This window comes from Cololabis saira, chromosome 2 (assembly GCF_033807715.1).
Source record: "Cololabis saira isolate AMF1-May2022 chromosome 2, fColSai1.1, whole genome shotgun sequence".
NCBI classification, from domain to species: Eukaryota; Metazoa; Chordata; class Actinopteri; order Beloniformes; family Belonidae; genus Cololabis; species Cololabis saira.
In genome coordinates, this window is record NC_084588.1 from 12,757,820 (window position 1) to 12,872,731 (window position 114,912).

Sequence of the window (114,912 nt, forward strand, 5' to 3'; positions counted from 1 at the left end):
AATTATGCTTGTTTTCCTCCAAGTCTTTGAACGCTCCTGAATTAGTCCATGGGCCAGAGCCCAAAATTTCACTTGTCAGTACCACTCAAGGTGACGAAACTTGCTTATAATTTTTTAACATATCCATGTCTGTAGATTATATTTTGGTATGATAACCCTTCCTGAGTGACAGCTGTATCATAGTTATCAGCTCATGAAGTTACCCACCCCCTTCAGAAAATTATATTTTAGATGTTGGTGCATATCCTGGTTTAGACTCATGTACAAGATATCTGTCAATGTGTCACAATATTGTCTTTGGTATCATTTTAAAGGGGACCTTTTAAGCATTCATTCAAGCTAAGATGTGAATCTTTCTGACCAACATAGAGGTCACTGCAGCGCTTTAAACTATAAACAACACACGTTTTTACACAATTTTCGCCTAAATGGTATACTATCTTTTAGCTCTGTGTCATCTAGGAACAACAGAGACACAAAATACAAAAACTGGAATACTCACAGGACAGTAAGGATTCAGGAAATTTATAATATACCCCTACTATTTTGTTGTTACCGGTCATTGTGAGCCTTAAACTAGAAGAGCATCATTAGGCTCCTATGAAACTATAACAGCCACTAGGTTAATGTCACAAACTGGTCTTTATCATGCAGATACATGACATAAAGGACATAACAATGAGATAAGGAACCAGCTTAGTTTTATAAACATTAGAACACAAAATACAAAAAAAAAAAAAAAAATACAAAAACTGGAATACTCACTGGACCATAAGGATTCAGGAAATGTATATTATACCCAATTTAGAATCATCAATTAACCTGAAGGGGGTGGGTAACTTCATGAGCTGCTAACTATGATACAGCTGCCACTCAGGAAGGGTTATCTTACCAAAATATCATCTATAGACATGGATCTTTTCAAAAATCATAAGTAAGTTTTGTCACCTTGAGTGGTACTGATATCTGGTCTGGAACATGGACTAATAGTCAATTTTAGCCACGCCCATCTCCATCAAAATCGCGCCATGTAAAAAAAAAAAAAAAAACTCTGCCTTCGACAATGAGAAGACAAAGAAAAACATTATTAAAGTGCTATACTTGCCACGTGTCAATATCTCAAGAACTGCAAAAAAAAAAAAAAAAAAAGTGAGATAATAGTCTAGTACTTGGAACAGTCTCCTGGTGTCATATGACGTCATCTCCTCAGGTTGTCCTTCAACATGGCCACCAGTCAGTTACATTTCAGGGGTTGATATTTGCTGATCATTCTCCAGCTTCATCAAGCTCCAGGAGCTCGTTTCGTTTCTCCCGACACGTGGAACCAAGTATGAAACGAATCAGTCACTAGAGGGCGTTGTTATGAGCACGCTCATAAAGGTGAAGGGGTTTGTGTGTGTGAAATCATTATATCATTTAACAATTAAGCACCAATCAGATTTGTTCAAAGCAGCTCTTTGACTTCCATCCTGTATTGATCCAAATTATAAACTCGGTATGATGACTTGGTATCAAGTCCTTCACAAAGACACCATTTTTTCAAGTTTGGTCTATAAAAAGCTTGACGGTCGATAAAGACCTGAAGCTGCTGGTTTAATTACAACCGGTGGCCAGAGTTACCTGATGGTCGCCGGTTTGAACTTCCGCGATAAATCAGGAATCTCCTGAATTATCTGGAACATTGATTCCCAAGTTGTTTTATAACATCTTGGGGGAAGAAAACCCTGCACATTCAAACTTTTTTTCCCCGTGTTTATCCTCTGGAGTCTAACCGTTGCCGTCGTACGAGTCACAATGATGTGATGAAGAAAGAAACAATAAGTGGACGGAGGAGTGAGAGTTAAATGGTTTATTTACAGGTACAGACTTGGACATCCGGCTGCCGTACACAACCTTCCACACATCTAAAAGCAAATAAACCTTTATAAAAATGTGATTTTTACAAGGGGTGAATGAAGCCGACAGTCCTTTACTTTACTGCGTCCATGTGTCCTCCTGGACCAGCTGGTCCCCGGCCCTTGTTGACTTTTCCAGTTTAGTTTCTTCTTCCAGTCATCAGTCTCTCGTTGAGTCTCATGAGACCTCCAGGAGTTTGAGCTCAGGGGTCCTCCTTCAACTGAAGCAACGTCAGATTCAGAAACAAACGTGAACACGTGTCCAAATGTCCGTCCCTGCTGGACGCCAACGATGCGTCAGAATCCAGTTGAGGCCAGAGTTCAGATTAGTGCTTCGTCAATAGAATCTCACACAGTCTTCAAAGTTTGAACTGTTTTAAAAACACGACTCACTTCCAAAATGAGTATCTGCACCCAGTGATGGGTCAATGGATCAATGATTATACAGCAAAAGCATTTTCACTGCATTTTCAGTTGGAATCCAGTTACACATTCATCAATACTTTATGGCACGACTGCCGTCGCACCACTCAAGCTTTACTTTTATACAACAATCGGACTGTAATTCATCACTCTCTTGGATACCAGCACTGACAGCTGAGAGGAAATACGACTAAAATAAAAGGACGAGCTGACTTTAGTGTGAGAACAGTTAATTGTGGAGACTCTTCAGAGAAGAACTTAACTCTTCCTCTCTGTTTTCTTCCAGGAAAAAATCTTGGAAGGATTCAGATGAATAACATCTGGATGTTACTTAAATTTAAAATATTTTTTTTAATTATTATTAAAAAATAATAATTCAGAATGAAGGTTCTGAATTTGCCCCTTAATTATATATAAATTCTGTATAATCTGGATTTATGTGTTAACTACTGACATTCTTCCAGAGTTTAATTAAAAGTCTTGTTTTAATTCGTGGAGCTGGAGGTAAGAAGGGCCAGCTGGGTGTAAACTACAGCTCTTCTTTGACAGTTTTTGTCTTTTCCTCAGCTCTCCAGATGTTTGATCAGCTAAACAAAGAAATGACAAATTCATTCACTTTCAGATGAAACTGATTCTTAACCCTGAGCGGAAGAGATCTGAGATTTAAGTCGTCTCAAACAGGCTTAAATCTTCGTCTGCACGATCAAGAAACATTCAGATTTATTATAAAATCAGATGCAACACAAGACAAAACGACATCTGCACATTCAACTGAAGTTTGCCTTTTAAACTTTCTTTCTGGAAACAAAGTTTGGTCTGAACCCGATGCAGGATGTTGTCGTACCATCGTTACGTACCCCCCCCACATGAAAACAGACTTTTACGAACATTCATGGCAGCGCTTTGTGTCTTCACTCGTACAAAGACGATCAACACTGATGTTTGCTTTGTTAAAGCAGCACAAAAGGAACGTTTGTCATTTTTAGTCCACACCATTCCCCTTGTTTCGTCTCCTTCTGGCTCATTTTCTCTTCCATCATTAACTACTTGAGTCTCTTAATCTCCTTTCATCCGTGAGCTGCTTTTATTGTTTATGTTTAGCTTGGCGCCCTAAAGTGTTGTCACAAGAGACGAGCGGGCCGGGAGTTCAGAGTTCCTCCAGCTGGGCTTTGCAGACGGAGACGGGAGACCACAAGAGCAACCGTCTTAAAATTACAAAAACTCTTTTGTGCTGCTTTAAGAGGCAGAAGTGCGGGTCAACTAGAAGTTAAATATTTAAGGAAAACACAAACCAAACAGGCAGTTTCGTACAGATGTGAACGCGCTCTCATGAATGACCCGACACCCGGGACACTCGTTTTTTAGTCTCATCATCTATGTGTTCTTGATTATTAACGTTGGTTATCGACCTTCACTGTACTCGAGAGGACAGAGGTGATTTTATCTGATTAAATGAATATAAATCAGCGTGACCTGTGCTTGAATGTCACACTGAACTGACAAGGGCTCAGACAGTTTTCTGGCTGCACTGAATCACGTTGACGGAAGTCCTTTTTTATGTGAATGCGATTCACATCTGCAGTCAAATAGGAAACTTTTCATGAAAGTAAAATGAAGAGAAGCCGAGCGGACGTCAAGCGCTGCATATTGAACATTCGAGGCAGCTTAAAAAGAAAAGATTTCACATTGAAGCGGCTGAGACCAGCGGTTGTTGAGCAGAAGCTGCAGCCATGAAACAACTGATTTAGGAAACATCTGCTCCTTCTTTACGGTACTTTGACCCAGTTAATAGTTTAAAAGTCCTCTTTTGTTGAAATGTGTCGACTCAAAGCACAAGACGCCGTTTAAAACAGACTACAAACACCTGGATGACGAGTTTTCAGGCCGCCTGGCTTAAACGGCGAAGCGACGACGACACGTGGTAAAACGGCCCAAACGAAGACGACACTACAATAAATACAGCGACTTTATATAAATAGAGTTCAAGTTAAAATATTGCCATTATTAGTCTTTATATGATGTGTGACTATACAATATAAATGTGGCTTTAAAAAAATGCTCTACTTCTCAGTATTTACAGTAAAACTGTGTAATATTCACAGGATTTCCAGACACCGGGTGATCGACGACGGTGGATGAAGTGGTGCCTAAGAGCGTTTCTGTCGTCGATAAACTGAGATGAAGTCAAACTTCCGGTTACATTACAGACCCCAGCGCCACCGTAGTGCACATTTACTGTCCTCAGACGGTTTCCTGAGCTGATCGAACAGCGACGATGATGACGATGATGGTGATGAGGAGGAGGAGTTAGGTGTGGCGGTTCACAGGTACGGCTCTCCGAACGTCCTGCGACACTCCATGACGCCCGTGCTGGGAGGCCGGTCACAGTTGTGGGTCAGCTTCACCAGGGTGGGCGCCAGGCGGTCGTACGCCAGCTTGTACTCCCGATCGAAGGCGTCTGATGGAGGAGGGGGACAAAGAGGTTACCACGGAGCAAATGCAGCGCTGAGTCACTGACCAAGGGGAGAGTACAGAAAAACAAACGTGTTTTTAGTTTCTTGTGAGAACGGAGACGAGACTTAGGGCCGGGGGGCGATATGGACCAAAAGTCATATCTCGATATTTTCTAGCTAAATGGCGATACTCGATATATATTGATATTTTTTCTGTGCCATAATTGGGGTTTCCCCCAAAGCATTATAGCATAGCATCTCTGTTAGCTTCATTTTTTCTGAGGAAAACCCTTAAAAAAACAGTCAGTTTTAATACAATGCCTCGTGCCAAATGTCACACAGGTACCTTTATTAACAGAGGTCTGCACAATATCAAAATGTATAAAACAAATGAAATAAAAATAAACTGCCTGCATATATAGAATAAAAATGCTTCTTGAATAAAATAAAACAAATATCCCTTTCCTGCATAACAATTAAATTAAAATACACTGTGCAATTAATACAATGTAGACAGTAACAGGCAGACTTTTCCACTGAGGTTGACAGTTGTGCAAATAACAAAACATTTGTGAAAATCTCAAATAAAACATTCAAGTCAATTTGTCACAAAATAAGCTATATCAAAATCATAAAAAAAAAAAAAAAAAAAAAAAAAAAATCGATATAAACGATATTGTCTCGCGTTATATATATAAAATATATCGATATATATTCAAATCTCGATATATCGCCCAGCCCTAACGAGACTGTAATGATACTTCATTACCTGAACTAGAAAGCCAATTTAACTCCCTGATATTAACACCTTAAATCACCTGATTGAGACGATATTCCAGTTTTTTTCAAGTCTCATGAAGATTTAACATCATTTATCTGTAGTTTGTATTTGTTTCCTTCCTCATGAAGACCTTGAGCGGTCTTACATGCGCTGCATTGACACCAACCTTTTAATTATGCCACCGTTTTAGGTTTTATTCTAAAACGCTGAAAATGGTTAAAGATGGAATAAATCCCTGGTGGAAAACGTTGTTCCGTAGGAGATGATAAAATAAAACAAAAAGACGACTGTGACTCACCAACATCGATGTTATCTTTTCCCAGCGCCACCAGGGAGAGGAAGAGGATGTCCCGGTACAAACTCCTGGAAAAACATGAGCGAGCGTTTCAGTGCGTAAGCATTTGATCGTCTATGTCCTCATCTCTGTCAGTAAGGTGAGGTTGCCAAACAGAATCCTTGTTACACAGGTATTCAGTCAAAAGGGACTTCTTTGCACTTTGTCAACCAATGTGATTGATAACTGGATCTAAAGATCTGGAGTTGATGGCAGCAGCTGGAAGCAGAGCCGAGTCGCTGCATCTTCTCTATTGTTTGGAGATTTCAATGTCGATTTTTTCAGCTTACTGACTGCAGGGATGAGCTCCAGCAGACCCCTGAGACCCTGAAGCAGATGTGATGGGCGGATGGACAACGTATCATGAGTAAATATGAATTGAAGGTGGTTCTTATCGAGTGTTGGATAGAAAAACACTTGAAGCCTGTTTTCAGTCTGAACTGAAGCCTCTCCTCTCTGCTGAGCCAGTTAACATGTTTTATGGCACATAAATGATCCTGAACCACTGACTCCATCCCTACAGCATTCACATCACAAGGGTGCAGTTAAAATTTTACAAATGAGTAAATTAGGCACTTTAGTTTGACTTTAACATATAATTGATTGAGACCAAAGAACTGATTGCTCCAACAGTGCTGCGGTGTGGATCCAAACCCAAACACTGCACGGGGGTCATGTCTCTGGACTGGCCCGTGAAGGCCGTCTGTGTCTCTGTGGAGGACGGAGGACGGAGACGGGTCTGCTGGAGTCTCAGCTCCTCAAGAGCGAGGCCTGCGTAGACCCTGGACCGACCGCAGGTCCATCACAGGGCCATTAAGAGACAACTCAAACTCCTGTGTGATCCATGCACGAATCATGAGGTCTTGACCGAGCAGATTTGTTGAGAAACATCTATAGTAATCAATGTTTAAAAGCCTCCTGTTTTGTCCCTGTACGCGTGAGCCCTGCTGACCTTTGCCGCTTGACCCCGACGGTCCGTCCCAGCAGCTGCAGCAGCTGAGCCATGGGCCGGCTCACGTCGTTCCTCTGGATGCTCTTCACCACGCTCTGCAGCAGCTCCTCGCTGAACGGCTTCTCCTCCTCCGGGACCGGCCGGGACAGAGGGTAGCCCACATCTGACACACACACACACACACACACACACACACACACACACACACACACACACACACACACACACACACACACACACACACACACACACACACACACACACAGATCAGGTTAGTGTCTCACACGTACAACAACAAGGCACCATGAGGATGGTTTCAGTATCTCAGATCAGCTGTGAAGCACATGTTATATATTGCTAAGTTTTCTTGTGCTAGTGTCCAGTAAAAATGTATTCAGTTAAATCATTATTTGGATCGATTAAAAACAGTTTTTATGCATATAAAAAAATAAACACACAACATGCAAATGAATTAGGTTTTAAATTAGTTTTAAGATGCCACAACTATCTTATTTTATAACTCATTTCAGTTTAAAGCACTGCTATTCCCCTTTGGACTTGGAGTAAGTCAATTCATTTGGATTTCTGAAGCTGAATTTATATCATGTTGAAACATGAGGACAAAAATCCAAACGAGTTCTGTGCGACTGGTAACTTGTTTCCATGACTCCCACGGGGATGTGAGCCTGCTCCTTCCTGCCGCCGTCTGCACTTCTGGCTCAGGATCATTTAGTGTTTATGATGAGCCTCATCCGGTTGGATTTGAGGATTTCTGTGTTGTCAGATAAATGTAAAACTGACGAGCAGCTCATGCTGATGTTTCTGTAGCAAACATCTAGTGGACTTAGTCAGGAATGCTTCACACCTGCTGCAACACAAGAAACCCCTTTATCTGACCTGGACCAACATTGATGTTTCTTCCCTCTGATGCAACACGTCACAGGATTTCATGGCTTACAAACAAATCTTTCTAGAAGATTTTGAGACCTCCTTGAGGTCAGACGTGGTGCTGACATCCATCTCTCTGAAGCAGATGCTCCTCATGGAGCTCACACTTTCCCGGGAGGGCTGTGCGGGGTCGTGTTCTGGGTCTCTGGAAAGCACCTAATGACAACCTGCGTTGTAATAGACGCTATTTAAATAAAATTGAATTGAAAAGGAAATGGTTAAAGGAGCTTATTCAGAGCTCTGAGGTTTTAAGGAGGATGTTCATGAGCCAAACTACAGCAGCTGTTCAGACTGAAGGGAAGGACTTTGATCACAAGATAAAACTTAATAGACTAAATAATCAGTATCTGCTGTGTTTATCTGACAGATCAAATGTATTTGTGAGGAAGTCTTCAGCTAACTGTGAAACTGAAATACAACAAACATGCTGATGACATCATCAGCACGTACCACATGGGTTAACGAGACACTACCAGTAAAGAACACAGTTCTCCACGCTTTAACACCAGATTCTGGCCGTCATTCCTACGTAAGTCTGTATGTGCTGTATAGATGTATACAGCACATAGAGACTTGCGTTGGATTGACGGTAGTATAGTGACGACTCGTGTCATATGTGTTTCTTTACGCCCTGATATCACGTATAAGTGGTAACAGCTCAAACAGGGTTAGCTGCGGGGGGACGTGGAGACTGCAGGACCATCATCTCGTCTCCCTCATCCAGCAGCTTATGTGCTCTTTAAGTGATACTAATGATGACTGGATGTAAAAATTTGTTTTTAGGGGACTGCCTTTATGTTCATACCATTTTTTCCCCCCTTCAGGGAGTTAAAAGTGATTTGTATTTTGGTCTGTTTGATAGGTAAGTTTGCTTATTTTTGTTATTTTGGTCTGTTTCTTGTACTCGTGATATTTACAAAAATAAACTGTGCACTTTAACCCCAGTTAACAGTGGCTGTCTGGCTGCGTGACTCTAGGAGGAGATCTGCTCAAACCTGTCACAACTGTCAAAACATACTCATCATTACTGTATCTTTGCACTAGATGTGTATAGATACTTGTACTTATTCTAGACAAACATTCAAACAGCCATATACACTCACTGTTTTACATTTATAGAGATTAAAATATGAAATTGAGGGATTTTCTATCGTATACATGTATCTCTTGCACAAATATTTCAGAGTTCAGTATGTATTCATTTCTTATCAATGTAAGCATTATTTGGTATTTAGTTTACAGTTCACATTTACCAAGTTACAGCAGAACTCGGTTCCTTGAAGACAAACAAATATTTGTCATATTTAATGAAGCTGTCACTAAGCCATCAGTTAAACATGTGAGGAATAAACAAGTCCCTCTGGTTCCTCCGACTGCTGTTCATACATTTTACCAGAGTGCAAGTAGGGGCAGAAAGCGTGCACGACGGCTTCCTTTGCAGGGTGGGCTTTGAAGGCAGAGCCGAAGCACAGCAGAGAGGGACATGATCATTAATGCGTCTTCTAAACCAAAATAAAAAAGTGTTTTGTGAAATATTTGCTCGTAACTTTAGTTTTCAATGAGATGTGTTTCTGGTTTTAAGTTGTAAGTGTGTAAGCAGACTAAATCGATCACTTTCTGGAAGTGTAAGTCTTTGCATGCAGACCATTAGATGGATCTACGGTGAAAACATGAAAGATCGACCACTGAAACATGAACCCTCTCAGACTAAGTGGGTGCCAGCGTGGGGGTGGTTGGTGTTTAAACACTACAGTGTCAATCTACTGCCACATACAGATGCCCAATGCCTCTTTTAACACGTGAGCAAGCGTGGAGGACATTCACTAGAGATGCAAACCCACATTCAAATACAGAGCAGGAGTGTATTTGAGACAAAACAACCTCTTTGTCACAGTCTCTACAGGACACTTTCACTGCAACATGAAAACCATGAAAGCTACAGCGGACGCCGACTTTCCACAGACAACAGTGCAGGGCATCAAGCATCAACACAGAACAGAGAGCAGGACGAGAGCAACAGGACTCATCTGAGGGAGTCTGCAGCAGAGGTGAACACTCACTCTCTAACAACAGAGTACAATTAAGCCCTGGAAGACAGAGAGCAGACACAGCCTGTTAGCACCGGCATTAACGCACTACCAGGAGGAGCCTCCGCGCCGCCTCCTCCTGCTCCATTTAACAATCAATTACTGCAGTTGTAGTGGAGCAACAGATGTGCTGGAACTGGACCCTGATCACTCGCTGGGATCCCGAACCAGCTGCTGTGGAGACGGTTCAGGATAAAGACACATCCAACACACTGCAAACTCAAAATCTTACCAGGAATATTTGTCTTATTTTCTAGTTAAAATGTCTCATTTTTAGTCCAAAAATCTCATTACACTTAAAACAAGTCATTACCAGAAAAATAATTTATTTGACATTTAGTTTCTGTTTCAAGTAAATTTTCACTTGAAATAAGTAGGAAAATCTGCCAGTGGGACAAGATTTATCTTCTCATTACAAGCAAAAAAATCTGGTTCCACTGGTAGATTTCTCTACTTATTTTAAGTGAAAATCTACTTGAAACAGGTGAAAATTGTTGTTTTTTGATGAGTCTTGTTTTAAGAGTAATGAGATTTTTTTTGACAAAAAATGAGACATTTTAACTAGAATTAAGACAAATATTCCTGTTAAGATTTTGGGTTTTTGCAGTGCACGACAGTGATACATCCATCACAGCTCGGTCAGCTCCTGCTGTGCGTGCTGTTCTTAAAACTGTTTTTGTGCTCTTCGTTCCCAGCCGGAAGAACCCACTCAGCAGTTTCTGGGCTTTTAAACTCCGTCCTCGCTCCTGTGAGGGTGGAGTGGATTCCATCTCTGTCGGAGGAGGTTTAAAGTGGTTGGGAGCAACGTGACTCACTGTATGTGTTCCAGAGGATGTAGAGAGGCTGGATGGGGTCCTGGTGCAGCTTCAGGTTGTCCCACAGGATCTGGATCAGGACATGTTTACTGTCCTCTGACATCCAGTGACGAGGGATCTGACAAAAGATGAGACAGAAACACTGACTACGTTTACATGCAGTCAAAATTCGGGTTATTGCTAATATTCCGGTTACCGAAACATTCGGAATATTCTGTTTCCATGCGTGAGCAAACAGGGTTATCCCTGTATACATGGTAATTAATCATTTGGGATATCTGGATCAAACCAGCGACGCACGGAGAACGTGATGACGCAATTACCGTCATTTCTGCTTCTTCTTCCTGTATCCAAATTCAAAACAAATGCTGCTTTGCGCAACTTTTCGCTCACCTTCTTGTAAATCTGGCTATCCCGGTACTTTCTACCGTCTACAAATGCAGAAAAGTTCATATCCTTCATTACATTTATGAAGTCATTAGTCTCCTCCTCACTCTAAAAGTGTGGCGTGGTCTTGCGTTTCTCATGTTTAGAAGAACTTCCTGGACTCAAAAGACCAGGATTCCTTGCTAACAGAGCATGCGCAGAAAACAAATTCATGTTCCTTTTGATGGAGATATTCCGTTAGGCGTTTACATGACCGAATATTCGGGTTTTAAAAGGAGTAACCCAGGGGTCATATTCAGGTTTTTAAAAATCCGAATATGAGCAAATTCGGGTTATTCAAAGGGGTTATTGGTGTTTACATGGCCGTGCAAAACCGGGTTATTGCTAAAATTCGGGTTTTAAAAGGGTTATTGATGCATGTAAGTCACTGAGTGAGCAGTCAGCTGAGAAAAAGCTATAAAACCAACATCTCCGTGAATGTTTTGTCCGTGCATCTGACCTGGGAGTCTCTGTTGCAGTGCTCCGAGGTGAGGATGAGGCCGGGCAGGTTGCTGGGCAGGTCCAGCCGTCTGAAGTACCACACCAGATTCCAGTAGATGATGGGATGATGGTCCACCATGTCGGCCTCCGTGATCACCGGGTCGCCCTCGTTCTCCAGCAGACTCTCCAGCTCCTTCCACAGCACCAGTGGGCTCAGATAGGGAACCGTCACCGGCTCGGGGTTGTGGAGCTGCCAGTCCATATTCAGGGGGTCCTTGTGGGGACAAAAGTTACACTGGTCAGATTCCAGCCTGCAGGATTTCAAATCCAGACACACTAACACCACATAGGGCTGGGCGATATGGACCAAAAGTCATATCTCGATATTTTCTAGCTGAATAGCGATACTCGATATATATCGATATTTTTTCTGTGCCATAATTGGGGTTTCCCCCAAAGCATTATAGCATAGCATCTCTGTTAGCTTCATTTTTTTCTGAGGCAAACCCTTAAAAAAACAGTCAGTTTTAATACAAAGCCTCGTGCCAAATGTCACACAGGTACATTTATTAACAGAGGTCTGCACAATATCAAAATGTATAAAACAAATGAAATAAAAATAAACTGCCTGCATAAATAGAATAAAAATGCTTCTTGAATAAAATAAAACAAATATCCCTTTCATCCATAACAATTAAATGAAAATACACTGTACAATTAATACAATGTAGACAGTAACAGGCAGACTTTTCCACTGAGGTTGACAGTTGTGCAAATAACAAAACATTTGTGCAAATCTCAAATAAAACATTCAAGTCAATTTGTAACAAAATAAGCTCCATCAAAATCATAAAAAAATATATATATATTTTTTAATCAATATAAACAATATTGTCTCGTACCATATCGCGTTTGAATATATATCGATATATATTAAAATCTCGATATATCGCCCAGCCTTAACATCACATCAACATTATTTTCATTTGACAGACTTTGGCCATTTCAGCACATTTCTCTTGTTTTTGAGGAGTGTGGTGCCTGGTTGGGTCAGAGACAGAGATGATGTAGAGCAAGGGGTCTAATAAGGGGGGAGAGCCACGCGAGCCGTCCATCCCTCTGATCCCTCCATTCTTGTATAAATTTAGCATCCTGACAACTTGACGTAGGTTGGCACACAGTCATCCGCATCCAGTCATATTTAGATAAACCCCATCAGGCTTCAAGCTCTTTTTATAGATCCAACACATAATGTACTGGCATTTATAATCAGTTTTACCCCACGAGTGAGCTGAGGAGCAGCTCAAAACATCTCTCTGCAGTCGGAACAAACATCAATCACTCAATAACTGGTACCACTAGTGTTATGATGAGCCACACACCTGGATAACATCTGCTTGGTGGTGGGGTTCACTGCACTTATACTTGGTTTCCTGCTGGATCGAAAGTCTGGATCTGTGGCAGATAAGGTTTTAGCACCTGGTCTGATACAGATCCAGATCCAGCAGGAGACCAAGCTAAAGTGCATCAATGCTGCACCAGGAATGAGGTTTGTCCCTGTAACAGTGAGAGTTCTGTTGAACAACTTCACGTGAAGCTGAAGGAACGTCTGTGATCAAGCAGTGTTCAATGTGCCGACACTTTGACCTTTTTGGTTTCCTTCTCACCAGACATTGTACAGGGACTTCATCTTACTTTACATGTTTTTAAGCCTAAAACAGCAGTTTCCTGCAAATGAGATCAATTCAACCACGGACACAAAAACTGACCAAAACACTGAGCTGAACGATGCTGACGTGATGAAGCAGAGGCCCGGCAGGATTCACCTGCAGTCATCTGATCCGTTGTTGGGAAACAATATTAATGACGGAGTATTGTTGCAAACACAAAAGCATGACCAGCAACAGCATAAGCTGTGTTTTTCATTGGTTTTCATGGTTTTAAAGCTGAGCATGAAGACAGATTCCAGCTGTGGGGTTTTGCGTGGACGTACCGTAGCTTCATTGAGGCGAGTGGGCAGGCTGCCCGACGTTGGCAGGAAGCGGCTGAATGGAGCCGTTTCCTCCAGAGGGCCGAAGGCGCTGATGCTGCGGGTCATGGGCCCGGAGGACAGCTGCCCGTGGCGGCGATCTGTGGGGATGTTGATCCCTTGAGCCTTGGCCAGCCGGTTCCTGGAAACACGAGCAAACATGGTTGAAACACATTCATGACGTCTGGATCCACACAGATAAAAATGGTATGAAGCCAGTGTGAAGCGTTAAACAGATCTTTCACACAAGCTTATGCTGTCCACGGTCTGCAACTGTATGCAGGTTTTAGTTCATGATAATAGTGGCGGAAATAGTGAAATGAATGCATTATTAAACTCAGCACTTTGCACTAATGTATTCCTCTTGAGACTCACCAGAAAGGTTTGACCTGAAAACACATCAGTCCTTTTGTCTTTCATCTCTTCTTTTTTTTTTGTTTTAACACATGCTGTGTGTGATAAACATCTTTACAGTTAGTCTTTGCTCAACTTTGGTTTAATGCATGTAACTCCCTCTAACCCTAAAGAGAAATGAGCGTGGGAGGGTATTTCCCTCTACTTCCATCTAAATCCTAAAATCGTCTTCTTATCTGACTGTAAGTGCACCAAATACTCTGTAGCCACTCGCTTGGCAGGGAGGATGAAGAGGGGGGGGGCAGTTATATTATGTAAAACAATTATAACTGTAAAACAAAAGATAGATTTGCTTATGAGTACGTACACATATGTGGCCACCAGAGGATTCTGATCTACAGAACAGTCTCCCTTTTTACTCACACATTTCATAACCTCTGTGACCACACACACACACACACACACACCAACACACACACAGTTTTGTTTGGACCAGGTGCTGCAGATTGTCTCTCGTTGGTCTTTTACAATGCAGATGTGGAGCGTGTGGATGGGGCGACATCGGCTCGCACTTCAAACACATCGTATAATCAGATTAACTGGAATTTGCATGAAGATGAGCTGAGGTACAAAAAAAAGGAGAAAAAAAACTCCCACATCCATTGATGATGTAAAATCTGAGACTGATTTAAGTCAAGTTTTCTGCTGGAATAATGATGATTGTCAGCACGGTTTAACACCTCATCCACCCAGATGAAAATGTTTGTCACTAAAATAAAAGCTTCTCAACATATAAGTGACATTAATTACAGCTCATGAAGCCTGATCAGTAAGAAGGTAATCAATGAATGATACAAGGGTTGAGTTTTAATAATGTGTAAATTAACCTTTAAAAGGTTTGACACATTATGAAATATCTTTTCTATAAAGACGTTGTCACTACAGCTCGTTGTGCTAAAAGTAGGGAAGTAGTTAATGCCAGAGCTGACGGATGAACAGAGGAAGAAGGCGGGGACGGCCAGCACCTTCCAGAGCAGTCCTGCCCAGCGGCGGTGGGGGAGGGAGGGGACACGGCTGTGGTGGGACAGGGCGTGGACACGGTGGACGTCCCCGTGTTCAGGCCTGTGGAAGCAGAGCAGGATGACGTCATGGCCTCGTCCAGGGACGGGCTGCCCTTCAAGTACAGCCTGTGGGGGGAAGAGTACACACAAGCGGGAGTTACGTTTCCATCCAGAGAAGTGCAGGTACTCAGCTCTCATGACCAATATCACACACTGATGCAGCTTGTACATGTTTTAAAGGATTAACATAATCATAAGATCTCTGTAGAACCATAATAATATCTGTCTTTCTTAAATGTTAAATATAAATAATGGTCAACTAACTCCTTACTATTTAAATTTATTTTCAGTTCTTTGTTTTAGCCCCAATTCAGACAAAAAAGACCCATCTCAAGGAAATTTACAATAATTTACAATCCAATCCTTTTCCAAATCAGCGTTGTTGACTTGGTCCAACTCTTTCCAACAGACCAGACTCACAACTCACATCATTTTTTTTCTTCTTTTACTATCTAGTCATCTATCAGCTGGAAGGTTGCTGGTTCAATCCTCAACTTCCCCGGGTCACATGATGAAACTCTAGTCGGATACTGAACCCCACGTTACACTGGTGTCAGCTAACTCAGCTAACTCAACGTGATCATGAGCATTAACACAAATGTTTCTGATCATTTTTTTTTGTTTTTCTTAGTCCTCTTTCTTCTCTAAGCTCATTCACGTAAATCATTTTAATTATGGACGTTACATTCAGACTAAAAGGATGTACTGTACCTTCTTTCAAATCACGTAGGTTTTATTTTTCATGCTTGTTTTTTAACCTCTCCCGCTGTTTCCACACAGTCTGGGCGGAGTGGGAACAGTTATCTAGCGGCCTGCACCCAGCAGTTACGCAGCTTCACAATCATCATTTAGTGTCCCAAAGGTTGTTTTTCATGTTTTTTAATTGACATCATTTATCTTATGAAACACCGGGAGGGAGAGAATCGGTGTGTGTGTGTACACGTGTACCTCGTCTGGGTGAGAAAAGCCAGAGAGTACGCACAAAGCCCCCGTTACCATGCCAACCCGGGTGGGAACAATTAGAAGTGATGACAGCCGCCCACCTGTGTCCCCTGACTAAGCAGCCTGGAACTAACGGAGCATTCAGACCCTCCTGCAGCACAGTTAGGGGCTGACGTGTAAAAGCACGGGGAAACATGAAACACTCAGTTCACACGGTAGCGGCGGTGCGAAGACGGAACAGGAGGTGTTTTAATTTGATGTTGCTGAAGAGTTTAGATAAAAACTTGTGACTCGACTCGATCAAAGTTCAGAGGTGTCAAGTAACGAAGTACAAATACTTCGTTACCTTACTTAAGTAGAAATTTTGGTTATCTATACTTCACTGGAGTAATTATTTTTCAGACGACTTTTTAAGATAAGATAAGATACGATAAGATAAACCTTTAATAGTCCCACAGAGGGGAAATTTGCTTTTACTCCTTACATTTTCACACAATTATCTGTACTTTTTACTCCTTACATTTTAAAAACAGCCTCGTTACTCTATTTCATTTCGGCCTTTAAAAAAAAACGATCCAGTTAAATTGCTCCATCCGGATAGAGTGAATTTGGTTGTGGTTGTTTCAGATGTTCTTGTCCAGTTTTGTTCTTACATCCGTTCCCTCAGATTCCTGCAACTAAACTTGGATGTACATTCCAATAAAGCTTAGGATAAATGATAACATGCCTCTGAAGTTTGACTTTTTGCACCATCACAATACTTATAGGCAGCTAGTCATCATATCTGCTGCTCTCTGAAACACATGTTAATGCTCAATAGTACACATATATGGTTCTTTAATATATTTGCATTATACTAAGATGCATTCATTTTCAATGGCTTTTGTCCTTAATGGCTTTTTTCCCCCTTACATAACTTTTATTTTTATACTTTAAGTAGTTTTAAAACCAGTACTTTTATACTTTACTTGAGTAAAAAACTTGAGTTGATACTTCAACTTCTACAGGAGTATTTTTAAACTCTAGTATCTATACTTCTACCTGAGTAATGAATGTGAATACTTTTGACACCTCTGTCAAAGTTTAAATGCGAGACGAACTGCAGAACCGCCAACAAATGGCAGCGTTTTCAAGACAAGTCATCAGTCTGGAAAAGAGACCTGATGTGAACAGAAATGTGTCAAAGCGTCAGCCTGAAGGCTCGACTCAGACTCTTCCCTTGTTTGGTAAAACCAGTACGTGTTTGTTCGGCTCAGAGCAGCATCTCAGCGTCATCACGCACCTGCCGGGTCCCCGCATGTCCCTGATCTCCACGTTGAGGAAGGGCAGGAAGGGGTTTCCACAGAAGGGACAGGTGGTGTTCAGGTTGGAGTCGTCTGCCGTCCAGCCGGCCATGATCTCCTCGTCGTACACCAGGCAGTCGCACGTCTTACAGCGAGAGCAGCTGGAGATCAGCAGCTGGAGGGAGATGACACGTACACATGCAGAGCTGCGTTTAGCAGCAGATCCTGGACGCGGTCAGCTGACACGTGTACCGAGGATGCAAACGGAACAAGTCCTTTCACGTCAGTTCAACAGCCACATGTTGTTTGTTACACGATGTGCTCCGCTGACAACATCTTATAACGTTTTTCTACTGAATGTTTCTTTCCTTTTTTCTTGGTTAAAACAATATATGGTATGATCTTTTTGAAAGCTGCCATGTACAGTCTATTAAGTAGTATATCATTGTACCCAAAGTAGGAAAAATTAAAAAAAAAAGTAATACAAAATACAGAATGTACACAGGAAACACAGGACTGTCTCAGAAAATTTGAATATTGTGATAAAGTTCTTTATTTTCTGTAATGCAATAAAAAATTAAAAATTTCATACATTCTAGATTCATTACAAATCGACTGAAATATTGCAAGCCTTTTATTATTTTAATATTGCTGATTATGGCTTACAGATTAAGATTAAGATTCCCAGAATATTCAAATTTTTTGAGATAGGATATATTTCTTAAGCTGTAAGCCATGATCAGCAATATTAAAATAATAAAAGGCTTGCAATATTTCAGTTGATTTGTAATGAATCCAGAATGTATGACATTTTTGTTTTTGTAATTGCATTACAGAAAATCACAATATTCTAATTTTCTGAGACAGTCCTGTATATATATATATATATATATATATATATATATATATATATATATATATATATATATATATATATATATATATATATATATATATATACATATATATATATATATACATATGTATATGTTGAACCCAAATGGCTACAACCTTTCCAACCGGTTCTGCTGAAGGTTTGATTGGATCAAAAATGAGGAATTAAAGTTAAGCGAGCTCTTTCATTTATTGTGAGTTATCGTTGTTATCGTAACATTATTCGCAAACAAGTCATCAGCCAGGGTTCAGTGAAACGTGTCCACCAGCGGCAGGTGAGTAAAGCGTCCTGCTCAGTTCTGCTCTGTTGTTTGTCGTGTTGCGGTTTTACCTCCATGGCGTAGTTGTTGAAGATGCTGGTGTTGCTTGTGTAGCGTGAAGAGCTCAGCTCTGACTTGTCTGGTAGCTGGAAGGCGGGTGGAGAGACGACGCATCCTGCAGAGATGATCAGAGCATGTGACACAGCGCTCACCGATCAATTTGTAGAAACAATCGACACTGATCAAACAGTGTTAGCAGTATGATGTTTGAAGGAATTAAAGAAAGAAATCAATATTGAATGAGAAGTAATAGTGCTCAGAAAATCAAATCCCTCTGTTTTGTCAGCTTGACTTGGTAAAATAAAGACTTGTGTGAGAACTGAAGGTGGGGGTTACCGGGCAGCAGGGACGTGGGTCTCCCGAGGCTGCAGCCGGCCGTGGGGCTCTGCAGCCGGCTGTGGAGGGGGCTGCGTCTGGGGCTCCTGCGGGGCCGTGAGGGGCCGTTGTTCTGTGGAGACACCAACGAATACCTCGACTCCCCTCCGCCTTCTTCATCCAGCAGGGAGGAGCAGTCTGGATCTCCGACATCGAGGGAGCAAACGCTCAGACGGTCCCCGTTACTGTCCTGGGAGGACAGACGAGAAGAGGAAGGCAGGTCGATGAGGCTTCTGCTCAGGAGAAGAACGTTAACATTCACTAACACGTAACTGTCAGGGTCTCTGGGTATAGTTGTGTTTTTGTCCTTTAGTTTCCTCTTTACTTGAGTCCATATCTTATTTCTAAAGTAGTTTTCTTTTCTAGTTCGTTGTTCTTCCTGTTGTTACTTTCACCGGGGCCATTTTTGGAAGGCACTGAAGAATACAAACATTACACAATCTACATACTTCAAAATACACCAGTGTGCTACTTTAGGAAAACCTAAAGAATACTGTACAGCTCACAACCACAGCCTTACAACACTGAAAAATAAGAGACAACAATCCTTGATGCTACTGTTTACTTCTGCTTTACAAAACCGAAACTGACCTCAAATGCTGAAACACGTGACAAAATATTCCACCTCTACGGTGATGTACGGTGTTAGATGCAACAGATGGTTTTTATTAGAGATGGTTGTTATTTTAGAATTAATCTAATTTTCTTTCTCCTTATCTTCTTTAGGTTTTTTAACAGGGCTTTTTAAAACATATTGCCTGCTGATGCTGTGTGTGATGTCATCACTTCAGTTGTTGAAACTAAACTCTAATACATTACACACAAAACTATCCAACAGTTTCTCTCCACATGTTTAATTTAAGTTATATTTTTACGTTTTACGTTCAATTGACGAAACAATATTAAATTCCATTCAGTCAATCAGCAACAATGTAATGTGTACTACTTACTGTGTAGTAAGTATTAAGCAGTTTTTTAAACTGATTTAGTGATAACAAATGTTTTGATTTGTGTTAGTCATCACATTGATCTTTATAAACACTGTCTGATTTTCTTTATTCTCTTCCAGATCATTGTCTCTCTGCAGATTTAGATCTTGTTAGTTTTATCTTTTTGGAGTTTGTCTTTTCTGTTGTCACTCTACAAGTCTTCCAGGGCTTACCAAACGTTATCAGGATAGTTGGATGCTTTTTACACAAAAATACGAGCCGACTCAGAGCCACCAGATGGCAGCAGAACTGAACAGGACAGTGAAAGTCCATGAGTACAACAAACCTCTGTTAAAATAGGGCAAGTGACAGGTAGCTAAAGTGTCCAGTCAGGGTACGTCATGCTAAACAGTTTAGCTGATTTTACTAAAAACGAAAGAGCAACTGTTTTGCATTTATGCTGCTATTTTGTGAAATATACAGTTCAGATGTTTCAGTAAAGGTTCAATATTAATATTCATTGTTTAAAACTCAATTTTTTTGTAAGATGTATGTAATAAGGTCTATTTTCTGGTAAAGTCAATGAGTCAAACTGCGTTTCAGCCATCATTTTCTCTGAAGTTTTAGATACCTTTCAGATAAAAGTCTAAATACATTGAGCATTTTTTCTTTTTATATTCAAGTAAAACAGAACCATAAGTCTTAAAATCCATCAGCAGTCGCTCAACAATGAGATTCATAACGCAGACTCACAACACTACTGTTGTTGTTGCCAAACTCAGATATCACGACAAACTCTAAAAACAGGTTCACAGGCCAATAAGACAGCACTTCTTAAATAAACCTGTACGTTGATGCAGCTCAGAAAGGAGCCTCTGTACCTTGGTGGGTGTTGTGTAGGTGGCGAGACGAGAATACCAGCGGCTGGCTTTCTCCGCCACGCCCTTCCCAGCGGAGAAGACACTGGTCTTGAACACGTCCAGCGTTGGCGTGAGCAGGGTGTCCAGAGCAAAAGCGGACGAGGACGGTGACGGCGACGCCAGACTGATGCCGTCAGCCTTCTCCCTGAGCGGGCTGGGCCGGGGGCTGGGACTGGAGCTCTGGCAGGACGGTGACGACCACAGGCGCTGCCGCGAGATGGGCTGGGAGGAGGAGGCCTGGTGAAAGGTGCGGGAGCGCGGCATCCCTCCTGTCCTGACGGGGGAGGCGTGAGGCAGGCTGGATCTGCGCAGGGCGGGGATGGAGGGCGGGTGCAGCAGCAGAGGGCTGGTCGGGTCCTGCAGGTCCATGCTGGGCGTGCGGCTGCTCAGCGGGCTGTCCATCTGGTTCATGTACAGCTCGATCTCCCTGGCCAGGTTCCTTCGAGCGCTGGGCGTACTGGCCTCGTCCCCATCTGGATACTGATCAGCATCTCGTTGCTCAGACTTTGTCTCTGCTGCCAGGAGAGAAAGCGGGTCGAAGCCCGTTTCGATGCCTGTGCGCTTGATTGCGCCTTTGGACGCCGCGGCGGCCGCTGCTCCGTAGCTGGCGCTGGCTTTAACACGTTGCTTATGAAGTTTGGCTCCAGTGGCGGGTTTGTCTGAATCCAGATCCTCCAAGTCAAAGATTGCGTCGGGATTATTCCTCTCCTCATCACTGGAGTCCAGCTCCTCCACTTCCTCTTCCACGTCCCTGTGTTCACTCCTGCGCGTGTTCGTCTTAGCAGCTAATCCCTCTAACCCACCGAGAGGCACAGTATGAAACCTTTCACTCTCGCTGTGACTGGCACAGGAGAGGATTTTGGCGTCTGCACCTAAATGCCCAGCGATCTTCTCCGGGTCTGTTTCCGCCTGGCTCATGGCGAGGCCGAGGACGGTGTGACCGCTGCCGCTGCTGCACACGGTGTCTCCGCTCAGGCGCCGCCGCCGCCCGCCCTGCCAGTCCAGAGCGGAGCCGCTGCCCGAGCTGCCCACCACCTCCTCCAGAGCACTCCTGTGTCTCCTGAGCAAACTGTTGTTGTGAACCTCAGCGATCTCATCCAGTGAGGTGGTGAAGAGGAGACCTGCGACGTGGCCTGACGGAGCAGGGAGGAGAAAATGAAAAATTATTTTCATGAAAGAGAAAAAGAGATGGGATGACATCTTTGGGTATTTTACGCACTATAAGGCGCACCTAAAAGCCTTTAATTTTCTCAAAAACCGGCAGTGCGCCTTATAATGCAGTGCGCCTTATATATGATCATTACGGTAATTTCTGTTACTGTAGTCAGGGGGATTGTGGGTAATGTAGTTGGTGTCGCCGAAGTAACGGCGCTAAAAACGTCAGGAACCATCACAGACGTTCAAGACAACAGCAGCAACGCTGACTCGCATAATGGCGACTTTGACGAGACGGAGCAAAGCTGGTTTTTATTTGTTAATTAAGTTTGACATACGGTACTTTTCTTTTTGGATTTTTTTTTTTTTGCATTTGCTGTAGGATTTTGTAGTAAGGTATTTTACCATATATTTAGTGCGCCTTATAATGCGGTGCGCCTTATATATGGAAAAGGTTTCTAAATACGCCATTCATTGAAGGTGCGCCTTATAATGCGGAAAATACGGTAGGTTTCCTGTTGGCTTTCTGTAGCAGTAATGAAAGAAATATGGATTAATTAACAGTGCAAAAGATGATAAACTGTTTAAAATATCAGTGGAACGAATTTCAAGAGGAAATACTACAGAAAAAGTTCTTTTGAATAAGCCACTGATGGCAGGGGCGAGCTAAAACTGAAGTCTTTTTAACAACTTAAAATATATTCAGCTCTTTAAACTTCAACTTTATCTGCAAAAGAAATTATGCTTTGAATTTATTATAGCGGGGGGGGGGGGGGGGGGTTTCTGCCCATTTCTGATCTACTTCGTCTCTACGGCAACAGCAGCCAAAGATCACAGGAGCTAACTACCAAAGTAAAACAAAGAGGCAAAACTGAAATTATTAAAACTTTTTTGACACAAGTGGAGGTAAAGCGAGTCTTTATGTTGAGAGCATCTCCTGAGTTCATGGGCACCGACCTGCACTGGCTGAGCTCTTGGGTTTGCAGGAGGAATCATCGTACGGATAACTGCTGCGAACAATCCCTCGTGGTCTGAAGGAGGAACTGATCTCCAGGTCCAGCTGAGGGAGGAAGTCCTTACTTCCCTTGGTACTATCTGTTTCTGACACTGAACACACAGAACAAATCATTCAAAAGGGGCCTTTTTTGGACATACTGTACATCTGTTCTCCACAAAAACAATGAATCATGTCAGGAAACATACAGATCAGGACAGAGGGAAGTGTTATGTCATGTTAAAGTTTATAAGGGTGTATTCAGAAACATGGTGTGACATCAGATCAGACAGACTACTGACAGGAGCTGCTGTCGCTCTCTTTCTTGTCATCTTTGTCCGGGGCGGAGTCCTGGGGTGCGGGCTCTCCTCTCCGAACCTCCTCCTTGGACAGGGAGTTATAACCCAGGTCTGACTGGTCTCCTGCAGAAACACACAAATAGGTGAAGGACAGACGATGTACACAAGAACGGAGAGAAAATATACAAACGAGTGATTTAAGGACAGATTTTCAGGACAAAAACTTTTCTTTTTTTTCCATTATTTAATTAAAGTAATCATGGCAAGTGTTTTCCTGTAAAAACTAATTATAGCTTCACAGCACACTGTAAAAAGGTAAGGAGAGTAAACAAAAACAAGTACTGATGCGTTTCTTTTCTTTTATCTCCTGTTTTTGGGAGAAGAAGTCAGAAAACCCTGTGCTGGATAAAGGAATCGTCCTCGGGGCATCCAGAGATCTACAGTTGCTGTGCGAAAACAAAAATGCATTTTCCCAGCTGCTGATTAATCTGACTGCTAAGACTCGGGGCTGACTCTCCCATCTGTCTCTGGGTCTCCTGGCAACCAGCTGTCTGATGACTTGTTCTTCTCTTTCATCCTTCCCATGAACCTCTTGTACTGACACCTCTAAATAAAACATGAGGCTGCACGACGTGTCAGGGAAACGGTACGGGGCCACTTGTAACTGGTAGCAAAGAACAAAACTAATTCCAGGACGATGAACCACACAATGCACAAAAGAGCTTTATCTCTTCCGTGAATTCCCTCCATCGTGAATTCCCGCTGAGGTACGTTTCCTATTGATTAAAATTATACGAATAATCAAAAAGAGCGTGGAACGTAACCGCCCAGGGGAACAATTGAAAATAATGGAAAAGTGAGAGGAAGAGTGAATCGCAAAGGAGAAATGAGCAGCGGACTGGTTTTTGTGATCGAGGGATGACATAGTGGAGGAAGAACAAAAAGATTGAGAGTACAGAGACACAGAGAAGCAGAGACGAATGGAAGTTAGAAAATAAAAATGCTTCAAAAGCAGCTGAGTGGAGACAAATGGAAGCTGAGAGAGACTGGGGTGAATTGAGAGCGGTTTACCTGGGTGGAGAGCGGCTTCTCTGAGCTCAGAGCCCCCCCAGTGTGAGTGGGCCCCCCCGGGCCTGGCGCCCACGCCGCCACCCCCACGGCCGACTGCATGCAGGGGCAACACAGGCAGGGCCAGAGTGAAGGGCGGGGTTAGGGACAGAGCAGAGCAGAAACCACAGCCGCAAACACCACGGGCAGATAAGGGAGGTTCAAAACAGGTGCGAGGAGAGTGGAAAACAGGACGCAAAGGAAAGGAGGTGTAAAAGGAAGAGGGACATGAGGAGGAGGAGGAGGAGGAGGAGGAGGCCAGTCGGTGAGTGGAACAAATGAGAAAGAAGGACAAAATATGTCAACAACAGAAAAGAAAAAAGATGTAAAGGACATGGCTGCCTCATGAGATGGAGTGGAGCAGCAACATCTGAAGTGTACCTGTGCTAGATCTATCGTCAGTGGGTTCTACTTTGACGGAGTCAGAGGTGTAGGGGCCCTGCTCGGCCGGGTTAGTGTCGGCAGAACTATCCAGGCTGCCGTGACTCTCGGCGTCCAGGTCACTGCCATCTGCCCAAGAACAACAAAGGGTTAAAGAAAGATGTCTGCTGTTTCTGCTCCACCAGGGCTCAACTGCTCTCCTTCTGCTCCGTTTATCAAAATATATACAGTAGACTAAAAAAAGAAAAAGGCTGAATACTGATAGCGACTCTTTTGTGTATGTTTCTACAGGATTAATTTACATGATCCATCATCATTCTTCAAAAAGAAGCTGTTTAGAAGCTTCAAAAAGCACTTTCACAAACGGATCGAGATCCTAGCTGCTGCTGTGTTTACGTGAATATCTTTCGTTTAAATAAAGATGCTTTGTTGATGTAAAGATGCTTTGTTGATGTAAAGATGCTTTGTTAATGTAGAAATGCTTTGTTTACGTAAAGCTGCTTCTTTTACGTAAAGCTGCTTCTTTTACGTAAAGATGCTTCGATGCTTCGTTTCTGTGAAGATGTTTCATGTACGTAAAGATGCTTTGTTTCCGTAAAGATGCTTCGTTTGCGTGAAGATGCTTCGTTTGCGTGAAGATGATGCTTTGTCTGCGTGAAGATGCTTCGTTTAGGTAAAGCTGCTTCATTTACATAAAGATGTGTCATTTGCATAAAGATGCCTCACTGATGTAAAGATGCCTCGTTCATATAAAGATGTTCGGTTTGAATAAAGATGCTTCATTGACATAAATATGCTTTGTTTTACGTAAAGCTGCTTCGTTTACATACAGTAAAGTGCTTTGTTTATGCAGCGATGCTTCAGCTGCAGAGAGTAAACTTTAATCGCCTGAATCAATTTATCTAAACAAAGCTTTAAACTAAATGCTCTCCATGTAAAATAAAAGACAGATCATAAACTGCCTGATTTTTTACATCAAATGTATTTCAGTGAATATTGTTCATAATGACAGTTTCCACTCAGGTTGCTATTTTAGTAACTTAAAGCAAATGGATCAGCTGGTAACTGAACTGAGAATGCATAAATGTTTTACAGGAAGCTTGGTGTGTTTCAGACTGGATCGGTGCTCAACTATGGCGAGGCATCGGCTGGTCACCGGGAGAATCGAGCATCTTAAAAAAGCAGGGATTAGCAGGGCGGGATTAGCAGGCACTGCAGCTCACATGCAGGGGAGTTTTACATCAACACGTTGAGATAATTATCCTGTACAGTCTCACCTGTAATGCTACAGTTCATTCATTACACCGGGCTTATGCACGCTTCAACTCCCTACAGTTAAGAGGTTTTTATATGTTACATCTTGCCGCCCTCCCCACAAAAAAGTAACATTGGTGAAATGTAAAATGCTTTCAATTTCTGAAAAATGATATAAAAATGTTCAGAAGTCATGTTACACTCAGTGAAACACACTAAAGCTGCTCTTCAAATGGCATACTGTGTACACTCTGTACATACTGTGTACATATTGTGTCCCGCAGTCATCAATAGTATGTAGTATACCACCATAAAATTCTAAAACATTCGTTAGTTGTTTTCAGCTTTGGAAACTGGAGATTATACATGTTGCGAGCACGGTAACGGTGCAGTGCACTCTGGGATACAGCATGTGAGCTGAACTGTGAGGTGAAAATTGTTCCCCAAGTACCAAGATATGTGTGTGTGAAGGAAAGTATCACAGTTAAGGAAAACGACTAAAGATTGAATATGATGGCTCATTTTTTAAGCTCTTCTTGTCATCTCATCATCTAATGTTGCCTTAGTAACGCCCACATCTACATTCGTACATACATGAACTTTTATAATTTCCCTCCAGAGGCCAAAACCTTTATAAATTACAAAGAATTAAAAAAAAACTGCAATAAATTATTGAGTTTATTTGACGATTTTGCAGAAAGACAGAATGAACTAAGAATAAAAGCGCAGAGAAAACCCCTCCAAATCCTTTAAGCTTATTCACGGGTAGTGTGAAAAGTTATGTTATCATATTTAATACATTTATACAACAAATCTTAACTAAATCAAATGCCTTGTATCATTTAATCGCTCTATGAAATAATCCCACACTACACTGTTGAATTTTCTTTTTAGTTTATATTATATTTAACTGAAACTCTAAATTATTGATGATCAATCTAAATAAAGGTGTTGAGTTCAGCTGAAAATCTAATTTAAAAAAAAAATCCTAACATAAATAACAGAAAAATCGGATTTATTCACATTTGCTGCTATATTTTCTTTTATCTCCAGACACTGAGATAAAAAGTGTTGGTGACCTCAGGTACCTGACAGGGGGCTCTGGGTGAAGGGTGCATGTCGGCGTAGGGCCTGTTTGAACTGCGCCGTGGCCACAATGACATTTCTGAGCTTCATCCACAGGAAGTATCCTCCTCTGGTGCTGGAGGGCCACGTGCTCTCCAACACCGCCTGGAAACGGAGCAGAGGAGGGACAGCGTCAGGGGACGGACGTGACATGACTGGAAAAGAAAAGACCCCAGTGATGTTTTTATGTCTCAACGATCTCTCGCTGTAAAACGTACTTGTATTATTTCGATGAATAAATTACCGAACATGAAGAGACTCAGCTATGTGTGCATTACAGCCCCCAAACGTCATCCATTAAATTTTTAACAACACATTCAGATTCGAGTGAACTAAAAATGAACCAAACCCTGCTCCATATAAAACTGTCTTGAATTAATTTTTCATCAAAGGCAGAGAGAGCAGCAGTTTTAGGTCCAAAGAAACACTCGGCATCAGAGACCAAAAAAAAAAAAAAAAATGCCACTGCAGCTGTCAGCGACCAAGTCACGTTTGTCAGTCTCCGTTTGTCCCCAGAGCAGACTTCAGAAGTCTCCTGGGAGAAAAAAAACATGATTTGTATGCCAGAGACCAGAAGCAGGTTCATGTGGACGGCTGCTCTGGTGTGGAGGCTCTGAGGATTCACAACATCTGAAATGAGGCTGAAATGAGGTAACGAAAGGGCAATTTCTATTGGAAAAACTGCACTTAATGCTTATAAACACTCCTTTTCATGATGAATAATAAGGTTCTGACAGGAATAAAACAACTTTTTTCTCAGGCTGAAATCAGAAACATCTTAATGCCCCTGTGAACAATTTGAAATCTTTATATTCTAAATATCGGCCCTTATCTTAGGAAAATGTATTTAGCCATTTATCTGCTGACAGTTAGATGTCCAGCGAGGAGACAACCGTTTAGCACGATAAAGAGTGGCTGCTAACAGATGATGCTCTGTAAAGGAGGAGGAAAAATATCCTCCTGTTAACGCGTCTAGAGCTCGCGGATAAACACATCACTGATATTTACCCTGCTGATTCAAGCTTAGCATTCAGCATAGGACTATATTAATACCTTACCCCCCCCCCCCCCCCCCCAAACACACACACACCTTCACAATTCAAGACTCCAGACAACAATTCAGCACATAACTTCAATAAAACCTTAATGTTAATGTCTTACATTTTGATAATAAAGACAACAAATAAAGTGCTTACTTTAGAGCTTTTAAAGTGTTGTTTATTAACTCTTGGACAGACTGAGCCATTTATAACTTTCCATTCATCAGCTAAACTGAGCATTTATGTAGTTTAGTATTTCTCTGTCAGATATGAGCGGTATGAATCTTTGCTTCTCCTCAGTACTTTATTTCTTATCACAAACTTAAATTAGGAGGATTACAAGCCTGGCCAATGCCCAGTATTCAACAAAAGGTTCCTATCAAACTGACATCGTACCCAAACAATATAGAGTACAAACAAAATGATCATTCATGACAACAACACAGATGCTTTTCAGACTGTTCTGCTGTGATGCAGGAATTCTACTTGACTGGGTCTGTCTTAACCTTAGGATGTCATAACTTCTAAAATCAAACCATGTATGCACATAAACCAATCCTCCTCCATCTCATCCTTCATCTTCAAAATGGAACAAGCCTGTAAACGCACATCTGCAGCAGTGAGTGATGTCAGTGTAAGAATCCACCACCTTCAGCTCCCCAGAATTACATTTCTAAGATGAAATAAGACCCTCAAAGCCCATTTATCTAACCTTTACTGCAGCCTGGTCTCCTGGGAGACGGCTCCCTCATCAGCCAGTTCACAGCGATGCTCCCTGGACTCCCACATCAAGGACAGACTCCAACCACGACAGGAGCATGACTCACCCTGACACATCGTCATACAACCCTGGAAGTCAACTGCAAATGCCACCATTGTTTTCTTTTCATCCTTTCATGCAGAGGGTCTTCAGAGGCATCACTGTAGTCACAAATCTCTTTACCAACCATGGAGAAGATTGATAACTGTGGATTCAATCAATAATGAGGCTCCAAACAGTCTGCTTGTTACGCACAACTCCATTTTAAAAGCCATATTCATTCACGGCCTGATGTCCATGCAGAGTCATCTCGCCATCTGACCAACATCGTAACATTGTCAAACTGGACAGTTAAACAAAGCCCCCCTCTTTTTCACTTGATCTGATCTTAACTCCGACCCTGACAACAGACTAGTTTAGTTTCTGTAGACACTTTGTGCCGTCTGTCAGAGACGTAGCATCAGAGCATCTCCCTACCGCTCTGCAGACGACGCTGCGCGGGCTCCAGCTGATTTCACTCTGACTTCTTACCTAACTGGGACGACGTACGACTGGAAAGTAGTTCATATTAAAGTAAGACGACTCTCGGTGACAGAAGGTTCACACAAAATTCAAACGCTCAAGTTCAATATAAACTACAGCTAAATTAATCTAATACATATATACACACACACACACACACACACACACACACACACACACACACACACACACACACACACACACACACACACACACACACACACACACACACACACACACACAGGACTGTCTCAGAAAATTAGAATATTGTGATAAAGTCCTTTATTTTCTGTAATGCAATTAAAAAAACAAAAATGTCATACATTATGGATTCATTACAAATCAACTGAAATATTGCAAGCCTTTTATTATTTCAATATTGCTGATGTGGCTTATAGTTTAAGATTAAGATTCCCAGAATATTCTAATTTTTTGAGATAGGATATTTGAGTTTTCTTAAGCTGTAAGCCATGATCAGCAATATTAAAATAATAAAAGGCTTGCAATATTTCAGTTGATTTGTAATGAATCCAGAATGTATGACATTTTTGCATTACAGAAAATAAAGGACTTTATCACAATATTCTAATTTTCTGAGACAGTCCTGTATATATGCTGTTACCATCAGGACGGAGGTACAGGTACCGCCTCTGCAGGACCTCTCGGGCCCAAAGATCTTTTATACCCTCTATTAAAGCTCTGCTAAATAAATTATAGATGCATTATTAATTTCATAATCCACTAGGTTTGGTATGAAGCACTTAAGAATAATTGTGTTAAGTTATTGTATAGTTTTATACTATACTGCACTTAATCACGTTGTTAATCGTTCTACGTCGAATTCTCTTGTATATTGTTCTGTTTTTTGACCATGTATTCTGACTGCCACAGATGCAAAAAGAATTTCCGAAAGAACAATAAATTGAAACTAACTAACTAATATATATATGTTTCAGTTTTCTGGCATATTTGAATTTCAAAAAGCTGCTCGTTTTGTTATTATCACCACAATAAACAAGTGTGCGGGAGTTTTCTTTTTAAATTTGGCTGCAGCTTTCCTCCTCCGACGCACCTTTCTGCAAATCCGGTGTGCAAAAAGTTTTCTACTTCGGTTATTATCACCACAGAAATACGTTCAGAAATACGTTCTGATACAGGCACCTTGTTGTAGTAGCCGTAGGTGATGGCATTGGGGTGAACCCCCGCCTTCTTCATCTCAAAGAGGACCCTGACAGCAAGGACGGGCTGTCCGTACTGCCCACACAGCTGCATCAGCACCCGGTAGCAGACCTGGGAGAAAACATGAGCCAATGTTTAGGCAGAAACAGCAATCTAAACAGAAATCTAAATCAAAGTCCAAACAGTCCAAACTCAAATCCAGTTGAGCGAACAGTTGTTCGGGGGAGACCTGTACCTCATCAGGAGGTTGCAGCTTCTTTGCCTGCATCTTCCTGAGCACGTCGTAGGCGGTGCGAAGCGCCCGGACCTTGGAGTGACAGACCTTCACGTAAGCTGGCAGACAGATGAACCACAGGCCGTAGCAGTGCCGGAGCAGGCACTTGGACCACAGCTGGGGGATGGACGAGTACTTCTTGGCTATCTTCTGGGCTGATTTGATCTCCTGTGGACAAAAATTTACAGTTCATTTATTTATTTTCGATGAACAATTAAGGCTATTTAAGGCAGTACAGCGCATGAGATAAATCCACATCACAGACGCTGCTGCTTTCATCAGCCTCATCACAAAAGGTGATAATAATGATAATTAAATCTAATAATTAGTCTTGTCCCGATTGATCGGCCGCCCGATCGATCAGGTCAAATCACGGCATTTTCAAAACATAGGTATCGGCCTAAAAAGTATCGGGACATACCTAGTTATACATGTTTTTAATATATATTAAATCGTTTTATATATCGTTGCATTTAACGTCACTTCCGGCCAGCGGGCGGCGTCACTTCCGGCCGGAAGTGACGAAGTAAGCGAAACTAACAAGGTTTACATGTTTGAATTGTTCCTATTCATTTCATGCCATTCAGAATGTTGCACTAAGGTTAAGCCAAAAAGTATTTTAATTTTCTTGTGTTTGTGAGTTTGACTGGATGTCATTCAACTACCTCTTTTGAAGTTAAATTTATTTATTTTTGTTATTGCACTATTCAGCACTTTTTGTTTTAGTTTACAATCTCATGTTTTTACATTTTGTGGCACCAGTGCTGATAAGCTTTGTTGAAATATATGTCCATGTTGTTCTCCAATGGACAATAAAAGAAACTTGAAAATTGAGTTTTAGTCCTCTTTTTTTTTTTTTTTTAATTCATTGCCAAAATGTATCTGATCGGGAAAAAGTATCGGAAATGTATCGGAGCCAAAAAAAAGTGATCGGATCGGGAAAAATCGGGATCGGCAGATACTCAAACTCAAATGATCGGGATCAGATCGGGAGTTAAAAAATCCTGATCGGGACAACCCTAGTTTATTTATTTATTTTTGATGAACAATTAAGGCTATTTAAGGCAGTACAGCGTATGAGATAAATCCACATCACAGACGCTGCTGCTTTCATCAGCCTCGTCACAAAAGATAATAATAATGATAATTAAATCTAATAATCCTAAACAAGATTTACAGGGGTTTGGTTTTGATGTTAAACCGACCATCCGGACTGTAACTTGTAACTTCTCCTTATGTATAATGAGTATTCATGCAGTCTGAATTGTGCTTTATGCCGCTGGTCTACATGTTGAGCTCTGAGCTCGGCCTGCAGCGGCTGTCCGGCAACACTGGTCACTGTTGTGCTGACCTGCTTGGTGCGTCTGAACATGGGGGCGGGGCTGGTGGGACAGCTGTGCCTGGCAGCGAGGCGGGAGCGGGGCGTCCGCAGGCCCTCCATGGGGTCAAACAAGTCCAGACTCAACACTGGGAAACCATCGTACCTAACAGACACCGCACAAACACACGTTAGTCACAGAGAGCATGGGGTTCTTCTTCTGTAATCCCATACAAACAAACTTTACACACTTGTTATCAGCTTGTTTATGCATTTATTTAGTTCCTGTTCTACACTGGGAGGCAGTCACCAAGGACGCTGCCAGGTGAGCTGATGCTCTCCCTGATGAAGGGACTGTCAAACATCTGGACTGTCACTGATAATATTCCACGTCTGACTGAAAACAGATTATATCACATACTGCTAAAACATGCCCTCGACTTCAGATTCACATGTTATTTAAACCATTTTGTGTCATCAAAGTGAGCAGGTAATGAAATGAAAGCAGAGCTTTGATCCACACAGTCCACAAAAGAGACCTGATCTCCTGCTGGTCCTCAGTAACCGGCTTTCACGGTCATTTACAGAACATTTTATTATTTTCTCCCTCCTCTTTGGACATTTTTTTATATATAGTATTTTTTTTCCACTTCCTTCCTTAGTTTTCTTCAAGTGTGACTCATTAGTTGATCCCCTTTAATCCACACTATGATGTGAAAAATGTCACAGTCCTATTTGACTTCAGTGGTTTATTCCTCATGTCTGAACTCTGTGTATAATCTTTGCTCTCCTGCTGTAAATCACCTGTTTCACCTGCGTGCCTAGACCTGTTCAACTTGTGTTGTTTTTTTCCCTTTTTTGCATGCCATCTGAATCTTCTATATGAGGCAGAAAAAAGGCACTAAGGAGCACATTCCTATCGAAAGATATAAGTGATTTATTTTCTGAATCAGTTGAGCGATTAAACCTGCTACCTGCCTGTGTGTTTACCTATTCCCCCTTTATAAAAGTGGATAAATAAACTAAGTGAAAATCTTACAAATATGACCAAACTGTATCATACGGAGCGTTAAACAGCAGAATTGTTCATCTATTCTGCCGTCAGACACTAAAGCAGTTTGCACCTGTAACACAGCGGGTGCTCCTCTCCCTCTGGCAGAGGGGGCAGCTCTGGAGGTGTGATGAAGACTGTGTGCTCACTGCGCTGGGATTCATCAATCTCTATCAGCCTGGTCTCCTCCTGCCTGTCGCCGTCCACCTGCAGAACAGAGCGTACAAACACGCACAGAGATGTTGTTACCGCGGTCCCCTGACCCCCCATCTATCACAGCTGACAGAGGCAGGGAGAGCCTGACATATATCAGGTCAGAATGCTCTGTAATACATATTTCACTGTGGATTTAGGGGAGTTGGAGGGGAAAAAAAAAGTTATTCTCTTCACTGAAGCGCAGTTTTGCAAACAGCCTTTCAATTGTTAGTCTAACAACCAGATCTTCACAGAACGAGTTGGGAGAGTTGAAGGAGGATGACCTAGATTCCTCCAGAGAACTTGCTCCCCTTTTTCTGCTTTTTTTCTCTCTCTCTGAAATAAACCCTCTACCTCTGCAGCCTGATATCTGACAGAACAAGTCACGTACAAATACACAGTACAAGACATCGAGCTACAGGATATGGGAACGACAAACACATTTACAACGACTGCAGCTTCACGACTTATGAAGGAAAAAAATAAAGCAGGATAGTTATTTTTCCTGCTCTGCCAACGCCACCATCATCATGGTGTTGATATTAATGAGCAGCTCCCAGCATGCAGCAGTGAAAGCCAAGGGTGGGGGCTCCAGAACAAGCTGACAGGGTGAGGTACACAATGATTTCATCCCCTCCGTAGGTTGATGCTCAAGCTCTGCTGCAGTTTTCATTTCACCCCAAAACCAGATCAAATTCTAATCTAATTGTAGCTAATTTAAATCCAGTACGATATAATCCAGAATCGGATTTCAGATCGGTTCATCTTTAATTCATAAAGCGCCAAATCACTAATCGCCAATCTGAAGCAACTTTTCAAATTAGTCCAATTAATGCACAGCCAATTAAAAAATGACTGCCGAGCTAAGGAGGATCAGGCTGCACAAACATTTCAACTTATACAGTTACTGTTGTGACTGAACAGCAGGTTAAAGGATAAACCCACAGGCTCGTTTGCTGCTCTTATTAGAGCAGATTAAGTTATCTAACACTCAACGCAAATATGCAAGTTTAACCAACTCCAAACCCTCTGAACCATAAACCATTATCAAGATGCACGGGGTGTTTTATGCCTATGAGTAAATACTTTGAAGCCTGCCTCATCTCAGCTAGTGAATACCCTCAACTAAAGGAAATTCTCCATCTACTTAAATACCAAGATAATTGGCTAATAACAGTAGCTCTGCTTAAAGCACCACACAGATTTTTATTATGTTAAAATCCATCCAACCATCCATTGGCCAGTCTATTGCAGAACCACGCATTTCAATTAATCTGACATCCATGTTTCTGAACTGTGGGAGGAAACCAGAGTATCCAGAGATAACCTAAAAGCACAGGGGGAACATGCAAACTCCACACAGATAATCTCCTGCAGGGATTTGAAGCAGGAAAACCTTCTAGCTGTGAGGCAACAGCAGTAACCAGGCAGTTACTGTGATGCACTTCATGTTAAAATATATGTTTTAATTTCATTTGAAGCAATATTGAATTTCTTTCAGGAAAGTTTTCGTGGCCTCCCATCTCTACTACCAACAAAAACTACCCAGAGTAACTCTGAACGCCCGTCCTGGACGTCTCCTGACGTGGACGTCGTGGCAGAGGCGTCTAACAGATACAAGAAAGACTGAGACAAGAAAAAAAGAGTGACCGAGCAAAGGACTGACTGATCATTAAAACCGAAAACTACAGGAGGCAAATGCTGGTCAATCAAGCTCCATAAAGCCCATTTTCCGATGTACACCTCTTCATTAGTTCCTCAGACTGGACGAGACTCCCTGGTCGCCAGGAGACTGGCTAGTACTCCTAAAATAAATGCCTGAGAGAGTCAGGAGGGCTTTTAAGGATTAACTGAAATTACATCCACAGTTTTGTTGTGGTCCGTTCGTGCATGTCTGCAAACGTCTCTGAAAATAAAAGGCTCCGTTGGGCATTAAAAACTAAAATAAGAGTACTGCATTGACCATTACAGAGAGATCAGTAGGTTAATTGTTTAGCCTGAGTGAATAGACTCAATGAATCCACATTTGTGCACTGAGGTTATTTTCTCAAAAACAACATCTCTGCAGAGTAATCTTCACAGTAATATATCTAGGTCTTCAATACTATGTTTATAATGGGAATTTTTTTGAAAATGTTCTCAAGAGGTGAATAATTTATCTCCAACCTTTGCAGCCACTTCAAGTTAATAGACTGGAAACATTGATCAGTCGCTGTACCATGTTATTACATTAATGTGCTTTAATCACAAGGTATCAAGGTAAAGTCCTCTGTTCTTTAAAAGGCTCTTATGTTAATTAAGTCTCCAAGTTTGATACAAGGCAGTTACAAGCTTGAACTCACCTCTGCCGGACCATTAAATTACTGTTCAACTGAATTTTTAAGAGTGGATTTCCTGCTGTGATTTGTTTGACTTTCCTGCCGTTGTAAAACAAAATGACGACGATAACACTTAACGTGATCTATTACTGCCACAAATTAGGTTTGGATTTAAGGCACACACTTTACAGCTGCGATGTTGTTGAGGGAGGCAGCCCGATAGGACGATTTGTGAGTCCTACAGTAGAAGGACTGAGATTTAAAGTGAGTCCAAATGAGAAAAAAAGAAAAGAAAATCAGCAGTCACGGTGGCAGACGTAATAAATTACAAGGTGCTTGATTACAGGCAGTAGCAGCACAGGGAGGGATTTTATTGACATTGGAGAGGAGGGAGGAGAGACTGCTGCTTAAAGCTTATAATTTAGTCTAGTTAGCCTGATTATAATTCAACTGTGATAACGACTTTAGTGAAACCTGAAGTGTGGGGGTGTCTGTTCTTTGGGGCTGTTAAAGAAAGCGCTCCTCTTTTATCTAATAAAGTCTAACACAATGTTTCTCTGAACTCATTTTCAAACAGGCAGAGCACAAACCAGCCGAGACGTTGGCCCCCAAAGATGAATCCGATGCACTTCTCTGTAAAATGTTCTGATCTGATATCAGGCACGAGTACCGTCCTCAGCTCTGCTCCATCACCCTTCACAAGCAAAATACTTCACCTCTTTGCTTTTGTTAGTATACGACAACATAATGGAAACAACGGAGACAGTCATTTATTTGCGGGGTTCCACGTTCTTCTGTCTCATCTGCCATCTGGAATGTTTGAGGCTTAAAGGAAAACTTTCCTCAGTCTCAGAGAGGAATGTGTGAAATATGAACTGAAGTGCTGTCAGTGATTTGGATGCAGAGGATCTCTGGAACAAACGGCTTTTTTAAGGACTTAAGAGCCAACTGCGTTATAATGTGAGCTTCTGGTTCCTGTCAGCGGTGAAGCATCTGCTTATTACTGTCAAAGCTTAAATCTAGGTGTGTTTGTGAACTGGTCTGCATTAGTCTTGAGTCTGTGAGTGCTTTTTTTTTTAAGTTGATTGTCTAAAACACATAGGGCCTGATTTACTAAAGGTTTGCGTGTGTAAAAACGTGTGCAAACTTGACATCACCCGCAAACCAATGTGCCAGCTGATCTACTAACAGTGTGCAAAGAGGACTGCGCCTCTCAAATGAGCAAAATAGCACACGCTGTTCATTTAGTACTTTTGCCCTGATGAATAATCAATATGGGGCGTACCCGCCAGAAATCGCTAAATACTGGGAGGGGAAAATGCAAATATGCATTTACCACGCGCAATGAGATTTACCAAGCCTGAAAGTTTTTGCGGGGATTGTGATTGCGTCTGTATTTAATACGTTCGAAAGGAAGGTGCTAATCTCCACATGCAAAAGAAGAAACATTTTATTTGAATGTTAAATTGAGTATTATTTAGCAAAAGGTTGCCACAGGAGGCACCTTCATTTTTTTATTTGTGATAATAAATAAATCACGTGTTTTCATGGAGAAAAAAGTGTTTAGCGTCCAGTTTTGTGTTAATGATTCATGTTTAAATGCGCTCATGGATTCCACAATAGTCATACTTTCCCACAATCACAGTCACAGATAACAAACATCGGGTGAATGGTTATTGATGTCATTAATTAATAGCCTGCTTACTGTGTTGTCTTCCATAATATTTGTAAATATATATAATATAAACTCCTAAGTGTGTGTTTGTGTGAGTGTGTATATATAAATATATTGAAGTGTCAGTGTGTTGTTTTTTTTCTTGGTCTACTTATCATTGAATATACGAGGGGGTGCTTTTCACGGCAGGGGTGCTGAATACGGCAACAATTTGCCTCTTCCACTAATATCTCTAACTCCAACTCGTCAAATTTCATTCTGCGCTCGCAAACCGTAAGACGTGCAACACCTCATTTAAATACTGCGGTTTGCACCTGTTATCAATTGCGCACGCAATCTTAGTTGATCACCCGCAAAACACACAACAACAGCACATGCAAACTTTTTCAGTGCACACGCAATTTAGTACTCTTTATTTAGGATCTTAGTAAATCGGGCCCATAATGTCATTCATCACCTGATGAAGTGGTCCACAGAGACTGCAGACGGCTGTGATGGTGAAGGAGCGATTAGACTGAAAAGCAGCTCTTATCTCCATAAAAAGTCCAGACAGGTGGTACGACAGCGTCTGCTTTGCGTCTGGGTGCGCTGAATGAACTGAAGTTGAAATAAGGTGATATTACTACTCTACCATATTCAACTAAAACTTCCCCTGACTTCAGAGATATTTTAACAATAATCCATACATCTATCATCCATACAAGCCTATTCCTGTTGAGGATCCCAAGGATCTGCTGGAGTCCACCCCGGCTCTCCTCAGGTGAAAAGCACAACCAGGTACTAACGCTTCAGCTCCTGGTGCTGCACAGCACCACCTTCAAACCACAACTTGCCCTTTTACACTTTATTTTTGAGTCAAATAAACCGCAGAAATATTGTTTTTGGGCACCAAAAAGAGCACCTTATACACCTCCCGGCTAACCCTCTGCAAGAGACCGAGAATGTGTTTCGAAAATGTCAAACTATTCTTTTATTAGAGCAGTCCCTGATCTCATACGAGTTCAAATCCAGTCCTGATCCCAGATTCTCCCTCAGGTCATATTTGACATTTTCAAATCCAACTGTGAACTTTCTAGGTTCAAAAGGAAAGTATAGGAGTACATATGTAATGATACGATTCACAATCAGAACGTAAACTAACCAGAGCGCCAAAAACGAAATCATTTCATCAGTTTCTAATATATAGAATAGAGGGATTAATAACTATTACTAGCAATGGCTGGGCAAGAAACCCAGAAATTCAACATAAACACACTTCTTAATTACGTGATTAAAGTAACAAATTGTCTTCATTTATTTAGATACTGAATCAGCAGACAATCATTTTCACTTGCTTTTGCCTTTTACTGTTTGTATTTTCTCAGCTTCTGATAATCATTCTTTTTTTTTCTTTTTTCTTTTTTCATAGTTAATCTATTTCAAGACTTCATTTTGAGTTCCAACACAATCTAATTAGTTTTATTGCTGCAATATTTCCCCCCTTGGGAATCAATACATTTTAAACACCTTCTGTGATGGATTGTGTGCTTTGGCCTCCACAAAAGTACGTAAAGTGATGGAGCCACAGCTCACAGAGACAGTGTGAGGATTTAATGAAGAGACGAACAACAAGAGCAACGAGAGCAGAGGGAGGACACCTGAGCCGCAGGGAGGTCTGTGATCGTGAACGCTGGTCTCCGGGTTCACTTTCACTATTTCACAATTACAGCTGAGAAATGAGAGCGCACACGTGCACACACACACACACACACACACACACACAGACAAAAGTAACTCAAGGTCAGTCAAGCCTAGTTCAGAGCTGTTTGCAAATGTCGCCAGTAAATACAAGCAATCCGCAGATGTGTAACTGGGAACAAGTGGCTGCATGGACTTTGGCTGCAAACACGTGACGTTTAACCTTCAACGCAAACACAGTCCAGCAGAGGAGCACAACCCCGTAAGGACACGGGGTCAAACTATTCAAAACGCTGCCAGTGCAGCATAGAAAATGCAGCAACTGCCTCTGCCAGGCTTCACATCGTCTCGCTGAAGGATATGAGCTCAGGGAATCCACAAAAATCTGAAAACTTTGAGCTCTGTTAGTGCTACTGAAATCAATTAAGTGCTAACAGCCCTTACCCACTAGTCTCATGAAAAACTGAGTGCAAAACTCTGTGCAGAGAAACTGTACGAGTGGCTTTTTTTATGAAGAGATGCTTTGGCAATCTCTGAACAAACTGCCATGACAGCAAATATAACGCAGGCGGTGAATGTTCCAATCATCATTAAAAATGCAGGAAACCAATGAAGGGGATCAGATGTAACTGGAAGTAAAGCAAAATGCACAACTACGGTCTAAGGATGTAAAAACAGGAAAATGTCAATCAAATCTGCAAGGATGGATGATTGTCTGAGGGCATGCTATTGGCCTTTAGGACAGAATCTGTTACTTTTACAATCTACCTTCATTCAGATTTTTGATTTGACTTTTTTTGCAGAGCCATGCCCATCAGAGCGGTTCATTATAACAGACTTACCTTCCCTCCTTTTTCCGCATTCCGATCTGAATTGTAAAGCTGCGTACGAAGAGAGGAGAGAGGGAGAGACTCAAGATATTGAAAGCAGAAAGGAGAGAGGCAGATTGGCTGAAGACAAGTGAGGTGTCACAGAAGAGAGACAAAACCAATCATACGACAGCATGTGGGGCACAGAGGAGCTGCGCTAAACTCGGAGAAAAAAAGAGAGGCTGAAACATAAAAGTAGAAGACGAAAAGGTCATCTGGTTTCATGCTAATTTTTTTCAAAGGCTCACTTTTTCCACACAGTCGTCAAAGAAGGCAAGGCTGGCATCTTTGTCGCTGACAAAAGAGCACTCCTCGATGAAGCGGATGAACATCTGGGTCTTGGTCATCAGAGAGTAGAACTTCTGGTGTGAGCGATCACGGCTCTTCAAGAACCCTGAGGACAGAAATTATGTACGTTAAGCCTGAAAAATATCCCTTACCCTGTTTAGATGTGGGAATTTCTTGTAATAACTTAAATCCAACAGATGGAATCATTCACAAGATCAATTAATACACGTCCTCCGTGTGCTGTATCATTGCATGAAAGGCCACAAATCTCCTGTGTAACCAGCTGCACGGCGTTATCAGCGTAATGGCCAATCTGGGATGTGCAGCAGCATTGTGAAAAGCTTCCTTAATAGATGCTAAAAGCTGCTGAAGTGAGTAATAAACTGCAGCTGTGATGAGACGGAGAGCAGGATGGATGAGCACCGGCTCACGGCTCAGACGCCGGGGCCGGATCGCTTCCTGTCGCTGACATAATCTCAACTGCAACATTGACCGCTTCAAACCAGGAACCTCAGTTGATTCTCACCAAGAGTCTTTAAGCAGCTCAACTCTAAACAAATCTGTGTAACTTCAACATGAGGAGTTTCTAGCAGTTAAGTCTGTAACAACGGAGCCTGAAAATGCAACCGTCATCAAAGCCCCAACTCTGCATAAAGTTGCGCAAAATCCATAAAGAAAAAAAAATAATCTTGCGTTTACTTTGGATTTTATTTCTTTGTGAACAGTACAAATAAAAGATGTTTAATGTTTTTTTTGTTGTTGTTTTTTTAAATCAAAAGGAAGGAAAGGACTTAATTTCAAACAACTCATAAATATGTGACTGTAATGACGATTCAGTACAAAAGTTAAAGAATCCATGACAAAAGGCCATAAATACACTGCAGCTTTATCTATACTTTTAATTTGTCTTGTTTTTTAATGCATGCCACGTCATTATTAGAAAAATGATCATTTACCATGTAAAACTTAAACCAAGGTTTTTTAGGTGTTGAACTCATCCAGCAATGAAGAATTTCTGAGGTGTATATCTATACATCTATATTGAGCAGATATTGATGAATGTCTGAGGGAAGCTCAGGACGGTGTCGTTGCTTTTCACAAACGGACATTTCTCCAGAGTGCTTGAATTGTTCGTGATTTTCTCAAACATTTGTTGGTAAACTGTAGATCTTCAAACACAAATTCACCCTTTTAATGGATTCTTCATTTGTACAACGCCCCCCTTTTTTTAAATAAGTTTTCCATAAAGTCCCAACTTTTCTGAATTGGGTCAACAGCAATTTCTTGGATGACAAAATCCTGCAGCGTTTGCGATCTTTTATCACAGTATTCACTGATTTATTTTCTTCATTTGTTTTCAGTGGCAGAATTGTGTGAACATAAGTGTTTTTTTTTGCCTCAGAACAAGAAATTTATATCCAAAAAATGAATAAGAGTCCCACTCTGTTTCTACAGATCTCCAGAGCAGGCGAATCAAACACCAGCAAGGTTTCCACAAATTGTTTCTGATGAAAATAGAAAAGATTTATTGTTTGTTTTTTGGAAAACCTCTATCCACTTCGATAGACAAACAAAAGTCTGTCTTCATTTAGCAAACACTCGGATCCTTCACAACAAACCTTTAAACATCTACAAACCTATAAAAATACTCTCTTCACAGGACCATCGAGAGGTTTATGGTATCGGTTACTGACACCGGACAGCAATGAAGAGGATCTGGAAAGGTTTCGTGTCACTAAAGATGGATATCAATAAATAACTCCAATAAAAGAAGAATAAAATCTCTGCAAGTGTTTTCTAAGTTAGAGGTCTCAAAAACGACAACTGTAAGAGGAGCCTGCATGTTTAATTCCCAGACTGACGTACGCTGGAGTTAAAACACTTTTTAAAAGTCAGAAAGGAAAAGTCTCGACGGCTGTCATTTTAGGTTATGACTATTAAGTCAAAGAGTGGCCAGGACTTCACACATGAATCACGAGCTGCTTCATCCGTCCTCGGGTCATTATGTCATGTCCTTGGCCACAGATATCCCCCTGTGGAGGATCCGTGACGTCCAGCCAGCTCCTCTCAGCTGTGATCCAGACCACCTTCCAGGGCTCTGTTCCAGCGGTCACACTCAGCATCTGGAGAAGGAAGCGGCTGCAGGCCCAACTGACCATCCTTGTCGAGTTTCAAAAGTCTTCTCAGGCTTCCCCTCCAAACAGACTCTTCATGTACCTACTCAATCGCGGGGCCGGATCCCTGAAGGAGCTCGTTAATTAAACAACGCCATCTGTTTTAAAAGCCGGCCAGCTGCAGTAACAAAGGTGCAGCAGATGACGGACTCTTATTTATGTATTCACAACTCATTAGCACCAATGATGCGCTGAACGGTAAATGGTTGATTGAGTTTTTAAAAAAGATCACACTGCGGTCATTGACATAAAACACGCAAACAGGTTCCCGGCTGCTTCCCAGTTTGTGCTGGCTCATCATTTCAAAACATTTTTGTCAGACACCCTGCAAAGCACTTACTTACCAAAGAGCAATCTTGGGCGAGTAGTACCATAGTACAGTTAGATGATAAAATACTAATATTGGTCTAAATATTCATTTTAATAAAGGGGAAACGGAAATGCTGACTCCCCATGAAGCAAAATGCAGCCAAAACAACATCATTTAACCAACATATTTTACGAGAATTAGTACGTAGACAACATATCAAATGTTGAAACCATGAATTTCTTTCTAAATGCTTGTTTTGAACTACATACCAGCAGCAAAAGGTAGAAATATTTACATTTATATATATATTTATATTTAATATTTACTTCCACGGTGGAAAACCTCAGAGCTAGTTAAATTATCAACAACAGTAACAGAGAGAAGATATGTCCTCTATAAGTAAATATAATTATGTGGTCATCTCTCTGTGAAAGTCTATGAGGTCAAATAGCGTAACAATTTAAGAAAAATGTCCATCAATGTGAAGTAACATTAAATAAATGGCTCCATGGCATTTGAGAGTGTTAAAATAATCAACATACTTGCAAAACTGTGTGTGACATGATGGACACTGTTTATCGGCTGCAAAAAGAGATCAGCATAAACGTTGATGGTTGCACGCGTATTGGTGCATTGATGGGTTATTTTCCCCATCGAGAACGTACTAATTAATACTGACCACCATAAGCAGGTTTTGGAGCAACATTTGCTTCCATCTAGACATGTTTAGCAGAGCATTACCCAACCACATTGTGCATGTGTTGCAACACTGTGACTCTAAAACAAGAGTCCAGCTGCTAAACAGAGTCCTTCTGAAAGAAGTGGTGATGCAACGCAGTGGTAAACATGAACATGAACTGGTCCCAATTTTCTGGGAATGTACTGCTGGCAGCACTTTCAAAATGAGCAAATATTCTAACACAAATAAAAGAATAAAATTCCCTTGTTTCAAGATTTGATATGTTGCTTTTGTGCATGGTTTTGCAGGGTTTCCTCTGGGGTGCCACCTTTGGACAGCCACCAGAGGAAAACTGGCTCGTTAATGCAGCGGGCTTGTTATGGTTCCTGTGCGAGGACTTTGAAGAGGCTGCTGGGAAAAAGAAAAGCTGAGTTAATTCATTCCATCTGCTTCCTCTCTGACTCTGATCTCTGGCTTTGAAAACGCTATATGCAAAGCTGGATTCAAGAACTTTGGCTCTTGTTTCTGATACCTTGCAAGTCAAAGAGTGAGCTTGCGTCTGTGGCTTTCTCTGACGGTGCTTGGGTGATGGGCCGCAGGAAGGAGCGGTAGCCCTTCAAAATCGCCGCCATGAAGCGCAGGAATGCTTCCTGGATCTCCAGCTCCAGCGTGTGGAGACTCTTCCCAGAGCTCAGCTCCGGAGAGTCACTCATGCTCAGCTCCACCAAGCCATCAGGCCGGCACTGACCTGCAGACAGAGAAAACACACACTTTACTACTCCCAGAATCACATCACAATAAAGATGGGATATTCCTTGAAGCGGCAAAAGGGTTCCAGTGACAACTGAGGAATAACATTACGTAATTAAAATTAATTCATCTGAGCTGATATCTACTCCTCCAAGGATCCTGGAGTCTTTTAACGAAAAGTGTGGCAGTCACTGGGAAGATGTTCACCTTCACTGAATCAGAAAATGAATTTATGCAAATACAAGAGCTGAACAAGCCAGCTGACTTTTATACGTCCCTCAGCCAGCAGACTTCTCAACTAACAGAGAAAGCTCATGACACCACGACGGCCACAACAGGACAGATAATCAGGATATTACCGCACAAGTGGATTATTGCTTACTTTCAATGAAATGAATGAAAACGACAACAATGCAGATTGAATGGAGAGAAAACTTTAGATACATGGGAATAGAAAACTAAAAGTAATTAAAGCTGCAAGCAGCGATGAACGGGCCCTCGCACTCATGCAGTACGTACACATGCAGCGATTCAACCTGGTTGCAGATCTGATCAGATAATGACATGCAGAAGATTGGATCACTTGTCTGATTACACATGCTGTTCTGAGATCAGACTGAATCAGATTGAATAAGCCACTGTAACCAGAGCATGGCTGACTCCGTGACGCTAGGTGGCGCTGTACCCAAGGTAACCATTTCAACAAAGAGCCACTTCCGATTGACCTCCGCTTAACAACAAGGAAAGGAAAAAGTGCATTCTAACTGCTTTCCTATTAATAATCTGTCTAAAACAGCCTTTCTCAACCTTTTTTCAGTCATGACACCTTTCAAAAGTGAATAAAATCTCACGACACCCCAGAGTAAAATATAATTAAAAACCGCACTGCATCGCTCCGACTGTAAATGCATAAGTCCTGTTTATTTTGTAGCAATAACTTGAACACGATAACTGCACCAGAGTAGAAGTCATCGTTCACTGTTGTGCTTAGTTGCCACGCTGATGGACAGAAACTATGGTGACTTTTAAGAGAAAGACTGCCTAAAGAGAATTTTCCAGCCGGCTTCACTTTGAACGGCCGGTGTGAACCGGCCGTTCAAAGTGAAGCCTGATTTATGGTTCCGCGTTAAATCGACGCAGAGCCTACGCCGTAACGTACGCGGCAAAGCGCACCGTACGTGTGCGTCGCCGCATAACCTACGGCGTAATCTCTGCGTTGGTTAACGCGGAACCATAAATCAGCCTTAAGGCTGCAGGCTGCGTGTGAGCGACGGATGACTGAGGGAGAAGAGTTTCTCCAGGAATGGAAGGCAGCGCCGGCGAACTTATGCCACAGTTTGCAGATGGATTGTTGATGCGTGGGCTAACGTGTTTGCTGGGATTATTTTGCGAGCTTTTGCAAAAGCGTGCATTTCCGAGGCACCGCACGGCACGGAACGTGACTGACAGCGAGGAATTTCGGACTGGCACAGCTGATTTAGCGGAGCTCTTTAATGCAGAAACAGAGGATGAGACTTAATGGGTTTGATTAATGTAAAAACTGAAATAAAGTAGCCTACAATCAAACAAAGTTTTGCTCCCGCTGTATTTTTAAATACGCACGCTTGTGTGCTTGTGTGTGTGTGTGTGTTCTTGTGTGTGTACCTTTTCGGTCGGTGCGCCGTGTGTGTTTTAAATACAGAAATGACACAAGACTGAGGCTATGCCTTTCCACACGGCGCCCGTATGGTCGCGAAAATACAGTATTTATATATGAAATGTCAGGATAGGAAATATTTTGACGACACCCCTGAAGCAGTCAAACGACACCCCAGGGTGCTACTACTGAGCACGCGTCGCGTCGTCTCCTTTCACTTCCGGGTGAATCCCCTCCCCCGGGGGAAAACCCCACCCGGGGGAAAATCTCGAGCATGCGCAGACTGTAATATCCATGTCCCCGTACACATGGCATTAACAACCTGGTTGCGACTGGCTTATCTAGGTGCATCAAACTGGTTGATGAATCCGGCTTGACCAGGTTGACTTGACCAGGTTGAGGTGTTCACATGCAGTTTTAAAGTCGGTTTAAAGTCTCAAACCGATCTGCAACCAGGTTGAATCGCTGCATGTGAACGTACTTGGATAGGAATATCAATAGGAACTATCACATATCGAACAATCAGAAAAACGGGCGGGGCTAATTCATGCCAATGAAGGTCAAGTACTCAAAATCCGATGACACCACCCACAAGACTTTACGTCAAACCATTCAAAAGTTATGGCAGAAAGTAGGAAATATCAAATATGAACCAATCAGATGGAGGGGGGGGGGCGCGCTTTTTGGCGTCTAGCGTCGCCACGGTAACGCTTTTTGAGAAAAGTAATGCACGTCGTCGCAGGATGGAGACGCACATTTTGATGTATAACACACCTGGGTGCACGTTACGGTTTGGGCATAAATGGCATAAATTGCGCCAAAATTACACGATTAATTCAAAATGGCCGACTTCCTGTTCAGTTTCGGCCATGGCGCCAAGAGACTTTTCTTTAAGTTGCGACATGATACAGGTGTGTACCGATTTTCGTGCATGTACGTCAAACCATATTGTGGGGCTTGAGGCACAAAGTTTTCTAGGGGGCGCTGTCGAGCCATTAGGCCACGCCCATTAATGCAAACCATTAAATATCACATTTTTCGCCAGGCCTGGCTTGCGTGCACATTTTGGTGACTTTTGGGGCACGTTTAGGGGGGCAAAAAGGCCCTCATTTCATCGGAAGAAAAACGAGAAAAACAACGAGAACGAGGATAACATCTCCTACAGATACAATAGGGCCTTCACACTGTAAGTGCTCGGGTCCTAATGATGTAAACGCTGCCTATCTTTTACCAGCTAGATGTAAGTTTGGATTAATTTTAATTACTCAAAAGGTTGGAAAAAATGATAGTGTTGCTTCTCCAAGGACAGAACAGACTGAGGGAAATAAATTCTTGGCTGCTCAGCCAACACACCTTCAACTCATCTGAACGGAAACAGAAATAACTGAAGGAAATATTGACATAAGGGGTTAAATAACAGCAAAACAGAATCCGATAACTGACACTTCAGCAACACTTTTTTCTAACCCTTGATAAATCAGCTCGGTACTCACCATCGACGAGCTGCTGGTGGAGATTGCTCAGCACATTCATCAGGTTTTTACAGGCTTTCTTTGGCAGGATCTTCCATGTGAGAGCTCGCTTATCTTCATTACTGGAAAAGCAGAGACACAGACGGAGCTCTATGGAGCCTGAGAGGCCAAAACCAACACGAGCATCAGAGTTCAGACCACCCTAACGTTGTCTGGCTGGTAACCAGGCCAAAAATGATGTGAACCATTACTGACCTTACCTGACACACTGGAAAATTGCATTCTCTTCATATTAAAACAAGCCTGACACTACAAAAATAGCAATTTCCACCCAATGTCTTGGAAAATTGCCTGATCCCTGAACTTGGAACATGTGATCTGGCAGCTATGTGGACTGCAAAGAAGTGTCAAAAGGCCTGCGTTGCATTTACATGCAAATACAAATTACACGTTTATAACAGGAGGCCAAGTGGGCAGAGAAAAGAGTGAAGTTAAGGGGAAAAAACACTACATTTCCCACATTTTCATTCACTATATTTAGCTGCTCGTTTGAGTGAAGGTTTGCAGGGGCTCACTGGAAGATGGTGTTTGTGTCCAGGTCCACGCAGCTCACGTCAGGCGGGGGGTCGTACAGATCAAAGTAGCGCGAGTCCACGCCTACAATGAACGGACAGGGGGCGCTCAACACGTCAGCCAACGCCAGGGGGCACAGCGGGATATACGGACACGGCCAGTGGAACGGGAAGATCATCTGGGAAGGAAGAGGATGAAGAGAGAGACCCAAGTCATCCTCAAGTGTTGTGTTGAAGTGCGTTTATCACCTGGAGATTAGTATCATTGTAAAGGAGTGAATGCATGAAGGGTGAGGTCAGATTTATTGTGACATTGAGCCACAAAATGTCAAAAACATATTCAAATATCCTCAAAGAATTAAGGTAAGGGAATTAAACAGTTCAGCCGTATTAAATCTCAGTATAAACCATGAACACTGTTGGGGCAACATTTGACTATAATCCAGGGGTGTCAAACCCATTTTGCTTGGCGGGCCGGATTTGACCCATTTTTTTCTCGCGGGCCGCACGCTCAAAATAAAAAAAACGGTGCAGAATTATTTTTTTTTCTAATTCTTTCTAATCCAATATCAGTTTAGTTAATTTTAAAGGAAATATGCACTTTGTTTACACTCTAATTATGTAAAATATATTTCTTCAGGATCTTTTCTTGAAATTTCTCGTTTTTTTTCAAATTATGTCGTTTAATATCATTTTACAAAGATAAACAGAAACAAGTATGTTTTTTTTATATTTCGCTTTTTTATAGGAAATGTAATTAAAAGCAAAATCTTTCTTATTACATCCGACTGTTTCTTTGTGATTTAGAGATTTTTCCAGTACAATTAAGTGTATTTATTTTTAAAAATTGGCGCGGATATTTACGCCAGTGTGCCGAAAAAGTCAGCACTTCTCTTTTAACTGTTTTACTTTGTCACTATCCACGTATTCAAAACTGAAATTCTCCGAATAAATATCTTCTATCATCTTTTTTAGCAGTGATATTTTTCCTTCAAAAATATATAATAGTAGTCAGTTAATAAAAATAAACGACCGTCTACAAAGAAATAAAATCGGCAAATGCATTCTAGAAAACTAAAAGAATGTCGAAAACTGCTCTCTTTGTGGAATAACGATTGATTTGTAGAAGAAATATATTATCGGATATGCTGCGATTCATGGCAATTATTTATGCCTTCCTTTTTAGTAAATTAACATTTCGTTTTTTTTGCGTTGGAAACTTCTCGCGGGCCGCATGAAAATCTCTCTCAGGCCGCATGCGGCCCGAGGGCCGCACATTTGACACCCCTGCTATAATCGAAGACAAAAAAAATCAATTATAAAACTGCAACAGGGGGGCTTTTTTGGAAAAGGAAGTGAATTTGTTCTGCAGAGATCAATGTAGTAACTTACAGACACCAAAGCCTCAGTGACGCTGGTCAGAACCGCCGGCCGTAACGAGTGGACGAGGATCTTATGTTCAGTCACGGCAAACACCAGCAAGGTGACGGCATTCTCTGGTCCGAGGTTCTGGAGCAGCGTGGAAAATCGACCGCCACTACGGAAAACACAGATCATACAGATTCAGTCATAAAGAACCACAGTACCAATTAACCTTTTCCTTTAAGTGAACGTATTTTAGCTTTTAAAAAACTCCTGACACCACTAATCTCACTGTTTTGTGCAGCCACTTCTGGTATTCTTGTATTTCTCCCTGAATATATTCCAAAAAACCAAACTCTGTAAACTGAAGAACCGCTGAGGTTGAGAGAAACTCTCCATCTGTGGCAGACAAAAGTTTGCCCCCAGGACAAAAAATAAATCTTGCTGATTTCTGAAGTTATAGGAAGGAAATGCAGCCAGTGCAATCTATTTCATCAAATATGATAGAATACTTTTAATTTCATGAAGTTAAAAATATCTGATGAGAAATTCTTCCAATTCAGTGTTAACACCGAACAGCACTGGGCTTTTGTAAGTCACCAGCTGGGGAACCGAATATGAAACTAATTGATGCTTACAGAGCAGGGACGGCTATAAAAAGATGTCACGTTTCCAGTATGCAATTTCCACATTTTTAAATGTTATTAAGAAAAAGCAGTTCAAAGGAACTCTGAAAGTCATGTGACTGGTTTGGGCGCTGTGAGAGTCGCCGGCACAAAGAACAGGGTCATTTTGTTGTACTTGCACCTGTACAACGACACAAAAGCCTATTCTATTCTCTTCTATTCTATCTTGAAGTTACTGTGTATAAAAGCCTGAAATTGTCTCACAACTTCAAATGATGAAAGTTCCTAAACTGGAATGAAAAAGCTCTTATGTGACTACAAAAGTCAGTTGTCAATGGCGACTTTAACCAAAGTGGGGAATCTCAGGGGGTAGCAGGGTCACTACGCCACAATTACTGTTTATTTTTATCAGCTTTGACGCTCAGTTAGAGAAGGCTTGTAATTGATATGTATTTGCCGAAGGTTTATTTGGAGCTCTTCACTCCATCATTTGACATGGTTTACTGAGGGGATGACAGCCCTTTGTATCCGGCAGTCTTCTGTTTAAGGCTGAGAACAAAACAGAGGTTTGATGATTAAACATGTTGAAAGCTGCTGGTCTTACCTGAGGGGTAAAGGAGAGGACACGGGCTGGCTCAACATCAGGCTGTCATGTGGGGAAAGCTGCAGAAAAGCTGGAAAGTGAGATAAAACCAACCGAGCAAAAAAATGCCTGCACTGAATCATTTAAATGCTCCTCCATTATTGAGGATCTAAACTACTGCATCCCGCAGGCGATCCAAAACACTCGTTTGCTCTACTTTCTGCACGATGGGGATTACCCGAGTTTAACTCGCACTGTACGCAACGAGCATCACAGACAAGGTTTTACTGTAACAATCAAACCCTACCTGCACCAAGATGCGAGGCCTCTGGGAGGATGGGAAGGGAACTTTGTGCATGAAGTGAGAGATGTGCCTGGGAAGAAGAACCATAAGAGGGGCGTCAGGCCCAAAATAACAGAAGTGGGTGGCAGAATGTTCTGCGAAACATGAAAAGCATGAATCCTCTGTAAGCACACAGGCTGAGCAGCATCATTTCAAGTAAAGATGCGACGTACAGTAATGGTGCATTTCTAAATCAAGGATCACATTTATTTGTCTTCCCATTTTAATTTTTTATTGTTTAATTCTCATTAAGAGAAAGACAGAAAACGCTGCATGATTGCAGTTTAAATCATCAGGTGCTGCCATCAGAGCCCTAGGCGCACAGAACAAAGCAGCTTTACTGTATCTCATTTCATTAATCTAGGTTGTTATCATTTGCAAGCAAACATCCAGTGAAATCCAGGCCCTGTGTAAAATCTAAATACGCAACATATCATAATATTCAGCATTGTCTTGCTTTTATAGACATTGCCTTCCTCATAAAAGCTCATTCATGACATCTCCTTGATCCACCCACATCAAATCCTCACTAAATACCTTCTCCAGAGTCTCAAAAGCCCAGTAAGACTCAGATTTGAATGAGAGTGTGCTTCTGAATGCCAGCTGATTGACAGCTGGCAGCGTGCTCCCACTGATCATTAGTTGGCATAAACCCCCGTCCAGAGACCAATTGGAGGTGGAGACTAATCCTGCAGCTCTACCTGTGGACATGGCAAATGCTAAAAATGAGGGCGAGAGCTGCTTATTAGGGGTTTAAATTGAAGTGGAGCAAAGAAAAACAGATTTGATTTAGCTTTAAGCCGCATGACGGCGTGGAAAGAGGTGACTAATGCAAGTAAAGCCGTGTCTTCAGTTAAACGAAGCGTTTCAGGGGTGAAGCAAAAATGCTTTGATGCAAAACAGAATACAAAAAAATTGACTCATCTCCAGTGACAAAACTCTTTGCTGCAGAGAGAGACACCTATCAGAATTCATACCTGATGGACGCTGAGACGTGTCCCCCACAGGAGTCACCAGCAAACGCCGAAGGTAAACTTATACTTGTTATACTTTATGTTTTATTTATGTCAGCCGGGGGACGTGTTGCTTTCACACAATTTAAGAATAATGTAAATCCATCCATCTGCACAAACTTTCGAAAGCCAATTTATAACAAGGCGATTTAATCGGCCATGTGACATTTTCAGAAATATAATCTTAATTGTAAATATACAATATTCACATGTATCGATAAACATGTTATTTTTTCTTTCTGCTCATTTTTTAAAACGCGTTTAAAATGCATCTGCATAAACAGAAGCAGCATTCATGTGCGCTGTTCTGTACGTGGTTTCTTTATAAAAATTCAGAACTACTACCATCGTCTTGAATACCAACACCTGCATAATATTTGCCGGATAAACAGTTACCATGCAAATGTGTTCTGCTCACGTTTCAAGAACGAGGCCAGTGTGTGGATGCTGCATGTGTTGCTCACAAACCTGTATAAATTATTTAGTGTAAGATGTGTACGTTACTCATAAACTGTCCACTAAAGCATCACATTATCATAGCAGATGCTGGCTTTTGACCTGTCGGCATTAAAATATTGAAATTTCTTTGCACATGAACGTTTGACATATTAGTAATCAACTGTCGAGGTCTTCATATTCAAATCAAATCAAAAATATACAGTATCTAGACAGGTCAAATGGCATAATAACTAGAATACTAGAACTAGAATTTTTAAACCTTATATTTCATGTTTATTTTAATATTAATGTGCTTTTATTGTCTGATTGGAAGTGTGGTTGATTTTTATGTTTTGATGAGCTGCTGGACAGTTGAATTTCCCTTCGGGGATGAATAAAGTTCTATCTATCTATCTATCTATCTATCTATCTATCTATCTATCTATCTATCTATCTATCTATCTATCTATCTAGATTATTACAGAATAAAATGTGAATAAATTCACAGAGCACGGAAACAGGGGACTCACTTCTCGATGGGAAGAGCGTGTGGGCCTGAGATGGAGTAGCGGTAGAGGAATGTTAGGAACTTCCGGAAAGCATCAAAGAAGGGCCAGTGGGAGAGCAGGCAGATGCACTTGTTGGTGTGGACTGAGCGGGGCTCGGCGGCGCTGCTCTTGCTGCCGTCGGCGGCACCGGGGGAGGATTTGGGTCGGTCCGGGCTCAGGAGGCCCAGCTGGGAGCGCTGCTGATCGGTCAGGCATTCCTCTGGGTAGGGCTCGTAGAACTGGATGGCGGCACCATACACCTGAAATGGCAGACATTGGTAAAACACTTATCCCAACTGAGATGGCACCAGGCTTGTCAACGTGTCACAGCGACTTCACAACAACTGCTCAGTGATGGATCAAGGAAAACAGCAAACAGTCCAAGGAGTCAATCCTGCACAAAACTGTCCAGATCCAAATCCAGCTGAGCAGCTACAGATGTGCAGTGTACCACGTGTGTTATAGGGAACAGCTGAGGTCGGCCAGCGCCGTACAACAAACCAAACAATGGCGAACGGCACAACATCAAGATCACTAACATATGTTACATATTTTACACACTTTTCTTCACTCAAAATAAACATTTCTTCAACATGAAAAAATGCATTTATATTCATCATATATTTATCTTACAGGGACTAACCGGCTAAATTAAAATGCTTTTTGCCACATCTAAAAACATACTTTGACATCTTCATATTGCTCGTCTGACCAACAACCAAAACCAAACAGCTTTGGATTGATAACAGTATGAAAAACAAAGTAAACTAAGAAATAATAACATTATAAAATCTGTACTCAGCAAGTATTTGTTCACAAGTGAAATTCATCAACTTTTAAAGCAGATACTAAATAAACTGCTGCCGGTCAACTACACTAACTCTTTTAATGACACTATTATTGTTATTAACCTCTGAATCCTCTCTCATTTTTTCCCCCAAAAAACAAACTATTTTTATAAAAACTACAAAAGTGCTGTATCCTTTAAGTTCCATGAGCACCAGCTGTGAACTAAACACATACTGGTCCGTCAGTGGCAGCATCGGGCCAAATACACCCCGTCTGGTTCTTGGAAAACATGTTTCCCAATTGATGCACAGATCAAAGCTCGTCTGCTGTACGAGCGGGTTTTTAACGTCTTCTGTCAAAAGGACAGCAGTGACCTTTGCCTTTGTTTGCTGATGAGTGAGAGGAGGGCATCCGTATGGATCTGTGTAGTCGCTGTTCAAACATAAACTGTATTTAATGAGCAGAAGGGTATTTCCATTCTCTGAATATTCATGATCACAGTATTTTAAAAAACAACTGTAATACAGTCAAATAACTTGCTGAGATCATCCATTTTCTAGTTATTCCAAAACATTTAACCCATTTCTACTGATCCCAATGACCTTATTTCTGTTGTCTTTCTTACATTTAAAGGGTCATTTCGGGCGGAGGTGAAAAGGTACTGCAAACATTCATTTCCACCATAATTACTTTTTATTTCTGGCGTTGTCTTTGCTCTATATTTAAAGTTACAGTCTAAGGTAGGTGGCCGCATGACAGTAAAATTGGAGGATCCAACAATGTCTAACTTGTAACCGAATCAGAGTCATGGGTGTTATCCATGCAGATGGGAACTTAGGGAGACTAATTTAGATGAAATTCCAAAGTGAAGCATTCAGTGTGATCTATTACCAGAAATGTAATATAATAACAATAAAAATGTGTTCATGAGTGTGGCCTTGAGGGGAAAACTGGAATCGTAAAAGTGAAATGTTTTCTATCCAAAGATGGTGAAAGAGCCCAATAACTTTGTTTCACCACCATGTTACTAGAGTGGTTGAGAGGAGACGAAACAAAACAGGATTTAACGAGTATTATACAACCTTTACACCCAATGTTTTTACACAGTTTTTCAAACATCTTTGGAAGGGTTGGGTAAAGTGAAGATTGATCCATCCATCTATTAACTTCCAGGTCACTGACACAGCAGCCTCCCTGTCCCCGTCTAGCTCTTCCAGGTGAATACCCAGACCTGCCATGAGACAAAATCTCTCCATTGTGTCCTGGGTCTGCGTCAAACTCCCTGCCAGGTTGGTCTTCAACAAAAACAGTCATGTGGTGCAACCATGATTCATATTAAAATACATTAATTTCCTTAACATCTTGACATCTTTTTTTTTACAAGCTTTCAGTATTATACAAAAATTGTTGTTTTTTTAATGGTCGCGCCACATGATATTTCATAAAATGGATCATCAGTCAAACTTTGTTTGTATATTATGATGGAAATATAAATACAAATGTGTTGCAATCTTACACACTACAAGACATTTCGGAAATCATGCCAGATAGGGAAGAAGATTGATTTAAATACATTTAGAGTGATTTCAAAAAAGGTTTTCAAAACAAGAGTCATGGTCGGACGGTCACACCACATGACATTTTAACACTTAAAACAAAACAAAATCCCAAATAACTAGTATTTTTTGTAAAATTCAAGTGAGTCCATATGTGGGACAGGTAGTTCATATATATGGTATTTTTTTTATACATTTAAACCTTTTTTGAATTGAAAAAAAAAATCTGTTTTTCAGAAAATATAGGCCTCACGTCATTGACCCAGCAGCAGCTTTACTCTCAGCCTCCCTCTTCACCCCATCTCCAACAGAAAGTCCAGCCACTCTACGGTGAAACTCATTCCAGCCGTTTGTATCCAGTCTTATACGCCTCATAAATGACCACCAACAGTTTGTACCTATAAGTGGCCATCAGAACGTTGATCAATCTTGTGGCTCAGATCTCTCCTCACTAAAACAGACAGAGTCCACATTTCTGCAGACGCTGCACCAATCTGCCTGTAAATATCCCGCTCCATTCTTCCCTCGCTTCTCTTCCACTCGAGGCAACATCTCATCATTCCAGCCTTTCCCAACCGAGAATCGTGGTCTCCGAGTTGGAGATGGGGATTCTCAACTCAGCCACAAACATTCAGCTGCAAACCACCCCAGTGCAAGTTGAGGGACACGATGAAGCCAAGAGGACCACATCATCTCCAAAAAACACAAATGTAAAACTGAGGACACCAAAACAGACCCCCTCCACCCCTAGGGTGACTTTAGAAATTCTCTCCATAAGATATTTCAAGACAGCGTATCAGGAGAAATACAAAGGTGCAAATGTGCCATGTTGGAGACATGTGGCTCGACAGTGGCTAACCACTATCACATTTTTTGGGACTGCCCCAAGCTGAAAGTGTTCTGGAGGGGTATCCAGGCTTCAGTAAGCACAGTTTTTAACATTCAGTTTCCTCTGAGTTTTGATGTACTATATCTAGGTCATGTTCATTTTTTGGAATGTAGGCGAGAGATAAAATTGCTGCAAATGCTCTTAGTGGCAAGTAAAGAAGCAATTACCAGGAGATGGTTAACTCCGACCCCACATACTCCAGATGACTGGATTGGTATTACCTTAGAGATGTTTAGGATGGAAAAGCTGACCTTACAATTAAAAACACAACGGGACATATTTTACAAAATTTGGAATAACTGGATCGTATTAATCACCCCCATGAGAGCAGATTTTATTTGATTTCACTGGTACTATTATGTTGTAACTCGTTGATTTAACCTTGGACTGGGTTTTATGATTAATTCCACAACAGCAGCTGCAGGTGACTCCCTGATTTCTGTTCATAGTTCATCTAAACCGGGGGTCGGCAACCCGCGGCTCCAGAGCCGCATGCGGCTCTTTAGCGCCGCCCTAGTGGCTCCTGGAGCTTTTTCAAAAATGTTTGACCATTTTTTTCCTTTTTTTCTTGTTTTTTCCTCTTTTTTTTCCTTTTTTTCTTGTTTTTTTTTTCTACTTCCTTTTTCCTTTCCTTTTTAATCTCGACATTCTGACTTTTTTCTCAAAATTTTGACTTTTTTCTCTACATTTCGACTTTTTTCTCAACATTTCGCCTTTTTTCTCGACATTCTGACTTTTTTGCAAGTGTAAAAAAATCTTCCCTCCCCCAGTTATAACTAATATAGAAACATGCAGCATGTGTTGCCTTCATTCTAAGGCTTATACAACGGCTCCAGACATATTTGTTTTTTGTGTTTTTGGTCCAATATGGCTCTTTCAACATTTTGGGTTGCCAACCTCTGATCTAAACAGTTAAACTAAGTTGTATTGTATTAGAGTCCTATCCAAGTAAATGTGGGAGCCCTAGCCAGCTCTGCTTATTCAAGATGTCTTTCTGATGCGGGCCTAAGGAGGAGGATTCACCTCCCATTGTTGTTTTCCCTCCACAAGTGCTGTGAAACTTTAATTGGCTGTGAAACTGGGCTCTATAAAGCTCAAAGGAGGACAAACCCGCGACTACGACTATACTACTCTTGGACCAGCATACCTTTCAGGACTTAAACAAAACTGGAAGGACACTCATTTTCATTTACATGGATAATGCTGTACCATTTATCTTCTTGTCCTTTCTAAATAAAGAAACAATTATAAAAAAAGAAATTCCCACCATAAAAGGTTATGAACAGAATCACTTGTCGCCAGCAATGCGGACCAAAGTCTCGCTCCACCTTTGTAGGGAATGAATGGCCGGTAGCAACTGACATAGTTTCCCATGCTCCCAGAGGACCCACTCAGACTATCTGAGGGACACCGTCAAATGTCTTTTCAAAGTCCACAGAGTGGATGTAGACCAGTCTGTCCAAAGTGAAAGATTAAGTTGGTTGCCGTCAGTAATCTGAGTCGACATGTGTCACTACATCCTCCACGCTGGAACTCTAACAGGGGGTTCACACAAGGTTACAAGAAAAGTGTGTGTTTGTACACACACTGGTCAGCAGATGACTGTTCGGACGATCACAGAGTCTGCAGGCCGTCACAGTCCTGCTGAGCTTCTCCGAGACCTTGGCCTGCAAAAGACCAGTCAGCACACACACTGTTCTCATCAAATATCAGGTCTGTGTGTTACAGCCGGCTCTCCAACTCACACGCACGCACGGACACACACACTTAACTCAGCAGCGGTTTGGCACCTCTGATGACCTCCAACATTATTCTGCAAAGCCAACACTAGTTATTTGTTTTCCATCACGATTGTATTTCAGCAGTTAATTTACTGATGTGTGTCAACACTGGTCTCTCCCCAAAAGCAGCACGTTTGAAACCCAGAATCAGCAACGCCAAGGAAAGGTTTGTGTTTGGAAATGCAGCATGTGTACACACACACACACACACACACACACACTCACACACACACACACACACACACACACACACACACACACACACACACACACACACACACACACACACACACACACACACACACACACACACACACACACACACACACACACACACACACACACACACACACACACACACACACACACACACACACACACACACACACACTCACACACACACACACACACACACACACACACACACACACACACACACACACACACACACACACACACACACACACACACACACACACGCACACGCACACACACACGTGTGGTGTGTGTGTGTGTCTGAAGCTGCTTTTCCACCTGCACGTGAGTCATACCAGTTCACTCGTGCTGTTAAAACACAGTTAAGTGTATTTCTTCAAGGGATGGGAGTTTTCAGCAAAAACATCATAATTATTGAAGATTAACTTACTTCGACTTCACGAGTAGTTCATAAAGAGCTCTCAGGCTCTGTCTTTGCTGTTTGCTGCATCTTTTATGCTCGTTATCTTTTCAGTCATGTATACCTGCATAAAGCAGCCCACAGCTACGTAGACGCTAGATGAAACAGCTCCACTATCACATTTTCTTTCAGGGAAACACCATCTCAATCGTGACATCTCTTCAAACTGGGAATTAAGTTCATTAACCCTCTGAAACTGGAGTATATTTACAGGAGGAAATGCAAGCCTGAAAATTGCATGTTTCTTCTTGTTTACACTGCTGTTGGAGAGCGTTCGCTGTCGTTCTCGGAGAAAACTAAATGAAAAAGAAAAGTTATCTTTCAAAGTTCAAAACACAATGGTTCTCATTGGTTCTTAAAATTAGAGTAGTGCAACCTCAAATGTACAACAATAAATCAACTTTTACACCGTCATTATTGACCGAACTAAAGCTATGCTAAAATACAGAATAAGAACTTACTACTTCTCTCTGAATGAAGATGTTAACTGTTGTCGTCCTTCAATCTGATGAGGGTTATTCACCCATTTACACACAGTTTGGAGAGTATCATCGTCACAGTGAGATATATCATTCACAAGTGGAATCAGTCCAGGCAATGAATTTCAAGAGTGTTTGTCTTCTGATCAGATGTGCTCTTCCCTGTGATGAAGTGTCCTTGAGAAGGTGCTTAACCCCACACTACCGACCCAACGTGCTCATTATTTGATTGAAGAGAAAATAAACCCACTACATTCTGCATATGCATCTGGTGCATATTTTAAATAAGAGGCACCTCATGAATGTTTTTGTGATGGATGAATGACAAACACATTGTTAAGTGCTTTGTAGAACCGAGATAAGGTTAAAAAGGTGCTCTATAAACTAAACTATGAGTTGAACTAAGATTTTCTCACTCTGTTTCCGTTATTTTGGCTGTTTGTGTCAAAAAAATAATTACAAGGTTTAATATATATTGTGGACAACTGTTGCTCTCAGGTTGCATTTACCTATATTTTAAGAGCTGGTAAGGATCTGGTGAGATTTTCTTTTGTTTTTTATGTCCTACTCAGTATAATATATATTTTGTAAGACTGTAATTCAAAGTTTTTGAATAAACAGTACAAACTATACTGAAGTAAAGTGCTGTTAATGTAAAACTATTTGTACGTTCTTCCTGCAAAAGAAAGGAAAATAAATACTGTGACACTGAACAACTGCAACGAGCTCGACCCACTTTTCCTTCTCTTTGGCAGCGTGTTGTGGTTTCTTGTAGTGAGACAGTCTGCCACAATGGCAGCTGTACAGACGACGGTTACAGGCCGTTGGAGACCCCCAGCAGTCACTGGCAAACACTCTGGGATCTGATGCTGCTGCCAGTGATCTGAATGAGTCCAAAAAGGGATGCGCTAAAGTAGAAAAGTGATCCCGCTTTTTCATCTTACCTTCTCTCCAGAGGCTCCGGTTAGGACAAAGATGGAAAAGACGGGCAGGGAGTATTTGGTGTTTGCAGGCCACGACTCGATCGTGGCCCCCATGGGAAGGCAGAAGAGAGGGACCGACTCTGGCAGGGGGAAAGACTCGTAGTCCTCCTCTGGATATCTGCTGAATAAACCTTGCATGGGAGAGAAAAAAATACATTCATTCAATTCAGTTTCAGAACGATCTATCCCTTTAATTACCAGACAAAGTTAATGTGGATACAAAATTAAATGTCCAATAAATTGTTAAATAACAATCTTAAATGTTTCAGCACACTAAGTCCTGCCGATATAAATGCTGGACTTTGTAAAATGCAATCGGGGAATTGGGGCTTTTTAATTAGACCTGCGGGTAATAAATCATTGTCAGAAACAATAAAGAAAGAGTGAAGTGACTTTATTTAATTGAACTCTAACTACATTACACAAACAACTCCTAAAAAAACTTTGGTGCAGAAAAAAACCTCCATAAAGTCTCTGGCATTATCTATATATATATATATATATATATATATTACAGTCATTATTACTTTGACTGACGTTGAAATGGCGATGAATTGTTCAACTTGTTGCAATTATGCAACTAAACACAAAACTGCTGAATGTTCCAAACCAAACTTGAATTGCAGCTAAAATAAAAATTCTCACAAAACAGAAATGACTCAGGTCAACAGAGTAAATGCTGGTGGAGCTGCTCAAATGACCCTTTAAATGTTTTTGGTCACAAACACCAGCGTGACCTCGCTGTACTTTGTGAATCACTCTCCCAGACTAAGTGGATTCGATGCCTGAAGTGTGTGAGTTTCAGTTTTCGTTTGCAGAAAAAGTGGAAACGCGACTAGTAATAGATCAGACTCTTACTCCTTTTAATTTGGTGTTTAAGTCAAAATGTCAAAAGTAAAACCAACATATTAACCAAAGGGCAAAGTGCTGCAAATACAAAAGCGTTCATTAAAAAAAGGAGGATTTTACATTAACGTATTACACAGGAAATGTAGTTCACATATGTTTAAAGTAAATGTAAAACTTCAAATGTAACTACTACATTATTCACACTAATACATGCTTTGTACTGTACATACATTGCTCTACCTCAAGGTGTGCTCACTCACAATGTTTTATTTTGCTATGAAAACCATTCATCAAAAAAGAAAAGAAGGGAAAAAAGGAAGATAGACTGTCACATTCTTAAAGTTATCTCAAAGACTGATGAGAGCTCGATTTTTCCTGGTCTGAAAAGTTGAAAATAAATCTCATTTCTGTGGACTGACTCATCCAGCGCATCAGTGAGAAACAGATAAAATCAACTCTATTCACGGTCTGCTGAATATTCAAGGCATGTGCAACAAAACATCATCCGTCCAGACCGCCGCTGAACCAAACAGCGGTATCAGAAAAATACTTTCCCCCCAGTCTTTCTGGAACCACCATGTCAAACATATTTCCTGGGAAATAATCCGTTAAACACATAGTAACAAATTAAAAACTTTAACAGGAAAAATAGAGGCATGCGAGGGCTTATCTCATCACCCTGCTTTTGAGGGATCAGCATCCCTCAACAAGCCTGAACCTGCCGGGATGGATGTAAGTGAATGCTTTCGTGCAGAAACTTCCCCCTACAAACATTTCTGCAGCAAACACAGAAACAGCCAAAACATTTAACGCAATAAATATCCATGAAGTCAGACTCATCAAGTTCTGGTTAATAGTTCAGAAGGGAGCCATCAAAAGTTCTGTAAAATCACTCCCACGCTCATTTACACCGTTGAGTTTTTCTCCCCCTCTGAGTCATTAATTATTAGCTGAACTGAAGATGGAGAAGTATTAACAGAAATATTTTATTGTGACATCTCCGAGGTTCACATCCTCGTTTGGACGTGTGTGCATCAGGGTTACGTTGGCTTACCTGCTTTATACGCGATTGTGTTGGTTTTGGCCACAGACTTCTTGTAACACAGGTAGACCGAGGAGCCCCACTGAAAACAAGAGCGAGATGACAAAATAGAGTGTTGACCTGCATCACACATGTGGACCCTCTACGGTCCAAGAAGAAACATCATGTCACAACATTAACGCCACGCTGTTGAAGGACTTCCCATGATGCAATGAGCACCAGCCCTCTCCGTTAGTCTCCATACTCTGGGTTGTCATTATTACAAGTACAATGTTATGTTCTTTGGTACTTTGTGGACTTTTTTTCTCTGGCTCAAACACTTCATGTTTGTGTTAACTGTTTGCCTTGTTTCTCTCTTGTTGACACCCTCACTGATGGCTCTTCCAGTGGCTTCTTCATGTGTAAAGGTTGTCTTTCTTTGCTCCTCGGTGCCGTTTATACGAATAATAGTGTCTTTTCCATCTGATCTGCACTGATATTACATTTGTTTGAATGTATTTGTTGTTTGTACTCCACTAACTTACTACAAAACCTCATTAAACCTTGCTGCAGTAGTGATCAAGGGAGAAAAAAAAGAAAATGGGAAAATCCCTTCGGAGTAATCTTAAGAGGAATGTTTTTACATATTTCCTTCTGGCAACATGACAAGACAACAAGAGCAACAACCTGCCAAGTTTTCTCCAAAAGGAGAACATTTCTGCCTCAGCCGGTAACCAAAATGAATCTGACGTTTTTGAGATACTCACCTCCTCTTAGGCTCCACCTTCTAAATTAGATTCCTCTTTTTCAATAGTTCCTCTCAAGAACTACATCAGCAGAGATGTGAACAATTATACTTTCAAATACAGGGAAACAAGTCCGGCTATTAATGGTGCCACACTATTTATGTAAGTATGCCTCAAGCAAAGTGATTTTGCAGCTGCAGAAAATATTTGGAAGATGCCAATTGTGAGAAGAAGTTTTGTGAACGTGATTAAGCTCCGTGCTCTTCCAGGGTCCAGTGTCATCCTCACCATGCTGCTGTTCAGATTCCTATCCACCTTGCAGAAAGTGTGCGGGGGCGACTCCCCCTTGCTGGGGATAATGATGCAGATGTCGGTGAGGGCCAGAGCGGCGTGTGGCTGGCACTCGGATGCGCGGCGGTAGGTGATGTAGATGCGCTGGGAGGAGTTTCCGCTGATGTTGGCTGGACGACCGGAGGGCGTGGTCTGGACGAGGTGGCAGCCCTGCTTCAGCCGCTCCTTCCACTCAAACAGCACACTGCAGGAGCGGGCAGAACAATCCAAACGGAGTTATAAATGTGATTAATAAGCACAATAATATGACACGTCTGCAGATATGATCTCTTTGAGCCAGTTAGGCGGAGACCTTAAATCGAATCTAAAATGAGGAATTCATCCCAGTTTGCAGTGATTGACAGACATGGACAATCTGCCATATCTGCCCTATTAAAGTAAGATAGTGTGACTAGCAATGAGAGCAACTACATCTGCAAAATCAGTGTTACTTAAGTCCGGATGAAAAATCGAGCCCTAGTTTTGCATTCAGACTCGTAAGTTGGAGAAAGTTGACTGATTTTCATCTCTCCGTGGCTGTGAAGGGGGTCATGCTGACCTGTGAACTAGAGTTAAATCTCACTTTTGTTGTCTTCTTTCAGACTGCTGTTCTTCTGCTGCCACGCAGAGCCGCAGCTGTGATGTTAATATGAGGTTAACTCTGCAACGTTAGCGGAGACAGTTTGTCAGTTGATACTAGCAGGTACCGTCAAGTGGTGGAGTTGGCCTCATAGTTAAGCTGTTCATTTGCAAGTTAATGTAAATCACTGTGATTCCCTTTTAAACAATAAGGCAGCTGAGTTTTAGTCTTTAAACATGTAATCGAGGTTTCTAATTTAGAGAACATGTTTACTGAGACATAATTAAAAGGAGTTTTGAGTACTTTAAATAAGCTGGAATCAGCTGGCTCATTGGATTAAACTCTACACAGACTCGAATACAAATGACTTCAGACCAGACGAGGATTGGAAGTGAGACGACTCGACTACAGCGCTGCCTACGTCACAGCTTCTGTTGGTTTTTTTCTTAGCAAGGTATTCTGAACTGCCAGTGTGAACAGAGAGCAGCTTAGATGTAATGCACAATCTTCTAACTCTGCTCCTTCACCGACAGCAAATTATCAACACAGCGTTACCTGATTTTCTTTGTAACACATGAGAATTTCACTGTTAACCTGCTAGACTGCAGCTCGTGTATTCAGACATCCCAGGAGTCTCGGCGAGCTCAAGCTGCATCCAAACCCAAAACTGACAGCGAGCTCTGCTTGTTGCAAAGTTATCAGCGACTAAAGAGATTGCAGCGTCTGCTGTTTTTGAACAGGGGCTTTGTTGTGGGATGCAGTTCAGATGGCACAAATTCAGCATGTTTACTCCTTCCTGCTCCCTGAAAAATTACCATCTTCTTCTTATTTCAAATAAACCACACTTTTCCCAGTAAATGTTACTGCTATGGAAACGGATCTCGAAGAATCACCGTTTCAAAAAAAAAAAAAGACAATAAGATTGTTTTAGTTTTCCTTTTTTCTCTAATGTTAGACACCTCAGCTTCATGTGCATCACACTGACAGTCATATCCACCCAGTGCAGCTTTAGTTTGGCACACACTACACTCAAATGTGCATAACTGAGGCAGGAAATGTAAAATATCTCTTATTATGCACTCTGTTTTAAGTGAACTCAGCAGGTGTCCTGTGAAAGCTGGAAAGAGGACATATTTTAACATATTATAAGCTTGGAGAATTTGTATCTTCGTCCTGATTCTTGAATGATTTTGCTCTGCTTATTTCATTCTGCTGTTATTTAAAAGAAATTGATTTTTGTTGTTAAAGTGCAGTCCCAGCCACCAGTCTATATCAGAGGTACTACACCTTGTGTTTGTCATACTGAGACCTGGAACCAAACCCTCCCAACAGCCAGTTATATAAGGAGGTCAAAAGGCTTTTGCAACATTTCCAACACTGTCTTTTAGGATTATTCCCTTTCAGTGCAAGAAACTTGAAAAGAACAATATTTTTTTATATGTTGTGCTTTTTTGTCTTCCTTTAAGACTCATAAAAGCAACTGTAATTAAAAACAGAAATGACTGGGCTGATATATGCAGGTCCAAGCTGTGGTGGTGTAAGTTCCCGGCAGTTTAAAGAAAAGTCCTTGTTTAAATGGTTTTTCTTGCCATGATGAGTCAAAGGTCTACGGTAAAACGTACAAAATGAACTCAAAATGTCAAAAACAACATCGGCTGTTTTCTTTGCAGACCGAGCGGCAATTCCTAATCACATGTAGTGCTGGAGTGATGCAATCAATGACGACTTCTGCTCACGCAAACAGAGCTCAGCTTCACGCTGGTCCTCCCAGTTCCAGCGGAGTGTGGTCTCTCTGTGCTATCAGCACACTGAGCCTGCTGATTCTGGGAGAGCAGAGTGGCTGCATCAGTGCCTGATAAGCAGGGCAGTCTGTTGTGTCAGAAGCAACAATGAGCCTCCTTAGCAATGTCACCACCTTCCTCTGCCAGCCGTGGGTGTGTAGGATGAAGTGCTGAATTCACACGCTTTAAAGATGTTGACGAGGAGGAGAGTCGTAGCGGGGGCTTCACTTTCACTTCGCAGCAAAGTCACCATGGGGAACAGCCTCGGGGCAGACACAAACAGCAGCCCTGGGGAACTGCTGCACAGGCTGAGAGAAAAGCACTCTCTAAAGCTAAGCACTTCAGTATTTCTGGATCACTTTTGCATTTGGAAAGCTGACAGCTGAAAAAGAAAAACAGCTTGTAAAAATGCTTTGCTAATAGCAGTGGTAAATCATCTCTGGAAGGACAACTGGAGGACAGTGCAGACCTCGAGAAAGCCAGACACCTGCAGGGAATATCAGGGTGGACTTGTGGACGGGATTCCCAAACACCTTCCCACCTCCGTGTGATTGAATGCTGTCTAACCTGATGTTCATTCATCCCCATTACTGTAAATCCCAACTGAAAACAATGTAGCTTTGGTTGATTTCAGTGAGTGGTCGTACAAAAGGAGTGGGAAGAAAGAAAAGCTGTCGTAATCAGTTACTTCTTGATCCGAATGAGATTATACTAAAATCAAACACATGAGTGGGTTTGTAAATCGGATTATGAATAACAGAAAAAAAAATCTCAATACATATAAACCCCAAAATAATTATATTAAATAAAATCTGACAATTATTACACACCTAAATAGATTTTAATATAATAAAAAGCTCATCTCTAAATACATATACGTTTCACACATGGAAGGCCGACCTCTATAGCTAATTATCTCGTAGAATTATTAGTTCTGATTGTTGTGCTTCCTTTGTGTACTCTACAACCCGCTAGTCCCTCAACTGAAATGCATTTCCTCATGATTAACACAAAGGGGAATCATGCATTTACTATTTGAATGACAGACTAAAGACCTACTGTACATGAGGGAACGAAGTGCAACCTCCTAGAGGAACCTCTTTCCTCACTTCTGAGAGCCAGCCATATTCTATTATTTGACATAGAAACCGTACGTGACGCACAAAAGAGACTCAGTAAGTGGTTTGCCAATAACATTTCTGAAGGCAGCACCCAATCATTTCATCTTGATTCAGTCTGAAAAACAAAACAACATTTCTGCAAGGAGCGATCCATTCTTTGGGACAACTGAATGGATGCATCTGGTCGCACTATAACAGAGAAAAAACATGTATTGGACAGAATTTGTAACGTTCCATCCAGCATGAAGGAACAGAATATAAAAGGCGGGAGAAAAACTGGATTGTTTTAAAATGACAACAGAAACTCAGCTTGCATTGAACCGAATTACTGGCTGGTCTTTAACAAGCGTCTGGAATAGAAAAAATACACTGCTGTCTAAAGTCGAAAGGCTTGTTTTGAATTTGTGGTCTGACGAACTGATAAAACTTGATCCTTTTTATTTGATCTAGTTTTATCACCAACTTAATTACTTACACTTCTGCAACTTATTATCACTTACAGGAGAGGCGATGCGCTTCAAACGTCATTGGTTGGACGTTTGAAGCATGGATATAGCTGACGAATGATTCCGAGTCACAATTGTAGAGTCGGTATAGATGCCCATTATACTTGTGCGTTGTTGTGATTGCGTCACTGTGTAATTATACCACCCTGTGCTAGTTGGCAGTACGGGTTCTTTGTGCAGCACTGTAGTTTTTAACACTGACTTCTCTCTTTGTTCAATTCCTTCAAGCTCCTCAGATGTGAGCTGTGTTCATTGCTCACTACATAGTGTGATTGCCATTTTGTACTGCTATTCAAATGTGCAGTGACAACTGTGGTGCTCTATATGGTGCACTCAATACATAACAAAACTTAGTGTATAATCGATGATCATTACATTATCCAGTGGGGATCCATTGCATTTTATCTCTGGCAGCGATTTCACCATGAACAATGCCAACATCATGCTAGTAGGATCTAATATTTCATTCTGCCGATCAGCTTATCTTTATATCTCCCTATGCAGAAATCCCCTCAGTCATTGCAGCGTGAGTGGGGTCGGTTTTGGATTCAACCATCGTGACTGAAGTGCTCCACTTCAGTCACGATGGTTGAATCGTAAATTGTGTGTGAGCTGTAGCTGATAAATGTTGTCGCTAGAAGTTGTAGCAGCCAGAAAAGTGTAGCAGGAAATACATAATCGAAAGCTGTTGTGGTCCACAGTTACATTTCTGAGATGCAGCACATGAAGCTACAACATAGGGTATGATGCAAGGTGTTGCAAATGAGAATTTGGTTCTCAGTTGGCCCCCCTGGTTAAAAAATAAATTAAATGTATGATGTATAGGCCTCTTTCAACCAAAGCGGTTCCTGGGATAGTTTGGTGATAGTGCCAGACTCTGCACCAGTTGTTTGTTTCTCAACATCTGGCTGCGAGGAAGCACTGACTCGGTGCCAAAAAAGCTGCTACGTTGGTCCCATAACCCTGCTAGGCCAGATCCAAGGACTGCTATATCACGGCAGGGGGCATGATTATTCAACCAACCAAAGCAATGCAACCGCTAAAAGGGCTAAAACATATACAACCGAGAAACTCTGGATGCTTTGCTACTGATTAAACCATGCAATCAAAAATATACGTACGATACAGCAAACACACGACTCGCGAAAGGCTTACTTCTGTCCTGAAACATAAACGCCGTTGATGTTGATGGAAAGTTGCACAAAGTCGATTCTGGGCTCCAAAGATTTTTAGGGCCAAGTCTGCGCATACGAAATTTGTTTTCCATTCTTCTTGTTCTAAGGGATTTTACACATTACACATTTCATGCTTCCACTTGGGTGACGTAGTAAAAGACGTACAGTCCCGGCTCTCCAGCTAGTGGAAAAGCAAGCCAGTTCTTTGTAGAACCTATTTGAAGCTGGGTCTAGCGCCAGCACCAATTTTTAATTGGTTGAAAATCCCTAATAGAAATCATTTGTTTTTTTAATTTCAATGTAATGCTTTTTATTTTAAACCACAAAATGAGCGATAATGGCCTCAGCTGTGCGGCATTGCCGTACCTAAATGCAGAAGCACTGGTGTTGCCAATTATGGCTTATGTTTAATTGTCCTTTTACTTTACGTGTAATCTTTAAATTTAGGTGTTTTTGTATTTAGCAACGTTACTATTTAAAAAAAATGTAAAAATGAAAATATTAGGACAGCTGGACAGGTCTATCATTCCCTATAATGTGCTAACTTGAATTAAACAATTAAACAGAGGAAAGAACAACAAACCCAGGTGGGAGAAGAACCAAAACCTAAATCCATTTTTGATTGAAAAAAAAAAAAAACATTTGGTCCTTTATTAGCCCTGTGGCAATATACTGCCTGGCTGTTGTTCTGAACCAATCAGAAAGGCAGCCAGGAAGCAGGCAGGAAGCTCATTAGGAGGAAAGTATCCTCTTAACTTCTGTCTGTCAGGAACATGATTAAGACAGAGACGTACATGTTGCATCAATATAACATTAATAATGCAACATTGACCAGTGCTTCTGTTCCATGAGAAAAAAATGAAAAGAAGGACAAGAGCAGAGGACATGGGTATAATATCTTCCCTCCAGCAATCCTCTTGGATCTTGGATCAAAGGCAATTGAACTTCTTCCTCTTGGATCTTGAAGACGTTTCAACTTCCATCAAGAGGCTTCATCAGTTCAGACCAGTCCCCCTATAGTGAGTTTGAAACATCTTCCAAACCAAGAAAAGGAAGTCCAGCTGCCTTTGATTCAAGCCTTTGAGGATTACCATGACTCCAGCATGCTCCTTTCAGCAGCATACCTGATGGCTTTTTTGGCTTGCTTGCTAAGAGACAGGACTGTATTTAGAAGATTGATGTGTCATTCAGTCTGGGAAAAAAAGAGTCTGCACTCTAGCAAATAGCAAACAGAGGTTACAAAAATGACTTTTTCCTGATAAATTATGGAGGTAAATTTGTGTCTTAATTATTCAATCAAAAAATATATTTTCAATGAAAAAAAAATGTCACTTCAATCAAAAAAAAAAAGCATCTGCCCACTGTGGGATGTTTGTGTCAAAATGATTCAATCCAGAAAAGAAAATTCACTTCAGAACTTTTTTCACTTCAATCAAAAAATAATAATAATTTCAAATCGAAAAAAAAAGATTTTAATCTAAAAAAAAAAGTGTTCAAATGCAATTTTTTTGGGCCTCAAATATTTTTTTGCGTTCAAACACTTTTTTTCTTTGATTGAAAAAGTTTTTTTATTGAAGTGATTTTTTTTCGTTGAAAATATATTTTTCTTTTTGAAGCAACTTCTTCTTTGATTAAATGATAAAGACACAATGTCCTACCAATAATATGGCCCAAACATAAAAAAACACTACTTCAATCAAAAAAGTTGCCTCAAACAAAAAAACTTCATTTCTATCAAAGAAAACATTTCCAATCAAAGAAAAACAGTGTTCAAATGCATTTTTTGGAGTCTCAAATATTTTTTTGCATTCAAATACTTTTTTTCTTTGATTGAAATAATTTTTTTTTGATTGAAGTGAATTTTCTTTTAATTGAAAATATATTTTTTGATTGAAGCAATCTTTTTTTTGATTGAATAATTAAGACACAAATCTACCTCCTTAATAAATCTGCTGAAACAACACATTGATCTCTCTTTATTTTGTGGCGCTGCCTTATTAAAACCCAAAATTGGCATCCAAATTGAAGATCAATATTCCTCGATTACTCACCCCAAGTCTGTGAGTGGCGGCTTGTCGCGGCCTCGCCTGTAGCACAGGAAGATCTGCGGCACCATGAGGCCACCGTTGTTAAGGTCGGCTGAATGGCCGGTGGGCGTGGCCTCTATGCAGGTGTACCCCGGAGGAACCTCCTCGCCGATGGAGCGGATCACCACCGTCACATCGGTGATGGGGGCTTTCGGCTTGGCCGTCTTGTGACAGACATCATCAAAGTGGATCTCCTGGTCCAAAGGTGTGGATGGGTCTGTTAGACCAGCCACCACAAAGTAGTCGGCTACACGAGGGCCTTTGTCCTCCATCATTTCCCATCCCCGCCAACTGCCTACAGAAGGAAGGAGAATAAGAGACGTGGAGAAACAGGAAGGAAAGGAGAAGCAGGCACGGGAGATTAATTTTTATTGCAGAAAGAGGTGCAATTTATGTGTCCTTGCTATAGAACAAACCAAAAAAAAAAACGGACAGTTATAAATCTTAGTGAAGGGAAGCTAGAAGAAAGGTAAAAATGTGAACCGGCGAGGATATATAATTAGGTCCAGGACAGGGGTTTAAATGTTAGGTGGTTATCAGACTGACTGGCTCAGATGGGGGTTGAATGTCGTGACTCAAGGTTACACGCAGCCCTGAGAGGACAGAGCAGTGGTGGTGTTTGGGGTTTTGAACCTTTCTCTAATTCTGAAGAGTGAAACCACCCAGTTAAAGCCTGGCTGGCTGCACAGACCTGAGTGTGCATTTTGAAAAGGGAGCAGTGGAGTGTTTCCTCCCACTTAAAATTCTGCCTCAATTACAAGCCTGACTAAAATGTGAGCTTAGAGGCCTTGTGACATTATAAAGCACGTTAAAGAGGACGATAAAATGATATTTTTTGTTAATAAATTCTTAAAAGGGCATGTCCTGCATTCACAGCCTCGGTTACAATTTCTGAGGAAGCCCAAGCTTAAAGGTATACTGATATAAGACTGGAGAACAATGCAAGAATAATGACAATACACTTTTTAAAGTCATAAATAGGCCTTTTGTTAAGGGACGCATCAATGACACCCCTCACAATCACTTTCACCCACCTGTTTTGTCACAATAATTTTAAAGCAACATTATCAAAATGAGCCGCTGATGTTATCATTTTCATGTAAATGGCTAATGTCCAACAAAACAAGTAGATTTTCAGAAAGACTCAGCAAACACCTTCCTCACAGACTGAAGACAGAACAAGGATCTTATCATTCCCAGCTTTCATCCTGGTCTGTTCTTGACCACTTGCTGTGTCACGGTCACTTTGCCTATTTCCAGAGCACAGAGGAAGCAGAAGCACTGATGTGGAAGTGTGAGACAAAATAAAAAAATGCATTTGGGTCAAAGACACACCTGAGAAGAAACTTGATGGTGTGAGGAAAAACAATGATTTAACTCAAAAAATGACTTAAGTATGCGATGCTGCAGTCCTACAAAAGAGTATTGTTTTTTTTTTTGGTTAGTTGGTGGTTTGATCTTCAATCAAAGTATGCAGTAAAGAAATATGTGCACTCTGTAATGTTGTGTAGCCCATTCCAAAGTATTAATTTCAGACAATACAGGTTAAAATTGAAATACTATAATTTAATATAGTTAAAATCCCGATTTAAAAAAAACAACAAATTAATCTATCCTTTCAATTGTGTTCATGTATAGTAAAAAAGAATTTGGTAAAATATTGTTTTTTATACGCCTCAATCTCGTGGGAAATTTACATCTCAAAAGCGTGCTCTTTCCACAACCTTACTTATTGTGTTGTCAATAGAACAGAATTTTGAGAGGTTTTGAGGAGGATATATGTCCCTCCAGATGTGCCATAGAAGAGGCACAGCAGACTAGGTACCGCTAGGAATTGTAGTTCAAGTGTGGATAAAGACGTGGCTTGGATCCACTGAAAGGCACACTGGTGTCCTGTCTCTGTTTATCGTTTCATACCCTTCCTTCAGTTAGGCAAACCCCCCATAGCTAGGTTACATTGGTGGTGGCACGGGATGGTTTCTGATACCGTGAGTTTGGCTCGTTAATTAGTTTTAACGTCTTGCAAGACTCTGTCAGCTTAATCAGTTAGTTCCCGAGCTAGCTAGCGAATCGTTTACGTTTGTACTTCTGCCTGTGCCCTGTGGTGTGGCGACGATGGCCTTTTCAAACCAAGTACACACCGATTTCGGTTAATTTTTTTCCTGGGATGTCAAAGTGTATCTGCTCCATTCACAGGCGACGGCAGCCAATGTTTCCTTGGCTGATGGAGTCAGGTGGAGGTGCCTGGCACAGCCATGGTGGGAGATGACAGTGGTGGCAATGACGAGCTGGCTGGTATCCTCCCAATGTGCTTAAGCAAGTCTGCTTTTCTCTTGTGGGACAGCCTCCCAGAGGTGGTTAAATCGGATTACAGTGCCACATACGAGAGACTTGGAGCAGCAACTTGGACAGTGACCGTTCATGGACAGTTTCAGAGCCAGCCTGTCTGCTCCAGCCCGTGCTCCAGGTAAAAGCTTGAAGGTTTATGCTGCGGATGTGGTTTCAGAGGCATTCCTGGACTTTGGGGAAGCAGCACATGGAGAGGAAAAATTCAGACGCTTTCACGCTGGTCTGGATCCTGCTTTGAAAGCTTTGAAGCAGGGAGCCATGGATTTGGAAGAAGCCCTGACCATTGCAGAAAGATGGGAGAACGCTAGAGAAGCTCTACAGAGGGACTGTGTGAGTACTTATGGCAGCATGCATGCCAATGGGACAGGGCTCCCTGTGCAGTCTGTGTCAGTTACAGATGGACTTCAAAAAGTGTTGGACAAATTAACAGATGAGATGCGTCACATGAGGATCACAATTAAGGATTTGTACAATGACAACAAGAGACAAAGGGATTATGTTTTGGATAAAACAGAGCAGCAGTTCCGCATCACATGGCCATTACCTTTCAAGCTTTACACTGATGCATCTAAGGACTATGTGGGGACGATTCTGGCACAGGTAGTGAATGGACTTGAACGTGTTGTGGCCTATCCTAGCCAAGCTCTCACACATGTCTAGAAAAGATGGTCCACCTTTGATAGAGAGCTGTTGGCTGTGGTGTGGGCGTGTTTCCACTAGCAAGAGTTCAGGGTAAAACTGCCGGACAAGAACCTTTACAGAGCCAATCGTCTCCTCGGCCCCTTCAGCCGGCGTGTTTCCATTACACTGTAGCGCCTTACAAGAAAGGTGGTAATTCACATTTTTGCAGTTCGCAAGTGGCCAGCAAAAGAATGAAAAGAAGAAACAACACGTAAACAACGGATGCTATTTGCTTTTTTTTTTTTTTTTAAACATACATCGTGGTCATAGTGATTGAGATTAAAAGAAACCCCCCACCGGACCTCTATATTGGTGTAATATGACAGCAAGACCTGAACAGACTCGTCAGTCCGGCCATCGTTTTTTTCATGTTCTCTACCCGCAAAATGTCTCTGGTCAAAATGCTTAAATGATTTGTGGTCACATGGATTAAGCTCACGTGAAAGGGCTGAACGTGATTGCCTGCTTTAGGAATACCCAATCAGCAGAGACCACCCACCAAGTAGCCGCTTTAGGTCGAAAACGTCTCTCTCCTACTACAGGTCTTTTTTTGCCCCCACTAAAGGTTCCTGAAGGCGACGTTACAGGGGTGTTCCTGGTAATGGAAACACGTGCAAACGCCCTGGTCCCCAAAAAAATCTACCTAGAACTCCCGCTAGCGGAAACGCACCTATAATGTGGGCATATCAACTTGCTAGGCGTCAGGAAAATGGTACTGGACCATGACCCCTCAGGGAAAATCCTGCAGCACTCTACATATTCTCTGCGTCACTGACTGAGTCAGTCAAGGCAACATGAGGACTCCAACATTAGCACTGTTCTAGCCTGGTTAGAGCAGGGCAAGACCAGACCACCTCTTAGACCCATGAGGGGATCCTCTTTACCGTAGGACGCTGTGGACTGAATTTAACGCCCGTCAGTGATTAGGGGGGGACTGTAATAAAGATGTGGTGCAGACCCACTGAATGGCGCACTGACTATTTGTCCCTATTGTTTCGTCACGTCCTCCGGTTAGGCGAACTCTCCACAGCTGATCACATCAATATTGCATTTTCTTTTATTACCTCGGTTGATATAAATCAAATGTCCAAACAGGTGTATGAGGGCGGGATCGAAATGTGAAGTGAAAAAAAACATCTAGACCTGCTGCATTTGGTTGCCACGTTTTGTCTGAAGGAGGCTGGGAAAATAAGCTAATATATACAAATATATATATAAAGGGAAAATGGTCATAAAATTCTCTTGGATGCAGTCTACATTCCTGTTTTAGACTGTTTAACCATGTGATGAGTGCGTACTCGATGTATAGGATTTTTGTGCTTAGACGAAATGAAAGAGTGAATAAAATGTCTAACACTAAACATGAATTAGCATGTTATAATTTTAGTGAAAGTTAATAGCAATTCTGTAGGTATACTATAAGTAAATGAGTTTACATGATTCAAACAGCTGTGGGGTGCAATCTAACTCCAACAATCGGAACTTCAACCATGTTGTCGCGATGGACAAGGCCTCAACTAGCCCTCACACCAAACCAAAAGGATTTGTGAGTAAAATAAAGCACGTACATTTTATTTTCCTTTTGTTTTTCGAAGTGACGCCGCCATCAAAATGAACCCAAGCAACTTATCAGGCCTGCAACTCTATATCTGAACTCAAAAGAATTGTATACCAAAAACTAGGTCAGACTCTTAACTGCGCCTCGTAAGGTAAAATGTGTTGGTTGAATGTGATATTCTTGAAAACTGTGTTTGAGTTTGTTAAGTCACTGATACCTTTTGTCTACTGAAACACACTACAAACCTTAATTTTGCTTTTATTCTTTTCCCAATCATATTTTTAATTACTAAATTCTCAGTTTGACTCTAAACGTCTGTTGTGTCATACTTATATTATTTCCTAAGGTACAATTCATTCTAGAGGTTACACAGACTTGAGTAAGGTTTAAAAGCTTAAAGTTCATTATTCTTAGTGGGTTTACGCCAAAGTAATTCATATTTTTCCTACTAAGTGGACGCTCCGCCATAAGTACAAATCATACATAAGTCTAGAAGGTAAAAGCTGATTACTATTTTTCCTCCTGTTTACCAATATTAGTTTTTAGTCGTAACTAATGTTCCCAGGGTCCCACCCATAGTACTACACACTAACAAAGGGTTAATACCTAGCTACTTGGGTTGGGTGCTACAGTTGTATAACCTAATATTGTATCCAGTTAAAATGTATACTACATAAAAAAAGGACTGGAGCACACAAATATAATATTAACAGTTTTCAGGTGTCATCAAATAACTGTTTTCAGGCATTTTCACCCAATTATTTCTCAGTCCACTAGCATCAGAGTGATTGTATTCTTCTTCTTCCACATAACAGTTTTAATTTTCACGGGTGTGGTGTTGTAAAGTCTCAGTTTGGCTCATAAACACAAGCCCTCAGGACATGAATACGTCTGTGTGGGTTAACATAAAACTTTAACACAGCCAGTATTTTTGTACAAAGTGTTGCAGTTAACACAAGAACGCAAAAGCTGCAATAAGAAGGTGTGAAAAGTGTGTTCTGAAGCAGCAGATGCAGACAGACTTATACAGACATATACAAAAGAAAAGAGTGAGCTATTGTAATTTTTTCTTATTTTTTTCTCTTTCTATTGCTTAGTTAATGGCACGGTTTGGTGATGTTTCTTATTATTTCATTGCAACAACAATTTAACAACCCTTTTTTTAATCCCTTACCCTAACAGAGTTATTCCCTGTGAAAGGCCTGTGATTCTAAACATAAGAGGGTGTGGGAACAGGGCTTTATTTTGCAGGGTGTGTTAACTACACTTAATGCGTTGGATCAGGGGGAAGGAGAAAAAGCTGCCGACTCTTGTCTGTGTGATGCCATGCAAGCAGGACTCAAGCTGCCACCGCAGCCACATAAATCACTGTTAGTACCACCGTACATTCACCTCATCGGGAGAGATGTCATTATAAGTCAAGAGGAGTTCTCGCTCTTTTACTTTGACCTCCACCAATGACCGACTATCTTGCTTCAATCTGTGCATTGTTATTTTGGGGTATCTTCTGCAATGTTGATAGTTTTAATAACAACATTAACAAAAAGCATTTTTATCAGATGGTGATTATGCAGATTTTAACTTCTGTCATTTAAGCAGAATCACATGAGTTTATCTACATACTCTAATTACAGGGACAATGGTTTTTTTTGTTGTTGTCATTTCTTTTTCATCTAATAAGTGATTCTGTGTAAGGCAAGCTGTTTGGGAAAAATGTGGTGAAGAAAAGGTTGTTTTTTTAATATGATTGGAGGATCTTTGCAGGGTCAATGAGCTATGTTTATTTCCAAACCCGGAACAAATGTGTTTCTGGTGTCTTTGCCAGCTATTAACAGATGGTGCGAAAAGGCTGTTTCCGTGTCTTCTGGCTCTTACACTCAGATTTACAAATGCCTCTCACCTCCTCGTTTGCACACTGTGGGAAACCGTTGAAGGAGCAGTCACAGCGTGCTGAGTTGGTTTCCATTGCCAAGCGACACCTGCTTAACTGTGATAAGACATACGGTGGCACCTGTGTACCACCCCTTACTGGTATTGTATCAAGATTCTTAGACATCATCCCACTTGTTAAATATACCTTGATGCCAACTTCCAGCCTTTGGTTTCCAGCTTGAGAATAATCAGTTTAACCAAGAGTAACAAGGGAGCTTTAAGGGCGACACATCTGCTCAGAACACTGAGGCCAAGACCACAGTCGAAGTTCAACTTCCTGTCTGACATTCAGAAGAGCATCATGAATGTTCCTGGGACACTTGCATTACAACACACTTGAGAACTAATAGAACAGCAATGGGACGCATGTTTACTTTTTCTCTCAAATGCTTACAGAGGAAATGAACAACAAAATAATAAAAAAAAAGAAAAAAAAATACTAAAATCCCCAAAAGAGAATTATTTCTCATTTTAAAATGGAAACATATGTTGGAACATTGATGCAAGTGGACATTCAGCTGGCTAAAATAAACACATTTAATCATAACCATATGCATTGACATAATTGTATCCTTATTCAAACTATCAGAAAGTGTTCCCTGCCTTGTGGAGAAATAGATGAGCGGAGACAGGAGGGGAAACACAGCAAAATTAAATTAAGAAATTAAGTGCGGGGGAAGCTCACAGTGATGGGACAAACACACATTCCTATACACATTTAAGATGCACCAACAACCTTTTCTGCCATTAAAAGTGTGCATGTGCACATCTGTGTAACTGTGTAAGTATATTGATGCAAGTAACGTACATTCTTACATTTTTACAACCACAATATTACAATCAAGTTCAAACCCAATTCATAAAATGGCCGGGATGCTGTGTAAAATGTACATTAAAAACAGAATCCAATCATTTGCAAATCTCTCAAACCCATATCTTAATCCCAGTAGAGGATAAACAACATATCATATATTGAAACTTACGACATTTTGCTATTTTATGGAAAATATTAACTCATTTTGAATTTGATTGGCAGCAGCACATCTCAAAAAAATTGGAACAGGAGCAAGAAAAAGCTGGAGAAGCAACTGGCACAAATAAAAAACATCTGAAGGAGCATTTGACAACTAATTTGGTAAATTGGCAACAAGTCTGTAACATGGCTGTGTATAAAAGAGAGGGAGAGCCCCTAAAGACAGGCAAAAGTTCACCAACCTGAGACAAATTACATTTAAGAATTTTGGAACATTTTCAGAAAAGAAATCCTCAACGGGAAATCCCTAAGGCTCTGAAAACCCCACCATCTACAGTGTATAATATCATTAAAAGATTAAGCAAATCAAGAAGAATCACTATGTGCAGAAAGACATGGTCAAGGTCAAAACTTTTTGTTCATGATCTTCAGGCCCTCTGGCACTACTACGTTGGAAACAGACATGATTCTCTACTGGAAATTACTGCATGGACTCAGTAACATTTCCGGACATCACTGTCATGTAAACACACGCCATTGTCCAATCCTCAAATGCCGCTGACAGCTATTGTAAGAAAAGAAGCGGAGCCACATGCGAACAGGATCCGGAAAAGCAACCCGGGCCGATTTGAAACGGTCTGCCGCAAAATAGAAAACTTTTCTCTGGTCAGACGAATCAAAATTTGAAATTCTTCTTGGAAACCATGAATGCTATGTCTTAGTGACTACAATGTATTTTTTAGAGAAGGCCTTGCATATTTCAACATGACAATGCGAAATCATCACAAAAGAAGTTAGGAGTCCAGGTGCTGAACTGGTCAGCCTGCAGTGCAGAGCATTCACAAATATAAATAAATCATGTAATGAAAGCCCAGGACTGTTGAGCAGCTAGAATCCTGTGTCAGACCAGAATGAGAACACTACCAACTGCAGCTCTCTTAATTTCCCAGACAGCTACATAAAGTTGTTTTATATAAAAAAAAAAAGAAAAAGAAAAATGGGGATGCTACTAAATGGTAAACATCCCCTGTTACTCAAAATATTTTCCATGAAAAAATAAAATGCCTCAGTTTTAACATCTGATATGTTGTTTAAATCCTGTTGGAAATAAAATATGGCTTTACGAGATGTGCAAATTATTGCATATACATTTTAAACAGCATCCCAGGATTTGGGGAATTAGAATTGTAATAAGTCTGCATCAGAAAAAACACAAATACAAACAAATTTAAAAACTATGATGTAATTTGCATTGATGAAATGAAGAGTAGAGTATCAGTAGCCCCTTTCACACAGCCAGTTCGAGGCGGGAACGTTGCGCCTTTAAGCCGCCTCGCTGTTCTGTGTGAAAGTCACGGAGGCGGAATGGGGGGGCCAAGTGGCCCCACCAATAAGCCGGCAGCGGAGGTAGTCACAGAGCCGAAACGGGGTCTGTGTGAATGACACAGCCGGCATGCCGGCATGCCACTAGACGCTGACGCTGTCGTCACGCCTCTGATTGCGGAACGCCGGCATGCTGTGTGAATTTACAGACGGGAGCGGCGTTATGCCGGCGTTGTATGGTTCTGTGTGAACCAACAAAGGCGGCGTATTGGCAGGACTTCTTTACACCAATATTGCGGAATCTCTGTGTGAAAGGGGCTAGTGTATACCAGGACATTAGCTCTCCTGTTTCTTCTAAATGATTCCAGCTTTATATGATTCAGACAGATTTTGCACAAGACTCAAGTGGCAAAAAACACTTCTTGTTTCATGGAATATAGCATGCACACTTCACTCCCCGCTTATGCGCTTATACACAAAGATAAAAAGCGTACGCATTTCAGTTACTGAGAGGTTTGAAGCAGTTGAGATCTCTGCAGTCTCACCTCCCCCGTTAGAGCCATGTGACAGGCCAAAGAATGACACGCATCCTTGCCATGTTGTCAGTCTGCTAAAAATACAATGCTGGCCAAAGCAGAAATATCACAGCGTGTTATATAAGGACTGCATCCATATGCACTGCATATGTGGGCCAATCCAGGACAGCCACTGTAATCAAACCTCCTCCATTGTTCTCAGCCTGCTCTCCCCTGCCTGTATCTCAAAATCAGAAGATATAATTGATAAAAACACTGTGGAGACACAGGTAACATAAAAAATATATATATTCCTTTGTTTCACAGTTCTTACATTGACATAAGTGAACCTTGCAAAAAGTAATGCGTTTAAGGGCTGAGCAAAAACAAACCCTCTGATAGAAGTTCAAACACTGAAATCAATACAATCATACAAAACAAGATTTTCAGCCAATTTAAGAAATGTTTCTCAACAGATTTCAAAATGCATTAGTGGATTCTAAGAAGCACCAATCTACTGTATAAAGTCATGGATTTTTCATGTGCAGATCATCACTGGAATCCCCCAGGAACTTCATCCAGATGATGTAGAGCTCTGACTCACACCGTGCTGATGCGTAGAAATGAAAATCTGCATCATGCTTGAAGAGGTCTAGCCCAAATATTTGAATTTGCTGGAACAGTTATACGTCCTCCCTGGCCAAGTGACCTGAAAGGGAAAGATTGACTTGCTGTTGAAGCAAATCCCCTGAGAGAAGTTCAAGGGATTTCTTCCTGGCAGGAACATCTAGAAGAGTATGTGCTCATGCCCCAATTTGTTTTAAGGGTCACCAGAGTCCTTCACATTAGTCCTGAGGCGCTACATATTCATTTATGTATTTTTTTATGGCATGGGTACATTCAATACAAATGTCCAAGACATAGTGTTCCATAAGACTTCGCATACTACTTCTCCTTCTTCCTTCTTCCTCTACTGAATGCAAAAATGATTTGGCTTTGGTGGAAGTGTCTGATTCTCCTCAGCCATCTTAAAGAGTAGAGAGCAGTGGAAACCAGAGTTTCACACCACAGGCCCTGAAACTTTAAACTCAGTTACATCACTGACCTGGAGCCAAAGCTGTAGACAAAGCTTTGCAGCTCAAACTTGATGACCTATAATCACGGTAGGAGTTAAGGGAGGAGTACGATAAGATGTCCAGACCCAACAGGCCGCCAGCCTGCTTCAACAAGGGTTTTTGCTTGAGCCAAAGTGACAGGGGGAATGATTTCCAGCTGTCTTGACTTCACAGGAACCCGAGCCAACAAAAATCACCATTGGGACTCTTGTTCAGGTTCACACTGGCTTGCCGTGCTCTCGAGTCCAGCTGTATAGACATCCAGCGCAAAGGCAACCACAGCAGGGCAAACACGCGGAGGAGGTGAGAAGGAATGTGCTCAAGAACATATACAAGAGCCACCAGGAAGTCAAACATCTGCTTTTAGTTAGCCAAGAGCACAGGGTGCTTCTTTCTTCTGTCTTCCAAAAGAATCAGGTCATGTAACATCTAAGATGAAACTTAACCTCTGAGACAACAAGCTTTGTAAGTGATAATATTTTAAAATCAACTCGTTTAACTTATTCACTAAAATTTCTGCCAACATCTTTTGCTAGTTTTTCCATTGCATGGTACAGCAGGTGGTGATGCAGTCTGCAATAATACCTTTTTTCATTTTTTGCTGTCTTTTCCGTTCTTTTTAAGCCAGTGACATTTGAGCCCATTTTAATTATCTTATTTCTTTGATGGTACTACCTCCAAAACCTTAAATATTAAACAGTACTTTTTAAGACAGTGTGAACCACTGTCCATTTTGAAAATAGAAAAGAAAAGCCACAAGCGCAAGTCATTTTGTCAATTCAAGACTGTATTGCTTGAAAGAATACTTCAATTCTTTTCTCAGACAGAATGTGTCTCTGGACTGTGCAGCCAATTACATTTACAGTATTCCTTTAACAGCCTCCATTGCTCCTTTACGACCCTGGCATGTCAAGGTGACTTGTCATAAGTTATAATCATCAGTAAAATCCCCTCACAACACCCAGGCAGTACTACATTTAGTGTCAAATGAACCCCCCCTATTAAACTGACCTTTTCATTAAAAGGAACTTTCCAAAGTTAACAATACTGGGTCTATTATTAGATGCCAGTAAGTACAGATCAAATGTATTTTAAACACTTTTGAAGTAGAACAGTGTATGGGTTTGAAGCAAAATAGAAACTAGCCATGGGGACAACAGACCTATGTCAAAAATATGCAAGCTTTACCTTCAGACAAAACTCAGAGATCTCGCACCACTGAGGTGTGGTATAACATGTACTCAACCACAGTGAAGCCGACAAAAAATAACTACTTTTTTCACTAATTTAATGTATGAATGCGTAAACTGTGTGAACATTATGGAGTAAATTGGGATTAGTCTTTTATCACAGGGTATTTTACAGCTAGTTAACAATATGATGGCAATTGAATTGAATTTGAATAAATCATATTGTCACAACATACATGTTTAAGGAAAAATAATAAGTAAAAGAATTAAATACAAAAAACAGAATGTAAGAAATCTAGCAGACAGAGCGGCATCTAAAACTGCAATAAAGGTAGTATATATTTAGTCATGAACACATTGGGATCTTTTGTAAGTAGCTTGGCAACAACTGTGCTGATGACACAACATGCAACCCAGGTATGCAACACAGGTGATTTCTAAGAAACAATGTTGACCAGAACTCACAGCTAAAAGTTCAGTCTCTGGGATGCAGAAACACGTTGTTGAGAAGAACATTGTTTGTTGTTGACAAGCATTGTCCTCCTACTAGTATAGTCTGAAATTCAGGTAAAGAGGCGTTGGATGTCCAAAAAAAACCACATAATACAGCATTCCTGATATTCCCGGACCCTCCCCTTCAGAGCTGCCTGTGACAAATGGGGTAACATCATTCAAATATCCCCTTTGCTCTGTTTCAACTTGCTCCACCCTTGACATCTCCTCCCCAACTTGTCAGGGATTTATTCTGGGCCTTGCTTGGCCTTTAAAAATCTCAATCCAGTACCCCACATGTACCGGTAAACAATTTGCACATTGTCATGGCAACACAATATAAAAGATTTCAAAGAGTCCCAGCGATACTTAAAGAAATCCCTAAAGAGGATAATAATTTACAACAGCCCATTGCTTCGTTTTTTAATCCCATAAAATGCCAGATCACAGTTTTGAGATGTATCCTTATACTCATTTCTCGTTAACTTTGTCTATTAAAACCAAAAGGATAAGGTCCAAAATTAAGATGGATTAGAGATGGAAGTTGAATGTACTTGCTGGCGGAGCAAGATAAAGCAGAACAAAACATCACTTGGATTGGCAATGCTTCTCTGCAGAGTAATTTAACCGGTCATAATGCAGAAAAGAGAAAATATAATGAATGCATCAACTACGTTTATGCTGATGGAACTTTAAAGTGCTTGGCTTCATTAAAAAAAACATTCACGAGTGCATGAATTGCCTGGGAAAAAGTTTAAATAAAATGACCTATATTGTGAAACGCGTTTCAGAATGCAGCTCAGGTTGAAAGCAATGCATCTCTCAGGTACAAGTGTGGCGCTCTGCTGTGCATGTCATGAATAATTAAACACAAATCATGGATGGATGAGGCTGCCACAGTGTGAGGCTCAGTCGTGACAGGCTTTACCTGCCAACACGTCATAATCTTTACATAAACTGATTATGCTTTTAAAAGACACAAAGCATCAGTAGTGAGATAAGTTGCAGGGCTGACTAAAGATCAGTCACAAGAGTTGACACTTCAAAACAATGTAATTGTCAAAGTGTTGAAAACAAGTACCAGTCCATCCTCTGTGGGAATTAAATGCCATGTCAGCCAGAAATCTGATCTAAACAACCTGCTGTGTCCCTACTTATCTTTTAATTCCCTGGCTGGCAGAAAACTTTTCAAATCTGTTCTACAAAATAATTCAAATAATACATGCATTTGGTTATCAATATCTTCCTTGTAGCCTTTTACCTCTGGTGTCTAGATTTTTGTATATAAAACTTATGCTATAACTCATAGCCTAAATGAATGTAGCTGAGTTAACATTTTTAAATCCTGTCTCTGATTATTATCAAGGTGTGGAGATACTTCAGTGACCGTAAACTAATCTGCAGTGGTCCTGGTCGACTGCGCTGATCGTTACTGAGATGAGATGGTTCACTTCTGTTCCTAAATCAGCACATTTTTTGGACCTCAACTGCAAAACTGAACTTTGTGATTTGCAACCACAAGCTGAGTTGCCTGGAAGAGAAACTTTGCCCTTACGTCTCTTTAGTCAGAAATGACAGCTAAATCTAATCTCAGCAATTGTATATTTTCTTCCAACCTTTCATATTGCAGTTATTCAATATTTCTCCTGCTGATTGCTTTCTAAAAATAGTCCTTTAAGTAATTAAAGAACAGTGCCTGGGCAGCCTTTCCAATCAAATATAAAAACCTCTTCACAACCTGCATGTGGCACAAGCATGCTTCATTCATTTAATTGATAAATATGACCCAAAGCAGTTGAACAGAGACAACGAAATTAGGTTTGTTATGTTCTGACGGATGACTTTGCTGGGAGACAGGGATTTCAATTTTGATAACAGCTCAAATTAATTCTGTATAACACCTGATGCCACCCACCAACCAGAGACAAATCCTTCCTTTCCAGCAGCAGACAATACTCGGAGCTCAGAACTAATTAGTGTTTTTGAAAAGTATTCCCTGGGAACATGTAATCCTATTTATCCTCACTTATTGTGCAAGCACATTTATGGCAGCACTTCTTTTGTACTACAGCGTTTTTGTTTGGATGCACTATGTTAACACAAACCACACTGTCCTGTGACTTCAAGGCTGGCACAGCTTTCTGTTTTAAATCCAAGAATTCCTCACATCCACCATATTCTTCTTCTACCCAGTTTGCTGCTAAGACATTACGTTTACGGCAAAGTCTGCAAAGTGGTAGAATACAATGAGCAGCAGAGATCAAGGTTTAAGATGTGCATAACTGCTACATGCCAGCTAGATAATAAAAATATGGATGAGTCTCAGAGTCCCTGATTCTCTTTATTACAAAGCACTATAGTTAACGACAGGTGGTTTTCAACTTCACGTTTATAACTAAAGCCATGTTTGTTAAATAATGCCCCAGAACCACACCGGGCTACACATCGTATTATTCCACTATATACCCCGGTTTATCAAGTATAAAGTGGTATCTATTTTCTATTATTCACTAACAGATGATTCCAGCACACTTGTCAAACAGTCGTCCGTAAATCATGAGCGTGTGACTCGTCCAACTCACAGGACAGCATGTTTTAAAGACAACAAGGTTGTAGATTGTTGTTACGGTTCGAAGGAGGCGTTGCTGGAGTTGTACCAGCATTTTGGTAACGAGTTATCGACAAGGAAATGTTAAATCCGTGTCCACGGTACTTTATGTCTCAGGGAAACAGTCTGCTCGGTTGTAACTCATTTTATGCACATAAATATGTACAAATTGTAAGTTTTATGTTATATTCCACAAATGAAAAACCTTCTCGTAAAATAAGTCAGATTAGACACCTGGTTATGTCCCTCTGTACATTTACAGGGCGATCGAAATCAGGTTCAAGAGGCCCAATTTTGAGTTTATTAAGCAATTTAAAAACAAAAAAAGGAATAGATTGGGAAATTCTCAGATCGGTTTCAGGCATTATATATTTGGGAAGAAACCTGATATGACGAAGAGACATGCATTTGCATTTACTGTCAGACTTTCCTCGTTGATGTGACTCACAAACACAAGTGAACACACTCATCTCTCTTTATTACTTTAAAATACAGCTAATCCTTTGCAGGCAACCAAGAATGCTTCCGAAGGTCGGGGCATGATTGTCTACTGTTCGGTTCTTTAAGATTTTCCCCACCGAACAGGGCGCCAGAAGAAGACACGTTGTTTTAACTCTTTGTGGTTTTTTATTAACTTTGTTTGTTGATCTTTTAAAGTTGTTTTTTAGTCCACAATAGCAGGTTATAAACCTATAAAATAGAAAAGCTATGGTGTAAACAGCAATATACATAATATATTATAAATTCTGAATAAATAAATTATGCAAATATAAATTACAAGTATAATTTAGTAGTAGTAAATATAATCAGTATTTGGTGTTATAATAATAAAATTTGAATTACAATAATTAGTTTTTTAAACTGTATATATGCAATAATTGAAGAAATGCAACAATTTCCCTCACAAGAAATATTGAACATTGCACATTTAAACATTGCACTGCTGCACACAAGCCACATTTCATTGCCACAAATTTGTTAAACCAATTCAATTACTTAAACCAAATGTAAATAAATAGCAATGCCACACATTAAAGCAACAGCCTTAACCACGAAGTGCTCTCAGTAAATTGGCCCAAAGTGCAAATAATGAGTGTAGTTTTTTAGTAGCAACGCTGAGCAAAGCAAATCGTTACCCATGTAAAACAATTAACTACATTTCCCAGCATGCACCGCAACCAGGAAGTACAGTGAAGACGCCACAATTGAAACTCAAACATTTACGGATCAAGCACACAAACGGCGCACATAAACAATGCCAGCCCAGCGGCAGCGTTTTCAAAGCAAACTTAAACCAGCCCAATTAATATAAAACAGCACCTTACCGGTGGCGCATCTCTCCCGACGTGACAACATGCTGCACTAGTGCCAGCTCCCGTTTACAGCCCGTGCTTCAATCAGGTAAGTGAAACCTCCCACTCTCATCATCTCACCTGCGCCGCACCGCCGCTGAACACCCGTGACGTAGTGAACGTAACACCTCCCACTTGACCGTCTGATCATGCGATTCAAGGCGGTCACACACTAAACATTTCATCACTTTTTTTTTTTTTTTTTTTTTTTTTTTAAGAGTCAAGAGTCACTGGTCTTCCACGGGGATGAGGACTACCAGTCTCCTTATGTCTCTCCGTAAGACGACTGCCGTCAGCTGCTGAGGGTTCCTCTTCAGCCCAACTATTTGGGAGGCAGGGAGGCCTGCACACGTCTTGACATCTGCGTCTCTCACAAGTCCTTTCTTGTCAGGGTGCACGGCTTCGATCCTTCCAAGCCGAAATTGCCCTCGCAGTGCATTTTGATCAGCAATCCATACAATGTCACCGATGGCTACATTCCTTCGGGTCTGGTGCCACTTAGGCCGAATGAATAGGTTAGGTCCGGCAAGTTCACTCCACTTCTTCCAGAACATATCCACACCAATTTGGATGGCTCTGAGACGGCGCCAGGGGTGGGTGAACAAGTCGATTCCTCCTGTATCTCCTCCTTGCCTGGTCCTCCCGAGGAGCAGAGTGTTGGGGGTCAGATACTCTACAGAGTCTTCTTGTTCTTGTGCCCTTGCATCTATCGGCCGTTCGTTGGTGAGGTTAGCTGCCTGGAAGAAGAGGGTTTGGAGTTCACCCCAGGTGAGTGAGCTTGTCGTCCCTCCGAGGCTAGTGAGAGCCCTCTTTATGAGCTTAACTGCAGCTTCTGCAGCCCCGTTACGATGGGGTGCGTCAGCTGGATGAAAGTTCCATGCCCACTCTGTCCCATTCTTGGCAGCTTTGTCCTCTACGGATGCTTCCTGTAAGGTAGCTAAGTACCTATGCAAGTCTTGTAGGGCAGGTTTAGCTCCAATGAAATTGGTTCCCCTATCTGACCACAATTTTCTAGGATGGCCTCTCAATGCTACAAAGCGAGAGTAAGCTTGGACAAAGCTTTCAGATGATTGGTCGTCAACAATGTCCACATGAACTGCCCTTGATGCCAGACAAGAGAAGACTATACCCCACACCTTTTTTCCTGTCCTCTTCTTGACAGCATCCTTGATTTCAAAGGGGCCGAAGAGGTCAAGTGTGGTATGCTCAAATGGGTCGGCACGCTGTGAGCGTTCTGGCGGCAGATCGCTCATTACCTGCTGGCACATCTTTGCTCTCAGTTTGCGGCATGTAAAGCAGTCGTTCACTACTTTCTTTACTGCTCTCCGACCTTGCACAATCCATGCTTTCTTCCTGGTGCGCAGAAGTGTGGCAGCGACACCCTCATGGTTCTCGTCATGGGCTTCTCTTGATAGCAGGGTTGCGAGCCATGAATTAAATGGGATCAGAGGAACAGCTGTTCCATCTTCTTTCCAGGACTGGATTCGTCCTCCACAGACAAGGATTCCTGTGTTCTCGTCCTTGTGGACCACCAAGCGGTTCAGTGTCGAGTCCAGGAACAGACTGCCATATTGGGTTGCGAGGACCAGGTCTCGGAATGCTTGCGCTCTTTCCTCTACAGACAGGATAGAGCAGTTTGCCTCCCACTTTGATGAGTCCGATGTCTGGCGACTTCCTAGCCAGGTTTCTGCAGCACGTCGAGTCCAGGCTATGGAACCACACAGTTTGGACAGAGAACTGAAGCGTTGAGGTTCCACAAGTTGCACCAGTCCAATTGTCCAGGGCCTTCTCTGTCTTCCTGCCACTGATGTTACACCCGGGACAGCTGGTGAGGTCAGTCTACCATTGGCTCCTTCATGCTTGAGTTCTGCCTTTATGCCAGGCTCGTTGGGGCCAGTTCTTCCTTTTGACTGGGACCTGGTGACCACTGCTGAAAAGGCTTTCCGCTGAAGTTTCCCCACATCTTCAGCAGCAGAAGGTGTAATTTCACTGGCCATCTTCATTGGCCAGTCAGTCACGGGCAACTTCAGGAACTCGGGGCCTTGCTGCCACTCTGACCCTTCATTCAGTTCCTCAGGAGTTGTACCTCTGGTAAGTATATCAGCAATATTTCGTTTGCCTTCGATCCATCTCCAATCTTCCACTTGTCCGGCTTTCTGAATCTCACCGATTCGATTAGCAAAAAAGGTCTGGTAGCCATAGCTGTTCTTTTGGATGGCTGCCAGGATCGTTTGGCTGTCCACGAAGTGAATCCATTGCTTGACATTAATGTGGCAGTGCCTTTCAAAGTACATTTTTAGGCGGGTGGCAAAGACCGCACCACATAGTTCCGCCTTGATCACATCTCCCTTTTGGTCGAGAGGGGTTAGTTTAGCTTTGGATTCCACAAACTTCACTTCAACTCTGTCCCTGGTTTCCCACCGCAAGTAGAGCACAGCTCCATAGGAGGATTCGCTTCCATCTGAAAAAGTGATCCCTATTGGTGGGCCTATGGCTCCAGGTGGCGTGAGGCGTCTCTCAAACCTGACCTGGCCAAGTCTCACGTATTCTTCAAAGAGCGTTATTGCGGCTTCTCGAAGTTTTGGTGAGAGTGGGGCATCCCATGTGTCTTTAGATGGGTTGTCTTTGCCGGCTTCCTGGAATGATTCTCGTACCAACATCACTCCCTTTTGTTTGGCTGGCGAAGCAAGACCAATTGGGTCATACAATGCAGCAATTTGGCTAAGAAGTATGCGTCGGGTAAGGGGATTTGGTGTTGCTTCCCTAACATCGTCCATGCTCAGATTAAGTCCTGTCCTCATTTTTCCTCTTTTCTTAGAGAAGTTGATCGATGTCAGCAACCGAAGCTTGTCTGTTTCAGGTTCGTAGCCGACCCCGAGTGCTTTGTTTTCCCCATCATGCATTTGGTTGGGCAGTACCAGAGTCCTGGGTGCAGTTGTTTCTGCAGTAGAGTTAGCAGTTGTTTCAGCAGGGGCTCCACTCCTCCCACTTTGGTGTGACAGGACCCACGGTTTGAGGAAGAAGCCTCCCGCTTTCAACATCTCCTCCACCCCTTTGGTGATCCTTTCCAGCGTCTTGAGGTCATCGTGTGAGGTCAAGATGTCATCCACGTAGCTGTCCTCAGTCAGAGCTCGCCGTTCTTCAACCATATCAGCGAACTGAGGAAGGTTGGCCGTCTCCTTCATGGCAACTTGTGCGATACATCCTGCGGGTTTATCACCAATATTGACTCTGACAACTGCAAACACCTCAATGTCATCCTCAGGGTTGTCTCTCCAGAGAAAGCGGTGGAGGTGGACTTCTTCATCTTTCAGCCACACTGAGTTGTACATCTTTTTTACGTCACCCAGTGCAGCATGGAGTCCACTCCTGAACCTCAGAAGGACACCTCTGATGGGATTGAGGACATCAGGACCCTTGTGAAGAAGATCATTTAGGCTTATGCCTCGGAACTCCTGGCTACTGTTCCACACAATTCTCACAGGGGTTGAGGAGGAGTTAGGGTTTGGTGCAACCAGATGGCTGATGTACCATTTAGGTCCTTTCCAGCAGTTGATTTCCTCATTTGTGAGTTTAGCAGCAGCTCCTCTTGAGACCATTTCATGGATTTGTTCTTTGTATGCAGCCTTCCATGCAGGTTCCTTCTGCAGACGTTTCTCCGTGTTTCTGAAGGTTGCCTCCACCGCATGCCGATTGTCTGGCAGTGTTGAGAGGTCTGCCTTCCAGGGATAGGCTGTGTCCCAGTGGGGTAAGTTGCTATGTTTGTCCGCCAGCACGTATGTTAAGCAATCTTTTATCTTTTCCAGGTCCCGCTCTTCCTTGAGGGTCATTTCTTTTCCTCCAGGGGGGCACCTGCCACACTTGCATCCGCCACATTGAGGACTGCACGCCGCTCCGATGCTGTCCCACCTGAACCACTCGAACACCTCTTTGTTGGTGGTGGCTGCGGTGCTCCGGACAAGCGGATTTCCTTCCTCTTCTTGAGGTATGACGGTCTCTTTATACGCCATTACGGCTGATCTCATGGTCCTCGCAAGGTGAGTTTCAGAGCGGTACACGGCCAGATCAGCTGTCTCCATGAGGTCGGGATGGGTTCCCCCGATAGTCTTTCCCAGCGGGCCGTCCCAGAGGACGAGATCTCCCACAATCTTGATTGGCTGGGGAACAAGACGACCTTCCCGGTGACTGATAAGGAGGTCGATCTTTGTGGGACGGACCAGCTCGTCTCTGGGTACATTTGGAAAGAATTTCTGCAGCTGCTTGGCAGTGACTGGTTGGGTCACCTCCGCAATATTTTCCAAGCCATAGCAGAGAATTCTATGTTCTGCCACTTTTCCCTTGGATGTCTTCACCTTTAACCGCAAGGAAAATCTTCTGGACAGGACAGTCTTCTTCATCCCCCCGACTCCATGGACAATAAGCCTGATATTCTCACCGCATAGTCCAAGACGATCGGCTGCTTCGTTGGTAATATAATTGGTGTCAGATGCGAGGTCGATTAGGGCACCAATAAGGCAACCAGAGTTTGTTGTTATTTCCATCAGCATCATCACAACTGGATGTTCTTGCAGTCCATCTCCAGCCTTGACGCATACAGTTGAGGAAATTTTGTTTGAGAATGCGTTCTTATACTTCTCTCTTTGTTCTGGAGTAAGCTCTGCCAGAAACTCCTCTTGCTTGTTGGTAAGGCCAAGTTTCTTTCCCCCAATTTTTATGGTGCTCTGCTCATCACTGCTGCTGTCCTTCTTTGGAGTTGGTGGCTTAGGACACAGAAGGTAATTGTGGTCCGACACCCCTCCTCTCCGACAATCTGCTTTTGGGCAGAGGAATCTGGGTGTGCATCCTTTTCCATCCTTGGGGTGGGGCCGCAAACACTTGAAGCACAACCCTAGCTTCTTTAAATGGGCCCTTTTACTTGAGAGATCTTGCTCTCTGAAGACCTTGCATGCAAATAGCCTGCCGGCATGGGAGTCATCTTCACAGACAGTGCAGCTGGGATGGTCGTCCTTCTGACCTGCTGTGGACTTAGTGAAAGCCTTCCTCCCTCTCTTATCTGGGTAGTCTGCGCCGACCTTTTCCACGGGGCCTTTGTCTGCAGGGCTAGGTTCCAACTGATCCAACTCTTCAAGAATTTCCTCCTGCTTCTTCAAGAATCTCAGGAGGCAATCAAAGTGGTACAGTGGAGAGAACCCGTTTGCTGGGTTAGTTTTGTGCGTAATCCACTCCCTCTTGAGTAAACTGGGAAGCTTGCTTTCCAGAGATTGCGCAACAACACGGTTCTTCACAGCGTCCTCTTCACCAAGAATCTGGAGATTGCACAGTGCCCGTTCCACAGCCTGGATCAATTCAATGGTTTTTCTGGGATTGTTTCCTTTGACTGGGGGAAGAGACTGGACCTCGTTGGTAATCATTAGGACTATTTTTGCTTTGTTCCCGTATTTGTTGTCCAGCAGCCAGAATATCTCATCGGCGGATCCACAGCTAGATAGGACGAGATCCTTCTTGACCTTTTCGTGGAGACTATTTAATAAGTGGAACTTTTTTATACAATCCGTACCTTGTGGGTTACCCAATTGTTGTAGGTCCTCCCACTCAGTCTTCCAACGGTAATAGTCCCTCATGTCACCAGAGAAAGTGGGAAGTCGTGCTCTTTCAAGACTAATTTGAGGCTTGAGATCAGGGTTTCTTGCGGTCATCGGGCTGCTTTGCCGTGAGAGGGGCTGGGTTGGCCGTGAAGGTAGCCGGGTGTTCATGTTCGAAGCCCCCATAATTGTTTTAGGCTTGACCTTGAGATCAGTCGACATATCAGGGAGAGAGGGAAAAGATGGGAAATAAGCATCTTTTGGTGGATCACCAACCATGCTGCCATCATCTCCCAGGTTTCTTTCTCTACCCTTTACTTGGTCGGCTTCATCTTCCTCCAGTATGTCCAACAATGCCAGGACCCTCTTCTTTAGAGCCCTGTGGCGTGTCCTGAGATCTATTACCTTCGAACCAGGAAGTAACTCCTTCCACTCTGCTATCATTTCTCCGAGTTCGTTGACCTCTCTTTCAAGACCTCTATTCCTCAGCCTTCGGTCCTTGATTGACTTCAGAGGGTTACCTTCCTCTTCCTCTGCCTGAGTGATGGCCAAGTCAGCCGTTTCGGCCTGCCTGAAGAAGGCCTCCTCTGCATAGCTGGTCCAAAAAGTTTCCTGGGCGGCTGTTTTTACCTCGAGGAACCTGTTCTCACACTCCGCTGTTTTTGTATCAATTTGGTCTGCAGATGTTATGACCTCTTCATCCGTTGACTCCCTCAGGGCTTCAGCATACTCATACCCTGCATCTGTGACTTTAGAAAAGTCCGTCTTGAAAATCTTCCATTCCCTGAGAATCTCAGTCGATTCCAAAAGTCCCGGTTTGGTGAGAGTATGGGCCCTTTTGGTGAATGAAGCCTGTGCTCTTGATCGCACACTTTTAAGCTTCTCCAAGTCTGCCATTGTTACTCCTTTTGTGTTGACTGGAGAGCTGTCACTGTCAAAGTGTATACACGCTCCTTTATCCTTGATCAACGGGCAGTTTGATTAGTGGTAAAATTGGAGTAGCAGAAGTGAGAGGCCAGCTGGTCCTGGGTTGATTATTTAAGCTTCCTTAATGAAGCAGTCCGTGGCTATTTTTGCTGCACTCAATCCAGTGCAGTGGGCCTCGGTTTATAACTGTTCGGTTCTTTAAGATTTTCCCCACCGAACAGGGCGCCAGAAGAAGACACGTTGTTTTAACTCTTTGTGGTTTTTTATTAACTTTGTTTGTTGATCTTTTAAAGTTGTTTTTTAGTCCACAATAGCAGGTTATAAACCTATAAAATAGAAAAGCTATGGTGTAAACAGCAATATACATAATATATTATAAATTCTGAATAAATAAATTATGCAAATATAAATTACAAGTATAATTTAGTAGTAGTAAATATAATCAGTATTTGGTGTTATAATAATAAAATTTGAATTACAATAATTAGTTTTTTAAACTGTATATATGCAATAATTGAAGAAATGCAACAATTTCCCTCACAAGAAATATTGAACATTGCACATTTAAACATTGCACTGCTGCACACAAGCCACATTTCATTGCCACAAATTTGTTAAACCAATTCAATTACTTAAACCAAATGTAAATAAATAGCAATGCCACACATTAAAGCAACAGCCTTAACCACGAAGTGCTCTCAGTAAATTGGCCCAAAGTGCAAATAATGAGTGTAGTTTTTTAGTAGCAACGCTGAGCAAAGCAAATCGTTACCCATGTAAAACAATTAACTACATTTCCCAGCATGCACCGCAACCAGGAAGTACAGTGAAGACGCCACAATTGAAACTCAAACATTTACGGATCAAGCACACAAACGGCGCACATAAACAATGCCAGCCCAGCGGCAGCGTTTTCAAAGCAAACTTAAACCAGCCCAATTAATATAAAACAGCACCTTACCGGTGGCGCATCTCTCCCGACGTGACAACATGCTGCACTAGTGCCAGCTCCCGTTTACAGCCCGTGCTTCAATCAGGTAAGTGAAACCTCCCACTCTCATCATCTCACCTGCGCCGCACCGCCGCTGAACACCCGTGACGTAGTGAACGTAACACTTTTGCACTTTGCACATCGCAATTTGAAGAAGTCACAGTTTCATAATTACGGAATAATTTGGCATACCGTTTCCATAGTATGCGTAACTTTAGTTGTATCTAAGTTATGAAAGTGCAGGAATCCCTTTATATTGTGCAGAGCACAGAGAAACACAACCCTTCACCACCTGGTGGTCAAACTACAAGCTTTAGTTGGCTTTCATGGCCAAGGAAGATGAGTGACTAGAAGTTTTCATTTGTCCAAGAAAACAAAGACAACAATATGAGAATTATGTGGTTACCAATAACTCCTGAATGGGAATAGCAGGGAGAAAAGCAAGGCCATCCAACCTGCAAGGCATATTTCAGGAGGGTGTCTGCTAGAGAAGGCAATACCACCAACATGCATGCACCTCTACAGAAGCACTGCTCATTGCTCTGAGCCAACTTGAAGGTAACATATATAGTCTTAAAATCTATCTATGTACTTATGTATCTACGCACTGTAGTAATGTCATCAAAGTGGATAGAATAGCTGATTAATTAGCTACCATCCTCTATCTTTCATCAAAATTGTGCCACAGGGTGATTACAAGCAGAGAAGTGCTAACTTTCTGCTTGTGTAAAATGATTTAGTTCCTCTACATCCGTCTACTTTCCACTATGGTGCATAACTGTTGAGCTCATTACATATTTATGAGTGGGCTGCTGGCTCTCTGGTGTTTTGTGACTGTTGTGTGTTGGAGTGAGTACCAACAAGAAGTGGGTGTGTATCTAAGTGAACACTCGGGTTAAATACTCGCAGTACGCTCCCCAACATTGAAATCACAGAATCTCTCTTCACTGCTACTCTGTTAACAAATAGTACATTTTAGAACTGCAATTGAAATACTGTGATGCTATGGTACTTTAGCTAAATGTCATACCATCAGATTCTGTGGCTCATATCTACTGTATTTTCTGATCCACCTGCATTCCTTAAAAAAATCGCTGGCTTTTCTCCTTTGTTGAGATCTGTAGCAGAGTCCCTCTACCTTGCAGGTTGTTACCACAGCTGGTAAATAACATAAATGCAGCTACTGGATAAAAGTCACTTCTAAAGGAAATGATGATGGAACTCATTCTGAATGAATGAATGAATGAATGAATGAATGAATGAATGAATGAATGAATGAATGAATGAATGAATGCCATTAATTAATAATTATTTTTTTATATCAGATATAGGGAGTAACTGGAATTAGCCATCAGGACCTGTAATGTAAAAACAACCAAATATGAAAATGTGACCAACATGATTCTCTTCATCATTTCATGTTTTGATCCCGATCATTCTGACCATATCTTACTCCCAGGGTTGTTTCTTCCTGTTTAATGACTAGAAAATTAGCTGCAAGGACTATTCACTCTCCATTTGTTTATCAAATTCCTAATGTAGGTTTACATTTACTGCCGGTTATTCGGTTGTTGTATTTTATGCACATTACTGGGTTTCCCGTTTGTCTCCAACATCAAATAGAAGCATTTACAAAATCTAATATATTTAGTTTTTTTTCCTTTACAAAAAAAAAATAAAATGAAAAAATATATATATAAAATATAAGATGGAAATAACCCTTAAAGTTCTAAACCAACTTATTGTTTATTCAATACTGATCACTGGAGTAAATCTAAAACTTAACAAAAGCTAGCTGGTGAGGTACACTTTGTATACTGAATATATCCAGAAGTCTCAGGGGGAGCTTTGGTTAAATTTAATAACAGAAAAGGTTTGAGTCATGCAGAAGAGATCAAGAGAATTATTCTCAATTCACCATTCGAAAGAAAATCCTGCAGATCACTGGAAGGACAAAAGGGGTAATTTATATGCTCATATGAGAGGGAAATGGGCCAGAAATGCAAATAAGTCTAACAGTTACTTATTCTCAACAGTTCCATCTCTTGCTCTGTTGCTCTTCTATTATGTCTCCATTTCTGTCTTTCCCTCTGAGAGAAAGTATAAGCCGCAGCTATATCCAAGATGATGATGTGAAATAACAGACTAAGAAGAAATCTAAGGCACTGTTGATATGCCTTCTGCTTTGTGTAACTTAACATTGATACCAGCGAACACAGACTTTAAGATCTTGTAGCTTCAAGATGCCAGATCAAAGCACACCAACCTGTGGGAAACGCTTTACAGTGTTGTCACATCACTGCTATGGTTTAATCAAAACAGGCCTTGAAAGACTATGAACTTAGAGGTGTTTCTTCTGTACATTCAAAAACGACTACCAGACAGGTGTCACTGCGAGAGTGAATCTTCAGGCATACCTATAGCCTCTCTCATTAAAAATAAAAACAACAAAACATATGGCTGATATTTATCAGTATCAGTTATCAGTTATCAGTATTTTCACCAGCTACCAAAGAAGTCATCTTGATAACATCTCCAGGTCAGGAATTCAGAGCATTCATTGTGTAATAGACGGTTCCATGGAGTCAGACGGTTTTCCCACCTTGTTTGTGTTCAAAAGAAATTACGCAAGACAGGAATAACATGCACCATGTGCCTGAGGTGTTACAACCATCACTGTCACAAAAGGGAATGCCTGATGACAGTTTTAGATGGGCCAGGAGCTTTACGCCTGGTGTCCTGGTAAGAGAATCCAGGTTACCTAATGGCTTCAATCACCTGAGCAGACACCGTCTTGATGTGTGTCCTTTTGAACTTTTATTCCCTGCTGTAAATCCTGCACACGACTGCAAAGCCAGGTCAAGCAACTTATGCAGCTCGCCCCATGCCGTTTGGCTCTTTTGAACCAGATGACAGAGCCCCAATTGAAAGCATGACTTATTTTCTCCTCTGGCATTCCAAAAGGGTGAACCTCTGCCCTCTGAGCATGAACAGACATGACAGTAAGACAGAAGACAAACATCCTGTCCATCATGTGCACAACAACAGTATCTGCCTGTAAGTAAATGCATAAAAATACAAGAAAGCTGACATTTCAATGAAAAAACAACAAAATGCTGCACAAGCGAAGGAATTACGGGTCCAATCTGAGGAACGACACCAAAATGATGTAATGCAAATTTGAAGAACTGAACCTTTAGTGTCTCCAGATGACCAAATGAAACCTCACATCTGGTTCTAAATGATGTCCGACATGACAACAGACAAACTATTTTGCAGCTCAGTATCAATAACAAGCATTGAAAGACTCTTTTATTGAGCCTGCCTACATCAAAACTCTGATCCAATAGTCCAGACAAAAAAGTGAAAAAGAAAAAAGGTTTCTCAAGGGGGAAAAAAAGTGATTTTTTTGCTTTATTTGCTGTTACTGCAACAAAAGCAGTTCAATCCAGACGTGGACACCAGCTGTACCTTCTGTGACATTTTCTCTAAAAAATATTTATTTTGGCTTCACCCTTTTGCCAGATCACCCTGGGGACTCTATTATTTCACAATAACCATAAATACTTTATAATTTCTAATTAGTCTTTCACTGTTATTAGTCAAATTCTAAACTTAGCACAAAAAGTATGGAAATTAATTTTGGATAGATTATTTATTTGTTGTAACAATGCTTTTTGGCAAAGAATCTTGCCTTGTACCGTTGGAAAGCCTGTTTATTTCCATTTTTAATAGTAACACATTGGTAAGGAACATGCATCTGTGGGATGAGCAGCACAGCTGAGCATGTGGGTTTTACCAAATCTTCTCTGCCAAGCAACTTATTTTACCATTGAGTCGTGTTTGGTGTTTGATAAATTGGCTGATTGAAGTTTGAAAAAACAAAACATGTTGGCAATTTAACAACTGATCCATTTAACTAACAGGAGCCTCAGTAGCGTGTGGAAGAACCAAACACAGCCAGGACAGCCTGGCTCCTCCTCCTCATGATGGTCACCAGCCTGCTCACACTGCTGTGGGATGGATCCCATTCTTCAACCAGCATTTGTTGCAGGTCAGCCAACGTGGTTGTGTTGGTCACTTTGGCACGAATATCCCCCCCAGCTGATCCCACAAGTGTTCAATGAGGTTGAGGTCAGAAGCTGGCAGCTCTTCCATCCTCTCCACTCCCAGATTCTGGAGGTCTCTCATAAACCTGCTCTGTGAGGGAGGAGCGTTGTCATCTTGGAGGATAGACTCCGGTCCCGGACTGTGGAGATATGGGATTGCCACCGTTGGCAGAATCTCATCTCCATATCTCTCTGCATTGAGATTGCCTCCAATGATGACGAGCCTCATTTTTCCAGGGAGGGCGATGCTGCCCCCCACCATCACACTGCCTCCACCAAAACATGTTACTCTATCGGTGCAGCAATCAGCATAGCGTTCTCCACGTCTTCTCCACACTTTGACCCTACAATCCAACCGCTGTAGGCAGAATCTGGACTCATCACTGAACATAACGTTCCTCCACATGTTCAGGTTCCAGTGCACGTGTTACCGACACCAGTGCAAATAGTCCTGATGGTGAGGGACAGTGATGGCAGGCCTCATGGCAGCTCTACGAGACCAGAGATTGGCTGTGTGCAGTCTGTTCCAGAGAGACTACAGCACTTAAGTACTGACAGGAAGAGGAGAGGGTCTACTTGGGGTGTCGTCTTCTTGATACACCCACTTCAACTTGAAGTTGTCGGATGGCACAGGCCTTTGCAGATCAGTCAAACGTGGCATGCTGATTCTGGGAGCAGAAACCTACTGACCTCTATCACAGGTGCTGGCACCTGGAGGTACCAGAAACTCAAAACAAGAGTCAATAGCAAGAGCAACATAAGCTGTTGGGCACTGGCAAAGAAGATTTGGCAAAGTTTTCATGGGCGCAACCCACATACTCAGCTCTGCTGCTCATCCCACAAACGTGGCACCATTTCAAAGGGAAGTGAAGAGGTTTTCCAAATGTATAAGTTTTATTACCAACAAGCATTGTTATAACAAAGAAACAATCTACCAGACACACATTTCCTTACTTTCTGTGCTAAGTTTATATCAGAAATGTTTATTTTCCCATTGACAGAATAATTTATTAATATTTTCATGAAAGTCAAAGCAATAACAATAAACTTATTCTTTTTCAGTTTTAAAATTATGTTTCATATTAACATTCTCCCTTGCTACTTATATTCTCTCTCCATGCTAAAGACTAAATCGTAGTCTTCTTTTGGGTTGTGCAATATTGTTCTTTTAGTACTTTTTATACCTCTGTATTTGATTAACGAATTGCAATAAAGGAAAAACAGTTTTGTCATGCATTTTCAACTCTGGATTTGCGTCCTACCCCCAGATGGAGACTCCAGTATTTCTGTACTGGCCAAGAACTGACAGCAAAATCATTACCAACCCGGCTGGTTGAGCACATCAAAAAGACATTAACGTTTGGTAAAACTGCAAGTATGTCCCTGCAATCAGTATCTGTTGTAATCAACTCTGGACCACAGAAAATATAGGATAAGAGAAATAAATGATTATTCCTACGATGCATTGTAGTCATTAATGTGAGCTCCAAACAGGGTTTTATTACAGCTCTACAAAAAAAGTTTTGTTAGTGTGGGGTTTTCCTCTTTCATATTCATTTCCAATTTTTCTTTTTTATTATTATTATTTGAGGAAAAACAACAGACTGAATGTGACTGTTTGAAAAACCGATTCAAGTAAAATAAGAAAAACTAGCAAATCTGAGGACTTCAGATTACTATAGAGCAGAGATCTAAAGAAAGTAATGAGACCAGAGTGAATGTATACATGACTCAAAGTGGTGACACCCTGCACACTGGTTACCAGAGATGGGCTGAAAGTTGTGGTTCCGAAGTATTGGTTTGACGTGTATCTGGGTTGCCCCTTAACTTTCAAATGACTAACATTAAGAGCTTGTTCTGTTTCCATCCGTTTTACTCTCTTTCTGGCTCATTAACGGTGGAAACCATCGTCTCAGCTTCCAGTCCGGAGGAGGAGGAGAGGGGCATTAAGGTGATGAGAGGGGCATTAAGGTGAGGAGAGGGGCATTAAGGTGATGAGAGGGGCATTAAGGTGATGAGAGGGGCATCCAGGTGAGGAGAGGGGCATTAAGGTGATGAGAGGGGCATTAAGGTGAAGAGAGGGGCATCAAGGTGAAGAGAGGGGCATCAAGGTGAAGAGAGGGGCATCAAGGTGAGGAGAGGGGCATTAAGGTGAGGAGAGGGGCATTAAGGTGATGAGAGGGGCATTAAGGTGAAGAGAGGGGCATCAAGGTGAAGAGAGGGGCATCAAGGTGAAGAGAGGGGCATCCAGGTGAGGAGAGGGGCATCCAGGTGAAGAGAGGGGCATCAAGGTGATGAGAGGGGCATCAAGGTGATGAGAGGGGCATCCAGGTGAGGAGAGGGGCATCAAGGTGATGAGAGGGGCATCCAGGTGATGAGAGGGGCATCAAGGTGAAGAGAGGGGCATCCAGGTGAGGAGAGGGGCATCAAGGTGATGAGAGGGGCATCCAGGTGAGGAGAGGGGCATCAAGGTGATGAGAGGGGCATCCAGGTGAGGAGAGGGGCATCAAGGTGATGAGAGGGGCATTAAGGTGATGAGAGGGGCATCAATGTGATGAGAGGGGCATTAAGGTGATGAGAGGGGCATCAAGGTGATGAGAGGGGCATTAAGGTGAAGAGAGGGGCATCAAGGTGATGAGAGGGGCATCAAGGTGAAGAGAGGGGCATTAAGGTGAAGAGAGGGGCATTAAGGTGAAGAGAGGGGCATTAAGGTGATGAGAGGGGCATTAAGGTGATGAGAGGGGCATCAAGGTGAAGAGAGGGGCATTAAGGTGATGAGAGGGGCATTAAGGTGATGAGAGGGGCATCAAGGTGAAGAGAGGGGCATTAAGGTGAAGAGAGGGGCATTAAGGTGATGAGAGGGGCATTAAGGTGATGAGAGGGGCATCAAGGTGAAGAGAGGGGCATTAAGGTGATGAGAGGGGCATCAAGGTGAAGAGAGGGGCATTAAGGGCATCAAGGTGAAGACCCTGCCTTCATCAATGTGATGAGAGGGGCATCAAGGTGAAGACACTGTCTTCATCAATGTGATGAGAGGGGCATCAAGGTGAAGACACTGTCTTCATCAATGTGATGAGAGGGGCATCAAGGTGAAGACACTGTCTTCATCAATGTGATGAGAGGGGCATCAAGGTGAAGACACTGTCTTCATCAATGTGATGAGAGGGGCACCTTAATGCCCCTCTCATCAGGGGCATTAAGGTGAGGAGACACAAGAGCTTAAACTTCACAACACATGGGACGCAGCGGTAACAGCATACACACGAAGATGTTATTGTTTGGGGGTATTTTTATCTCTGAAACCCGCGCAGGAGGGTATGACAGAGATGCGGTGTAATAAGTTGTTTTAACTGGTTAGTTTGTGCGGTATTTGGTGTCACGGTGACTCCATTACTCGCTGATGTTAACAACCTGTGGCACTCTGCTCAGCTGGGGGACGGACCGGCGGGGAACCGAGCTACATCCACACACGCAAACGAGTCTTTAAATAAACACATGTAAACCCCCGGGCAGCGTGGTGACGGAGACAGCAGCAGGTTTCCCCGCTGCAGCCGCAGCGGAGCAGCTGCTCCCTCAGCACAGCACAGGCTGATTTATGGTACCGCGTCACACCGACGCAGCACCTATGCGTAGGCTACGCCGTTGACTTAACGCGGAACCATGAATCAGGCTTAACGGTCCGCTCCACTCACCCGGTAACGAACGTTAGAACTGCCCTCGCGCGCAACTTCTCGGTCCGCCGTCTCCGGGTCTGTTGCTGTGGCAACGCCGCCCAGGGCAGCGGTCCGACGGTCCGGGCGGCCGGAGCTGCGCTGTTGGCCGGGGTTTCTCTCCGCTCCGCGGTCGCTGCTGTCCGGCTGAAACAGACGCGTCTCCCCCGTCAGTCACCGAGCCGAGCCGGCTGCCCGAGCGGCCGCCATCTTGGTCTGCGATGGGAATCCGCCACCGACCGACTGCTCTCACACACACACACACACACACACACAGAGTCAGAGACACACACACACAGAGTCAGACACACACACACACACACACACACACACACACACGCATATACACGCACACACTCTCTCGCTCTCTCTCTCTCTCTCTCTCTCTCTCTCTCTCTCATACTCACTCACACAGACAGTTACACGCACACACTCGTTCGTGTTGCCATGACATCAGAGGACGTTTCACTGATCCATCGAACAATTCAGTAACACACGATTAAATTATTAAGTAAAAGTTCGGAAAATTATTTCACCAAGATATGTTACAACTTGAAAAAAAATATCATACCCGCTGACTGGTTTAAAAAAATAAAAAATAAAATTCATCAGTAAAATTAATACTTTTCTTATAAGGAGGCCTGTTGCATTCACTTGAAAACGGATTTTGTAAAAAATAAAATAAAATAAAAATGCAGGAGTGTGTGCTGGGTCATATGCTGCACACCGGTGTTTTGTAAATAGCTTTCTATGATCAGATGTGTTAAATTGGTGTTCCTTGCTTACTCCTTCTTTATTGTCCTTAAATTATTCATGTTCTTTAATTTGTGGATGGAATGAACTGGAGGAAAAAGAGATTCTTTGCTACAAAAAAATTAATTTGCTGATTTAAAAAAAGAGTGGCAGGCAACAGGTCTTAAGTATGGCATATATATATATATATATATATATATATATATATATATATATATATATATATATATATATATATATATATATATATATATATATATATATATATACATACAGTGGGGAGAACAAGTATTTGATACACTGCCGATTTTGCAGGTTTTCCCACTTGAAAAGCATGTAGAAGTCTGTAATTTTTATCAAAGGTACTCTTCAACTGTGAGTGACAGAATCTAAAAAAAAATCCAGAAAATCACATTGTATGATTTTTAAGTAATTCATATGCATTTTATTGCATGACATAAGTATTTGATACATCAGAAAAACAGAACTTAATATTTGGTACAGAAACCTTTGTTTGCAATTACAGAGATCAGACGTTTCCTGTAGTTCTTGACCAGGTTTGCACACACTGCAGCAGGGATTTTGGCCCACTCCTCCACAACACAGACACAGTAGTAGTCTTGTATCAGGAGGCCTGGTGTCAGTTACACGTTCACTGGAACCTGAACATGTGGAGGAACGGTATGTTCAGTAATGAGTCCAGATTCTGCCTACAGCAGTTGGATCGTAGGGATCTGGGACCAGAGTCTATCCTCACAGAGCAGGTTTATCAGAGACCTCCAGAATCTGGGAGTGGAGAGGATGGAAGAGCTGCCAGCTTCTGACCTCAACCTCATTCAACACTTGTGGGATCAGCTTGGGTGTGATATTCATGCCAAAGTGACCAACACAACCACGTTGGCTGACCTGCAACAAATGCTGGTTGAAGAATGAGATCCATCCCACAGCAGTGTGAGCAGGCTGGTGACCAGCATGAGGAGGAGGAGCCAGGCTGCCGTGGCTGTGTTTGGTTCTTCCACACGCTACTGAGACTCCCCTTAGTTAAATGGATCAGTTGTTAAATTGCCAACATGTGTTGTTTGTTTTTTCAAACTCCAATCATCCAATTTATCAAACACGACTCAGTGGTAAATTAAGCTGTTAGGCATTGGCAGAGAGGATTTGGCAAAGTTTTCATGGGTACAACCCGCATGCTCAGCTCTGCTATAAATCCCACAAATGCATGTTCCTTTCCAATGTGGCACCATTGAAAAGGGAAATAAAACAGTATAACATGTATACACACATGGACATTTATGTCTACTACCATAATTGGTCCTTTAGTTGAAATCCATACATTTTTTGACTGAAAAACACTAATATAAAACTGGAATTTTTAATCCTCAAAACAAATTTAAATCCAGTGTGACTTTTTGAGCACATGTATGTCTGCACTGCATCAGGAATATGAGACACACTTAAGCTTTTATATCACTCTCATCGCTCTCAGTTGGAAGGATTTCGCATAATCTACCTGATGCTGGCAATTAAATTACCTCAGTCATAATTGTATTGTACTGGCCTACTTGTGGTCTTAATTATTGATGCAAATCTTGATTATTAGATAATACATTTGATTGCAATTGAAGATGACTAAACCTTTGACAGCCTGCTGTTTTCTGTCAAATGCAAATATATTTTTAATTTAAATGTTTTCCAATGAAGAAGATCCCACACATGTTTTAGGAATAGAGATCCAAAGAGGTTGCAGTTAGAAGGACAGGAAATGTACAAGTTTTGACTACGACAATGTATGAGGGGGTTAAGCTTCTTTCCATACCTCATCAGGGAAAAATTACATTAAAAAATTATATAATTTATGTATAATCAGTATTGTGGACTTTTGAGTTGTGACCGGAAGAGCCAATTACTGTTATTACTTTTGTTACTTATTATGTAGTGTTGTATTGATCTCTGTGCCATAAATAAAATCATAACATAGTCATAATCATAGTCATACATATTTTAAATCTATTAGGTCTCATTATAATACAAACTAAGTAACAGTAACAAACAAACTTAAACTGTCTGCATATGCATGAGTTTAACATGTCAAACAAATAAATAATAAAGAGACCATGTTCCTGGATAATGGGCTGGACACATCTTTGTTCTTCCGATGCCTGCGTTTCTTTTGCTTCTCCTGCTTCTCGAAACAGCAGAAACTGAGCACGGAGTGAGAATGCAAGGTTGTTTATTCCTCTTGGCCCTGTGATGAACTAGAAACCCTTTTCAGTCACCAACAAGGGTGCACCCATCACCTCCGGCCTCCCAGGCAAACCCAAACAGACCTCTAAACAACAGAAAAGGGTAAAGGGAGTGTGGCTGGATGGGCTTTGTACCTCTGTTACTGCAGGAACCCTCAAACATGAGCTCATTCTGGTCCTTTCTGGGTGCAGTTTGCGTGTGACTGATATTCTGGTTTGTTTTCACACTTCAGAAACACATGCTGAAGGTTGACTAAGACTGTGAAAATGTTGGGGTGTAATGTGTTGCTTCTTTGGCGGTAATCTGGTGTGAGTGTTTTCCTGCTCACCTGCTTTCCAGCGCATCTTGGGATTGGCTCGTTCTTCGTGTGTTCAAAAGAATAAGTGTGAATGGAAAACTAATAAAGAAATAATACAAAGCTGACACATTTTCAGGAAAGCATGCAGTTTCTGATCTGTAGCCTTCTGAAACTTGTCACGGACTGTAAATGACACTTGTTTAATATGTGTTTGGGCAGTTTGTAGAGGTAGAAAAGGACAGCATGCATGATGAAACTGGTTGAAACAGCCTGGCTGTGAGTAGGTGTCAGGTTTGTTCTGTATCGATGGGGGTGGAGAGCTGACAAAGTGTTCCCACACAGTCATTCAAAGTCATGTATCTGTTTCTTTTAACCTTCTGTTGTCAGATGTTTGATCCAACAAAACTGGCAAAACAGTTCTGCTAAATATTTGAAATATGTCCTTCGGCCAACCCCACACAGCATTATTGTTTTGAGAGGATAGGGACAGTTGTGTGTGGATCGTAGTTTGAGGCGGTCTTTTTTTTTTTTTTTAATAACACAACACCTTATACTTCCATTTGGCATCAGAAAAGCATTATTAAAGTTAGTTTGCACAAACTACAGTCATCAAATGTGCTCCATGCAGACTGATGAGTCTTTTACATCTGTTTTTTACTTATCTACAGTTTTATAATGATGACTTATCATCAGGAGTATCTATAGGTCCAAAAGACAAGCAGACATGTAATGAAGTATTCCTTTATGCAAAATTCCCAAAGTTTTCCTGAATGCTGAGAACACTTTGTTGTGGAGTTTTTTTTTTCCAACATCTGCTCTTTCTGACATCATAGAGGGCTGAATTTCCTCGACAATACAGATTTTTTTCTATGTGTATTTGTTTTTCTGACCTGTCACAGTGAACAATTTCAAGAACAAGGACCAGTACGTCACTGGATACTCAGATAGTCAAACTATCTCAAATGTGAGTGCATTTCAAAATATCCTGGGTACAGTGACTATAGATGCTCTATTTTTTATGCTGCTTGCAAGAAAAATAAAATCAATTAACTATAAAATATTTCGCTTGAAAAACACAAGATATTACACCAAGACAGCCTGGAATAGCAATCATGAATTCAGTAGTCGGTTGACAATAGAAATAATAGCTTGTCTATTTAGGCTACAGACTGCCTGCCTGGGCGTTGTTTTTTTCTTCTTCTTCTTTTTCTTAATACCACATTACACTTCTACACCTATTGACATGGGTGTGTTCAAGAAAAACATACAGAAGTGGTAAGTGACTGAGCAATGACTTACTTCATAATGTAACACAGTAATGAGCGCAGTATTTACTCTATTTAGGCGCCAGTCTTTGCTGTGGCGGTTCATCCATCTGTCCGCTTTTGTGTTGTGAATTAGCATTTGGCTATAACACGTTCAGAAGGATTTTAGGTGATGAGGCAATTTCCAGGAAATGCTGAAATCATAACATTGGTAATATGTTGACATGCTGAAGATGTGTGTGTCAGTTCAGCAACAGGAGTTGTGTATGTTTGGAAGCTACTAGCTCCACCCAACGGCAAGCCTCCAGGAATTCAACTTGAACCAGATCTTCTAATTATCAGGAAATCCTCTCCTTTTGATTGTTGGCCCTTGTTCTGAAATAATGACTGTCTTTTGGAGTTATGATGGTTGCAAAACCGCTGTGGAGGTCCCAGAGATTAAGATCAGATGATGAAAATGAGCCTACAATCTGTGTACTTGTACTTGTTGTGTTGAATGTATTAATGGAAATTCTATGTATAAATTGTCAAAAGTCTCCAAGTCCCTCTGCTTTTTAATATTCTGTGACCCATTTGTGACCCATTGATTCTTCATATTTGTTAATTATTCTCCAATATACAAAGGGAACATTAATGCATTCTTTAAGCATCTTATAATGGTGCTTCAGCAATGATCCATAAACACATCTTATTACCTGGCTGGGAGATTTAAAATGACCACCATTAAGAAGTTTATTACGCAAACTATACAGAGTTTTTCCTCATTATCTAGTTCTGTGTGCTTAACACTGGTCTTGCAGTTTGTATAACATCACTGCTGCCATCTGCTGCCTTCTGGAGCCAAACGCAGGTAATTAAACAGAACCAAACAGTTTTGAACATTTAAAATTATCCACGTCTAACCTGCCAAGTGACTGCAGTTACTATTTCTATTTTTGCAGGTCAGTTTTTTTAGAATTGTTTTTCAAATATCACCCAGTGTTCCTGCTTATTCACATCAACCCAGCAGCTTTTCCTGAGGAAACAGCAGCACTCGAGACGACTCTCAGCTGAAATACCTTTACAGATAACTAACCGATTTCTGAATTCCAAACCGGTGCTCATTTAATGCTGAGACATGTCACCAGGAGACAGTAATCCGTGAGTCCACTCGTCTGTGGCGTTAAAACTCGCGCGGCCCTGCAGATAACAGATGGGACATAACCGCCTGCTGGCACGATGCTGCACTTAATGGTTTTAGTGGTGATTAACAGCTTGCGGCGTGTGATCATAAACATGCTGATGGCTGCAGAGTGCTTCACGTGGCACGACAGGGCTTGCATCTTCATGGCCACGTGGCCTGACAGGCAGAGTGGCACAGGTTTTCATACACGCTCAGAGAAAAAAGGGACTCCTTACCACTCTGTCACACCTCAATGGTGAATAACTGGACCGAAAAAAAACTGATCATTGAATTTTAATGAATATGAATCTAAAACACTCAATCATTTTAATATAAAACCTTATTATAGATTTATAAAACATTGGTTACAAATAATTACAACAACTAATATTTAGCTTTATGTGAAAGAGGTCATCTTCTTCTTCTTATTGTTCTGACAAAAGGAAGGCCTTTTTGCCCCCCTAAACGTGCCCAAAAAGTCACCAAATTTTGCACGCAAGCCAGGCCTGGTGAAAAATTTTATATTTAATGGTTTGCATTAATGGGCGTGGCAAAATGGCTCAACAGCGCCCCCTTGAAAACTTTGTGTCTCAAGCCCCATAATACGGTTTGACGTACATGCACAAAAATCGGTACACACCTGTATCATGGCCCAACTTAAAGAAAAGTCTCTTGGCGTCATGCCCGAAACCGAACAGGATGTCGGCCATTTTGAATTAGTCGTGTCATTTTGGCGGAATTTATGCCATTCCTTCGGCAGTTAATACGGCCCGAACTGTAAGGTGCACCCAGGTGTGTTATACATCAAAATGTGTGTCTCCATCCTCCGACACCACGCATTACTTTTCTCTTTCAAAAGCGTTACCGTAGCGACGCTAGACGCCAAAAAGCGCTCCATCCCTTCATCTGATTGGTTCAGAGAGAAAAAACTTTGCGCCTCAAGCCCCAGAATACGGTTTGACGTACATGAACGAAAATCGGTACACACCTGTATCATGTCGCAACTTAAAGAAAAGTCTCTTGGCGCCATGGCCGAAACCAAACAGGAAGTCGGCCATTTTGAATTAATTGTGTAATTTTGGCGCAATTTATGCCATTCCTTCGGCCGTTAATGCGGCCCGAACCGTAACGTGCACCCAGGTGTGTTATACATCAAAATGTGCGTCTCCATCTTGCGACTACGCGCATTACTTTTCTCAGTACAAAAGTGTTACTGTGGCGACGCTAGACGCCAAAAATCACGCCTCCCCTTCATCTGATTGGTCCATATTTGATAGTTCTCCAAAAGTCACCAAATTTTGCATGCAAGCCAGGCCTGGCGATAAATTTGATAGTTCATGGTTTGCATTAATGGGCGTGGCCTAACGGCTCAACAGCACCCCCTAGAATACTTTTCTCTGCCATAACTTTTGAAAGGTTTGACATAATGAGTCGTGCGTGGTGTCATCGGACTCGGTATTGAGTCCTTGACCATAATTGGTGAAAATTAGCCCTGCCCCTTCTTCGGATTGGTTGTCCCTTTTTTCTGCTATAACCTTTGAATGGTTTGACAGAGAGTCGTGGGTGGTGTCATGGGACTCTGTAATGAGTCCTTCAGCTTCTTTGGCCTTAATTAGCCCCGCCCCTTCTTCTGATTGGTTGTCCCTATTTTCTGCTATAACTTTTGAATGGTTTGACAGACAGTCGTGGGTGGTGTCATCAGATTCTGTATGGAGTCCTTGACCTTCATTGGCCTGAATTAGCCCCGCCCCTTCTTCTGATTGGTTGTCCCTTTTTTCTGCTATAACTTTTGAATGGTTTGATATAGGAAGTCGTGGGTGGTGTCATTTCTAATATGCTTATGGGGGGCGGTGGCCGTGAGTGCGAGGGCCCGTTCATCGCTGCTTGCAGCTTTAATGTTATATTTGTTGCTGGAATGAATAAAGGTTGAATGAGCCACAATCCATAAAATACTTTCATTTACAATTAATATCATAATCATGAGTCTGAACTTAAGCAGAACCATCAGCATTTTTGCACGAAAATGAACATAATCAAGCATTGATTCCAAATGAACAAAGACAAGTCACCATTAAGCTAAATTCAGATATTTTAGTGATGAGTTTAGTGATGAGTGATGAGGAAAAAAATTGCCCAAGGCCAAAATAATCAGCCCTCTGCCAGTTAATAATCAAAAGTCTTTGTGACTTGCAGCTGTTACTAATATCTTGTGGTTGTTCCTAATCAGGTTGACACACGTCTCATGTAGGATCTTAGCTCATTCTTCCATGAAAAACTGTTTCAGCTCATCCAAACTGCGTGTTTGCTGAGCATCATGGACTTTAACCTTAAGCTGTCTGCTCAGTTTCTCAACAGGACTGAGAGCCGGGCTCTGAGAGTGCCCTCCAGGATTAGATGTTAGTGTCTTCCAAAAGGTTTCGGACAAATCTGGATGCATGTTTTGTTTTGGATTCATTGTATTTTAGTCAAGTTTTATGAATAATTATTGGTTAGTATTTCTGGTCTTTTAGAATGTCCTTGTGCTTTTTTGCTAATTTAGCTTTTTTTCTTTTCTTTTCTTTTTTTATTTCTATTTTATTTTTATTTTCAATTTTTTTTTCTAATCTTTATTGTAAGCGCTTTGAGACTTGTTCTTCAGGTGAAAATGCGCTCTATAAATACAATTTATTATTATTATTAGTAGTAGTATTTGGGAGAAATGCTCCATAGTTCCTTGGGAACTCATTTATTTAGGATATGTAAATGGTTTTGAAGCAAATTTATTTAATTTCCCTTTTCTTTTTCTTTTTTTCTTTTTCTTTTTTACTGTTTTTAATGTCTAATTCTCATTATTTAAACTAAGCCCCTCCTCTCAACTCGATCATCAGCTGTGTTTAAAGGCCATGCTCTAAAACATATCCCTCTGCATCTTGTTTACCCATCTATTCACAGTGAAGGTAATTACAAAACTCCTGTTAAAAAGTTGAATAAATCTTATTTTTATTTATTTTGTTTATGTTTTTGCTGTTTTCAAACTGCAGTTTACATTTTGTGTATTGGTTAGATGCATCGGTCTGGTGCATGAAATGATGTCAGGTTATGTATTTAAATGCACAAATGCAGTATCCACATCATGGTTGTGACATCACAGACCCCGCCCCAGGTCTGACCCCGGGTCTGACCCTGGGTTGGACACCGTCTCTTCTGCTTTCCCATCACCTCTTCTCTAACCCATTCCCACAATAAAGACTCAACGTACAAGAAACAAATCCTTAAAAAATATGCAGCGAATCTGCAGCGAATCTGCAGCGAATCTGCAGCGAATCTGCAGAGACTCTGCGAAAGTGGCGGTTCATATTACTCCTCTCATATTACACCATACTTGACTCACTGTTATCAGGAAGTTATTCATCAGAGTCACCTTACAAATGCTCCACTGCCTGGATTTGACTTTGCACATCACAGAGCAGGTAAAACTAGCCTCACGGAGGAAGACCGGACGGCCCCCTCCCCCTCCCGTGTGCATCCAGAGCATCTTTCATGGCTCTGCGTGTTTTGTGTCGCTGTGGCTCACACTTCCGCTGTAAGACAAGCTGCACGCACAGACACCGGCTTACTGGAAACTCTCCCCTCCTCTATTGATTGAAGCCGGTGGGATTTGCAAATGTTTACATGACTTGCAAGAGACATACAAGCTTTTTCAAATGATCCCCCTCCCCACCGCCGCCCCCACCCCTCTCCTCCGTTCATTAGAGGTCAGGAGACGGGCCGGAAGTGAGCCAACCGATAAGCTGCACAGACAGAAAGGCTTGTATATTCTCTGGTGATCTCTGACAACACGCACGAGCAGGAAACTGATGGAGCTCTGAGCAGCGATCATCTTGAATTGTCCTAAAACCCCTCTGTTGTCTCTCCCATTTGGACAAGATGCCATGTTTCAAGTTGCTAAATCCAGGAGGAGTAATCGACCTCTTTGATCAGCTTAAACTGATTCACTCCCGCAGTATTAGGGTTAAAATTCCTTAAATGTATAAACTTTTAATTTGTATTATTCAGTTAACATGTGATTAATGTTATGATTTTGCTTGCAAAATATTTAAGATATCTAAAGTTTGTTTTTCTCCATTTTACAATTGAAAATAATCCATTCCTTAAGCCTTAAATTAAATAAAAATATTAAGTACAAGCTTCTTAATTTCCATCATTAAGTATTTAAGGGTTCTCTCTGTTGTTCTAACATGCGGTCTCATGTATGTTTTTTGGTTTTTCTTTCCTATTTATATTTACATTCTCATACATTACTGTATTATTAACTATATTTTTATTATTATTATTGTTAGTAGTAGTAATATAAAGTGAATCTATTACCAACTTGTGGTTTAACCCATAGCGAACCATGAAGCTTCTTTGCTGGTTTGTGTTTTCTAGTTTCTAGAAGACCATTAAAAACATTGTTATGTTGAGTGATTAACTTTATTTTTGTATTTCATGTGGTTTTATGGAGACTATCTTTTTCACACGTTTACAAAACTGAAACTGGATTGTTGAAATATCTCAGATTAGTCGGACACTTACGTGTATATGTGAGCAGTTAACATCAGTCGCCAAGAATTGAATCCGATCCGAAGTGACAGACCATAATATTGAGTTTACTTTGCATAAACAAGTGTGTGGACACTGAAGGGAAAATCAAGCAGACAGGCAGCAAAAACCTAAAGAACTAACACGCCACAGTCACAGAAACAAGTAAACATTACACATGAGAGGCGACAAAACAGGGATGAGATTATACATGTTTTCAATTTATCTACCTTTTAAAGGGTTTTCTACTGTTCAGAGCGAATTATCACCAACGCTTACATACATTCATTCAAGTCAAGAAATACATTCATGAACCTCTGGAAGCACTTTCTTTAAAGTCCCACGTCTTTATCCTTTCTCTCTCAGGGGATGCACATACTGATTTCTCACTTGTCACCAAATGCACCGACACTGGTGACAGTGGTTATGTTTTACACAAACACACTTCTAACAGAAGATCCTGTCTCAGTGTGACCCAGAACCACCGGATGCATTTGTGACTGCTGTAATTCTGTAGTCGTCCTGCAACTAACATGATCCAGAGTGCTGCAGAGAAAGTTCTGATGAATTAACAGGAGAGATCATGTTTCTGCAGCCCGTCCCTTCATTGGCTTCCTGTTAAATCCTGGATAGAATGTAAAGTTTCCCTTCTTACATGTAAAACCCTCAAGAACCTGTCTCTGTCTTACCTTAAAGACCACGTAGTCCCATGCTGTCCTGAAGGAGCTCTTCGCTCTCAAACTGCAGGCTTCCTCATGGTTCCTATATTCTCCAGAAGTATAATGGGAGGCAGAACCTTAAGTTATATTTTTTTGTGTTGAGAACAAAGACAAACCCCTCTTTAATTCTGAAATTAGGTTTAACAGTGTTTTTTTTTTTTTGTCTTTGCATTTGCTGGCCTCTTTCCTGACATCACATGGCTGCCTTCCCCGAGCACAGTTTTTAACCCTGTCAATCAGGACTTTTCTCCTCCAATGTCTCCTCATGCTTTCTCAGGATGCTGCTGCAGAAAGATACATGCATGTATGCACAAGTACATATTTATAAATACCAGTGAGCACTTTATTTGGTGCAAGTGGCCAGTGAGTGTAAATGTGTGTGCGTAAATGCCTGCCACAATAAGTCCAGTGACTGACTAAGCTTAGGTTACACTCTTCCTAATATAACGGAGAGCAGAAACCTCCATGGATGCACCTTAGTTGCGGGAAATAGAGCAGCTGCAGGCATAAATAAGTCTCCCCTGAGGAAAGTCGATACAGCAGCTCGCATGTCGACAGCAGATGAATATCCATGTCTGTCTGCATCTTAATGGCTACAAAGCACTGCATATATGATACACATGGACATCTTAATCGAACTGCATCCGCACTAAGAAGTAATGAAGCACTGTCGGGAGGATCTGCAAACCTAAGATGGGAGTTTTTTTTTATTTCTCAAAGAGAGAAATAGTAACTTTTGAAAGTATAATAAAGAAAGAAGTAAAAAGGACAAGAAGTAAAAACGTGTTGGCATGTCAAATGATCTCCTGGCTGCAACTTAACCAAATATATGAATATTAATCTTTGAATGTACTTCCGTAGAAGAGAGTAAATCATCCATTTTTTATACCCGCTTCCTCCTCAGAGCCACGTTAAAGCCGTATCTTATCTCAGCTATCATTGATTGAGTGACAGGGTTTAACATGGAGTCGATCACAGGGTCACCAGACCCAAACCTAGATGATACACTCTCAAACAGAGCCGGTCCTACTCAATCTGGCACCTGGGTCAGATTTTATGTGGCGGCCCCGTCCATCAGCGATTTACGTACGCTCACAAAACAAGAAAAGCTTTGTTTTTACCATCATCTTTAATGTATAAGATAACGTGTTAGCCATTTTACATGCTTAACAAATTACAAATGAATACAAATATAATCTGAAATACAATATAAATACCCTTACCACAAAATACAAATCATGTAAATAAGTGGATACATAATAAAAATAGTAATAAATTATAAATACATCAAAATCAAATTTCAATATCCACACAAACATACAAAAACTAAATAACTATATGTGTTGTAGCCAATTTAGAGTTCTGCTGTGAGTGTATGTATGTGTGGGTGGAGGTTGTCATTACATCACCTGCGCACCTGTGGACATGGGAGGTGATTGTCAATCAGAGGTTAAGTAAGGGAGACACAGGTGATCAGATGGGGAATTAGGAGCTGGAAGCCACACAGTTTTTCAACCGTGCACAGAGTTTGTGTGGGTCCGTATTGTTGTGCTATCACCAGCAGCTTAATGTGTAGTTGTTTTTGATAATACACCGGCTCGTCAGCACCCGGGTTTTGTAGGTGTTTTTTGAGGCTTCACATGCAAAATAAAGTGTTGAACGCAGCTCCCTGTCGGACCACTTCTTTCAGAACCAGCATGAGTTGGAAATGGCTTCAAATTCCCTCATATGGCATTTTTTGTGGATAGATTGCCATAACAATATGCAAAAGCTGTATAAAATACCTACAATATATACACCTACATGCAAAACTGTGTACAAAAAGGTGTTTTTAATTACTGCACCCACTAGATTTGTATTTGTCAGATACTTAGAGGGGGTTCTAGACTCATAGGGGGGCCTCCAACTTATTAATCAATCATAAACAATCTGACAGTAATGAAAAATGTGAAAAAAAAAACAAATTTTTCTGTATTGTTTTAAAATAAAACATACAAGTACCACTGGCACATAACGCACAATTATTTCCATCCAGGCACCTTAGTAGTACATTTTCTAAATATCTTGTCTGTGAATCCTATAACTTTCATTCTTAGCTTGACAGTTACGTTTACAGCTTTGATTTGATAGACGAATCAACTATTTTCAAAGATTGTCTTATTCATAATGGTTGTAGTGGGATTAAATGAGCTTGTAGGAGGTTTAGCTTTTGGAACATCACCTGGGAGCTGGGGGGACGAACAGATGCCTCTAACAGAATCAGAAGGTCTCAAGATACCGAGGCGGCTACGGCCCGCGCAAAGCATCAACTATGAGTCAAAGCACTGCTTTAGTGTATTTTATTGATACCAGTTTATTAAGGCAATAAACTGTATCGTGTGTCAATAGCTGTATTGACAATGCAGAAGCCCTAGATGGTTGCAAGGACAAACGTCGACATGTA

At 41.5% G+C, this 114,912-nt stretch overlaps 1 protein-coding gene across 10 annotated transcripts; it reads right to left on the minus strand.

The window, feature by feature from the left end:
- Window positions 1-1,851: 1,851 nt before the first annotated feature.
- Window positions 1,852-101,704, minus strand: LOC133458284 (C-myc promoter-binding protein-like). Of its 10 annotated transcripts, XM_061738019.1 has the most exons (35): window positions 101,448-101,703; window positions 70,023-70,353; window positions 62,767-63,013; window positions 61,766-61,835; window positions 59,824-59,993; window positions 52,692-52,969; window positions 50,675-50,741; window positions 50,389-50,447; window positions 49,189-49,333; window positions 47,800-47,975; window positions 47,246-47,346; window positions 43,899-44,114; window positions 40,164-40,309; window positions 39,889-39,927; window positions 33,255-33,388; window positions 32,164-32,296; window positions 30,774-30,980; window positions 30,521-30,649; window positions 27,001-27,142; window positions 24,659-24,787; window positions 24,242-24,334; window positions 23,174-23,293; window positions 22,835-22,984; window positions 20,684-21,855; window positions 18,835-19,063; window positions 18,510-18,613; window positions 17,284-17,459; window positions 14,964-15,125; window positions 13,549-13,726; window positions 11,575-11,829; window positions 10,689-10,806; window positions 9,847-9,873; window positions 6,839-7,001; window positions 5,851-5,915; window positions 1,852-4,776 (listed from the first exon to the last, which is right to left on the minus strand). In XM_061738019.1, exons 2-35 carry the CDS (start codon window positions 70,331-70,333, stop codon window positions 4,640-4,642), a joined length of 6,048 nt encoding a protein of 2,015 aa, XP_061594003.1. In that variant the 5' UTR covers window positions 70,334-70,353; window positions 101,448-101,703; the 3' UTR covers window positions 1,852-4,639. The 10 variants fall into 10 exon arrangements, with proteins under 10 accessions (XP_061594003.1, XP_061594021.1, XP_061594029.1 ...); XM_061738037.1 differs by lacking the exon at window positions 39,889-39,927 and having other exon boundaries at window positions 101,448-101,704; XM_061738045.1 differs by lacking the exon at window positions 24,242-24,334.
- Between the last annotated feature and the right edge of the window lie 13,208 nt (window positions 101,705-114,912).

Bases quoted from the DNA above. Each gene is read 5' to 3' on its own strand.
- LOC133458284 (XM_061738019.1), bottom strand. From the start codon at position 70,333: ATGATGGAGGACAAAGGCCCTCGTGTAGCCGACTACTTTGTGGTGGCT. The intron at 24,788-27,000 runs GTACCTGAGGTC...GTTCTTGGGCAG, and splicing joins CACCCAGAGCCCCCTGTCAG to ATGGCAGTGACCTGGACGCC. The intron at 9,874-10,688 runs GTGAGTCACGTT...TCTGTCTTCCAG, and splicing joins CATCCTCTGGAACACATACA to GGCTTAATTGTACTCTGTTG.